Genomic DNA, 144,179 nt, shown 5'->3' on the forward strand with positions numbered 1-144,179 from the left:
TAACTGTTATCTATCAACCACTATTTTCATGATTCAGATTATTCAGGCTTCATAAATATCATTGATCAACTCAGTATGCAAAACATGATTTCCCACACGGTACAATGCGTAAGGCCAATTTCTGATGAAAAAAATATAACACACTACCCATGAATTAGTAAGTATGCTTTTACGTTACCTTTAGCAACATTCCAGCAATATCACGATGGGAGACACCAAAAATGGGCTTCCATACTGTACCCATGTGGAGAATCGACCCAGGCCTAAGGCATGACGCGCGAATTCTTTAACCGCTAGGATACCTTAACTCCACAATATGTTCAGTATGTGAAAATGGCGTTGTAGCTGATATTTGTTTGGACGTGCAAGGGATAATTATGCGCATCAACATTTTGTCCATTTTCTGCCTTATTCTTCACTTTGTAACCAGTGCCATATGTGAAACTTGGAACATTGAGTCTGTGCTGTTAGGCAGATCATTATCGAGTAGACAGACATAATAAAATTCAACTTGAAGAGGGGCTTGAATAACAGTTCTGGGATGGACAGTTATCCCGAGTAAGGTCATCCTATAATTCGTTTTGAAACATTTTTGGAAACCAAAGTAAGCATATTGTGCTGTTAGTGTAAGGGCTGAAACCGGCTACATACATTGTATCACACCTCATTCATTGTGAGGAAGCGAAGCCGGGTCGTTGACGTGCCAAACGAACGCTGTATCAACTATACTTCTGCGCCCTCCCTCTGTTGTTCAGTTGGTGAGTTAATTATGCCACTTCTAGTAAGAACGTCTGTGTGGAGAATAGAACTTTCAGTGTTTCCATTACTCTCAACACTTCTATTAAAGTTTAGTCTGGATTCCAGGTAAAAATATTGCCCCGTGTAATCTATGGTTGTCGTATTTAGCAATTAAATGGATAATTGATGAATGGGCATGTCCTTGCATCCCAACTACTTGGAGCGACCCTTATGATATCAGTCACAGGATTATCTGGTCCAGTCTCGATTGATTACAGGCCACCGCCATGTAGCTGTGATATTGCTGAAAGTTGTGTTAAACAAGGATATAAACTATGAAGGTTATATGAAAGACATTAAACGTTCAGGTGCAAGATTCATGACAGGTCTTCCCTCAACTGACATAACTACACAATGGTACAACAATAAGAACACAAACACGAACATTCATGTATTATGTATTCAATGTATTTTTGTTTTGGCTTATGTTACAGTTTGAACGCGGGGGGGCAATGCATTGACCACATATGACATAACAACCGTTTATTATGTTTTACACAAGCCCAGATTTCCTGAGAAATATATTACAACAGTACGTCATTTAACGAAAAGAAAGGAAAATGAATATTGATTCAGAGAGAGAGAGAGAGAGAGAGAGAGAGAGAGAGAGAGAGAGAGAGAGAGAGAGGAGTTTTGTCCAGTGTTAACTATCCCCACAAAAGGCAATTCTGTTAACTTGCAAGTATCACATAAGGGTGCATGACACAAACGATGTTAACTCTTCTGATGCAATAAACACCATTGAATAACCATACTACTGATGAGGAATATTAGTGAGACACCCCCAATTTGACAACCCCCAATGAGTTCATGTACATAATTTTCAGATGCACCAGAGGTGTCAAAGTCGATGAGACGGTCGCCTGATACCATAAGTAAATCAGCTGGCTAACCGTGCCCTCGGTAGATCCACGTTTTGGTGTAGGATGTATAAGACCGCCAGATGGCTCTGTTCTAACCACTGTGACGACTCTGAATATTGTAAACGGCAAATTTCAAATACTTTATAGCTCTTCACAGCACTTGATTCAATTGCTGTGGTAAAAACACACGTTCCCTTGATGGCGACCGGAGCACGACATGGCCGTGCCACGATTGCGATCTTTGGAACGTGTTTGTTCAATATAAATCAAAACACGACAAAGCAAAGGCCATTTGGATGCTAAATATTCGCGACCTAGTCGCGATCATTATTGTTTTGAAAAATACATCATGGTCTGCTTTGATGTCCTGTGATCACACATAACTGGTTAATGGCCTCAGAATATTTCACCATTCAGTGGATTACTATAGTATTTACAGGACATTATCAGTACAACACCCACCCCATAAATGTCTCTCGAACGCAGCATGTTCACTGCTACTTGGTTCACAGCGTATGAATGACTCATGTTTAACTCTCCAAAATCTGAAATTTGCATGAACTTTGAAATATCATGTTATGGCATGATGTTGCAGAGAATGATATCAACACGGTTTGTGTGTGATAGTTTCATAAAAGAATCTCACAAAACAGGTGCGGTAGAAGTTGAAGAAATCTCCTTGGAAAGGTGTGTGTGATATAGCATTGTCGTAAACAAGACGGTGTTGACTGATGGTAAGCAGTGGAGATCAACAGCATGGGGAGATAGCCCCATCACTGACTAGGACACTGTATACAAAGTTACAAAAGTCTGGGTTCGAATCCACTAGTCAGACCCTTCCCAATTTGATACATCCATAGCTTGCTAGAAAGTCAACATAATAGCACAGTATTTGCATATATGATAAGACATATTTGTACTGATACAAATACACCCACACAAAACACACCATATGCTACATAATCATGTTCTCAAGGTAATATGCATGCTATTGGCATTCCTTAAAAACGAATCTCATCCATACTGATTATCAAGGCCATATAATAGTTTCCAGTTAGGTGAACACAGCGGCCGTTTCATTGGCAAAATGATAGTAGACATGACCACATATTCACTGCATGCAACAGTAAACGATAACGCGAACTAATCGTAACAGATCAAGTAAAATTCCAATCAACAAGTCGTATTCCAGTAGTCCTTTAAACTGTCTTCACCCAAAACATTTAATGTAGTTTGTTTATATACACACAACGTACATTCACTTCAGAAATCAATCTCTAATAAAAAGGCAATGGGTACAATTGAATACATGAAAGTCTGACGATGATACATATGAACGAGCCCTCATTGAAAACAAAATATGATGTCCAGGCGAAGCCTACAATCGGTTATTCAATAAGACGCGGATTTGTAAAGATAAGAAACAAACTGATATTGAATTCTTGCATTGCCCCGATTCAATGCTTGATAATAATTTCTCTTTTAGTACACACATCCGGCTATGATCTACTCAGATAAGAATTTCTTGCGAAAGATGGAAGCGAATGAAGATATACTTCACAGTAGAGCTTCCAGGATATGACATGTGTGAAACTAATCACAGGTTATTGGTAAACAACTTTTAACCACGATTGAAAAGCACACTTTCCTCGGTTAAAACATATAGTGACTGTATGGCAAAGTAGAATTGTAGTATGTTATAACTTGAATCAGTTTGATAAAAAAGTCCACAGTTAGTGTTGCTTTCTTCGAGACAGCTATGTTGGTGATATATCAAAAGTCGGTTGTAATTTGGTAAAATTGGTATGAAAAGTCTGTTTTACTTTTAGAGATCAACCTTTGATATTTAGTTTGACATATTCAGCTTACCAATGATCATTGGAATAAGTCTAATATCTCATGAGCATTGTCTGAGGAATTTCACGAATATTTCAGAGTATGTGGAATAACGTCGTGTACTACAAACCCAGTATTAAAAAAAAACATCATTGTGACACGTTAACTTTCTTGCTTTCCTAAATAACGTCTGATGCTTAATGAAATGAGATGACATAATTAGTATTTATAGTGTTCAATATGTCTACAAATTGTACCATGTGCCATACTCAATAAAAGTTAGACAAACCATTATCAAACTGCTCAAATCATTCCAAAGACCATTTAAAAAACCCGCGCTTCCCACAGGGCGACATATTTGAGCAGTATCCTGGATCCTGTATTGTACATATGACGTTTTTGACATGTCAGCAGTGGGAATTTGAGGCGAAAGACTGTGCTTAACTAAACTGGTCATGTTGGTTCATCTAAAGTTACCAAAGCCTGTATGAACCTATCAAAAGTATGGACATACCTAGAAGCTCGACTCTAGGCTGCAACAGAACCTCCATTGCACCTACAATATAGGCATGGAAGACTATTTATACAGACAGAACAAACCATCAGCAAGTCTTTTTACAAGCACATACATAAAGCCTTATCTTACACGCATTTGTACAAAAATATGTTCTCATCATCTACCGAATCTGGCCTCCACAGCTAACCATGTATGTAAACTCTCAAAATAGTTCATCTTCACTGCGAGACAGTCATAGCACATGTTTCCGGTCTTTACCGGATGAGCTTCATGTGAGTTGGTTCAGCTTTGGTAGGAATAAACAAACCTGGGTTCACAAGATGATTTGTGTTTATTCATAAGGCACTTTATTGGGAGCAAGTAGCTCTCCTTTGATTGAGATGTATCGATCAAATGCCCTCCAGATGAGTGATCGTCTTTTATGTCATTTTCTGGCACTTCCGGTACACAAACACGTATCCCCTCACTCACAACACGACTGTGCACTCTCTTGCAGAACATGTACAAAGTTATAGCAAGTCTTCCTGTCATGCGTACACTTCCTTTCCACCAACTGAATTGTGTCCGTAGCCTGTCAACGGCATGAACTGCAGTCCGTTATCTGTTATCTCCTTGTCTCGTTTCTTCGTAGGTTTCTTTGATCCAAAGCATCTCACAGCAAATCGGAATTCTTCAGCCATTTCGGAGCAAAGCGTTTGCTACAATGAACAATAAAATGAAATTAGTGAGGCTTGCAAAAACTAACAGTTGGTCACATATCATGGATGTGTTTAAAAATACGTTCAAGGCAGCATTCTGTAGAAAATAGAACCGAGGTCTCATCGTAAGTCTTGCAAGACGTGATTGTTTTTACCTCAGGAGATATCGATTGAATTCTAATCATGTTTCCCTGAGGTTGTGTTACAAGAAAATCAATTTACTCTCAAATAGTTTCGTAGATATTGTGATGGAATATATTGCATGGAAGACGTATAAAAGGTAAAATTCCACATTCTCTCGGGGGTCCATTGTTTTCATAACATGATGAATGGGGTTGAAGCAGTGCTACTGTTTACTGTTCTGTGAAACAAAAAGACCCAGTGACTTGCTTTAGCTGTGTGCAGCTCGACAATGACGTATCCTGCTATGGAGCTATAACGTCACACTTCAAAAGCATTTTAAAATTAATGATATTTCTCTATGATGGTGATAATCCATTAACGTCTGACGGCTAGTATTTTCGAAAGGGCCCAAGTGAAAAATAGAATGTAAAAACATTACATTTTGTATGTGATTTAAATCAACGAAGTTGTTCTTAAAGTGAGATATCACTCTTGCAATAACATTTCTTGAACACACAAGAGATTCAAAGAGTTTTATTTGTTGGAATCTTGCTGTTTGTCATAGCCTCACTGACATATAAAATATGAAGTCGAAAGAGATGGAAAGAAGTGATCTTCCATTGATGGTTGTTAATGACAAGGGTTGAAGACGTTGTACGAATAGAATAATTGCTTTATGCACATAGGTTTGCGAACGAGTTTCACGTGTTTTAGGATCAGTGACTCACGCCTGTATTTTACATGTATAGCGAATACATATAGTTTTGCACTAACAAGTGATATTCAGCTGCTCTTGCAAAGACTACTAAGATGTAGGCCAATAGAGATGCATGTTTAAGAACGAGATGTACTATAGGTAACGTTTACCATCATCAATGACGTAATTGTCACACCTTACCGTCACGTGGAAAGTCGTGGGATCAAGATAATGTTCTGATAATGTCGACAGTGCCAAAAAACCCGCACTCTCAGGAAGACGGAGCTCAAGATGAAATCAGTGCATTACCTCAGACAGATTGTGAGAAGCTCACAGTTATTTTTTTGTCTTACTGATTTGTATGACGCAACAAAAACGTTTCCTTGAGCGACATCGAAAAGCCTTCTTTGGTTTAATAGAATTCCGTTGCTATTCAATTGAAGAAATAGCCGTCGATTTGGGAATTTAATCGCCAAATGGAATTTGAGGCAAATTAAATACCACAAGTGAAAAATGACATGATGCACACTCCCTGGACATTTTGACACGTACAGCATCAATGACTGGTGGCGTGATGCTGAAAAGTGACGATTTTGGAAGCATCCCTTACGTGTCAGCTTTGACGACAGTGAAACCCGCTAAATCGGAAGGTACAATCCCGTATTGACGGATTTCCGGATTAACAAATAAATGTAATGTCCATTATGTGTATACATCAGTAATCGACCGTATTAACGAGTTTCCGGCATACGAAATATATCTTATGTCCTACATGTACACAGATAAGCAATCGCCCTTATTAACGAGTTTCCGGATGAACAAATAAAATGTAATGTCTAATATGTGCATATATCAGTAAATATCCGGGTGTGTCTAGACGAACAGGGTCTAGCTGTTCCATAAGGTGGAATGAAAAATATCCCCTACTTCATATGAACAGCATATATCGTGTGTCCTCACCTGGTCCTTTCTGGCATTTTTTCTGGCTTTCCATATAAACTCACAGAGGGAGATGATGAACCCGGCACCCACACCTCCCATTAGCACTACAAACACGCCACCCACGTTCGCCACCCCGAGTTCAGCTGCCTTGTTCTTCTGGTTGGAGCTCTTCTCAGCCACACACTTGCCGCCACCATTCTTCTCCTTCCACCATCGGTCGTGAATAGTGTGGATAAACTGCTCCTCCTGAAGCTTTAGAATCGTCTCCGTGATGGAGTCCCTGAAAGGGGACTCTGAAACAGGACAGGGAAATGAGTGCGTGAGAAAAGTTATAATGATTTCAAGTCTTCGAAACGAATTTAGAAGTGTGTAAACACAAGGAAGAGAATTTATGGATGTCAACTTCTTTATTATGAGTAACCCAACGTTTCGGAGTATATGCTTACTCCTTCATCTGATGAGTTGACATCCATAAATTCTCTTGCTGAAAATGATTTCATCACTTATTTACCAATGTCTCGTACACCAAGTTTCTTTGGATGTTGTCTAATGTCGCACTCAGTAATATTCCAGCTATTTTCGACAAACCAGTGATTGATATTCTGAGCAACGTTCCACCCTGCCGAAAAAGGATGCAACACAAATCACCAAGTATGACCACCTGATCCAGTATTTCAGTCTCCCCTCACTAAAGACATATGTTGGTGGGGACGAGACCTATTCCAAAGGAATACATACATACATACATACATACATACATACGTACGTACGTACGTACGTGTGTGTGTGTGTGTGTGTGTGTGTGTGTGTGTGTGTGTGTGTGTGTGTGTGTGTGTGTGTGCATAGAATATATTGTGCCACACTGGTTCCTCAGAGAATACAGGTTTATAATTCCTGTATCTGATATACCTTGTGACTCATGGACCTACCCGGTGGCGTTGCTATGCCGTATCCCTTGGAGTCGAGGAGGCCTCCCACCTGCATCAGCTCACAGTTCCTTTGGATGTTATATTCTACTGACGTGGATTCCCCAAGATAGGCGTATCCCCCTGCCAACACTCGGTTCACACCCTCGGCTCCGTCTTTCACAAACACATTGTCCTCGGATGTATTCATGAAATTCCACATTCTTTTGAATGTTTCAATTTTGGAATTCTGCAAAGAGTACGAATAATGAACTTACAAACGTGTGCGATTATATGTAATATCGTAAGTAATTATGTACGTACAATTTTTGCAAAATGGAAAACATTTATAATTATGCGTTGCCTAACTCTCCATTATCAAACAATTAAAAATGTATATTGCTAAAGGGCCGATAGATAAATGTGGTACAATAAAGAATAAAGACTGAACGGTAATGCTCTCCTGAAAGAACATTGTCGGAGATTAGGATGGAGATGGCGTAGCGCATGATGCTGGTGTACCTGGAAGAACGCCATGGTGGAGCCTCCCTCCAGTGTGCCGTATTTGATGACTGTTTGCTTGACGAGATCTTCGGCGCTTTCTATGGGAGAGATCATTCTCTCCACGGTGAGGAAAGCAGCCAGGTTGGCGGTATAGGAGGAGATCATAATGAGTGTGAAGAACCACCACATGCCTGCCACAAGACGGGTGGAGATGGCCCGAGGCGCGATTTCACAGCCTGAGGACAGATGAATAACGGTAAGGTTAACATTGTTACAATGTATACAGTTTGAAGGCGAAATGCTGCATCTATAATTTGAATAGTGAATAGTTTAAATAATTCCATTGCAAAAATGTCAGTTTACTTACTTTTGTAAGTATGATCTTAGTGTTATTTAAGAAGGAGAAAAAATGTTTTAATCTGGAACAATACCTTGCTGCATAAGGGAACCAATAGTGAACCAGAGACTGTTGAGGATGGTAAACTGGTTCTCCACAACATCAGCATCTGGGTTACAGGGGTGAGGGTTGCACCATTCGTAGGGACTAAACCTTGCAATAACGAAAAGCATAAAACTGACGCAGAGGTAGGCTGCGATCATGTACACCCACACCTCCACAGACAGGGGAGAGAGAAAAGAAAACAGCTGTGGAGCCTTGGGGGTTGGCTTCTTGTATAAGATGGTGATACCCAGGGTAATGAAAGGCTTCGTGAAGTCGATGACCTGTTCTCGTCCATGGGTGATGGACATGCCACCAAGGCCAAGGTCTGCTTTCTAGAAACAAGAATACAAATGGGTGGGAATTAATTATTTGAAGAATGATATTCTTTGTTTCAGATGAAATTAATCTTTACTTGTATGTGATGCATATACCTCTATTAGAAGTATATTAGTAAAGACATAAGAAATGACAGTGCAGTAAACACATTCATCAAGTATTCAAGTATAATGAACACTCAAGATGAAGAAAAAATAAATCATATCTGTTTTTACCAATTTAATGTGCAAAAATAAGAAATATGTTCAATAACACTAAAAATACTTATTTTCCAAGAATACTTCACATGATGTGTGTTACTGGGCTATATGTGTGTGCATGTATTTGTTGTCTACCTCATACAAAGAAAACTACTAAAAGCTATTTTGTAGCGCTAAGAAATGTAACTTCTATATGTCTGTATTTTAGGCCTCTATATTGAATAAATTGTCTTGTCTTGTTTGTCCATTCTTTGGTTTAAAGGTCAAGGTTCAATAGCAAGAGTTATTGCTGCCTCGTGGGAATTTATGGTTAGAACATGGTCCCTAGCAACTCATGCTTGTTGTTTGATGCGACTAAATGATCGGGTGGTGCCGCTCAATGAGTTGGTTGATTTTATGTTGTCGTACCCGACATTTTCGGACATTGCTCAAACTATCATCATATGTACAGCTGGTACAGACTCGATTATTCCATTGCCGTCTGGAATAAAGCTGGAATATTGCTGAGTGTTGCGTTAAACAACAAAATATTTCAATTTCGGGCGAAAGTTCATATTTAGAGACTTAACTGCCCCTTTAAATGGCTGGCAAGAAATTGGTGTGGTAATGTAAGGCCCAGAAGAAAGTAAACTCTTCAAATCTAAATTCAGTCATATCTAATATCTTTTATTCCCTTTCCGTCTTTGAAAGCAATAAATGATATCACTTAAAAAAGAAGAAAACAATGTCCTTGGAGTCTGTATCATCACTTTGTGAAACAGAATCCACAGAACAAATACTTATCATGGGTTATTGGATACGAAACGGGAAACAGTTCAGCTTCCTCATGGTCACACCATTTCATATGATATTTACCAAATTTAATATTTAACATTTAACTCACCCTGTCGATTAGTTCTCTGACAATACCAGACCATTCTCCATTCTTCAACTTGCCGTAGGTGCTAACTACTCTGATGCTGTAGTTGAATTGCCTTCTTTTAGAGATTTCATCCAGAAGATCCACACAGAAGCCCTCGTAAGTGATGGTACCGTCTACGTGTTTCACTTCCATAACATACGGAGCTTCCTAATAACACAATAAAGGACCATTAGTAGTAATACACTGCACCCATGTGGAGTGGAGACTCAAATTGGGTCTTTACCATGACTGTCATCAATCAAACCCCAGTGGTAAACACAGGATGTCGGGCGTAATTAACCCAAAGGGTATGACCCCAGGGGCTTATTTGCAGGACTATTGAATTCTGTCAGTGTTATAAAACGATTAACCGCGGTGTATATACCAGAAGTAGTGTCAAGTGAAAATGACAATGACATAACGCTGCTGTGCATACATGCCAATGATACAGATGATATTCCAATGTACAGTGCGTTTTCTACATCATTCGAATGTAAAAACAATTTCGTGAATATGATATATTATACCCCACCATATTGTTTTTTGCAAAAATAGCTGAACATAGCAGAAAAATACCGACAACACACTCAGTCGAACATAATTACGTTTTCTTAGTCGATGTCCTGTGGAACATCGAACATATACGATATGTGAAGTTCGATACAAGCCGACTGCAGTCATGTAAAGGTCTACTTACCACCACGGCTACAACTTCCAATGTTGTGTTTTTAAGAGAACTTTCCACTTCTTTCCTTCTTTCATCATCTGTTTTCGTCATATTAACACCGATATGCCTGTTCCAGCTACCAACCTGGAACGCAAGTGATGGTTTGAGTAAACGATATAATGACAGGCCATTATAAATCAATATGAGAAGCGCTTCCATTTAAACATCTCTGATTATGTGGCGTATAAAGAAATACTTTAATTCCTTAGTTCACTCTAATATTTTGTAATTCAGGGTAATGGTGGTTATTCAAACATTGTAAACATGTAATGTTGGTACGCTCAATAACATTTACTTTTGAAATCTTCCTGGTATACATAACCCATTTAGTAGGACATTCTGGACAACCATCATAATAACCAGTTTAGTGATTTGTTTCTTGATATCTTCATATGTGATGTTAGTACATTAGCTGTAAACCTTTTCAAAGGTTTACATTAGTTGAAGTTCGAATATGCATTTACAACAGGTCGACACTTATCTGGGGTGTATTAATCCATATATAATAAACCAAAACGGTAAGGGATCATGAATATTTTTTGGGATATTTTATGAATTTTTATGTGCTCAATCTTTACTACCAATATAACCCCTAAAATATTCCTGAACGTTTTGGTTCAGTATAGGTTGAGGTCATCTCAGTTGCACATGTAATCGCCTAAACCTGACATATATGACGCTGAGGAAACATTACTGAAGTCACGTTCATGCAAGTTACCAGAAATAGTTTGCATGTTTCTAGTTTCATAAAAAACAACAACACTTATTCATACAAATATAACTGGACAGAAAGCTAAAGACAAGCTGACACTTTCTTATCAATACCTTCATAAGGCCTGTTAGTTTCAGCTCAAGTACGTCTAAGCTGAAGTCTCTGCGCTCTCCATTATCATATCGGATCGGTCCTGATAGACCTTCAAAGTTCAGCTGCAAACAAAAAAATACATTCTTTACGAAAGCTGTAATATGCCAAAAGGAAGAGCATAGGTTAGCTACAAAAAGCAATGCTTCTTACCACTCTTTTGAAGAAATAGTCACAAGTTTTTTAGTGACAAGTTGAGCGGGCAACCACTTTCTCAAACAGTCACCTTGAGGACACGAACATGTAATTGAACAATATTGATTTCTTTCTTCTAAAGTGGAGTTGTCCCCCTTCCAACACATGTAGAGGCTATAGTTTGAGAATAAAGATAACCTTTGATTTTTCAGGTTTCTTCATATAGCACTATTGAAAGAGCAATTACATTTTTTACCTTAAACTACGTATGCACTTTGGTAATGTGTCTGGTACAAGCAAACGAACAAGACATTCGTGAAAAGAAAATCAGATTATTTGAGAACGCAACTGTCTGTTCTTTTTCGAAACATTAGGGTAAGATACACAAATATATGTTTGCAAATAACCGGATTTGAATATACAATTAGACACGTATTTACACATGGGGAATGGGCTGGATATATAAAATACACAAAGGGACTGATATTTCGATGCCTGAGATCAAAGCCGGAGAAAGATTAAATTAGTAATTAGTCGTCTGAACGTACGATGTTCTTAAAGGGTTTAAGATCAATCTGGAATAGATGTAATGCTACATTGAATAAACGTTTCATAGTAAAACCCAAAACGCTAGTTGGAAATGTGTCTACAAAACAAAGGTGCATGGTGCTCTCTAATTTTATCTAAAACGTAGTTAACGATAATGATACTTCTTTAATTATCACATAGAACCTTGAATCCATAGCATTGAATTAATGAAAGAAAGATGACCCGTCATGTACAAAATGGATAAAAATGAAACTTTGTAGACATGAAAATATGCCTTGACTCTCACACTTTTAAAAAAAAATGTTGCGCTATTTCATACATATTCCACTGAATTCCTGACATCAATCACGAAAATATTCCATTCCGTCTAGACATATTGATCAGCAAAGAAAACCTCAGTATCTGCATCTGTTCTGTCAATGTATGTTTTAATGAACACGCGGCGTAGAATTTAATATTGCGAACGTACTCTGAAATGGATATTTCCTGTGATGTACTGTAATGTGATGCAAAATGATTTCTGAAATTTTACATGTATGTTTTCTTTCAAAACGAAGCAATTGTCAGTTTGAAAGACCTCTGTTTTTCTATTACAAACACTTAAACGTGCCGATGTTGGCGAAGAGGACTAGTGTATGTTTTCGCTGTGATTCTATCAGCTTATTTGCAAATTGTTCAAGTCCCGTGTGCTACCGATAGGGCAGGACATGATTACCCTTTTCGCGAACACCTCAAGTCATCACTTATTGTCAGTGATCCATTCCAATAACTGTCACCGCTAATTTGCCTTTTACACCTAATGGAATCTGTTTCGTCGTATAATTGAGACTGGTTATTCTCATGTGTCGACGTTTCATATTATATTTGTAAAAGTGGTTTGCTTGGGCGAAAACATAATATCGTTCAAAGCACAGAATGTGATACTTCAGTACATATCAATCGTTTGTCCTTCGTCGATAATATGTTTGTCATATTGATAATCAACAGCGAATGAGAACATGTCTAAAGCCAATGGATTTCAAAATGTTTATCAGTACTAATTATACTATGACACACTCGTACAAGTGAATGAATGCGTTAAACACATGCAGGAAGCAAGACAGCATATCATCGATCACATTTCTTGTGCGTCAAGAATGCTTTATCCGTGACATCATGTCCTACATATCGACGTGTAAATGGTACCGTGGACCTATTATGTCATACGAAATGGCAAGTAAAATCGACAGTTTGTTTTGAGAATGAAACATGTTCATGAAAACATGAAGGAAATATAGCCATGTCGCTGTTGAAGTAATCAGTCGAAGTCTGTATGTTTATCTTATATAATTTTGAAGTTTAAGTCTATGCAATTCTCTGTCAACATACACATACTTCACAACACATTTTGACGCATGGACGTCATAACGAATCTGAAGTAAAACTGTTGGTTGTACATAATGAGCCGGGTAAAAAAGGTGTAAAAATGCAGTTGTGAAGAGTGTGAACTGCCTCAAGGTCTATTATCACCTCGTCCATCAAGAGAAAAACACACCCTGTCACAAAGCGTAAAACGCTGAAGCCACATGCGAAATAGTTAGAATGAACGTTTTTAAGAGCTGTAAAATGAAAAGGGTTCAAAGACGCATCCATGGAAGGAATGCGAGTATCAGAAATATGATATGTGTATCCATATATGTACATGTACCAAGGTATGCTGCAGTGAAGAAACTAGAACTGATATATTCTTCATCAGAAGTTGATATCCATTAATGTAGTAATTGTGACAGTCACAAAACTAGAGTTACTGCGTCTTCTAGCCTAACATACAGTTTAGGATTTTTTAATTATACAATACATTTCTCTCCTCTTAAATTAAAACAAATTATTACAGTGTTGATTTCATAGAGCTGGCTAGACTTGCTTTTGAATATATGTCTAGATTGTTTTTGTTTTCATAAAATAAATATATTCCACAGTCATGGTGCAGGACCATGCGTCTTCCTGCACCAACTATCTTACATGTATGCATGATGGTGTGTTACAACACTGGAACCACACTGTCGTCACAACGTTGTACTTGTTATATATACGCCTGAGAAGGAGCATGTGCATTACACAAAAGCTATACGTTATTCGACAACAAGACTTTGTAGCTGACTTGGGATCAAGGTGGTTCTAACACATTCTAAGTATACCAAGAACTAATCGACAGCTGAGGAAATGTCATTTTCAATATGACTTGATTTAATGCTTAGAACGGAATCGGAATTCAAAAAGATTTGTAATGTCATATTGCTGGTACCATATGCACAACATTTGCCATATTAAAGCACAATAAAGCCATTTGACAAAATATTATTGTTTGTAACTATTTCAATATTTGGAACATATATTACATGTTTTGAAACTATTGCTGGGATCATCAATGCAATGCTCAATCTTTATAGACTATATCTGATATCAAACTTCAGATTGATTTGAACCAGGTAATAAAGGATTATTCTTTGAGGTAATAAACTTACCGATTTCATGAAATTCAGTAAACTGTTTCCAAACTGGAATGTTTGCTTGGTGTCACAGGACAACACTGCCTTGGTCACGTCCTGGGCCTGGGACAACTCGTGAAGCGCCAGAGAGAACAACTGGACGGCGTCGTAGGCTAGCGCAGTCTCCGTCTACAAACAAAGATAACATCGACAATAAGTAACCGTTTCGACAATAAAACCTTCTTCAATACAACTCATACCTACAATATGACACGAAATATAACAATATTAATTATACCTTTTGTAGTTGACACACATACCTCTATCAAGGTAAAACGTGTGTTTGTTTCCAATGGTAGGCAAGCAACATGTATCTTTAGTTATATATTACCATACCGGTGGCAACCATATTAATCAAACATTTTATCGTTAGAATCCTCAACGGGCCGTATAAGCAGGTTATATTCCCATCATGGGGTTATGTTTTGATTCATTTACATAGCAACAATGATCAGAACATTCACGGCATATGCTATGATATCTCCATATGATGCAATGAATCGTTAGTAACAGTAACAAGCAAATGATAAATTGGTAGTTGATGATAATTTGATCACAAATGTTGGTATTTAATCCAATAGAAAGAAGTGATTTTGAAATCAGAATATCAGTCAAATTTTGTATATTGAATGAAATGTTAATATATCATGATCGGTTTTCAAACAAGTATTACTGTTTTCAAGGAGTATCATCTTATACAGCAAACGGATATTCGTTTATATTGTTCATCACTGACCTCAATAAGTACTCACTTTTGGTTATATTTACACTCATCGTGTATAAATCGTTATTACCGTTTGTCAAAAGACTAAACTATATTCCGTGTATATTGGTAACACATTTTCACTGAAGCAGGAAAACAACAAAAGTGAATATGAACAAAAACAGACAGAGAGGGCACTCTATAGAAATATACAAAGAAATAGAATGACATTGCTTTCACAATAACAAGATACAGAAACACTATCATGTAAATATATACCCTCATCTATAATGGAAAACATATATACCAGCAAGATTTCTACGAGAGGACGTGGAATGAGACGAATAAACCATAGCAGTGTATATTTGTATGCCACAGTTGTGTGCAATAGGTCCTGCAGATGTGTAAGTTTTTCAGAACACATAAACGATAAAAGGCTATCCAGTATAACGTTTGAGATGCAAAGCATAACCAAATTCAGTTATCGTCTTACCGTAAAGGTGATACCAACACTGGCCTGAGAAAACACGAATACTCAATTCTTCATACCATAATAAATCGAATTTGACATAACTTAGTTTTGAATGAATAACTCAAATTTACTTTTTATGAAAATATGCGAAAAAACATAACAATGTCATCATCTACGACAAATTCATGCATAACTGATGAAAACAGCAACTCCACTTCTGAGTGGGACGGCAACAACACGCACAACATTAATGACACGGTAACAACGATGACATACCGCTACATCGTCGGTGATATTTCCCTGACAGAGCGCATTAAAGAAGGTAAAATATGGTAAACTACAGCATAGAATTATTGGTGTATATCACCTGTATTGTTTTTATGGCGTTATTTTTATCAGTATTAACAAGACAGTCACTGCTGGTCATGAAGGTGGCAGATATCCGAGTACTGCGAATTTTGGTCGGAATCAATCTTTTGATTCAATGACTTAAATTAAAGGCTTCTAGAGCCAGACACCATGTCTCGTTGATCATGTGTAAATTCCGTTCCATAAATTTATAAGAGGGACAACAGTACTACAGTAAGATCAAATCTGACATATCGTATTTAAGGTAGCTATGCTGTGGCTAACGTGGTATTCTTGTATTTGGGCAAAATTCAATTAGAGCCAAGTTCATGTGTCAGCGTAAACAGTTGGACTATAATTGGGATCAAAATGAATACAAATTAAAACTTCACTGTCTGTGGAATGTTTACCGAAAACTTGGAAACGTCTGAACTTGGAACAAATTAGCCAATATGCGAAACGATTCTGACTCTCAAGCGTTTCCAACAGGACATTAAATGGAAAAAGGCCAAGTATACTAGACGTGGGCCCAAACATACCTGAATCTCAGAGTAGCCTTTGAGTGGGGAATCCCCCGATCTCCTTGCCTTGTACAACCAATCAGTTCGAACGTTGACCACTTCAGGCCGATCAGGATCGATAAGTCTGAGAGATGTGATGTTAGCGCCATCGTGCTTGTAGTCTTCGAGATCTACTAGGCCAAGATCCTGCAGAAATGGGAGCATTTACTTTACTACATCGTTTACGCTGCTTGCGTCTTACATAAAGCAAATCTACGTATCTATACAATGCTGGTGTTCCTGCTTGTAAACGCCTTGTGATGTTACTGTAACTATTAAAGTGAACTAAGGCGTATGTAGTGAATGTAATACCCATCCTCTCATATGAATTGTAGTCAAAAGAATACAAATTCATATTGTGTATTTTCTTTAAAGTCCCTTTCAATCAAATCGATTTTATCGTCGGCGTTCATTTGGTACATACGCGGTATACGTGCAGTGGAGGACATATACCAATATATTCATTTACATAAAAGACTCCAGGGCATATTTCATAGAACATATTAGAAGCTAGAGTTATATTTGTGCTCATATGAACTTGTGTTGACATTTTGATATATTTATGAACGTAGAACTTGTACCACTACAGACCTTGCTTTACCAGTTATATTTCTATTTTCATTTTAATATTGACATTTATGTTTCAAAGAACATATATTTCCTTGATAAATAACTGTAATCGCTTTTGTAGCAATAATACATGAATCTTGGGTTTTCTCGCCCTTTTCTGACTATCATCATGATATGAAGCGACTCTGAGAGTTCCTTGAGGAAATAGAAAATACATCGTGTTTTCTGTTTGTTTGATATTTTTTTACAAAAGCAATTCCGTAGACATTTTGAACTCATCTTGAAAATGTCATGAAAGTATCATAAAGGGCACTTTCGTCGGAAGCTGAAACGGATTCAGATTCCCAGGATCCTTGTGTGGGATGCATCTGACATTCTAATGGTTTTTCTTCTAAAATCGATGAATATTGTTACACTACGAGGAAAATCGCGTTTCCATGTATGTTGACCTCCACCCCCATTTCTTGAACCATAGTAACAAATGGCGGTACAACGGATATTGTGTTTAACACATAAATAGCTCTGGTGCTGATAGTGTATGATAAAGGGAAACCTCGTTAATTCGGATGTTTTTAACTTGATGTACCGTTTAAGACGATACAAATTTCTCAATCCTAATCTTTCTCTATAAATGACCAATGCAGATTTCTCGACTGATTTTCATCTCACTGCGTTCTCAGTAACCATATCATGGATGTAGTTTGATGCATGAAAGATAGACATAGGTATTGTGTCGATATGTAACCGAAACGTCACAGAACGAATTCAACACAAAACTTGAAATGATTTAAAGCAAATGATTATTTCACATATAAAGCGATGTAAATGCATGCGCGCGTGTGTGTGACCTCTTGTACTAGTCCGGACTTATGCCTGTTTTATACAGACGCAGTGTAACATCCGACACATGATACTGACTCCCGAGTTGACCAGTCCTTGTTTAACCCTTTGAGGGGAGGTCAGGCTGATCAACAATAAGTACCATATTTCAAGGTGTTTTGGTATGACGCCGCCAGGGAATCGAACCTTCAGCCCTCCGAGCAGATGTTAATCCACTCCATCACGGAGGTGGGCCCGATTTAGAGTGAGACAATTAAATAGAAAATAATCGATGAAAACAATCAGGCATAACTTACCAGTGTTGTGAAGAAGTAATGATAATATTGCGACAACATCTGCACTTTCAGTGCCTGAAAAATATAATGAATTATTAGACTCCCCCTTCAAATACAGCCTACTGACACGCATGTTAGGAATACCTACATACTAGATCATGCACATGATGGTGGCGGACAGTTAAGGATGGGTGACCGTGTTCAGCAAGCTGAACCCCTGAGAGGTTCTAGGGTTTCTGTCCTGTCCTACACCGAAGCACATGTCATATATGGTATCTCCTTCGGCAAGTGATTTTGTTCAAAATATGCCTCTGTTCACCCTGCAGCGAATGGGTACCCAGAAGAGAGATGGTTATGTGACTGTTAATTTCTAATACCTCATGGGCAGTGTGAGTTGTATACTCCCAAGGAAGTTGAGAATGAATTTCCAGTGCACACTGATCCATTGACCGGGGTAATGATATTGTTTAGCACTGCTGCGAACCTTTCCAAGTTGGAAGTTAGTGTTTTTTATGGACAATATATGTTACTGTCAGATCATATACATCATTATCCTGATAATCATGTAAGCCTGGACATACGTAAGGTACTGAGTAGTTATAACAATGGAAAGCCAGAGTAGTTACATGGATCCTAATATCAAAACAACGAGAATATGTCTCTAAATAGTGTATGTGCCACAATAAATGTCTGCAAGTAACTACCAGGGATGTATTTGTTCCTCGGGTCACTTTAGGATTCTCACACAAGCAGAATAATGAAATGCATCTTCCATATAACATGCATATAGTTAATTTCAATGGCAACACTTTAATTATGCATTCATACCAAAAGGCATTTTCAGGTCATTTACTTTTTCAATTTAAACTTTCCATGTACATTTTTCATTGACTAATATTGAGAAAAATGTGTTGACCTCAAAGTGACACATATATGAATATAATTGTACATATGCATACATATAATTTCATGCTTATCGTCCGTATACCTTGAATATCCCATTCGGATCTTGATAAATACTGTATAATTCATGTATGCAACATTTATCTATTTATTATCTTTAAAATAATTTCAAATGTAAAAACATAAAAATGCCATACCATTCGCATACAAAACAATTCGACTCGTATTCTGTTCTAAGTCATCACTGTGTCGACTAATGTACCTGTATCAAAATTGCCACTTGATATTGACAGAGAGTTAACATTGACTATTGGTCTGGACAATAACGCTGCGATAGGCAAGTTGAAATTGGCTATATCCTCTTTTCCTACCGCATGTAAAATTTTCTTGACACTTGTCAACTTGCAGTCGATGACCATTCGGAACTGTCCTTTCTCTTTGAGCTCTTTGAACATGTTCACATAATCATTGTTGATCGGCTCTAGTTTTCGAACAGTTATTCGAGCTTTGCCCATTTCCGGTGCCTTGAGCACTTCCTGCAGGCGAGTCAGTCCTGGGATTAAAAAAAGGGTCGTTAATTTTCTTCGATGTAAATGATGCTACATGCATTACGTTGTGTGCAACTACCTGAAGAGATATACACAGCCGAATTCTGGATACAGATATTTGAATACCACGTATTACCCGAGGCTGCCAATAGAGCAGATTTAATAGAGATGAAGTACTTTTGGTTTAGGATGCATACGCCATATATGTATTATTGATATATCGCACATATGTTCTTGGCTTATATCACCTTGACTTGCACTTATTTAACAACACGATGACCTTATCACTGTACTGATACATTTAAGATAGTATTTAACTTCGGGTTAATACCATGTTTCAAAACCCAATTACCCAATAAATAATATAATGTTAATCCCAAAAGTGTTGGGAACAAGATCCACTTTACATAGATTCAAATACAAGAAGAGAAGAAAAGATGGACAGTATACAGCAAAAATATTACAAACGTACAGGACAAAAAGTATACAGGTATATCTTGGGGTAGACTATTTAGCTTCACGAGATTGACATTCGATATAACGAGAATGGATTCTACACGTACTAATGTTTTCGAATAGTATCCTCATATTCACCTTCATTGTTTTCATACAGGAGTGTGAACTTGGTCCAACCCCAGTAGCGCACCATATCCCTGTAGGCTTGGCTGAGGGTCAGATAGTGTGGGAACAGACTGATTGAGTAGTAATCACGTGTGTCTCGGGGGTCCCAGTGCCACTGTAGGTGGGGAATCTCGAATGCATTACACATGGATTGCACATGCGCAGAAGAGAGGGATGACACTGGACCAAAGATGCCAACAATTCCTTTCCCAACCATTTGGCATACTGAAATGATCAAATAACATACTACAGATTGCGAGGCTCAGTAAAACACAAAAAGGATGTTTTTATGCTTAAATTGAAAATTACAATTAACAACGTCTTGTACTGACTGGAGCGATGCACATACGTAACATCATTCATTCAAGCTGACATATATGAGAAAAAAGGTAAAAATGATGCATACAGTTTTAACCGGACAGACAAGATTATGAAAGACAATATCAATTACGTTAGGTGATAGGAAGCCCAACACAAGTGATATTGTTTATTTAATAGTTGTAATGCCGATTAATAATTGAATACGCATATCGAATGTTGGATCCTATATTCACATGTCCTTGCTCAATTGTATGTCGTGAACCTATGACCGTGTGAAAAACTCCCTCCAATAACCATGTTGGTTTGCTGTAGCAGAACCTGATAAAATTGTAGGGGCGCTTCAAACAACGAAAATTCCTGTTTCTCGCATTTGAGTGGTTAACAAGTGGCGAGATCAATGGTGACGTTATGAATAGGCAAGGTGAAGGATGTGTTTCCAGATGTATTAGGACTTTAAATTTCCTTTTTGGCTCTTTTCATTTTGTGTAATTGTCAGTTTGAAACTGGGGGTTTCCAGCCTTAAGTGGTAGATGAGACGGCTAGAAAATTGAATGTTAAAAACATCGAATAGGCGTAAACATTCTTAATAGATTTTCAATGAAATTGATAAAAAACGCGTGTTGTGATATGGAAAGTTGAAATTTCTGCGGACATAAAGGGTTGTCTTTTTGAACTGTGTATCAGCATCTACAGGCGTCTGGGCTTCGGAACTCGGAGCTCCAAGGAGAAGAAAAAATAGATAACTGCTCGAACAACTTTGACGTTTTGCTTACACTGTCAGAATGTTGCGCTGCAAGGTAAAGAACTACGTTTATAAGGAAACCTCTTGAGGCAAAAGAGAGAAAGTCAATTACGAGATATCTCCAACTTGTGTCTGCCGCTCGGTAGTCGAGTCGGGAAAAAAGTGTGCTTGTCACCAGTAACTGACAAGCGCGTTGACGGGTTGCTAGGGGCTACTCCGTGAAAAAGATCCTCAAAGATATGTATCACAAAAGTAGTTTTAGAAACTTGTGAACCTCAACAGTATCGGTCCAACATGTTCACAAAATGTCGCACACAAAATGTACAAAAGATTTTATTTGAAGATTCAAGTAATTGCTATTCAATACTGATGTGCTATGATAAGACATATGGACTTATGACATTTTGATGGGCTATATTCGAACGAATCCAATTAGGATTTTCTGCTTCAAGGGGCCCTGCATACTGGATTACATAAGTCGTTGGTCCGCTTGAAAACACCGTCTATTCAATTGATAGAATTTGTTTAGGATCTGCAATATTTATGTTATAGACTTAAATATGATTGGTTGACACATCTTTTGCTATATTTTTGCGGTACCTGAGCGGTACGTTACTGTTATTCCACCAATATACCGTGTAATTCTGCACACATAACGCGTTAATTCCGCAAGCTCTGCTAACTCCGTAAACGTACCGTTGTAATACCATAAGCGAACTGCGTTATTTCCGCTTACGTACCGCGTTTTTAATTCCGCAACCGCAAAGCGGAAATTCTGCAAACGTACCGCGGTAATTCCAAAAGCGTATGTGGGATTTCACACCCGCAAAGCAGGACTTCTTCTCTGCAAACGTTTTGTGGAAGTAACGCGATTCGTTTCTGAAACTGTATAGCGATAAAGAGTGAAGTATGCATGAACAGAAGTGTACTTTCACAACGTTAAACTGAAATTAAAAGAGTATTCATATACAGACTGGTTTTGTTTCGGTTGGAAAGAAAAAGTTCAATATTATCTAGCGTAAGAAATCAAGTGTGACTTCTTGAAAAGTTCTTTGTTATTTGCTTCTGAAGTAATAAAGTTATGAGTATATTCTATTTCTATTTCTTCAGTAATAAGAAGTAATAAAGTTACTCTGAATTAGGTACGCAGTAATATACATGTATAGATGGTGCCTTTATAAAACTTTACATCATAAATAAACATTGGAAATGGCTGAATTATGTAATATCAATAAGTTGATACAGCTTATTCAACTTAAGTAAGTAGACTCTAGTTATATGTACATATATTGAAGGGTTAGAGGGAGATAAATGCTGTTCAGGATGGAATTAGCGATAAGAAACATGAACAATTTGTTTGGTTTTGAGATAAAGACATTTCGAGATAGTAAAGTTCAGATAAGGCGAGTTGAATGTAAAACACAATTCCCATGTGTCCAGATAAGATAGCCTGTTTAGGTATGGCTAAACTTCCATTATCAAATTTAATTGTGGTACAATGTAGTTCCATTGCTAAATGATCAGAAAATTGCGATTGTGTTACATTGGAAGTTCATTTTATTTATTTTAAAAACCGCACTCAGTTCGGTAGTCCTTAGTCATAGATCTAGCATCGTGATGATCGGCCTGCATTACACAGACGAGTGGAGTTACTGTGTCATGGCTGTCAAAGCAGAATAATAAACTCAAATCGATGTATGGGTTACTAGTTTAAAAAGTCATTCATCACACATTATAGCGATGAAGCTGTTATACGTGTTCAGAAACGGATGCCTATTGCCAGAGTTAATGTTGGCTGTTCTCTGTGGATGCCTTGTGTCTCTCCATAAGGCATTGACATATGCTTTTGAAATGACATTGCTTTTCATTATATTCAATAATCTGGAATCCAGCATATGAAATCCATCTGTACGTGGGCTTGCCATTTGCGAACGGTTGGTGATATTTTAATGTAATTAACATTAGACACACACAGTAGGTTGCAATCTGTACTTGATAACGCCAGATGGTGGTAGAAATTGATTTGATGTCACTGTGACAGAAAACAGGCTGTCTGCAAAACAAGCAATGATAGTTCGCATTACTGTCAAAATCTATCGATCAAAATAAACTGCCTCCGTCTTATACAAGCATTTCTATCAACTGAAACTGAACGTATTTTGGAGGAAATGACTTGGGTGAAAATTGTAGTGTTCATATATTAGGACAACGTGCATGGTGAAGTAACACAGGTGGTAATATGAAATAGTGCTTAAGAGTGTTGGAGAGGAGTTGTTTGAGACCGTCGTGTACTTGTCGTTTGGATTCAGCGTCATATTCCTGATTACCGGTATAGCTTTCTACGTGTGTTTTGCAGTGCTTCATCATGCCATATGGATTCAGCGTCATATTCCTGATTACCGGTATAGCTTTCTACATACGTGTGTGTATCAGTGCTTCATCATGCCATGTGGATTCAGCGTTATATTCCTGATTACCGGTATAGCTTTCTACATACGTGTGTGTAGCAGTGCTTCATCGTGTCATGTACATAGTATTTTTATAGTATGTAGATACATATAATTGAGTGAGGATGTTGGGCTTTTCGGCACTTTCAGTATGACGGCTTCTTGTAAATAATCGAGTCTGCCCCAAGCAAGTCAGTGATGGATATTGTGGGCAACGAACAACGCCGCCGTAGTACAAGACACGCAACCAATCAACCAAGACCGGAATCAACACATAAACACATATTGGGATCCATAACTTCGCTGACTTATTCAATGTGTATATTGGGGGCAAATGATTCCTTTAGGTAACAATATTAAAAGTACTTCATTCTTACAAAACTTAAAGGCACCAGCAGTACTCGTACCATACGACGGCGGTCTGTTAACAAACCGGACCATCATTAATTAATGTTGGGCAGCTAATAATCATATATAAATATTGTATTAACGATATGAACTTTCGAACCTTCAACTTTCTGTAGATCGCTCAGAGATACAGCAACATTGCACGAGTATTAGGCATCTACATTTTATTGAACACGTATTACCCGTCAACAATTCAAATCCACGGGTAACTTCATCTCCATTTCAAATACACAAGCTTGACCCAATCTACATGTGACCCCATCCGCATTCTAAATGCACAAATAGCTGTATGTTTTGTGGAAGCGGAATAAAGGAGCTAAATAATATTTATATCTGCACTTATGCAACAGCTGTAAACTCGCACTTGGTTACATATACCTTATGCATATAATGATCGATGGAAAAAGGGAATAGGTACTGAAACAATATGCGCATATGACCTGGTCCACAATAAATCTATCAAGTGATGTGTTACAGTTTATGATGCCATATGTTTCCTAATGCTATATAACGTAGTGTTATCATGAAGTTATCAACATGACTAAATGTCAGTTGTGATTTGCGTGTGTGTGTGCATGTGCGCGTGCGCGTTTGTTGTTTAACCCCGCACTCATCAAATTCCCAGCTATTTGATGACGGCCTATAAATAATACAGTCTGGACCAGACAATCCTGTGATTGATATTATGAACAACGATCCACGCTTTAGAGGTACATTGATACGCCATCAACCACGTCACCGAGTTGAACCACACGTTCTAATAAGTCGCCTCTGAAGACCAGCACAGCTTGCTGGGGACACGGACTGCCCACGGGCTCCAAATTTGGAGTGCTGAGAACCCCGGATACCCACGGGAATCTACTGGTATGTGTAGAAACTGTTCAAGGAAGTAAGTCCATATTCACGGTCTGTACTGACAGCATTGGAAACACATTCTAATTGATTACATATGTCAGGCTTTGTTATTGTTTTTTTTGTTCCTATTGTTTTCACTGATTTATCAGACAAACTTCAGTTTCTGGCCACTTGAGGACCTTAGTATGAGCTGGGTCGGTTAGAGTGTTAACTTGTCAAACCGAAGACCTGGGATCACCCCGACACGGGAAACAATGTTTGTAACCCTTCGTGCTGTTTCCCGCCCTGATTTTGCTGGAGTAGTACTAAAAGCAGCGTAAAACCATATTCACTCACTCATGCGAAAACATGGAGCTGGGCGTATCTTCAGAAAAAGAACTGGTGAAATCTGACCCTTGCTCTTTTTCAAGGGGGACGACATGTTGGCGCCAATATTTTGGCCCTCTTTGTTTGAAACCAAACGATTTCCGAATAGTTGAGCAAGTTAAATTGGTATTCTTTAGGTTAATCGCATTCACTGTCAACAACTTCGAGAAACTGCAATAATCACAATAAAGTCATATCAACTGTAAGTGGAAAAACTTGTCAGTAAGTAAAATTCTTCAAAACGTTGCAGGAATGTTTATGAAATTAATCAATACTAAAATTGTTACGTTAAAGCATCGCACAATCACACACCCCAGCCTGTGCTAGTTTCGACTCCTATCATGCAATGCATGGGCTTTCACGTGCCACTGGGATCATTGCACCAAGAAAAGAAAGGCTTATTACGCAACTTGCCTGTAGTACAGTACAGAGTGTGCTCTCCATATATAGCTTCGTCAAAGGAACTGACTTTGTAGGAAGAACACAACGGTTGCATGAATAAAAGTGTTGTCAGGCTGAGTGCTTCAGGAACTAATAGACGAGGGTGGCTGTCTTGCAGAAGAAAAGGGCCTATCAAACATGGCGTCTAGTTAGCAGACGTAAGTGGACAGTTTTCCAGCCATTCTAAGTTCACGGAATGAGATCGATTTTTGGAGGACAGGCTAACTTTCAAATGCCAGATATGTGTAGCAATTACACCCCAAATCTGTCAAAATTGAGGAATCAAGGCAATTCTTCCCTTGTATTGTGTGCATGTTGGAGTGAATGTTTCTAATGCATAGTTGCGGTAATGATGAACGTCCCCGCCGTCTTTTGATAAAGCAATAAGGGTAATTCACTTAGATCCCTGGACCGCGGTCATTGTGAGCTGGCATGAATGTGATCTGTTGTTTGCCCAATCCATAACCTTGTTCCTGGACGAACCATGGCCAAACAACATTCAGTGCAGCAGTGTAAATTGTGCAAAGCTGCTGGTCAAGAACATACCACTTGGAATTATGCCGAGACCACGTTCAGGAAGACTGGTATTATCTCTGCTCACACTTATCGATAGAGGAGGAAGTATCACTATTTGTACAGATGAGCTTAACCAATAGTCCACTTAACGCTAGCAAAACACCGGTTTGGAAAAAGAAGGGGATGTGCATGCTAGTTCAAATTGTTGACAATGAAAAAAAGTGAGTATGGTTTTAGGCCGATTTTAGCAATAGTCCAGCTATACCACGACAGAGGACACCAAACACACACAATGAACTCAAACCCCGCCATTAATTTTAAGATTTTGAAACTGACGTAAGCAAAGAAACCGTTTAAATGTATTTGGTAATGTGACCAGGAATGTGTCATATCTAATAATATGCATACCATACCCCCAAGACGGTACGAGCTTCACGAAATGGTAAAAGTTGAAGCGCAACAGCTGCATGCATACATTTGTAAATTTGATAAGAAAACGGAATGCCCTTGAGGCACATATGATGAACACGTGCGACTCTAAGGTTATTGAATTAGCCCTTGTAATATAATGTAATGATCTTGTCACTAGCCTCTTGCATTTTTCATTACATCATTACTTTCAATTGCGCAACATGGGGTCTAAATCGACCTCTATGTAACTAAAGAGGATATTGAAAAAGACACTATTTGTTGCATTGATTTCAATGGTACAAGAACACCACCTTACATTAAACGAATTTGACAGTGTCCCCAAGGTGGGAGTGTTGAGCTCACGAAATGCCGTCAGAGCAATGAATGAGACACGGGGCTTACTTCCTTTACCTCTAGGACTTGACACGTCTTGAGTTACAGTTTCCCAGCCTTTAGTAAAATTGTCACATCGCATAAGAGGACAAGGCCTGAATTCTTCGATTTTATATTAGTCAAAGTTAAAAGCTTTTCCTCTTCAAGCTATTTCCTCATATTCGTTATCGCACCAATCACCTCCTAGCCAGAGTCATCGATTATGGAAGACGTAACTGGATTCAAATCTTAAAATCATGGGCATCCCTTTCCCGTTTTTTCCGGGTAAATCGAATCGACAGCTTGTCCAAACACTGGAGGGTAGCGATGGGACTACTGTAAATAGGTTCAGAAAAGACCAAAAGGGGGGAAGGGAATCGGTATTGGTTATTGGGGGCGGGCCACTTCAAACCGGAGGTCGATCCTGCCACACAGGGGGACCGGGCTCAGTGTAAACTGGCACAATTGAGAAGTCGAGACAAGGGTCAAATAGTATTGACGATAAAATCTGGTGTGCAAGATGTGAAGAATAGCATGGCATACATGTGTAACCAACTGCAGTGGATCCAAGCACTTTCTATTATTACTGATCATGCGATCATGCTTATAGAGCATGAGCCGAAGGACAAGGTGACATTGTGGCATGATCGCTGCACTACTTATTATAACGTATGGTCTTAGACAAGGTTGGGCTACTTCTGTTTTCGTATCAACCTTGGTTGGATATAAAATATGTTTTTGCCGAACAACAAGCCTACATTTAATAGGACATTTAGAATCGATTATGTTTCAAAGCAGTCATGACAAATAATATCTACATCTCAAATAACTAATACATGTACCTATTATTGTCCCGAAAATAGTATATAGAAGAAACAAGAAACAGACAACAATACATCGTCATAAACAGTGTCTGTGAGTTGGCCCAAGTATGAACATCGGTGGTAAATATAAGTTACTGGGGAATATGTCAAATTAACAAATAGCATTGACACTTACACAAACCTACAGTAGTCTTGGGAAGTCAAATGTACTCTTGACCTCTATAGACAATGTAAAAGTGACCTCATGTCAAGGTGACCTTAAACTGACAGAGCATAGGATTGTAAGGATTTTGAAATGGGTTTGAAGAAAGCATTCTGAAAGAAGAAAAAATTAAACCAGATTCCATGGCGTAATCGCCTTGTTTCAGAAACAACTAATACGCCATGTAAATATACATAATCTTGAATGTTATTGATAAAGGATGATAACGGCAAGTGCACTTTTTATCCTAAATCATATGAGGTGTTTCAGCAATAAAGAGAGCCTCCAAAACTCTCTAATTACACAGACAGCTGTAGCTGTAAACACTGAACGACGGGGGAAGCTCACCTTTTCTTTGGGCACTGAAGCTGTCCTGCTCCAAGACCTCTTGGTCGTCCACCACGACGATGGTGTTGCCAAGAACGTCGTTCCTGAGGTTGATCTTTTCTACTGCCCATTCAAATGCCTGGCGCTGACCATCATGCTCTTTCTCAAACAGAGCGCCTGAAAACATAAGATAGGATATAAGAAAACCTGTTACATACAGGCATTGCGACAGGTAAGTTTCAGTTCAAGGCCGATGGCCCAAAATACACCCAATTGTATGATCCTGATATAGTAAGTTATTGGTAAAGTTAATTTATTGTTAACTGTTCACTTCCAATTGTCTATACATATTGACAATGGAAAGACATGAGGCACATTCATTTTGGTCTGTAGCAGATTAGTTATCGTGTCCATGGTTAGAAATAAAATATGCCCTAATGTAGTTCATTCGGTGTCCGCTGTGATGTTGACAACACAGTAGCAGGTGATACTCGTTTTCAATAATGTTTTGTCTCAGGCATAATCCACGTAGTCTTTATTTCCGTGAAATATTATCATGTCGACAAATTTCAATTAACAAATTAAAGTCGATACATCGAACATTAGCTCTCAAAGTCATTGGATTAAGTTGTCATGGATATGCAAGTTGAGCGGTTGCTGTTGACTGAAGAGATAATGTCCAGTCCTGAAAAGGATTATCTTTAAGCCGTTGTTTGAAATCCTATAGGAAATAATAGTTCCTGGTCTGTCAACGCGAGTCCAAAACCAAGTTTGAGACAAATATGTTAAATGCTGCGGTTTTTCGTTCAGCATCTGTTGCCACTTGAATCATCAGATAAGATTGATGTGTAGATGGGCCAAGGTAGGGAATCCTGCATCAGTCCAGCATGGCAGTACGAGTAAATTGATTGGGGTTATGAACCTACAGCCACTATGTATGTAAAGTATACGTGTTTATCGGTATAACTATTGAACATGTTTCTTTGTCTGTTTGTTGTTTAACTCCGCACTTAGCAATATTCCAGCTATATCACGGCGGTCTGTAAATAATTGAGTCTGGACCAGATAATGTAGTGATTGACACCATGAGCACCGATCTACGCAATTGGAAAACGATGACATGCATCATTCAAGTCACCAAGCCTGACCACCCGACCCTGCTAGAAACTTCTCAGAAAGAGATCGATACGGTTTGAACTATTTAATAAGTTGGAATTGTGTGGAGATACTGTAGTAAAAATTGGATGCAATGTTGCTTCAGGCAAAGTAGTTTGTGTCTGCCAACATTTATGTGTTATATTTCAAGCTGTAACACGAATCCTTCCCAAAAATCAAAGTACATGGGGAATACGTTTCATAAGCTGAATCTGATTCGAAGAAGAGTCGAATATCTCTAGGATTCTTCCAAGTTCTTGAAGGCGGATATGGAGGTCAACTGATGTGGCAATAATTCTTTCTGCATCACGTTATCAGTGACTGACGATTCTTAGAGCTAAAGGTTCTAGACGTGAGCATTATCTTCGATAAAGGATTGCAGCAATAAATCAAAATTAACGGCGGATGGAACAACGCCAGACAGATCTGCATGAATTTCAATAGATGTGCGTGATTATCTGTGCCAGCTCCATCTTTCGTTCATCCATTAATGGCAATTCTGAAACAAAAGGCACCTTAATTGTAGTCAAAAGACTGATATACCTGCCGTTGCTTCCTCTTTGTAATTCATCACAATAAAGAAGCTGTGTCATACATCTGTGTAGAGAACTATATGTCCTAGACTACAAAGAAATATACGCATCATTTTAATCTGTTGTCTTCTAAGGATTATTTGTGAAAAAAGGTAACCATAAATTGAATACAACACAAATCGGAATGAGGGAGCACTATGGGGGCATACGAGTAAGACATGAAAGAATTATCAAAGGAAGGGAAAGCTATCTTTTCTACAAACTTGTACTGAGGGATGATTAGTCGTTACCGTTTGAACCACGAAATGATTAATTAATAAAACTGCATAAAACAACACCACCAACATCACACTAAATGATATTAGAGTCAATCAGCCGAAAAGATAAATTCATCATATATACTTTTTATTTATTTCCGTATCTGTTGATAGAATTACATGCTAAAATGAGTTTGATCATGGTAAATTGATATCCTGCTAAAAATAATACTTTAACAATACGAAAAAGAATTTAATAGTTAATATAGTTAGTTGGATTGTTGAACGGTAAAATCTATTAAATTAGTTTAGCGCAATATTCAGCTACAAACCTTTCCCGATTACTAAGAGTTTAATATGAGTCATTTGAAAATAAGACCTTGGTAATTTATAGATTATGATATATTCCATCAACGACTATGTGTAGAACAAAGCTTGAAACAGCTCCGATTAAGGCACGATATATGAACAATAACTTAAATATTATATTAGGGGTATCAATCTTATTGATGATCCCCTCTAGCACTCATTTTTATACATATCACAATCAGAATGTAACCAAAATTGCCACTTGCAGGGACACTCTGTCTCAGACCACCCCTCTTCGAGATACCAAACGGAGATAATCTATTTATACGATATCATTATTTCAGCTACATGATACACGTAGCAATACGAATTGGTGTTGATAAACAACGGAACTAATACTATTTGATGCAAAACGATGTTATTGCATGAGATAGGTCAGTACTTAAAGATCCGTTCAGGCCATGAACAGTAGCTGTCCGGGGTACTAATGTCAACAGTGAATCAAACCAGTGATCAAATATTAACTTCACTTTGCTAGTTTATAAACAATTTTTAAGCAATACTTTAGCTTTTTACGTCCAAATGTTTACATGCCTGCATAAAAAATGCAGTTCGTACATTTTTTTCGTGCCAATTACCATTTACCAATTAATCCTGTAATGCTGTCATCTTTTGAATAAGCACATACAACATCTTTTGTCTCTGGTGGGAATTACTTTCAAACAAATAAGATAATTTGGCCTGGCTTCACTCATCAATAACGACCTATTACTTGCTTTTACCGATGCTGAACGATGGGTTTTTTCATCCTCTAATGACACATTGTCAGTGAAACACTCCCATTATGAGGCCAAAGAGAGCTTTGCAAAAGCCAAGGTACCAATCTGAAATATCGATGTCATGAGCCATCAGTTGATCACCGTCACAATATAATGATGATTGTAAGTAAAATATGTACAATTAATGCGTATTGGTTTGTAAGCCCCATGCCGTGACCCATAATTCAAAAACGTATATGAACAATTATCCTCAAACACTGCTTTTGCAGTATTATTGATTATACGACAAAGTTGAATTTCCCTCCAGAAAGCATAATATCACTGCCTTAGAAAGAATAAATCTAAGAACACAATGAGTTTGGAAATTGTAACATATCAACTCCTGTGTCAAAATATTTACATGCTGATCATTTGCTTAAATGAATTATGACAAAGTGGCGTGCCTTAACGAACATGAAGATTTCTCGAAACTAATAAAAGGCCAAATAAAACTTGAGAGCAAACACCACAGCATTAAGTAGAAGTAGCGGGATGACTATAAGTCCGTGATGTAGTCACTCATATTGATTTCGTGCCAGCGACCGTTAATAAATATTCCACATGGACGCTTGTATATTAACAGTTTGGAGGAAAGGTTCGGGCAATGTCAGTGAGGGTGCTAAGTTATTGACGTGCCCTGATCTCCTGTCCTTCAATGTTCCTTGAAGTGGATACTTGTTCTGCGAATTAACAGTCTTTCAAATCTCAGTTAATGCCTCCCTACGTTGTAATGAGTGCAGAATCTGTCTACTCATTTCATAATGTACAGACGTCACAGCTTCACAAACAGGTCATCGCGTTCTCACACTCGGATCGCCAACACGTATATTTACTATCCACTGATGACTGCCATTATCAACTCAACCCAACTCTCACATTAGACTGGTTTGGAGTCCTTCCTTCCTATATATATGGTTTCAACCTGGTCTGTTTTCATAGCACATACACAGACAAAATCAAGCCATGCCCTGATGGAACCACCATGTTTGTGGGAATATGGTAGCTCCTTGTAAATAAAAATCGCTGAAACGGCAGCGCCACAAGAGACAAAAGCGAATTATGTGAAAGTGTACGTTAATGTACGAGAAACGAGAAAGGGGTCATTATCCAACGTCAAAGTCATGTTTAATTTCTGTTTCGCATCGAGCGAAAATGAACATTTTGACCACTTCCAACTGTACAATATACGGAGCAGTAGTATCCAAAGCTAAACTAGCTTTATTGTCAAGGCTACAGATGTAACGAAAAATCGTCTCTGTGACGAGCATACGAAGTTCAACTTATTAAAAGAGCCATGCGGTTCAGCCGTTCATTATGTTGTCGATTTGTATGTTGGACCTATCTGTGGATATTACTGCTCAGTAATGTAGAACCGCATCATTTCTAGCGAGACGTTTTATTATGATGAATGGATACCTTTTAGCAATACTGAAGTAAATGACATGGATTCCTAAAGATATAATAGTTTTAATATTTTGACTCTCAGGCTAGAATAGCGCCACATAAACCCCTTTTTGCTGAAGCTGCAGCTTTTGCGGGATCAGCTCATGCGCGTGATAGTGTATTGTTTGTGTTACACAGTTGTCACACCGAGCACGCAGTGACGGGTCACGGTTTTGTCACTCCGAGGACACAGCTCGCTGAGTTGTATCCATTAGTAGCCAGGATCCGCTAGTCGCAGGTTCGAGTCCACGAGTTGCCCAGATAATGATCATTCGTCTGTTTGATCCGTGCCTGTTTTCGAAGAATCCACAAAGTTGTGAACATCAACGAGCCTACGAAAACTGCTAGTCACTGAAATACTGTTCAAACTAGCGTTAAATACACCCCTCACATCCGCAGACACTCTGTTTAACCTCGTGAATAACTTAACCTACGTTCTACGTGGTAGTCTCTTTATGAAGGATTAATCGAGAATCCTACAGTAACACGTGAAACTGATATGCCTGACATTGTTAAAACACCACATCTATACATTTGCATGTTTGTGCACTGCGTTCACCATTAATATCCCAAGGAATTCTCACTAACACAAGGGCAATTTGATATATTAACTATGTATTTCCCAGCACACGTGTGAAATACTCCATATGTACGCTACTCTGTTCTCTTCAAACATAGATTAATGACTTAGTTTTCAGATAGAAATCCTGCATTAATTGTACCCATTAACACTCTACCAGATTCAGAACCCTTTCTCCATTCCTTCATTATGCTTCGGAACCCTTTCTCCATTCCTTCATTATGCTTCAGAACCCTTTCTCCATACCTTCATTATGCTTCAGAACCCTTTCTCCATACCTTCATTATGCTTCACAACCCTTTCTCCATACCTTCATTATGCTTCAGAACCATTTCTCCATACCTTCATTATGCTTCAGAACCCTTTCTCCATACCTTCATTATGCTTCAGAACCCTTTCTCCAATCCTGTATTATGCTTCAGAACCCTTTTTCCATTCCTTCATTATGCTTCAGAACCCTTTCTCCATTCCTTCATTATGCTTCAGAACCCTTTTTCCATTTCTTCATTATGCTTCAGAACCCTTTCTCCATACCTTCATTATGCCGCAGAACCCTTTCTCCATAACTTCATTATGCTTCAGAACCCTTTCTCCATTCCTTCATTATGCTTAAGAACACTTTCTCCATACCTTCATTATGCTTCAGAACCCTTTCTCCTTTCCTTCATTATGCTTCAGAGCCCTGTCTCCCTAGTTTAATAATGCTTCAGAACCCTGGCGTAGTAAGACAAGTATTTTGAAGAAATTTGAATTTTCATATATTAAACAAGACGTATTTCGTTCACTATACTTCCTTGAACCAACTGCATAATTCTGTGGTGCTACAAACATGATACAAGTTCCAGGTCTTGTTCCTAAAAAAAGAAGATTAATACACATTTTACACAATCTGATTCAATTTTGATTATCATACCATGACACTTAGATTATTCACCGCCAATCTTGAAGTCCGATTAAAATATTTGTCAGTCTTGATATTACAGTTTGCTGGATGCGTGTGAACATAACATCTGCAGATAGTCCTTTTACATTGGATACATGATTACGATGACATTTATCGATTGTAACATTCACTTACAGATCATGAACATGTTGTAATCTGCATTTTGTAAATATTCATGAAAAAGTTTGAAAAAGTTTTGAAAAAAAAACCCACACATTTTTATGCGCATTGAATTGTGTATCGCAGATGTGTAAAACGCCCGTCATACAATATTCCCATTTGCAATTCTAGACTGCTTAACTACTTATCAGGGCTAGTGGTGCTCCTCTCATAGATCCCTGTGTCAATTAGAGAATACAACATATACTTTTGAAAGAAAACATACACGTCCTTGGGGGAGCTATTTCTTTTAGATGAATAAACTACAGACATTAATGTAAGTATAATGTTCTGAAGAGCTTAGGGGAAGGCACATTTATTGAAATACCCAGAGACGACATGCATGTGTTTTTCCACATGCGTTTTACTTTATCACTTTATCACCGCGAACAATAATTATGTATGAAAACGCCAGCCATCCGGAAAGTGATAGCTGAACCACTTTATTACTTTTAATATAATGTATAAAAATAATATTAGATTTTTTAAATATTTATGTTTAGACAGATGTTTCACCGTTGTTATAACGTATGCGAGATTATTTTTTTATGAAAAAGTGTATCTTATTGTTTCCATTGCATATGCAAAAAAATGTTAATTACTTGTATCAACTTGCAAACTTCAAACAATGTTTCAAAATAGAAAAGCGTATTTCCCTGAATAGCAACATGGAGGACACTGTACTCTTCCAATCTACCTAAACATTCGTTTATACGTTATCCCCTATCCAGTATGATGGTTGTGTTTTGGGGTTAAACAAAGACATGACTGAAGCAATCCTAACACAATGTTCTCCTGGGTGCTGCTGATAGCGAAAAGCTCGGACTCAACGACACCCACACCAGATGAATCACAACATACTCTACGCTCATCAAACATTCTTCCCTACCAAACTCGAGAGGAAGCCATATGCAAAAATCTTGGAAAGTCTTCAAAAATGTTAAATCAAGCCTCAAATAGAACTTACAGTCTCTCTGCATATTACACTTCATCTGGTGGAGTGTGGTCAAGTGGACATGGATATATACCATATCGCTAAAATGTGCAGGAGATCCCGTAGTCACATCACCAGCTTCAAAGTATCATCTACAGATTCTGAGAAACATCTTGCAGTCAAATGTTTCTACACTGGGAAAACAACAGTGATGTGTATATGATATGATTTCATAGGTTAGAGACCACATGGGGAGGGCTAGCTACGCCTGGGATACATTTAAGAATGTATGTTGAATGGTATCACATGGCTCATGTTGCAATAATCACTGACATAGTTACTCACAAAGCGATATAGGATTCTCTCGTTTTGCATCCGTTGATTAATATGTATTGCATCATGAAACGTTTGTTGCAGCATTATTTGAACGACGGTGTAATATTGCTGTATCGTGATTGTTTAACCATGATTTAGTGTCTTATTATTAAATACACATTACTATTAAAAAAACCGTGATGCGTTTAAATGGTGTTTTTTCTTTCAAGTGGCAACCTATTTATGGCAGATGGTGGAATCGTATTTGTACATATAGCACAAGATGATAATGAAAACTGACCACGTGAATCCAATTCGGCTATTATAATTATAGAGTATGGTATAGCCTTGCTCCAAAGCTGTATTGAATGATAACTTCATGAGTGTAAAGTAATTCTATCCTTATAATAGGCAAGTCTATATAAGCTGACAGTGGACAACTTGTTCCTATTGTTTATATAATCTAAAAATGATCTTATTATGATTTTAACTAATAATGTTTACCTAATAGATTTATGCAAGTCTATACATGGCCATGTGAGTCTCAAATCATGTTGTGGAGATGTCGCATGTGATGAACCAAGCAAGGCTAACTACATGTAGAACCTGTTTGACAAAACATTCATATATGCTAACTCATGTCAACCAATATCTCCAGTAATTTCGACCTAACACCAGTGCATCTGCCTAAAGTCACAAAACACATATCAACCTTGGGACCTCGTCTCTCTCAACGGAGCCATAAGAAGAGAAGCTTTATCTTGAATATGCATTACAAAGACAACGGGGAAATTATCGGTAGACATCGGCCAGATACGCCATACGCTGGATCTGTTGAGAATATGGCTTAGACTGGGAAAACTAGACAATCATATACGTCTAACTCTCGGGGGATTCCAGTCTATTTCATATTCAGGAAAACCACTCAATCTGCCTATAGACTGAGGCTTAGCCCTAAACCTAAAATAACGCAGTTGAAGATGGGGTTGATCAAGAGTTTAAGGTCAGTCTTAATATAAGCATGGTTACGGTGAGCAAACACTGTCTGTCTGTATCACCGCATGACGGATATTGCAATGGAAAGCGTCAGCGGCGTCTTGGCTCAATCGGCGTCTACTGATAACATTGCATGCGTCTTATTGTTCCAACGTTGTCAGTCGCGAGGGGCACTGAGTGAATCCTCGTAAGTCTTCAATATTTAAAGAACTTACTTCTCAAAGACCGTGAATAAATGTACAATTGGGCACGCTGATCTTTTCCCTGCCAGACCATTTTCTAAAGGTAAACGGAGAAATCTGTGGGTATTTGACTCTGAAAGCCAGAAATAATCCGCGACGGCGTAATAAAGGTTTGTTGATCAAAAGTAAACATGGGATTCTGTCAATATTTGATTGTGAACGCAAGATTTATAAGTGAAAGAATTGTTGCAATTATGATGTGTTTAGCAGGAAGTATTCAAATATTTGACACCGAACAACAGGAGAATGGATGGTGATCGTATAATAGCAACAAAACTGCAAATATAATGTAACAAACATCCGGAGACAAACAGATCAAGTTCTATAAGCTGGAATTTAAAATACTAAACACGCCATATCAGATCACCTCCACGACTTAATTGCCTATGCCTAAAGGGATAATGTTTGGCCAGGCCGTATATGATGTATAAAAGTCATATATGATGACGGAACCATTACCCACTAGATAATGTTTGAAGGTGTAGATTTCGGTCAGTCTTACGAGTGAGTGAGTAAGTGAGTTGGGTTTAACGCCTCCTTGAACAGTATTCCAGTTCTATCACGGCGTGTCAGCTTAAAATTTGGAATAAAACTCAAAGTAATATAGTAATTACACATTTTCCACTTCGGTGAAACCCAGGAGCACGGGAATGGAGCTGACAAACCAAGACACGTAGTCGGGGCGAACCGGCATTCGAAGCCACAATCATAGGTTTCTGGCGTGTCCAAGGGACGCAATTCTTCACTGCGAATTGCGGAGCCTCTGACAACTGGCCATGGGCCACCCCTGCCCCTCAGTCTTACAATGTCACCTTTTGAGCAGGCCCATGGTTTCATGTGCGGATGCTGAGCCAAGGTCATATCTGAAGACAACATGTGGTTTTGCCTACGAATTTCTGTATGCATGTTTTGACCAGCCTGGTTAAGTCTACGATGACATATCACTTTTACGAGGCTATACAATGACAGTTGATTGGGTGTGGAGGTAAAACATTTTGTTGGCATGTCAGAGTGAAAAATCCAAACAAGTAAATTTGGCCAAGTCGTTTAACTATCAGGTATATCGATGATCTGATATTGTTGAAAAATATTCAAACAGACAATTCCCGTCCAGTTTTACCCAGCTGACCTTGAAATAAAAGAGACCAGTGACACCGCCTCATCTGTTTCATATTAAGATCTGTGCATAAAGATTTGAAGTGAACACAAACTATCCGCAAATCTGTGAGGAAGAGGAATGACTTCAACGTTCCAGTAGACAACTTCCCGTTATGTTTAGCAATATTCAAGCAGTTCCAGCCTTTTGTGTATACATTTCACAATTTATGAGGTACAATCGAGCATGCTCTCTCCACGATGATCACAAAGAGCGTCACACAACTCTTGCTCAAGCGTTGTTATAGACACATCCTTTGACCAGGGCTCGGGCATGTCTAGTACCATGATTGGCTTGAATGGTATAATAAAATACATATATCTAAATCTAGTGCGATATGCATGTCCTTTTTTGTACATGTGTACATCTTGTGTGTCGTTACATCCGTTCAGAATAATTGGTTATGTGTACTAATTAGAATAACCTTCCCAAACACAGAATGAAGGATAACGGTTGAATTTAGATGCAAATGCATTGGTCCCAACATTTTCCACAAGTGGATGATAGTATGATGGCCTAGTGGCACGTAACAACGAACACCTAGTGGTTAAAGCGTACGCTCGTCACGCCGAAGGCCCGGGTTCGATTCCCAACGTGGATACAATGTGTGAAGGCCATTTCCGGTGTCCCCGCCATGATATTGCTGGCATATTGCTGAAATCTCACTCACTATGGTTCAAGGACCTTGACACAGATTGTAATGACAAAGCACTGCCTACAAACTATAACGTGCTAGTATCGTGTTACGCACTGCTGTTACGACACGTACGTCACGTTAGAATATTTATTGTGAACGCTACCCGCCGTATTCCTGCACTATAACAGAACGAATACCGTGTTGAGCGTGTTTACTGGATTGATTCTGTGGTTACAGTGATATGTCCAATGTTGAATATGCCATACGTCACAGCGTTCTGTATGTCTAACCTCACAATGGTGACGTCATATGAGACCCGACCTTTTAGTTTTCTCGGTGGGGGCTGGGATTTTGTCTGGAGATTAGATATTTTGTCAGGTACAGCTGCAAAACCAGATATGCATTTAATTAAATTTCTGAGCCTGACTATATGTTTTAGAAAAAACAGCTTGCAACAATGGTATTTCTTTCAATAATTTTCTGGGCCAATTCATTTGTTTTTATAAAATACCAGGCTCCCACCAGAATATCTGATAGTCGGTCCCTAATGATACAATGTCACATGACATTATTCGAAAGCGTAGCATAGGAAGCGGAAACGTCAGTCAACTATCATGTCAATATATGTCATGGAATTGGACCATAAGTCTACAAAACAAAGTGCTACACGGATTTTAAAGAAACTTTGATGTGTGTATATATAACAGTTCGACACGGGTGAAGTCATTAGAATAATAAGCGCCACTTCAATAAACGTCTGATAAACGAAGTTACCCGGGCATGAAGCGCAATTTATGCTATCATATTCCCTGGAGAGGACAAAGCCTTGGTTTCTGATACTGCCACTGCACACATGTTGCCGTGGGTGTTTTCATGTGAGTACAATTCTGTACCGAATGACTCATTCGTCGTGTCATTAGAAACTGTTAAAGTGAGAGGCTTCATAAACATAACTATTAAAATTTAAGAAAAATTGATCTATCGCCAAAATTGGCAGAGGGTGAAATGAACAACATACATGTTTCATATAAAGTTCTGTTCGGTCGATATATTTGTGTGTGTGTGTGTGTGTGTGTGTGTGTGTGTGTGTGTGTGTGTGTGTGTGTGTGTGTGTGTGTGTGTGTGTGTGTGGCTGCTTATACAAGGACTAAAGCCGATTTAGTGCTAGCCCACTGAGGTACCAGTCCTTGTTTTGTCCCTTAATGCCGAGCGCCAGACAGGGAAACAACAAGTGCCATCCTCGATCCTCAGTTCTCCAGGCAGACGTCCCACCACTAGACCACTGAGTATGATCAAAGTGACTAAAGTATGATCAAAGTGACTTATGTATGATCAAAGTGACTATAGTATGATCAAAGTGACTGAAGTATGATCCACCCTCAATAATACTCACCGATCCGCAATCTGTCGGGTAGATCCCCATTCACAAGGTGAAGGACGTATAAAACAAGTACTCCAAATGAAGCTGTGGTGGCGTACATTCCTACTGTTGTCGATACTTAACGATATATCCTCGTCAAGTCTCGTCTCTTTGTGTCCGTCTCAGTAATCCCGCCGTTCAGTTAAACCACGACTGTCGCATCCCTCCAGCCTTACTTAAACCTGAAACCAAAGGAGGGAAATTAGCTTGATCTTCCATACAGCATCCTAAACCAATTGATGTATCGCCATGTCTATTTCAATTAAGAGCCCTGTTTGGAGGCTCCTAAATCTAACTCAATCCATGGTGTGTGAATCTCAGTGTATATATTATATTACGGGTTATGCCCATGGACGGTCTGCAATCTCTGCAGGAAATACATGCCGGTGATTCATGATTAGGCTCACCCTCTTATCTTAAATGTTTTAACATATGGCACATGAGATTAATATGCCCCTAAAACGGGACCAATTCAGCCTCCGTGGTGAGAGCACTCCCCCAGTCTGCATAATAATAATGATAATCATAACAACAACAACAACAACAACGACAACAATAATAATAATAAAGTCAAAGCCACAAATACTTATGCTGTTCCTATCCTCTCGTATTCTTTTGTGTGTTGTTGATTGGACGAAACAAGAAATTCAGGGTACTGATACCCTCACACGAAGCATCATGTCAGACAATACATCCCACCACCCTCACTTTTCCCTCAATCGCTTATATTTACCAATGGTTTGATTAACATGGAAGCGCTTCATGATAGAATTGTATTGTGCACTTTTGCAGACATCTATTTGTCATGTCAAGACTCATGAAGAAAACAAGGTATTCCACAGTTTTCTTAAAGGTGCTTGGGGTGTGGTACATAATTTCAATGTAATGTTAATTTTGTTGATTGTTCTATACTACTGAAATGAGTGCCATATCAAATCAGCCCAGACTCAAGTTTTGCAAGGAGAGGCTTCCTGAACGACCACTGCATCTATTAATGTGTAGTGTGTTGAATAGATAAGCAACCCTGCAGAGAGTCCTTCTCTTGGATGAAGTCGGCTGGCCTGATAAGTTAAACAGAAGGCTCAGGACCAGTCACTTCCAAATCAAACCGTCAATGTGTAATTCTGCATCAAAATGTAAATATGAAATGTAGATAATGCAATGAATTTGATGAGACTGTCCAACACATTGTCACTGGATGCCAAGCTTTGGCACAAAAACGGTATCTTAAGCCGCATGGTGGAGTTGCTCGATCTTTCTATTACCGTCATCGCCATGCTTGTGGTTTTGACTCAGAGGTCCATTCATGGTACGACCCAGAATATGTAGCAAAGGATTAATATATAATTCTTTGGAATAGGCCCGTATACAGCCTCAGACGTATCCAGGTCAACAAACCTGATCTTATCAGTTTTGATAAATCCAACGAAATAATTTATTTCATTGAATTTTCTGTCCCTTTTGACATTAATGCGATTGCCAAGATTCAGGAAAAACATGGCAAATATGCGGACCTCGCTTTCGAAATGTCACGCTTGCATCTTAAGTACAAAGTTGTCCGACTCCCATTTGTTCTCGGTGCCTTAGGTTTGGTACCTTCCAATCTGTTGACTGACATTGGGAGAGAACCCGGGTTTGCTGCCAGGAAAACAGCCCTTCTGACAATCTGGGTAATGCAGAAGGCTGCAGTGTTGGGGAGTCTTCACATCCTACGAAAAGTTCTCGGTGGGTTCGACTCTTGATAATGATGATAATAATAACACAACTGTACAGGTTTTTTAGAATGATTGCTCTGCGGTATTCGTTAGTACAGGAGGCAGCACGTGAAACTCCCCGTCACAACAACCATATCTTTGTTGCACAACGGCAAGATACGCAGTGTGAAATGAGGATATAGATAAGATTCAATCATAAGCAGCTGTTTTATGCGCAGTTGCTATGGTGAGAGTGTTTACTGTTCTGTCCGTTCAACAATCCCATAAATAATGCCCTTGAGGTAGTCAAATATCAGCAACAGTAACAAATAAATGAACACATTTCTCAAATACATATAAAGATACATATATTGAAATGAACGTAACATCAGGAATATATTCTATAATCTTATACAATCATATAACGGATATACACAATCACACGTGGCCTGTTCATGCACAGCTGGGTGGTCCCTCACCAACAAAGGGGAAACATCAACCACGTCATAAGCTGAGTGATGGAAATGAAGATATATTTTGCCAGTGTTGTTATTACAAGGTAAAAATAGACCACCAGTGTGACCTAGTTGAAACAATCTAACTGAACACAACAACTGTATCAAGACTAACTTACTGCTACACTAGTACACAACAAACAAGCATGTTTCCCAGAACGTAGATGCTTGAGTCCATGTCATACTATAGAGTTGAATGTCTCCGGCCATATTGGTAACATAACGACTTCGAGAATATGCTTGTATTAAGCAAGTGTATAGCTTAACAACCACTCCTTACCGTATAATACATTCACGTTGTAGCCACGTTGTTAACGGTTCTCGTTCTCAGTTCTACCAAAGACATTTGATATTTGACCCAACCTGCCTGAATAGATGATCACTTTAGTGTGACCAGAAGAGCAATCACATGGCAGGGGCGATACGTATCGCACACAAACATTCTAGAAGATTACACAGGACGTTAATTCTTGCGCGAGCTTTGTTTAATAAAGGCTATAGTGTTGTATGAAGTCCGGCTTGATGCGTCCATTGTTTACTGCCACCAGTTGTCAGCCAATGATATACGTGTATGTATTAACGAGTGTAAACTGATACATGCTGGTGTGGACGCATCTAGCTGTGGATCAATGTGTTTTGTGGGTCGTTATAAATAATGTACATGATTGGCCCGACGAGCTGAATGGCTACAGATTGTATATAGCTGGCAAAGTTATTCCGCTTTTTCATGGTGCTCAGGTGTGTTATAAGTTGTTTTATAGACTAGCATATGAGAATTGTATTGTTTTGATTTTTTTCTTGTGACAGTTTGTGGATCAGAGAGGTAATTTATGTAAACAATCTTAGTCAAGATGACTGCCGAAGAATTGCAGAAATCTCTATTGATTTAGAGATGATTGTTCTTAACACATATTAGACTGATGAATCTGTTTCTGTAGATACATGCAATACATAAGATTATATCTGACGAAGGTGTTCTCACGTAACGACCGGGATCGTTATCTTCACATGAGTAATAATTGCCAAGCCCGTGTATCGGGGATCCCGATAGATATTGTTGTAAATATGTCCCAACTGGCCAAATAATTCCGCTCACTGTGCCGCCTTCATTTGATATTTAACCAGAAGTTTAATTTTGAAAAGGATGTACGCAGGACCTGTATTGCTTCAGGGACCTGTGTGTACAATATATTCTCTGTCGCAGTCCAGCAGCAAAACATAGTAAAATTAAAGTTATTAAAGTAACTATCGACTTTTAACGTTCTGTAAATCAATAAAATTAATACACCAAGCAAGGCCTTAGTCGTACTCACATTCCTATCAGTCAGAATAACAGAACATTATGTTAATAATGAAATCCATAGGTTCATTGTACACGTGGTGACATTTAGTAAATATGCACTAACATAGACAATGGCAGCTGTTCCGACTTGCCAAGATAAAACAGAATATTTTACTCCAGATCATGCCACAAAGTGATAAGCGTTCCCACATTAATGCATCCTGCGGCTTTCTAAGTTGTTATTCTACCTTCTCTACATTAAATTATTTGATACATGTATGACATCCTTCTTTGTGTAATTTAATAGTATCTATTATGTACTTTGGTATGGTTGGATGGTTTTATAAAATGGACGACAATTCACGTGATTATTGTACTTCATGGTAAATACGACACAACTCCAAATCGTGTGTCTGATCATCCACCTTCCAGATGTCGCTGAGTTAGCACATGGACCGATGGTTAAAAAGATAATAAGCAGTAACAAACCCAATTCTCCACGCTTACATACAAAAAGAACCGACTACCTAATGGGAAATTTACTATAGGATCACGCTTCCACTATTTTTAGTTCTTCACAATTCAAACTATGTTGCTGAGAAGCAATGATCATCCTTGGAATCTACTAAGTGCTTTCACGAGCAGTAGAGACGTTCCACGATAAAAAATACATGACTGAATGTTGTGGACAAATTCAATCAATGATCAGCGAAAATGGTAGAGTGAAATAAATGACATGTTGCAAAGAAGCAACTGTTTAGAACAAGGACTTTGAATGATGGATATAGTATAATGGTTATAATTTCATAGGCCATTTAATAATGCCCAAGGTAAATGAAAACATAGGATAAATAGAAAGCAAATAAAGGCATACACCGTTAAAACCTTCCCACGAAATGAGTATAATAAAGTAAAACCAATTTCAAAAACATGTCCTATACACAAGTCAGCAGATCATCGTTTCCGGCAGACCATGATGGCGGTGTGGTGTTTTATTTGATAAAATAATCATCTTCTGCTTGAATAAAACAGTCTTATTACCAGTAAATTACACCTTAATTTTTTGTCGCAGGGTGTTTGGGCGAGGAGGCATACACAGAAGGAATTCAATCATGGCAGAACCTATGCCGACCACCTACTGGGCCGACAGGGAGAAGACTTGACCAGTGAGGCAAGTAACAAGTTCAGCCTATTTTCTCTGGAGTTACCTTCAAGCATAGATAAAGGGATTGATAGTCCCGAGCAGTGCTCTATTTCGTTTGATGCATTTTCAGTATGGTGAACACTGTGCCTTTTGAAGTGACCATAACGGGCTGGCTACATGGGCTGTTTAACGTTAAACCCTGGACCAGATGTCATTATCCATGTCCAAGTATATTGGATCACAGTTGGCCTAATGGTAGGGTGCTGAAGCCCTAGAAGTCTGACACAGCGGAATCTATTGAATGCCAATGCAGACTGAATCGACCATAGTTCCCAGTGTGTTCAAGTTTGCGTTGCTTCATAATGGTTAGTTGTTATGAGATTTGTGCGATCGCCAGAACATGACGATTTTTAAAAAGGCTGAAAGAATAATGGTATTTTGACACGTTAATGCGGTTTTTCACAAATATAGCACTTAACGTTTGAACAATTTCACGATATGTAAATGACTTAGTTTGAATCATTGAATCAATCGCTTTTTCAACAATGCATTCATTTTCACTTCAAGTGCCATATGAGTGTTGGCAGCCCATGCGATGTAGACATGCAAGAACACTCGGCGATGGAATTACCATAGTATTACCATATTTGAAATGTTTTGATACTAATCGACTTATTCAAGTCATGGATATTTCTGAATTTGGATCACTAAGGAATCAAGGGCTCTGTGTGTTTATACGAGACGATGCAATATGAATAATATGTTTATAGTGGGAATTATGAGAAAGCAAGCTGTTCCTAAATATAATATCAGCTTTCATGAAAACAGACTCTGCTGACGCTATAACCCAATTTCCTGAGTGGCTATACTTTTTGTACATTTGGGAACGGTCAAATGTTGATTCTCAACAGGGAATAACTTATTTTCAGCTCCTATCACGTTTTCCAATACGTAACAAATTAAAATATGTCATTTTCTCAAACATATAAATAAAAACTTAAAAACAAGTTAACAAGTTACAAGAGCGGTCCGGGGTTTCCGGAAGTGAGATCCGGTAGGTCAGGACATGGTTACTCTTTTCGCGAACACCTCGTGTCATCACTGATTTTCATACATATACTTACACCGCTATTTAGCTTTACACGCCCAATGGAATCTGTTTGGGCGGATGATCGAGACTGGTTATCCTCTTGTGTAGATTTTTTTATATTTTCATGTAAGGTTCGGGAAAGTGAAACTGACCTATGTTTATATTCCGTGAAACACTCAATTTCATTTGAATAGGCACCATAACATCCAACAGACGGTTAAATGTTCCACTTAAGATCAGTCTTCGATACGATTTATTATATCTGAGTGCATTGTACACTTTACATCAAGATCGTAGTGATGTAGTGATGTCTTCAGTCGGTCGTCCTCATTTATGAGAGTTTATTTATGTCAAACTCAACGCATCGTATCTGGTTTCTAACCATTCAAGCATTTTAATAATGCTAACTCGAAAAGCTCAAACCCATATATTACCCGTTGACCCGACACGCGGTCGATCCCCTCCAATGCCAAAATCTAGAAAGGTCATTTTACAATATGAACTGGTAACAGAGTTGACTCAGGTCTTGATTGAGGATTCCATCATGATTACGCCAGCATTCACCCCCTCCACCACACCCCCATTTGATGCTATCTATTAATGTCGGAAAATCGCCATGAAAAATCGGACTTTTGACGGAAGCCTAGTGATTCGATAGTGATTGCGACAGGATAATGAATGATGAATGAAGGAGACTACATCCTTGTCTAACCCCACAATGTGGTAAACGGGGCCGTTTGTAGTGTAGATAACTTTGACATTTATCGATGATTTCTTTGAAGATAAAGTCAATATATCATGTACACAGTACACAAATGAGCCGATTTCAAGCAGTGTGAAATGGTAACATCATGTACGGCATTTACATATTATATTCTGGCAAATCAATACATACTCCAATATACGAATCGCGGAGTCAATACTGATATATACACGACTAAATTCTCTCAATGGATTGATTTCACAAGCCAAAAATAATTAAAGAATTAAAGGATGTTATAAAGACGACCCGGGTTTAAAACCAGCTGTCTTTAATGCATTCCTTTGCACATCTGTTCAAAACCCCATTGAATATTTGTCAATTTATATTAACCTTAATGTCCCTTCAGCTCGTGTAACCATAGTTACACATTTGTGAACAAAAAAACCTAACTCGGTTGATGCATTAACATGAGTTTTGTTCCAACAAACATTTCACTTAAGGTAACCAAAAATACTCAGCCTCCTTCTATGTCATATTGACTTAACCTACAATACCCACCGTAGCCCTCGTTTCAGCTATCTGATAGCGCCATTGTGTTGCTTAAACCGTGGTGATAGTAAAACGTAATCTTTTAGAACCCGTGTCAAGGGAAATGGGAAACAGAGCTGTATCGTTTCCCCACATTGCTCATGTTAAAGTAAATAGTGATGTGGGGAGCCCTTAGGCCATGGAGGAAGATTGAGTAAATCCGACTTGGAAACATTGGAGTCATTGTAGTTATTACAGCATGTTAGGCCAAGGGGAATGGGAGCAGTTGGGGATTATTAAATCACTCGTCCGGCATTAATTACTTCTGGGACTGTGGACATCAAAGACTTTATTACACAAAGTTCACAAGAGCTCAATTCTCTGTTAGAATCTGTGAAGAAACGCTGAGCCCATCTCTAAATAATAATGTTGCCAGTCACCATTGCACAAAACACTTACTCAAACACTCAGCTGGGTGTATGTAGGTTGTAGTGCAAGATAAATTGTAGGAATGTTCTAGACCCAAATGAGTAATATATATATATATATTCTTTTTATACATTCATTGAAATTTAACACAAAAGAAACAAAAGGTACTGTATTCATTCTGCCTAAACATAAGGTATTGCATACATATTCCAAGTGGACAGTGGCCATTCCTTAGCTTACATTTATTACAGACAAAATTTATTGGATATTTTATATCTAGATACAAAGGTTTTGTGTGAGTACTTTTTATACAAAAAAATTGTGCATAGATTGTGTAGATGTAACAGGTGTTACGTGCATTCACTACATGAAAGGTAGTGCATACTATTGATACAAAACATAGTGCATAATTTCTTAACTATATTCTAGATGTGACATACTGATGGAGAAAACAGGTGCCGTCGCTGAACATGCACCATCCATGCAGGTGTTAATGCATGGATTGCAATTCACAAACACACATAAAAGTTCTTTTGTTATCCAGATTTGGCGCCTCTATAATCCGAGCAACAGAAAGGGCCATAATGCATTATGCATTTCTGGGGCATGCGCATGAAGATGATTAAAGGAATACAATAAAAACGCAAGGAAAAAGTTAATATCATACCTGTGCTCACTGGTGTCTCGCAAATGCGATAATGAATAATACTGCTTTGGGAAATTATCATTTGAATGAGTGTTGCGCAGTGCAAAAAATTAGATTGGGAGAATTGTTATCCGATTTTTGAAATTATTTGTGACGAAAATAAACAGTGACTTACTGAATTAGCCAGAGCGTTGCAAGAAGAATGCGATGTACACGCATACATAGAAACATACAGGATATAATGAGTAAATAATGCGAACCTTCTAAAAAACTTGCTTCTTTATACAATGAAAAAACAGCATACTGAAGTTATAAACCTATTATCTCATATATATATATTATCTCAGGGCATATGTGACTTAACATACCTTGGGAAATTCATATTCAGTGTTACATTTCAAGACCCCCCACCCCACCCCCCTACACTCCCACCCTCTACCCTGTCTCTCCCCACCCGGCCACCCACCCCCCACACACACCCCACATCCACGCACCCACACATATGAATGAATCACAGGAGAATTGCAGCACTGACAACAATATTTACAGGTCATATAGTATTGTTTAGAGGTTCAACATTGATTAGACCGTATAGCCAAATCAATGATTACCTAGTACATTCAAGATGTGACAGCGAACACAACCCCATTTGTCACGTGCGTATGTTATATATAAAATTGATTGAGGGTTCCGTTACGTGTTCCAGTGACAATTATCAGACTAATTATTGACTGCCAAGACGCCGCCCTGACCCACCTGGAGCACTGGAATCTATCAAACAGTTTTATTTGCGCAGGCATTTCGACAGATGCTTATTTAACATTATTTGCAGTCAATAAGAGTCGTGTCCTTAGCTTCAACGAATGCCAGTTGTGATAATTGAAATACTCAGCTGAGATCACGGTGTAATGGTTTTTGCAAAGTAAATCCCGTTATGCAGTCACTGGAAAGAGAGTAGTTTTAATATTTCGTAAATCGTATTAGTCGTGGATTAATCCTTACGAAAAGGTCAGGCCATAGCTTTTAATATTGACCAGTATTTGTCGACAATCGTAATGGGAAGACATTTTTTTCAGCTTTAAATGGTACAGATATGTTAGGGAACGAGCAGCTTTTAAGAGAAAAACACGTCAACTGTTAATTAATGCATGGGAGGTTTTGTTGAGAAGTATTTGGCTAAATGGTTATTTTCTCTTTTTTAGGTATTGCTAAGTGTACATTGCATGATATACCCTCTTGTATAAACTGGACATAGCGTAGCTTTCACTTTAAGTGAATGCAGATTAATTCATACGCACTAAATGAATACCAGCACTTTTAAAGGTCAGTCTCTCGGACTAGTAGAAATGCCTTGTTGATGGGGAGCGTCATTCGTACATCCACGTATCACAGATACACAATGTTCAGTGTTATTATCAATACTTTAATCCATGGTCCGTTTTGTTTGGACAATTTGTTTCTTTTCTTGTGGCAGACGTGTGAATATGACTCCCATTAGACATTGCTTTTAATTCAATGTGAGTACCTCACCAACCTTGAGTACCTCGAGAAACTACCAATAATGAATATACATCTGCTAAATACGAAGCAACAGAAAATAATATACTGCAAGAATTAGCAAAATGAATGTGAATTCCAACTTATCCGAAAGCTTTCAAAGGCTCAGGATGCCTTTGTAGTTTGATCAGAATTGAGAGTCGAGATCACAGCATCGTTCCAATCTTGTTGTGTCTATTGAAAAATTGCTCCTCTTTTGGTGAAAAGTCTTTTCACTGGACAGATATAAATTTCTTGGAAAATGACTCTGACGTGAATGGAGAAACGGAGACAATGTAGGATCAATAAGGACTCTTCTTCCATTCAGCAATGAACATATCAAGATGTGTTTTAATTCTGGTCGGCCTTAATGTATATTGGTTTGGAAAATGAATTTCGCTTTGCAAGATAGAATATTTGCCTCATTTTGTCTTCTTGTTTTTTTTACATTTAATTGAACGCTTCTAGTAATAAAGTGTCATCAATTGTATATTTCAATCTTTAATTAGTAATCCAAACTCTTGACCTGTTATCATGTGCGAAGAATACGACAGTGTCTCGTCGAGAAAAAGATGCATAAACAAGAATGTGATCTAACAAAGGATGCAAGAATGTAATATATCCAGAATCATGCCATTTTCCATCGTTTCATTACCTGGTATATTCGTGAAACCATATTTATATTTCATATCATCGAAGACGAGGTACTACTGAAGACAATAACCCTCCCTCAAATGTTACAATATTGATCGTTACAAATGGAAAATGCCCAACCAAGTCATCTAAAAATGATCTATAAGTGAACCAGTACAATTGGTAGTTTGTAGTCAAATTATTGCCGTTCATATAATTATTACTGCAAAAAACTGCTCCTGTGGAACTTCTTTCTCACCGGAATTTAAAGATATGTGTTTACTGAAACACTTTCCTAGAACAATTTCATTTTCTTACACTGGATATATGTAATCGATGTACGTACACTATTAAAATAGTAATTGGATTTCAGAAAGGAAAACAAATATCAATTGTCAATATCAGACTTAATCATCACATTAGAAAACAATCTACAATATATAAGTTCTTTCGATTTTCCGTGTATTTGTCAATCAAGAAGTGATAAACCGGGGCTTTTTCAAAATAGTTCGTGTTAACTGCATTTGGAAGGCAATACATCAGGATCCGAGGAAGGATTCTTTGCCATATGCCGGTAATTCACCCTGAATATGCATGCTCAGAAGCCGCAACGACAGAAATACGATGGATTGGACACAATAATGGTTATTAAACACCATGGCTGTCAGGTATTTCTGCGACTCGTAATTACTCTTATATGTGAAAAGCTAAATCTTAATTTTGATGAGAAATTGATGGAGGAAATCTGGTCAATTTCCCGTTCATCTTCAACCTCTGTTATCCTCAAAATGATGCAGAAACTGACTACTGGACGTATCTCTCTATCAGTAATTTGTCCATAACGTGTAGTTAATTAAGCCTCAATTAAGTGTTGAGACGGTTAGATTATAAATGCTTGGTTCATCAGAGATAAGAACATTGGCTTAGCAGCCTCGGTAACTACTTCAAAGAATTCTATTTTAACAAACCTTCGTTCTAAATTGTTACTCACTACATAAAAAATCAAAGATCAGTGCATCTCCATGCATATTGAAGAAAACAGAATCACAGATCTGTACAATTCATGGGACAACTTCTGGAAGTAACAACATTAATCATATGCTCTAAGAGTAGGGTCGATATCTGCAGATATGCCGATATGCGGATAAATCTCGAGTGCAGTTGTATCAAGCATTGTCAGAGGTGTCAAATCTGGACCAGTCAAAACAGTGGTTGATAGCATGAGCATCGATCCGCACATGGCTACGGTGCTGACAAAGTGCCATTAAATGAGCGAATATTGGCTTTTTATGAAATCACAAAGGGGAGCTATTGTACAAAGTAGTTTTTATTATGAATGTATTATGTATTATGAATGTATTAAGGCAGATGTGACAAGATGTTCCTCTTGTCATATAATGCCATCAGGGTATATTTGAACATGTAAGCTGTCTTATCATCTGTAGTGTGGGTGAGATGCCAGCGGAACTTTACCATCTTGTACCTCTTGAAATATGAAGATTATTCTCATGAAACAATAATCAATTGTGTCTCTATAACATGTAACACTTGAGGCATGCCTCTATCACACGTCAATGGCAAATCTCATTCCGAAATTAGGTTAGCCTGCCCTGTCACTTTTCGGATGCATATGAGCAGCAGATTTGTGAGGACACGATATCCGAGAAAATAAACACTCAGAACATAGCGTGCAAGAATATCCATCTCATATGTATTACCATATGAATCATGGGGATTTCTGCGCAAGACAATAACTATCGAACGATACAACTTTTTCACTTTCTTCCTGACGAAAATATATATGGGATTCTTCTGCTGACATTCTAGCGCATTATACGACACATGACACCATAAGAGATACAGTGGGTCCAATGGCTTGTCCAAATAGATGATCCCGAAATATCTGCGCTGACCTTTTGGCAGCTCTACAAGAACCTGTTCCTCCGAGAGCAGAGATAAAATAGATACATGCAGGATATGCCTCCGTTGCTATGAAGGGAATCTCGTAGACGCAGTTTTATCTGGTGAGGGACAACTGAACGTGATGTTGACGTATGCGCCTTTCACAACTGACAAGGGAATATATTGCTTGACAGATTACCTTGGATTAGTCATTTACTATAGTTGCTGGGAGCTGCTTCGCACAATCACGACACTCAAAGGAATTATGGATCTGAAAAGGGCAGATAGTGTGCCCAGTTTTATTAAAGCAGGACTCCTCAGAAATACGACTGAAATGGCAACTAAGTGCTTCTAATGCAAATAATGGCAAGTCAGATCGAGGTGTCTGGGAAATACCCCCACGGGTATATTAAAGTGCTAATCGGCGCACATTTGGAGAAAACAAATGGCTAGTTATTGTTCGTGGCTTAATGCAAAACTAATTTAATCATTCCGTTGTAGTATACACGTTGTTTCAGGGCTAAACAATAAAGCTGAACCTTTTGAAATGATGTCATATTACAAACGCGAAATAACGTTTTATGTCGGTACGGTCAATATTTGCATGATGTCGATAATGAGTTCTCATTCATTGTCTGTGAGTTTCATCTCGACAGCTCTGTAATATCCAGGGATGGATACACAGCAAATATGTATGACCTTGTCACGTCATAACGTCATTACCACAAAGGACAATCTAACCGAAACAGTCAATCCTTCCAGAAGATGGTTCAATGCACTTTAACACGGTCCTCGAGAAGACAGGAAAATGCATATGAGAGTATAGCTTTTCGTGCCCAGATCTTTTCCAACTTGTGGAACCATTTACTGTGCAATCATCCCATTGAGTAATATGATTGGGCGGTAGAAAAATATCATAACAACCCGATCGATAATGCATGAAAGTTTTGATGGGTAGACACCGAACATAAAGTAAGAGGAACAGACGTGAGGCTTACGGTGTATATTACTTTATGTGAGTATTAGGGAGAGTGTTGCGAAACGACCAGACAAGGTCACCAGAGATACAAGGATCAATGTTCGCCCGGCTGCTAATTTGAACTGTTCCTTGCATATGCACACATCTGTCATAATTGGCGAAGAACCAAACCCTGCTGCGACCTAAGAGAGAGAGTCCAATTATCTATTTCGGCAAATTGTTCTCTTTGTCTTCACACTTTGTCTCAAATTACATAAATTATCTGTCTTTAACAATCGTCCTATATTTAAAATTAGTTACGAGGATTTACTAGACGAAACTTGGATATGCACTGATCATGATCCTTGGATGCTTGGTCAGCACAATACCCGTGCTCGTGTGTCTCAACAAAGCCTTAAACATCCCATGCTAAGCTGACATGCAGTAAGATAGCTTAAAAATACAGTGCAAAATTCAGTTTACTCAATCAATATGTCCCCTGACAACATGTGCCCATTTGATTAAGTTCTTACCCTTTCACGAAGACATGTTGGCTGTTCAGGTATCACAAAAGCTGCACAATTTTCTTTAGGATAGTATTAATCCTGAACAAAACAAAGATTGTGCATGTAATGTCAAAACACATTAATGATTTATACACATTAAATGATACATACCCCCAACACCCCTCAAAATCCCAACATTACAGTGCATATTAACATTATTTTAGAACATACTCCATAGTGACTTTCGACACGTTACCTGCCTTCGCGAGTCTTCAGAAGAACGTAGTTGTGCCAGATCCCTGGTATCAAATCTGTACATTAAGTTCGCGAAGAGCCTTGAGTGGGCGAGGGAGTGAGTTAAGATGATGAACGCCGCTCTTGACAGTACGTAAGTTAGGAAGATCCTTGAGGACATTTCCTCACGGGAAAATGAAATCATGCATAGGTCAGGAAAGACATGGTGATGATTTTGAAGCTAATGCTAACTGATACAATCTGATAATCATATTTTAATCCAAAATTATTTACACATCAAATACTGCATGACATTCTTTGCTTTGACAGCATGGCAGAATAATGGATTGTAGAGGAGTTCTTATTTGAACTGAAATGTTTTATCTTGGAAGCCCTCGTGTTTACACTGTTCTATTGCAACACTTCTGTTGGCCATTTGCCTTCTTGATAAAACTGGTAAATATGCAAGGCATGAATCTTGATAGTTTGAACATGGTTTGGTTCAAAGCAAGTCTAGGCATCGAGACCATGGGTGTTACGGCTTTGTTTATGATCTACACATATTTTGTACAGAGTAGCCACAAGGCAAAGCGGTTACATTACGATTTCAACGATGAACGACTATTGCGCACATAACACTCCGGTTTTGGTTGAATGTACTACTTCAACTACCAGGCAAGAGCAAGACTCCACACCACATATGTGCTTAAAGCACATTACATAACCTCAGTGTTCATGCCATATACATTCTCAGCTCACTGGGGAGTAAAATGCATCTAAATGCCAATAACCATGGTATAACTCGAAAATGTCGAAACCAACATCCAATATTCATGTTATTAAATGATTAGATTTCAGGCGCAGAAACCATTAATGTTACGTGGTAGTGTTGGTCACAACGCCGACGACGGTAATAATCACAACCTAGTGCACCATCACCTTCAATTATGTACCATCAGGGAATTATTATATTTAATATATAGTTCAACTGTTGTGACTTACATGGCAGCGTTCTCAATAAAGCATTGCACCGCCTGCTAATAATCTATAATTACAATACAGTAATTGTCACGTGTCTAAATATAGGATGGAGCTATCATGGCTACAGCTGAATATTATGATCGAGTTTTTGATCCGGTTCGAACAAATCCTGTTTTTCTTCCAGGACTGATATATTGTGTATTGATTTGATTTTAATGACCTGAGTACAAGGTACAAGACGTCTTATAATTGGGTATATACTATCAGCTGCAGATGTAACAAGCTCCAGTAAACATTGAAACTAACTTAGCTTTAATAAAAAAACGTTCTTCACATTGGCGAAAACGTTAAAGGAGACGTTTTGCCGAAAAGAACACGTCGTATCCGACGATAGTTGCATATAGGCTTTTTCCAGGGATTTCCAGATACTCGAAAACAATAACTTTGTAACAGGTTCCACCCCCACAAAATAATTGTTCACAGACTGACCCGATAAAAGATTCTTGTTGGTTCTCCTCCTCGGAGAGGAAAAAAGTGTTTGTCTTGAAGCAGCAACACCCCCTCACCCGACTGTTAACTCGGGCCCCTGGCGTTCGGCGTCGATATGGCTAAGAGTTTATACTCTTTGTTTTAAAAAAAAAATTGTGAACGTACTGACACCAAGATGACGGAAATCTATTACGTCAAGTTTCTTACAAATCTACATCTTGCTGTGGTTCTTTTAGCCCTATTGTATGGTTTACAGCAAATTATTTATTTGGGCCTCATGTGTATTTTATATAATTTTCACTTACCATGTTTCTAGTTGTAGTTCATTCGAATAAAATAGAACAAAAATTGAGAATTACGTTTTTTGAACTTATGTTGGACTGATGTAAGTGAATTGATAGCCATATAAAGGATGGCGATACTATTTCGAGTGTTCTTTGTTTTGAGCTATTGATATGTCGGTTAGCAAACGTTCGCTTAAATGTGCTATCTTTGGTTCACAGGACATTCAGAAAGAAGAAACGACGAAGAAACGTCTCGGGCGGTATACAGAAACGTTTTTGTCCCCCGAAACTTCGGATTGTATCGAACACAAGAGCATCAATTGTCACAGTATCTCTGTGGATTCAGTCTCATGTTTGGTATATTGACGCTTGAGAAACACTGAAGATTTTTCAACTGGGATTTTTGCGATTCAGCACAAACAAAAGGCAGAATGTCGTTGACTTATTGATCATTTTAAAGCACTATGCAAAAACGCGAGAGGCTAAAACGGTTGGATAATGCAATTTACAAGCAACTGAATAGATAATTCGGCCTCTGTTTGTCGTTGCTTTACTGATTTACAGCGTTTTCTTTCCAAGTGGTGCATAATTTCATTTGAAGCGATTCAGTTACCTCGAGGGAAAAACAGCGAGTCCGGTCCTCGGCATCAAAGTAACTTTCTTATTCTGTTCCGAATTTTGTCTGTTGATGTTCTTCTCGATAGTAATTGTTGGCTGGCTGGCTGGCCAGGAAGTTATGACTATGGTTGCGGTGATCAAAGATGTTCACAGACATGCCCTTGTAACTATATATCCATAATAAGTTCATGATGTTCTCGCCCCAACACTCCAACAGAAAAAGCGCTTCATGAAAGAAGTCATCACACCTTTTCACGCAAAATATTTACTAGTCAGTGTAGACTGGCTGCATGACTTTTGTGTCGAGTTAATGATAAATGCTGATTTTAACCATAAAAACAGACTTCTGCAGGCTGTGGGTTGTGTGGCAGGGGGTTTATATGTACGTGTTTCAAAAGTTAGGGAAATGCTTTGACAGTCATTGATTATTCATGACTATCAATTAATATTCCAATTATCATCACTTGCCTTTGTGGCAGTGGCACAGAAGGATAAATTCTACCAGGCTCAGTCTGAGGTCCTTGAATCACCCCAATTACCCGCTTGATATATCTGTCTATCGCCTGGCCCGGGAACACGCTGTGGTATCTTTGCAAGAATGCAATGATTCGTGTGTGGTATGGATCTCTTGGAATCTGTTCCGTTCATTTTGTGTGGTGTTTGTGACAGATATACGAGTCTCTGTACTCATGATGCTTCAAAAGTTTGGTGTGTCTTTCCCTCACAACTAATCACCTCGGTGGTGAAGTGGATCGAGCAAAAAACCGTTTACCCGGAGACCGGTAGAGCAGTGACCACATCATACCAAAAGACGTTAATAATAAAATATGGTACTTGTTGTTACCCTGCATTGGACGCGGCGTTAAACTTCTCTATCTTCACCTCTAACAATGCTGAAAACAACCAACACTAAAACGAAATGTTGCGTGGAGTAACCTAATTGGTTATAACTGAACGATTCACTGACATGTGGAAACAACTAGAAAATGGTGTTCTGGCGTCACAAATGACGTCATGAAAACGTAGCTGTGTACCCTATTTACACACCACAATACCTATCTATCATTACAATTTAGTCAAAAGATCTTACTGTTTGTCCTGTATACATGGTCAATATTAAAGTCTTTGCAGCAGCTTTAATGTGAAAGACACCAAGAGAAGGGCATCCAGTTGGTGACATCAGTGACGTCATGGTTATTTCAACCCACCCAACAAATACATTCAACAACTGTATTTACGAGACTACTTGCACAGAATACAGAATGCAATGTCTTTTTGTGAACAACCATAGATCACCCTGGTGCGTTAAAAGCAGTATTATTGGCGAAATTGAATGTAACATAATTCCACGGAATAATGACAGTACAATCATAGTAAGCCTATAGTATTAATTACAATGACGTTCGTCAATGGCACCCAATGATGCTGTGACATCCCTTGATTCAGCATACATGGCTTCAACAACTAACATCATCTACTGTGATCAAATATTGCCGCTAAGTTGTTTGTTTGTTGTGTAACGCCGCACTCAGCCATAGTTCACCTATGTGGTCTGTAAATAATTGTGTCTGGACTAGACTATCCAGTGATTGACATCCTGATCATCGATCTACGCAATTGGGATAGTATGACATGCATCAATCAAATCAGCCAGCCTGACCACCCGTACCGTTAATAACAACCAGAAGTTGTTATCCTTAAAGTTGTGTATTTTTTCATATACATGTCAGAGTGTGAACAAATATGTATTCACCGCTTTCAGTGGAATTCACATCCCTGTGAAAGTGATTTTTTTTAATAAATTCGAAAACTGAATATCAATTACACATTTCTTGTGGCTAAATATCTGGAGACATAATGTTCAACTTGAGTGGAAGATCCAACTTTCCTGTTTCAATATAATGCTGGTTTCTGTATCATAGTCAGTGTCACAGACTACATCACTTGCAACTTCCACAATATATATATCTATTTCCTTGTCTGACAGCTGGCGGTCATCGTGTCTTGCCCGCCGGGAAGCTATCATCATGGTCCCGTTCTGCTCAGCAAGCAGTGACGGACTTTACAACCTGGGTAATGCATTCGCACTGCGTACTATGTGGTGATTAGGTAGAGTGTGTGTCTAGTATGACATTAAGTTTTCAAACAAGTAAATCGATAGTAAACACCTGAAACATAGTAAATCATGATATGTATAGATGAAGCAAAGGGAATAAATAAAGAGATACAAGTGCGAATGGATGGATGATGGATTGATGGATGATACAGAAATAAATAAAGTAGAAAAAAATATGACCTATACTGAAATTCGACCATTCCATATTATCCAGCATGATAATTATCTATTTCAAGGGGATTGACTCAAATGTACTTTGAAGCAGCAAGGAGTTGAGACTTTTGTATTTGATGGATGAAGAGATGCACATGCTTTTATTCTTTGAGAGTTAAATCAGAAGTCGGTTCTTTGAAAGGATGTTTATAATGTGGTTTGCACAAACTGTTCAATCCAGGAATGTTGTTTGAGAAACGGCTTGATTTCATTAAATCGTATCAAAATATTGCTTGTATGAGAACCTGCACAAGACATTAAATCCTAAGGACGTTATTTAATACATAACAGTTGTTAAAGAGCAAACGAAATAGCAGAACTCTATGATTCCAAATCTCCACACACATCTTTACCAGACACTCTGCATACACTCCCTGTGGAATTGGTTACCAAGAAGCCAGTATGTCATGAACATCAAGCACTGTAACGGATGGACCCGATTCACTGGGGCCAATGCGTCAAGACTCTTATATCAAACATATCAAATATGTATAAGTGAACCTTAAAAGGACCGCGGTAGTCTGAGCCAACACATATGTATGACCAAAGGCATATAAGTCAGGCAAGCATATCCGCTTGGTCCTAAGTAAGAAGCATTGTTGTAATATCGACCGACTGACAGAAGCTCTCAGTTGAGATGCTTCTCTCCCCCGAAATCCCCCTCTCAACGCCGGTCTACACGCTAATGACAGGCTTGCTCCCTCATAGCCTCTATTTACACATATGCTTATCAATATTTAATAGCAAATATCTTGGTTTTCTATGAATAGCTTGCATCGAATAAATCAGACGTATTAACCTACACAATCTGAAGGAGCGGGGTATCTTCTACCCTGTGCATTGACAAGGAGAGATCAGGGTCTTATTTAATACCACATGAGTGACTTACGATTTAATGAATTTGGACATCAAATATGTACCCTGAGCGATCAAATATTGTTCTGTAATAAGCAGTTTTAGGGTTCAAAGAATATATGCGCTACGTGCGTGTATTCGAGGCGTTTGGGTTGAATTAAGATGAACAAAGTACACAGTCAATATTTCAGCTTTAAATCCGGTTAATTGCTTCAGATTTGGTTTCACTTCTACATTATAATGCGTAAACATATGTCGTGGGTATAGTGTTTCATGACAGACAATCTCACGGATTAAAATGATCTTCAGCAACTAATGCTTGTCGTAAGAGGTGACGAATGGGTTCTGGTGGTCAGGTTCTCTGATTTGGCTCCATGCAATCGTATTCCAATTGGTAGATATACGCTCATAAAGTCAGTCACTCGATTGTCTGGTTCAGACTCGATTATTAACAGACACGCCGTCATATAGCTGGAATATTGCTGAGTTGTACGATCATTAATCATTCCTCTGTTGTTTCCACTCCCATGTAATAACCATCCTCATGTGCCATTCTCCACATGTGGCGCTGGGGTAAGATTACCCAATCAAGGTCAGTCAGTCAACCCAGAGTACAATTATACAACCCTTAGTTCAGAGCACGTGCATTGAGCCTTTAAAGTTCGTTACGTACTATTGTGGTCCGCTACAAGCCGCATGTGCGCAGTTGAGCATTCTGTTCATTGACTCATACTACATTTGAAACACATAATGATTGAAATTTTGACATTGATTTGTAATTGTTATCATGCATATAAAATGCATCTGTTATGCATGTAACAATAAGAGTATACATATAGCATAACATGTGCTATTTCGAAGGACAACACACCATTATTGATGTCAGGATATGAATGTGTACATCCAAACCAAAAGGTATAAAAAACGGTGACTTACCTAACAATCGAGCTCGAGTTTAATCCGACGCAGGTCATGTATATAATTCAAACGCTCCACAGGTTGTTGTTAACTTCGTGGAACATTGTAATGTTGAGTCGACGGTAGTCGCAGACAGACACGATGACTCGCCAGGAAACTACAGTCCCATGTATATTCCGAGTTTACAAGAACGCTGACCTAATTGAACGTTGTCTCTTATTTGTTGAATTCACGAAGCACACGCCGTACTAGTTGCAGACCTTAGCGTTCCCTCATCAAGCCACGCAGCCCGTGGATTGCCAGCGACAATATGTACAGATCCATACTAAATAAAATAGCTCCCTCGGTCACATCCGCTGCCGGTTAGTTCACAACCGTAGAGAAAGGTCAGATGCAAGCACATAAAACACTTTACCATGTCGCCAACATCCCCTGTCCAGTTGTCCAGAAGTACATCGTGGGCACAGAGAGCTGCCTACAGCAGGTAGTGTTCAACACGCGTGTAGAGCCCTGTGCCGCATCCAGTGCTCTGGTTATACAGCAGATGCAACTTGAGTCGCTTCACTGCTGTAGCATGCATACGTACAATAGTGGAATCCCAGTAGCTGGTGATAATTGTTGTTGTTCGCTAACTAATACACGGGTTAGGAACAACGGTAATAATGGAGGCTAACTGTTCATTACAATAGGGCTTGTGCAAACCGATTTAATGAATGATAAGGTAATTGTTACTTTTACACGAAAGGGCATTGGGAATTCTAGTCTAGATGATAATAAGGCCATGGAGAATAATGGACTGTAACCACAGTCATCATTGTTAGTGTGTCGGTAGCACAGCTTTGCAGCTGTAACCAATGCTTTTTTTTAAAGTTCTAGGAACAGTCGTTTTGCTTGCAGAATGGCGGCAATTTGTGTCATGAAAACTATAGTGATTCAGCTCGCCTGCAGCATGGCTTAAGTTCGGTACCAGATCGAGACCATCCTGAGGGATACTCGCCTTAAGGTGTAGGTAGGAAGTGTAATGAATACATTACTTCCTGAGTGTGTATGTGAGCATCAGTAATGTATCATGGATGACTTGATATGACTTATTGATTAGTAATATTTAATAAAGGCTTATCCGTTACAAAATAGATTCATGTTGTAATCAACAAAGAACGGTATATATTTAGTCAATAATACTATAAAACACGTGACTTTGGAAACAGGTGGTCTTGTGGTCGATGGCGCCGCCATTCGCGATGCAGTATTGCGCCCCTTAGCCATACCGGGATGTGCTGAGCACTGATCTGTCAACACCAAATATGTACTCGTGGGTTTAAAAAAATGGAACTTCCATGACCTGCGTCATTTTGTGCTTGTCTCCCAAACTAAGGTAACAAGCCATCTGTGTGATATCGATGGGTTACACTTTCTGCCTCCTAATTGACTGCGGGGGAATTAAATTGTTCAGTAAAACGTGTTATTATTTGTTACACTGAACTTGAAACTTGTCAATCAATCTCACAATATTCCGTTAAAGCTGCTCGCTGCTGTTATGTTCGTCATTCAGTTCACATCACATTAATTACCTCTATCGGGGAGGTTAGCGTTATGTTCAGTTACATTAACTACTGGTTATACTTGGAGTGGAGTTGAAAGAAGCATTTCGCATGAATGAAACAAGTCATTTTACCAATCCGAAATAAAAGCATTATGATGACTTTGCAAGAACATAGACGACACGATTGTGTAAGTGAGTGTGTGAGTAGAAGTTTTATGTCGCGTTTAGCAATATTCCAGTGGTATCATGGGGTGCACATTGTATCCACGTGGGGAATTGAACCAGGCGTAACGAGCGAATGCTTTAACCAGTCGGCTACCCTTCCATGTCAGTATGAAGGAAACAGAGGATACTTAACATACAATACACATTAAACACATGCTGCCATTACTCTCAATTCAATATCGAACTAAGCCAGTATAGTGTCAGATGGCATTGCTTTATATGGAAAAAGGGTTTCGTCGCTTTATTTACTTTTGGGGCGTGACAGCCTCACATCTGGTGGTATATTTATATAAATTTGTCGCTCCAGTTTTGTTTGGACTCTGTGTGATACCTACCATATTAGATCTGAATACCATTATTGATATTTAGATTGTGCTGTACAGGCAGGTAAGGCTGGTAATGCAGAACTGCTCGTTCTTGGTGAACACCCTCGGGCATTGTAGCAGCATTGAAACTCTCAGTCCGTGACACTGCAACGCTGACACTGCCCACGTGACACAAAGGACACACCTGTCACACAATAAGTCAAAGGGAGGTAACCTCCATCAAAACAGTCCATATCTAGACACAGGTTGGACATAATGAAATTTGTGTTCGCCTTTAATCAGGTACACAATCCCGGCCTAGGTCTAGTTGTTGTAATTATGCCAAATTGAGACATTGCCTCCGTGCAATGAGAGTAACCATTCACTTAATAGGGGCTATATGTGGCCCGGTCGTCTAACACGCTGTGCAGTCGGTATATATCACGATGCTTGTAACTAGACTGTACCAGAGTTGCGTCCCTTGGGCACGCCAGAAACCTATGCTTGTGAGTTCGAATCCCGGTTCGCCCAGTGTATGTTTCTAGTGAGCACAATACCCGTGCTCGTGGGTTTCACCAAAGTTGTAAACGTCTAAGACCTGCATCACTTCGGGCTTTTCTCCAACATAAAGATGACACGCAGTGACATAACTGGAATAGTGTTACAACCGGGGTTAAACCAATTTAACTCACTCACCCATTAACTTTAAAATAATACAAGTTATGTGGCAGATAAGCAAGTCGTGTCCTGGGGACTTAAGTAGAATAGACCTCCAAGAGCCCTCTCGAAAACGTCGATATATCAAAAGCTCGTTGATCCCATGTACAGCATTACCAATGGATTCGGCATAGCCCTCATTAGATTTAGTGTCATCATATACGTAGTCGACAGTATCAACCGGGTCTCCGACTAGCACCACAGCCACAGCAGTCGACTGTTTCTAACGGACGTGTTATTTACTGTTACATGTATGCACTACACAGTGTAAATATAAAGCTATATATCAACTGCAGCATATATGAACATAGTTATTCAAATGATGGTTGAGAATACAATTTCGTTTGTTGAGTGACAGAAGGTGCCGTTTGTAATGCAATGTTTAAAAAAAAGCAAGCATTGAATGAAATGAAACCTAAGTGTCTCGCAAACGTAAAAACTTGTATAGATAAAGTAAAAAGAAATACGTTTCGACATAATTTCCGATCTTGTGAGAAATGTTTAAAAAAGTCTAATAGAGTAATCACAGAATATAAAACGTCTCTTGTTTGAAGAGAAATGTTAACACAACACACGCTGTGTAAGTCTCGTGTGATCTGACCTGCATGGTTTTGATCTTTGCATTGTGACCAGTTGATAATGAACATACAAGTGAGTGAATTATCGAGATGTTGTGAATCAGCGCTGATGAATGGGATACAGCTTCCAATAATTGACGTTAATGTCAACAGCCGACCATTCTAGGAAAATTATTAAACCACAATATTGCCGAGTCGCGGTTTAATAGAGAGACTATATCGATTGCATTTTCGCACAACTGAAAGGAAAATATAACTTGCTTCGTACCAAGGTTTTTTCCAGTGATAAATGTACCAAGCAACATTCACATTTGAATCGTCTGTAAATCACTAAATGTTAATATCGTTACTGCTAGAGGACGATGATTCAGCATAACCAGTCCCTGTGGAATAGTTGCCAGTGGCTCGGATCTTATGTCCTTTGGCATACTGGCTCCAAGTATCTGGCGCTAGATCTTAATCTGTTTCATTTGCATAGGGTTTCATGAATAAACAGATAGAAACATTTGCAACAGCAGGATGGGCAACTGTTTCCAGAACAGACAAATTACTGACAGGTTGCAGAATACGTGTGTCATATGACAAAAAATGGAATAAATCATTACTGGTGGTGTTATCCAGTATCACACACCCTGTACCTGCCCACGGAACGATGTACACGTGGTTGCAGTATGTTATATCAGGAAGTTGTTTTTAAATCCACTAGTTTCGACAAATGCAACGAAGGTGTCTCTCCCTCTCTGTCTGTCTGTATGTCTGTTTGTCTGTCTGTCTGTCTCTGGCTCTCCCTGTGTCTGTCTCTCTCTATCTCTATCTTTGCCAAAGCCTTCACATCATCCATACGCTCGAACACGCTCACACAGACACACGCGTGCCAACGCCCCCACCAACAAACCACGCCCATATATCCAGAGAAAACTAAACGGTAGCGAATGTAAATGTATTATGCCATATCAATGTACCTCCGTGCACCATAAACGGGCTGTAATGATAATGATCTAATCTCGTAAAAAGCATTCAAAACAATGGAACCTTGCATCCTAGTGGTTCCCAAACAATGTTATGGGTCTAATCCATCAGAGCTTCGGTATAGTCGGTGTGCTTCGAAGAGAGGAGAAACTGTAAAAGTCAGGTGTGTAAAATATTGGGCATTAAAGCGTCTTCCTTTCTCAAGGGGCGACAAAATACATTACTTCGGTCTGCTAAATAAACTATACATCACTAAATCTGGATTTAAGACGTACACTAGTCTGCTATTTAGGAGCTTAATACGACACAAGTAAAGGAGGACCAAGATAAGACATGAGTTAGACTCAGCAACAGCAGTAAACAAAACGACCTACAGACCAGCGGCGACTAGGAACTGCATTCGATAATCTCTATTGAAATGCTTGCCTCGAATCAGGAACAATTACTGTGGAAGGTTCTTTTTGTCCATATCAACTTTAGCATTTGTAAACGGAGAGAGAGAGAGAGAGAGAGAGAGAGAGAGAGAGAGAGAGAGAGAGAGAGAGAGAGAGAGAGTTGAATGTACACTCTCACACTCTATATTGAGTATTGAGGAATGTATACGGGCAAAGAACTCAGGGTAAAATTCAACGCAGGTGGTATTTTGATTACAGCTTCATGTAAGTGTAGTTAGTATGTTGGTTCTACAGTATCTTGATTCATGGCCATGCACATACTATCACTTGCGTTCAACCTCAGCTGATCTAATGCCGTGTGACAGTTGTCGCTTATGGGACATGGCATATCACCGTTAAGAAGGACATTTGTTACATCTCCTAAAGATACACGTCAGTTTCAACTTTCTTGTGTGACAGCAAATGTCCTCAGAACCTGACGGTGCTTGCATTTTGACATGCTGGCAACGTAGGGACTAAGCGTTTGTTGACGAATTCATACACAGATACTGAACATATAGTTAGAAACACATATTCACGTTATTATACAGTGTTCATTCCTATTGTCGTGAAACCTTGCTTATTCGGACGCCGCACGCAATATCGTTTCAGACGATTCAACATGTACATGTGTGACCACGGTAATCTGGTGCGATACCAGGATATGATAACGACAATGTATGACCACGGTAGCATTTGGTGCAACACCATGATAAGATAACAACAATGTATTACCACGGTAGCATTTGGTGCGACACCATGATAAGATAACAACAATGTATTACCACGGTAGCATTTGGTGCGACACCATGATAAGATAACAACAATGTATGACGAAGGTAGCATTTGGTGCGACACCATGATAAGATAACAACAATGTATGACGAAGGTAGCATTTGGTGCGACACCATGATAAGATAACAACAATGTATTACCACGGTAGCATTTGGTGCGACACTATGATAAGATAACAACAATGTATGACCACGGTAGCATTTGGTGCGACACCATGATAAGATAACAACAATGTATGACGAAGGAAGCATTTGGTGCGACACCATGATAAGATAACAACAATGTATGACGAAGGTAGCATTTGGTGCGACATCATGATGAGATAACAACAATGTATGACCACGGTAGCATTTGGTGCGACACCATGATAAGATAACAACAATGTATGACGAAGGTAGCATTTGGTGCGACACCATGATAAGATAACAACAATGTATTACCAAGGTAGCATTTGGTACGACACCATGATAAGATAACAACAATGTATGACCACGGTAGCATTTGGTGCGACACTATGATAAGATAACAACAATGTAGACCAAGGTAGCATTTGGTGCGACACCATGATAAGATAACAACAATGTATGACGAAGGTAGCATTTGGTGCGACACCATGATAAGATAACAACAATGTATGACGAAGGTAGCATTTGGTGCGACACCATGATAGGATCACAACAATGTAGACCAAGGTAGCATTTGGTGCGACACCATGATAAGATAACAACAATGTATGACGAAGGTAGCATTTGGTACGACACCATGATAAGATAACAACAATGTATTACCACGGTAGCATTTGGTGCGACACCATGATAAGATCACAACAATGTAGACCAAGGTAGCATTTGGTGCGACACCATGATAAGATAACAACAATGTATGACGAAGGTAGCATTTGGTGCGACACCATGATAAGATCACAACAATGTAGACCAAGGTAGCATTTGGTGCGACACCATGATAAGATAACAACAATGTATGACGAAGGTAGCATTTGGTACGACACCATGATAAGATAACAACAATGTATGACGAAGGTAGCATTTGGTGCGACACCGTGATAAGATAACAACAATGTAAGACGAAGGTAGCATTTGGTGCGACACCATGATAAGATAACAACAATGTATGACGAAGGTAGCATTTGGTGCGACACCATGATAAGATAAAAACAATGTATGACCACGGTAGCATTTGGTGCGACACCATGATAAGATAACAACAATGTATTACCACGGTAGCATTTGGTGCGACACTGTGATAAGATATCAACAATGTATGACGAAGGTAGCATTTGGTGCGACACCATGATAAGATCACAACAATGTAGACCAAGGTAGCATTTGGTGCGACACCATGATAAGATAACAACAATGTATGACGAAGGTAGCATTTGGTGCGACACCATGATAAGATAAAAACAATGTATTACCAAGGTAGCATTTGGTACGACACCATGATAAGATAACAACAATGTATGACCACGGTAGCATTTGGTGCGACACCATGATAAGATAACAACAATGTAGACCAAGGTAGCATTTGGTGCGACACCATGATAAGATAACAACAATGTAGGCCAAGGTAGCATTTGGTGCGACACCATGATAAGATAACAACAATGTATGACCACGGTAGCATTTGGTGCGACACCATGATATGATGACGACACAGCACTTAGCTCCAAATACGGAAAATACGAGTCATTCAGAGAGTATTGAAATACATATATGCATGCTTTTATATGATATAAACATTATGTACGTACGTACGATAACGCCTCATACTAACCACCTCTGGAAAAGGTCATTTGGAACTATTTCCAATGATAAAACTATATATAGTTGTTTATGTCGCAATAATACAGACTAGAAACAAGGTGTCTTCTTTCTGACATTATCAATACTACTTACACGAATAATTTGAAATCAGAAACTATAGATGAAAACAAATAATTCTCCCCTATATACAAAACTAAATCAAATAAACTTTGATATGAATAAATGAACAACATAAATACATAACGTACAAGGTATTTTATGGCTGGATTCAATGTTTGGATATTTAAACTTAGTAGATCAAATTCTTACAGGCAGTGAAAGGGCAAAACTCAATAAATGGCAAGTATTAAAATATATCTACGCAATGAATATACACTCGTCAAAAAAAGAAACGCACAGGTAGAGTTTTAGTAAATGTATTGTACCTAATAAAGTCGATATATTTAATTAAATATCATAGATACACACATGAAATTTTGGAGCTCGATGGTCACATGTTGTCGTTGTACAAAGACATTGAAAATTGTTCTTTGTCATGTCGCATAAGGCCACAAGGTGGCGCTGAACTCAGTATCTCATGTGACCGCCCCAGGCAGCAATCACGGTTCTGCATCTCCTCGACACTGACTGGATAAGTGTACGAACTCTGTCCTGCGGAATTTTGCTCCATTCAGCTTGTAACGCGTTGGTCAGTTGTGGGAGTGTCTGTGTCTGCATGTTCTGACGTTGACGTACAAGTCGAGCGAGTTCATCCCAGAAGTGTTCGATTGAGTTGAGATCTGGAGAACTCGACGGCCAGGGCAAGCCGTTGATGTTGGCATAATGAAGGTAGTCTACCGTGACACGAACTGTATGCGGTGGAGTGTTGTCCTGTCAAAACAGCTCCCTCTGGCGGTCAATGATTGGAGGAAGGTGCGGTTGAAGAATTTGATTCGTGTAGCGATTTGCTGTCATATTTCTTTGAACCACAACCAAGTCGGATCTCGTGGTGTAGGATATGCCAACCCCCCCCCCCCCCCCCCCCCGTCTCCGTAGCTGTGGTATTGCGATGACGTAAGTGGAACAGTCGAATGTAGCGATCCTGTGCACGGGTGGTAACTCTTGGTCGGTCGGTTCTCGGACGGTCTGCAGAATTGGGATTTTCGGTCACAAAGGAGGCAAATGGTGATGTGGTGGACGTTGAAGTGGCGTGCCACAGAAGACTGCGATTCCCCTCTTTGGATACTTTTTGAAGCACCGTTTGTCGAATATCAGGCCACAAACATTTTCCAATAACATTTATCCAATTTATATACCGGATTGTTTGTGTAGTCAGTTCCTTGAACTAAATACCTGTGCGTTTCTTTTTTTGAAGAGTGTATTAGCTGGGCATTTATTTAGACGTTAATGCATAATGGTTTTAATTTATAATCGGATTTGATTTCGAGGAACCACTGCTGTTATAATATGTACAACATGTCCGCTTTGTGAAGAACAGTGGCTACAGTGGGATGTCGGAACTGCAGTGTCGCTTGATGTAAGAGGGCAAGAGAAGATCACAAGTAATAGCCGAGTCGATGTCGCAAAGAAGCATGAATAAATGGCTGAGTAATGGACAAAGTGACATTTCCAATATGGCGACCCTAGTGGTTATGTTAAAAGCTGAATCGGCAATTGCTGGTATCATCCCTGTTAAGCATCAGCATGAAAAGGCGTGAATTTCAGGGACACGTCAAAACGATGTAAACGATGAACGAATTATGGCCAACGCGAAATGTTCATGTGAACCATCGGCTCAGGTGAGCTAAATGCACACAATGACGTCTCGATGAAAGAAAGCGAACTATAAATTACTTAAATAAGTTTAGAGAACTTTTTCTTTCGTTCCCCCTTTATATCACACACAAAGGTGGAGCGTTAAGAATCCTGGTTTAACCCAGTCAACTATTCGTCACGCGAAGAGTAAATTTGCTTTAAACATAATGATGATTTAACATCATTTTCTCGACGGTTCTACGCGTTTTCAGCACATTACTTATTCTGTGAGAGTCTAAACTCATTCATCTTGTGTGGAATTAAAAGGCGAGAGGGACAGAAACATTTTAATCCTTAGAAATTAAATACGAAAAAGAAAGTCTTATTCCAAACATCTTTGAATTTTACGTGTTCTTTATTATCCCGCTTGTCTGCCTCACAGTTTTCTATGGGAGGTCTTCACTGTTACATGACCAACCCTGTTATACAACGGCTGATATTCACATGAGCAACCCGTTCCCACGCTAGAGAATATGCTTTGTCAAGAAGATGCGACCGCCTCCATGATCTCGTCGTAGAGCGTCCGCCAGGCGAAAAGAAGGCCGAGGGCTCGATCCCCGGTTGCGTCCTAACAAAAAACGTTAAAGGATGGTACTTTTTGTTCTCCGCATTAAGGGGCTCGGAGTCAGTATACTGTGTCTGGATAGGGTATTCTTGTTAAATTGCACATGGAATCTCATTAGGGCTAGAGGGGCGGTCGGGTAGCCTAGTAGTTAAAGCGTTCGCTCGTCACGCCGAAGACCCGGGTTCGATTCCCGACATGGGTACAATATGTGAAGCCCATTTCCGGTGTCCCCCGCCGTGATATTGCTGGAATATTGCTAAAAGCGGCGTAAAACCAAACTCACTCACTCACTCACTCATTGGGCTAGCACTATAAAGTCGGCATTAGTCCGGACTTGTACAAGAAGCCACACACACGCACGCGTACATACACAGGTGCATGCACGTCGCTATATAAGTGGAATAATCTTGAACGCGACATTAAACCTCATTTCACCTCACCCAGACCTTGTTTTAGCCCCTTAATGCCGAATGCCAGACAGGGTAACAACAAGTACCATCTTTTAACGTCTGTTAGTATGGCGCGGCCGGGGATCAAACCCTCGACCTTCCGCTTTCCGGGCGGACGCTTTACCACTAGACCACGGAGGCGGTCAATTCACTTACTAACTTTCACCTACACGGTAAAGTGATAAACACCGTCCATAATCCTTATATGTGTAATACGTGGTATTAATTACATAGTGATACAGATTTTTGTAAATGATAGGTACATACGAACTACTGTTCAGTAACACGTTTCACCTCTGACACACATCGATATTGTAGGTATTAACTGGTAGGAATCATTGTGTTGACTCAAACAGGCGTACCAATGTGCCATCTCACAGAACGATGATTACTTTGTGTTGTGTTACTCGCCCTGGCTTTCCTCTGCTCACAATCTGTGGGGTGGTGTGTATTGGCATATTCTATATATCGCATTGTAATAGAATATGAGTTGATGATATACACTATTTATTAAGGAGAAAGGCTATTTCTGAACTATAAAGTGTAGATATGAATTATTTATAATCCCAGAGGACACGGAAAGACCCATCTTTGTTTGAAAGTTCGATACATCTGATACCAGTAATGCTCTGTTGAGCCTACATGTTAACTGAACTTCGCGCAAATAACAAGAGGCGTGGAGAAATGGGTTTAACGTCGCGTTCAAGGGTGTGTGTGTGTGCGTGAGTGCGTGCGTGCGCTCGTACGAGTGTACATGTGGTTACTTGCACTAGTTACGCCTGTGTTTTAGCCCAATGAGATATCATGCCGCAGTTTAACTAGGATACCCCACTCAAACACTGTATACTGACTCCGAGCCGACCAATTCTGGTTTTATTCCCTTAATGCCGGGCACCAGACACGGTAACAACCCTTTACAGTCTTTTGGCATGACGTGACCGGGATGGAACCCCCGATTTCGAGCTAAACAAGAGATAAGAGTACCTATTTCAATATCGCACTACCGACAGTATATCACTTATTATTAAAATGTCAAGCCATAAACCGATTTTATGATAATTAATGGTACTGACTCTCTGGTGACGTTTTCCAAAACAACCCATCCGTGAACGTGTGTATTACATTAAATATACCTTGTCAAACTAGAACAAGCCCTGTCTTGTTAGAAGACACATTATTAATGATATTAATAAAGACGCATAACAAATTTAAACCCCATTACAGTATAAAATTCAAAATGTAATAACACAGTTAAAATGATATATTTACTCAATTTCAATCCAGCGAGCTGACGTTATTTACAGAGCTCCTTGCATCGAGTTCCAGGCAAACATACACCAATGCAGAACCAGTACATCAAATTTAATGACTCTTTATTTTATTTCGCGCACTTATATTTTATTCCCTTCATATTCACTGTAAGCATGTCAGGGTATATCACCATAAAGATAATACATGGTTGAGTGCTGCCGTGGGGGTGAGTTCGTAGGGCTTCATTTGCCCTGTTCCGTAGCGCCCAACTGGCTTTGTGCTAGCCTTCTGCGTAAATAACCTATCGGTGTCGTTATTATTGCAACTTATTGACATGATCCATTACATCGCGTCCCTGTTTGACGGTTCTGGATATTTTCATCAATGGATCTATATGTTTATGTAATCAATTAAGAGGTTGAAATGAATTACGTGTTTGCTGACCGTTCGGCTTTATTGCACAGTCTCTCATTACCGCAGTGTACCCAAAAGTACCAGTTACAGTAATCAATAACATACAAGTTTCCAGCATGTACTGATATTATAGGTCGGTGTCTTATATACTAAAATAATATTGTTATCTGAAATTGGGCAAGAGAACATGATGTTCTATGAATGAAAAACGAGTAGGTATATATCAATGTGAACAAGACCCGTACATTGACATCAGAGAACATGGTACCAGGACCACGTTGCTGACCTGATACTTCATTGACGTCGTTGGGACCTTACATTTCTAGCCATGCCTAACAATTCAAATAAAACTTTATTCAGCCGCCGTGGTCAATAAAGAGATATAAATGGTATTTTCTTTAAAAAGTTCTCCAAATTCATCTTCGAAGACAGTTGACATTTTTACATCTTTTAATGAAGCCGCGCAAGAGCGTTGTTTAGATTTTATCAATTAATTAGACAGTGCTCGTTGTGGCTAACTTAATCCCATTTCAATGAAGATAATTGATTGAGTCACAATAAAAGATATAGTATCGGTTGAATCGACATTGTCTGAACGCCATAGCGGAAACCGGCGACAGCGATCTTCAGATTGCTATGTTAACCTACAGTGTTGAAGTGGTGTTCGTCGTGCTCTCGTGTCGCACGGGGAGCACACTGTGAGGAAATATTGATCTCATGAGAGTCAATGAAGAAAAAGACGTTAAAGTATTTAAACCCAGACTGCCACGTGTTGTAGATCAATAGCGACATACCAGTGGTCGGGGGATCTCAGCTGACATTGTGTGTTGGACATGGGCACTTTTCGAATATTTTAACCAAGAACTGTGCCTGGGATTTGAACTGACAGTTAAGATGACAGGGGACACTTTGACCAAGGACTTAACACTGAGTCTAGAATTTGGACTGAAAGAGAGATAAGATGGCCTGGAACACTTTAGCCAGAGGCTTGACACTGTGTCTAGGATTTGAACTGAGAGATAGTTCAGATGGCCTGGGACGCTCTGCCCAAGGACTTGACACTGAGCGTAGGATTTGAACTGTGAGGGTAAAGATGGCATGGAACACTTTGACCAAGGACTTATCACTGGGACTAGGATTTGAACTGAGAGAGTTGAGATGGTCTTAAAGACTTTGTCCAAGGACTTATCGCTAGGGCTATTATTTCGACTGGGAGAGAGTTAAGATGGCCTGAGACGCTCTGGCCAAGGACTTGACACTGAGCCTAGGATTTCAACTGAGAGATAGTTCCAGATGACCTGGTACAATCTGGCCTAGGCCTTGACACTGAGCCTAGGATTTGAACTGAGAGATGGTTCAGATGGCCTGGTACACTCTGGCCTAGGCCTTGACACTGAGCCTAGGATTTGAACTGAGAGATAGTTCAGATGGCCTGGTACAATCTGGCCTAGGCCTTGACACTGAGCCTAGGATTTCAACTGAGAGATAGTTCAGATGGCCTGGTACAATCTGGCCTAGGCCTTGACACTGAGCCTAGGATTTGAACTGAGAGATAGTTCAGATGGCATGGTACACTCTGGCCTAAGCCTTGACACCGAATTTGAACTGACTTAGTTGGGATGGCCGCTAACACTTTTACCAAGAACTTAACACTGAGTCTGACAAAGGTGATCTTGACATTTTGACACATTGTGAACATGGACTTACTACAAAGCCATGACGACAGTCTGAGGAAGTTAGGTTCATTTCTCGAATTTGTACAACATACATGTTATGTTCTGAACAGTGACACGCTTGTGCCAGTGTGTGAATATACAGAATGTACATGCTATTTGTGTTTTATGTCGTTAACATAAGGTAAGTGAGTATGGTTTTACGACGTTTTTACGACATCAAGTTATGATATCTCTAACAGAGACACGTTGCAAAGCTATACGGCAGTACTATCACGCAGTTTATTTTCTGAAGAGCGAGTGAGTTTGGTTTCAAGCAGTTGTGAATGAAAAAAAATAAACATTTGCAAATCGCTGAATCCATCGACTGACACACGATCACAGGGCTGTATTAAATAGAGTGAGGCTATTTAGCCATTCGGAACAGCACAGGCTATTTAGTCATTCGGAACAACACGCGGTGATTAGCAACACAGGGCAGCACAGCCTAATTAGTCATACGGGACAGCGTGGTCTATAAGGGGCAACGCCCCTGTACTCCTTAACACCTCATGTACTCAACTCCCACCGTACTCTTTAACTCCTCATTTACTACCTAACTCCCCTGTACTCAACTCCCCTGTACTCCTCAACTACCCTGTATTCAACTCCCCTGTATACAACTCCCCTGTACTCCTCACCTACCCTGTACTCCTCAACTCCCCTGTACTCCTCAACTCCCCTGTACTCCTCAACTCCCCTGCACTCCTCAACTCCCCTGTACTCCTCAACTACCCTGTACTCAACTCCCCTGTATACAATTCCCCTGTACTCCTCAACTACCATGAACTCCTCAACTCCCCTGTACTCCTCAACTCCCCTGTACTCCTCAACTACCATGAACTCCTCAACTCCCCTGTACTCCTCAACTCCCCTGTATACAACTCCCCTGTACTCCTCAACTCCCCTGTACTCCTCAACTACCATGTACTCCTCAACTCCCCTGTACTCCTCAACTATCCTGTACTCAACTCCCCTGTATACAATTCCCATGTACACCTCAATTACCCTGTACTCAATTCCCCTGTACTCCTCAACTACCCTGTACTCATCTCCCCTGTACTCCTCAACTACCCTGTACTCAACTCCCCTGTACTCCTCAACTACACTGTACTCAACTCCCCTGTACTCCTCAACTACACTGTACTCAACTCCCCTGTACTCCTCAACTACCCTGTACTCAACTCCCCTGTAATCCTCAACTCCCCTGTACTCAACTCCCCTGTACTCCTCAACTACACTGTACTCAACTCCCCTGTACTCCTCAACTACCCTGTACTCAACTCACCTGTACTCCTCAACTCCCCTGTACTCTTCAACTATCCTGTACTCAACTCCCCTGTATACAACTCCCATGTACTCCTCAACTACCATGAACTCCTCAACTACCCTGTACTCCTCAACTACCCTGTACTCAACTCCCCTTTAATCCTCAACTCCCCTGTACTCCTCAACTCCCCTGTACTCAACTACCCTGTACACCTCAACTACCCTGTACTCAGCTCCCCTGTACTCCTCAACCCCAACCCCCTGTACTCCTTAACTCCTGTACTCCCCAACCCACCCGACCCCCCCCCCCCCCCCCCCCCGCCCCCCGTACTCTTTAACTCGTGTACTCATTAATTGCTCCTCAACTCCTCAAACCCCCAGTACTCCTCAACTCCCCCATCGTACTCCTGCAGTCCTCATGTACTCAAAACCTCCCTGCAACACATCATCCTGCAGTCATCAAGTTTCCACATTAACACTTGAATTGGTATCTACCATAGTAGTGTAAACCTACAAGGAATGGAATATAGATTCTTTATGTAGCTTGACGAAATTTTAATCTCGATCTAGACAAGCAAGTGTTGAGTCGTGAGACTAATAGTAATCTTTAGGTTTAGGAACTGACGCATCTGACTGCCGAGGTAGACGAGGCCTGGGACGTGGTTTAAATCAAGCTTGACACATCCCACTCAGCGACTATTACGTTGACTTCACTAATCACATTCCTTCAATTTCCATCAGACTTGTTGCAGGACAATTTATCTACCTTGCGGCGGACTGAGATTTCTCAGTGTACATTAACTAGACTTCCCATGGTGCCAGATATTGGGTAGTGAAGTGGACTGAGAACTGATCACTATTACTTACATATCAATCAAGTCATTCCACCTTAACGTCCTATTAATTGCGTACTGAAGGCATGAATACCTTTGAGCCCTTGGTACATGTAGGACATTATGGTGTGGTGAGAGAGTTAGTACGTCATTTGAATAACATTACGTTAGTATAATGTTTGTCGGAAAACCCGAAGTGATACCTATTTACCACTTGGATGAAAGCCATCGGCATTAGTATGGTGCTAAGAAACCAATGATCACAACAAGTGCGAATATAGGATTCGATACCATTATCTTAGGACCCTGGTATGCTCAGGCGAATTTTACAGCGAATTGCAACGTCTTTGATGAATGAGACACCCTTGTCCATACTGTTGTGGAGAAAAAATGCATTCAACTCATAGTTGCTATTTCAATACAGCATACAATCGCCGGGTCCACTCAATGCACTGGCTACAATTCTACACAGTTTTGCCTGCATTGGTGACATTTCAACCTTAATCAACAAACATTTACAAATCGCGTGAAATCTTAATGAAATATCTAATGTTTGAAATAAACTAAGTTATACTGACAGTCGCGACTAACAAAAACACACATAAATCTGAAGGAGTGAATACTGACAAGCATGATGCCAAACCTGCAGCCGTTTGATTTCTCAGCTGTCTGTCTTGAGAACATCTTTCCCATCACTCAGCACTTGTCGAGCTGAGCTAATTCTATCGAGTCCTTATCTCACCGCGTTTGATGGCAAGGTCTCAATTTGAAACTATTGCCGCTAGATAAACACCATTTCACCCTCGTCACGGGCAACGTGATATCACAGGAGAAAAACCGACGGTGTTTGCACCAGATTGTATCTTAAGAACGTTTTCAGACATGCCGGTTGAGACAGAAAAAAGTCATATAGTTATGGCTTTGGGATCTAGATAGGAATAGCGATGATTTACAAGGATTTGGTTGTGTATGGATTTATACCGAGAAAGTGTATATTTATATACAGATACCCTTGTCAGCGATCAAGGGGAAACAACCTCTCGCGGTGAAGCAACATAGCATTTCGACGATAGGTAATTTCCGTTCTTCTCTTTCGAATGTACATGTTTAAGCATCATATTGATACAAACCATTTTCCAGACATATTGTTGGCGTGTACTATATTTAAAAAAGCTAATATGAGGGCGGTCAGAATTATAAACAAGCATGACTTTGTTTTTCGTACAACATATCAGGGGAATGAATAATTTTGCTCTCATATACCTTTGGGGCGCGTAATATTTTTCTTAACAACAGGTGTTATCTCGTCTAGGTTTTGACCTTAAGGAACCTGTTATACATACGAAAGAGAGAATGTTAGCCATGATTGCCCATCTGTCAAGGGATAGATATTACCCTCAAAATAGAAAAAAAATCTATGAAGGGTAGCTTCGTCGAATAGTTTCATAGCCCGCATAAAGAAACGTGGGACAATGTCCCTTGATTGTATGGTTTGGTGAGCTGCTCTAGGAATTGCTCCCTAGGGTTTCTAGCCAAGGATCGGGGAATGTGGAACAAAACATCACCCAAATGCCAGCGAAGGTTGTGCATAGTGAGCTGCCCTAATGAATGTATGAATAATCTATCAAAATATTAGTTCTGACTGCAAGCCATGTTTTGGGGGTTATTGTATAACACGTTCCATAGTAATCGTGCCTCCCCGCCCTGGTGTATTTATAATCATCAGTAGGTTGATTCATATTGATATGAATAATACAGTTTGGTCAGATGTTAAACTGGCAGCAGCCGCTGGTACCATCTATCATCTAAAAACACTTGCAAGCTGTTAACATATGAACCCTATATTTTCTAAGTGCTCTGTTGCAGGATTAACAAGGCGAGATAGTGTGAAGTTCCAAACTCTTCTATTTTCATTCTGTCACGAGTGGATAAATTATGTGTGCAACAAAAAATCTCTAGACCGTGTCATGATTCACTATCTGGAGTGACTTGAGTGAGTACATGCCATATATCACAGCGTGTCATCTTAATGATGTGATGATGGTCTTAGGCTTCAAACATTTTGATGAAATCCACGAGCAGCGGACAAACCTTGAAACAAAACAAAATTGAACTGGGATTCACAAACACGAGCATAGGTTCTAGCCAGCGTAAGGGACGAAATCTGGAGCCTTACAAACCAGGGCCACTGGTGACCCCTCATTAACTGGAACAAATGTAAATCAGGTAATGATTAATTGAGAACGATGACATTCGGATTAACGGTGTTTCAGTGTATAAAGTGACCATGCACTGTGATACTCTCGCTTCTCATGTCCCACATGGGTAAACATGTCAATTTGGGGTCGTGATATTGTAAAATTGCACACACTCATTATTCCAAACTTTGTAAACATACTACGCGGTGAATTTTTAAAATCAATATTGTATAAGATCCGTCAATAATTTTTTTTAAATCGATAAGCAGGTGCTGACTCCTAAAGGCAAGGCATTGTTTATATACCCAGACAGGAGTGTTATGCTATCTTTCAATATAACGCGGTCTCAGCTCGCGGCGCTGTATCCAGTATATTTTGCAGAAACGTGGTAAGGCACGACCACCTACTGTGATTCTACGGGGAGTAAACATTGCTAGAGCTGCGCACGTGCCTCGTTGTTTAGGTAACAGAGAATCGAGAAAATACACATTTACCAACAGTTTCCAGTAAAAAATGTCATACCGTGAAATATCAAAATTACGCTTTTGTCTTGTGATGATACAGGACGTGACCGCGTCCCCCGGCGTGACGTCACGTCGCTGTTTACACAGCGGTTCCTTTGATGTGCTACATACTCAGTTTCCTAATTGTTTCTTGTACCTATGGACTTCCTTCACAACAACATCTGTGCCTATTTAACTAGAAACATGTGCGTTGCGTGCTGTGTTGAGAATACCGTCTTGTCTTGCATGGAATGCACATCATTTGCACGAACCTTGGCAAAACCGCAGGAAGAGCAAAAACAGCAATTCAATAACTAACCCGTCATTATTTCGCGATGGTGTTCGTTCTGAGCTACTGAGCCAATTACCCAGGCATGTTGACTGAGTCAGACATGCAAGCTTATGACCCAGAATATTCACTATTAAAAATAATCTAACGATAGTGCTTGTGAAAGGGACGTTTATCGCTGCATCACACGGTGATTGACGACAAATACCAACATCTTAATTAATCACTACCGTTTTAAGAGCAGTTATACGGTGATGGGGTCGTTAACTATCATTTTAGACAGTGGCTGTTTAACTAGAGACTGGGCGCATACATCACGTCAACTTAAACAGAGGAAAAGTTTAAAAGTTATAGTCGCCTGACACATAACCACTTTTCTTTATAAAATTGATGAGAAGAGACGGTACCAGTGTTGACGGCTTGTATCTGTCATGTGTCTCCATCCCGGGAACTCTTTTCAAATAAATCATGCTGTCAAGAACAGATTAAACATTTTTTGGGGAAAAATGCACTGGCAATGTCGGCTCAAGTTGATAAATTCAAAGGTTAAAATTGATCCTGGTGTTTTGTATAGTGTTAGAAATTATTTCATGAATCAATTTAATAGAAACAATTCCTTCTATTGTGCTGCGAGTCTGTTAAAGCCTTTCAGCTGAATCACGTGAATGGCTGCGACAGCTGTGGCCGTCTGTCATTTGTAACAACTTACAGAAACAAGTAAACAAATAATTTGTTTATAATGCGTGGGTAGGTTCTGTATATATCTGCATCAACAACATTTAATCGCGTCGCCGAAAAAACACACTACAATGATATGAATGGATACATGTGCGCTCAGGTCAAACGCCTACACATAATTGGATACTAGTAAGACTTTCACAACAGAAGAAAATACAAACATATCATCATCAGTCTGTTTCTTTCTACGCAAATGCTTACACGCGCATATGTCAAGAAACGTTGCATTGCCGCAATAGTGAGTGAGTTCAGGTTAACGCCGCTTCTACAAGTATATCACATATATCCTACAGAGTGTGTCCAGTGCACCGCAGGTCAAGGGAGGTTACCACTTGGGGCTTGGGGCTGTTTGTTTGTTTATTTGTTTCTTTGTTTAACGGTGCACTCAGCACTATTCCAGCTATATGACGGTGGACTGTAAATAATAGCAATCCAGCGATTGACATCATGAGCATTGATCTACACACTTGGGACACGATGACATGCATCATCAGAGTTACCGAGCCTGACGACATGTGTGATCGTCGTCTCAAACGACAAGCATGGTTGCTGAAGACCAACTTTAACCCGGATCTTCACGGGTCGGCTTGGGACTGAGAAACCAAAGATCATAGTAAAGTCGGTGTTGCAAATCCGGTTTCGAACACACTACCAACGTAGCCTAACAAGGCCAAAGGCTATCACTGCATAACTACATCGTGACAGAGCGGAACGGGCATTTGACATACGGGCACGTCTTTAACCAAGACTACATGGTCGGGTACTATCATCTACCCGTCTCGTCTAGATAAAACGTCTATCAAGAACTACATACATGCATCACAATTGTTTTCTATCAGTTTGATATAAAGTTGTTTTATTAAATAGGGAAATCAAATCTGTTTTTTTTTATGAAAGTGAACAGAATGTCAGCACAGGATAATTATATAATGCAGGATTCATGCCAGAGTGGTGTTGTAGCAAACAGTATTATCATATATCAATATTTATGTCACGCTATATTATCGTAAATGAAAGAGATGCTATTCGAATTCAATGTGTCATAGCATCAATGTTAAGATATTTGGCGAATTATGATAATGACATAATTTCATATGTACCGGATGACACTGGCTTGCTGAACTATATGATGGTACCTGAAATAATGTGATGGTAGTTCTAAATATACAAAGTTGAGAGAATATATGTCTCGATTAGCCGCCTTTAGACCACACACGCACGCACGCACGCACGCACGCACGCACACAAAAAAAACTCCACAAAAAATCACAAAGCACACAACAAAATACGAACAAAGTACAGAATATTACAGAATATCTAAAAATATCTATAATCGAACACTACAGAACTACATGTTAACACAGTAACACTCCTCAAACAAACAACAATGGATCTGAAAAAATAAATAACGACTTGGAACAAGGTCATCAGTGCAGAGATCATATTCAGCTTTGTCGGTTCAACGCAAACGCTCCACACTCAAATAGGATTATGTTTTTAGTTGGAATATTGTCACTGTGACATTTTGAAGCAACCGGTTATACTTTGGAGTACGACTCCCATCATAATGATGTACACATGCTCTGTAAGCCCAAGCCATGTGGTTATATCAAGACTGCTCATCTTAACAACACTGATGAGTGAAACAAGCCAGAATCATACTCTCTGGAAATAAAGGGTTTTACTACTACAGTAACAGCAAAAAGTATAAGATTTGGTTCACAGGTAAATCGTAGCATCAAGATAATGTATGTCTGAAACCATCGCCGTCCATATATACACTGGTATATATAGGTATCAGATATATGTTTATTGAAAGGTTACGTGACGTCTGTGTGGGGTTTTAACTCATCGCGTTTATCCCTATAGAAACACAAGCTAGATATCCAGCATTCTGAGTCTCAACAGCAATATGCAAGAATTCACTTGTCAACACGTTGGATTTGCACGATATTTTAACTGATCCTAATTTACAACCAATTCCATACAATCTGATGTATTTCGGTAGCTAGCGAGACATATTTCATGGGAATGTCTTACAGTAAGGAAAATAAATTGCTTCTATAAAAAATACAATTCCGGAAATTACAAATCACAAGAGTCAAGGTTCCACTTGGAAGATACAACATGGTGGTGGTCTCTTTTGACACAAATTGCAGCAAGGCAGTTCTGTATTCCGATGTGAAGGATGATACTCCTTCAACCACGCTCTCCATCTCTCCCACCGTTCCCGAAGACGCCGCGGAGATTTTGATTGCAAAGATTGGTCTATTTGGTCTACATGAGCTTGCTTCCTCTGAGGAGGCAAGCGCCTAAACAAGAAACCACAATGACTGCAAAATGCAGGATAAAAGATAATATTTACCTCAATACTGGTCGTATATCGCCGGTAAGTAATTGCTGTTCGCCGATGTTTCTGAGTAGTCGTTTGGAAGTAGCATCAACAATTGGTGTGTTTCGGTAATCTGAAAGAAGCCGTCCAAAAAAACAATGTTCAGTGAAGGACGTGAAATCCATACGCGTATCTACTTTCATAAACAAACGCTACAGCAAAAGCAAAGAAAGTTTTCAGGATAACATTATATGACCTTCTGGAGCTAGCATTGTGCAACATTATGTAATGGACACGAGGACGTCTGTTTTAGAACGGCGGCATAGGCATCGTACTGTTTACGATGGCAATTAGGAGATCGTATCAATTAACTTGCGCATTATATTTAAGCGCTTATTACCGCTAATGACATAATGGGAGAAATAATACCACGCTGGTGCATAAACCCTAATACTCACACAGACAAGTAAATATATCAGAAGCTTTTCAATTTCAAGACGGATGCGAGAATCTGAAACATGAGAGGGGTAGGGATGGGGTTGGGTCGAAATTCGGCTTTTGTAATTTAGGTTAGAATACATTAACAGCTATATATAAATAACCTCCTTGGTCTACATCACAAGATGCACAAATACATGCATTATTATCAGTAATCAGTTAACACACGTGTTAAAAGGACACTTTCACAAGCATACAGACAATCTAAACACGTTCACTGATAATTCCAGCTCTGTTATCTTATTAATGAAAGGACTGGGTCGCTAAGAAGTAATCACGTGTCATGCCTGTCTGATGGCAATTGTTTTATCACTTGAACCTGTCTTAATGGAGCGAATATGTCCAATCACTACCCTCTCCTCCCCCGCCCCCGCCCCCTCTCCCCACCCCCTCTCAATAAGTGCGTGTTTTGAGATACCGTCAACGAGCACCTGGTGTTGAGTGGATATTTACAACCGCTGTTTTGGTAGTACAAGCACCGATGGTCTAAAAACAACCGATCTGAATTCAAATATTTTCTTTGCGGATGTGTTTTGGATTACCGTCACCGTCATTCGTTTAAAAGCGAATGAAAAATCACAGAACGGGGTCATGGCGTGAAATAAAAACTGCGTAGTGAACAAGAATAGCATGCCTGCACGGATTTATTGCCCAGAAGTGACGCCACGGTCGTAATCACGTCTACGCTGTTTTGTACCTGCGCTAGGAACAGGCGCTGATGGTTTCGGTTTCAACAATTATCTCCTTAAAACGCGACACGTGAGAACTGTGAATTGTCCTGTTTTGTGTTTGGCTGTTTTCTATCTAACGAACATATCTGAATCCTGATACATATTGTCATTAAGGACGTCAAACGGACAGTTATCTCATTTGGAATCGTGATTTTCCTGTAAATGATTTGAAAATCAAAATCTTTGGACAGTTATTGTTGAGAGTTACAAGCACATGCAATATTTAAACACATTTCCAATGTGGCGGATGTCACCTTACTGACAGATTCTGAAACTGAAACCAACACACGTTCACGATGAACAGAAGCTCAGATCTAAAGCATAAAGTACTAGACTAGTCTGCCAATAAATCTAAAAAAGGAAAATTTGAACAGGATGTGTGATAGGCGTTGCCATGACAACTCGAGATATTTTCCATGAAGGGCTACTTCAAACTCCGACAAGCTTAACAGTTTGTGTTCTACACAATGTAAAATTCAAGGACACAACCATCAGACATTTGGGCAAACAAAGGGATTATATTGGTTGGGACAGGCTTGGTATATAATGTGTCGCGGGCGTTTACAATGAATCTGCACGGAAGACACAGTCGTCATGCCACGATTCGCTATGCAGAGTGGTGCCCCTTAGGTGTGCCAGGAACCTATGATTTGCTTATATCATGTTTTCACCAAAGTGGCAAACGACTAAGACATGCATCAGGTCTTCCTGTACAAGCTAACACGCCATGATATCGCCGAAATACTGCCCAGTGCTACTCATCAATATGACCAAGGGACCGTTCATTGTATGTTGTGTGTTGGATGTGGTCGGTGGACGACTGGGATCATTGTACTATTTCTGGTATGTAGTGGTTACGATCTTGGAACGATACCCAAGGGCATGATCCACAAAATTATGATCGTAACGCCCATACACTCGAACATAGATTTACGATAGTCTCAGCACTAAGACCGGATTGTGGAACAGGGCCCAAGGCGACTTCTATAAATGTCAGCCTGTAATTTATATGTTTTCTTTCAACAATCCAGTGTGATGTTTAGACGTCATTGGGCGTATGTGAACAAGAAGACACAGACAGCCAAATTGTAAATCCGCGAGCTTTCTTATCCTACTTGATCACACGTGCGACGGAACGTCAAGGCCAATTTAAATGTAGAATATAGCTTCAAGGTTATGTAAAGACTTGCACAAGTCTCTAAGTCAATGATAATAAGTTCAAATAATTATTTCTGGAATTCCCCAGAAGCCAAAAGGCGTTCTTAGATGTTCGATTATCAATAGTAATATCCTAATAATAACTATACATTCATTGAATTATTCTCAGTAGAGATTTGGAGCAAGGCTAATTTCTGTGTAGACTAACATCTAGTCTCTGAAATGAACATATTTTACAGAAAAAACAGTAGTTAAATTATAGTTATAAAATGTAATAAAAAGGAGCCCAGAGACTGTCTTCATGATACTGCAGTAATCTAGACTTGCCAAACATATAGACTTGCACGGGCTATATTGGAAATATTTGTTTCAGGGTCTGTATAACAGTCTAAATTCTGTGGTGCAGTGTCATGTAGGTACTATCCTGTTGTATTCATTATAAAGCTGATGGTGGGTATAATGTTGACTGCAGACTAAAGTTGTTTTAAACTAGACTTTTACATTTACTGCATCGTGGATGAAAATACTGGTGGACATTTGGAAACACCCTTCAGATGTTTGTTACTCCACACATTTCTGCGTGTGCAGCGTTAGATAAGCAAGTCCTGTTGTTTTTGCAGTTTAACAGACTGTTTTCTTAATTATTCGTAGTAAACACTTCAGTTGGCATTCAGCGAAAGAAAACTATTCTACCTGTACTTTTTGTCGGCAGACCCGTAAACCATTTTGTTGAAAGGCTCGGCATCAATCATTTCACGAAAGGGTGAAAAAGGTAATATCCTCACTGAATCACCCATATCTTCGTTCAATCTTTCACCATGGTGGGACTGTAAACTACCTTCTTTGGGGATCTTAGCATTGTTTTACTTACTTGTGAAATCTTATCTGCATTCGGTAGATTATCGAATCCCCACTGGAACTCGAGCGCTCACTTTTCATAGGTTTCCCTCAGCTAATCTAGTACATGAGATGTGACCCACAGTCATCCCACCGCGTGGCATTTCCTGGGAGTCCTCCCGGCACCGTTCCTCAATGCCAGGCTGACATGAACGTGGAAGTAATGAAAAAGCAATAGTTGGGACTACAACTCTGCTGTAAAGACCTGGGTCGGCTTAATCCAGACAGTTTACAGGCAGACATTATTTTCACCACTCAAGTACCCGGGAGATATAACTCTAGTATAGTTAACGAAATTCGCCTCAATGTGGTTGGATAATGGCCCGTTGGCGTGTCAATAAACGGAGAAGACAAAAAGACCACGTGTGTTAATGGCAAAAACGGAATAGTTTCTGAAGCTTTCTCACTAAAGGAATGTTGTATATATTTCACAAAAGATATAGAAGGTAACTTTTTATTTGCATGACAATAATAATTATAAACACAAAAATATCCAAAAGCGATCTTTGAAACAAATCTCAAGGCATATAACATATACATTGATATATGCATTGATAATACAATTATCCTTTATCTATAATGGTCAGGTGTTTTTTATGCGACAGTTATTGCATGTTTATGAATGAGTTGGGTTTGACGCCGCTTTGATCAGAAGTGATGCAGGTATTGGACGTTTACTACGGGTATAGTGCAGACAAACCCAGAACTATTATCAGGGCGAACCGGAAATTCTAACCCACGATCACAGGTTTCTGATATGCCGAAATCTGCATAGAGAATTGCGGCTTCTCAGGCGACTTGCCCCCCCCCCCCCCCCCCCCCCCCACACACACACAAACACCCCACCCCACCTCCGCGCGCTCCCAGTTACTGCATACATTACAAGTTAGAAGGTAATTGGCTAAGCCTATGTAGTATGACGTATCATAAGAGGAATGGTTCATAAACAGGATGTTCTCAATCTCTTTACGTCTTACGTAATTTTCAATGTTGTAACACGCCCCAGTGCCCCGTTTTGCCATAGTCTTCATAATACTAAACAACATATTATCTATAATGTAATTGAATATCTATGTTTATATAGTACAATAGCGTTACGAAATCTCTTAATCATATATTTTATTATCTAACACCGGAAATATGATTTTTGTTTAAGCCATAAAGATCGACATATCGCGTTTCTTATCACCAACAGCTTGTCTGACATAATCACAAGCATAATTTGCAATGTTCACATCTTAACTAACGATTCTATCCTTAACTGCATTTTACTTTCAAAACATGTGTTTCTATTAAATATAATTTGAACGGTGGGACGAACGAAATAACTCTTGGGTTATGGGTATTTTGAGTGTAGAAGAGAAAGGCAACTTGGTCGACTGGTGCTTCAAATCTAAGACCACACACCACAATATAAAGGTTGTGTTCATTCCCTTGACAAACGTTTAACACGAAGTAAAGAAGAGTGTATCGATACATGTCTGCGCCATACATTTCTAAGTTCCCTTCAAGCATAAACTTTAAATTTAAACATTTAGGGGTTGTAAATTAATGACTCAGATATGATGATATGGGAAGATAAATAAATCTCACTCGGTGTCTTCAAACATGAACTGTATGGAAACGCATCGATAAAAGCAGTAAATCGTCTCGGCGTTTGATACTTTTATCGATTGGTGATGATATATTTGAAATAAAATGACACGAGGCCGAGTCTCTATTTGTCACGTAAAAGCATAATTACAAATGTATTGATAATTATTGTGCACATGTCGTTACGATAAAACAAGCTTTGAAATCCACAGACAAATACATCTATTCCCTCATCATATCTGCCATCTTCCGAGCGTCGCTCAGCCAGTGTAACATAGTTGAATGACGTCACATCTCTTTCACGCATTCAAAACGATTGTTGAAATAACTGATTTCTTGGACGGAAACTTGCATAAAGAAGGAACTGCGTTTCACACACGCTGACACGGACACAAAAGACATGCAAATATGTCAAGTTATCAAAGAGCATAAACATCCGTTGGTATAAACATATAGGTCCTTCGGGCCCTTCAAAGCGCACTAGAAGCTGGGTCAAAGTTGCAGAACGTTTACAGATGTTGGTTTACACGCGGCACAGGAAGTATACATCTGCCATGAGCTATCTCAGCCAATCCGTCAAGCGAGATGCAAGGTGGCTGGCGCATAATTCATCACATTATGGCGGTACTGTTCTTCATTGCAAACACGAGCCCATCTTGTTTCCCTTCCAACACACACCTGTGTATGTTACAGGCTGTCTATGTACAAGAAACTAACACACAACATGCCAGGAGAAATCCGTCATGTTCCATTCTATCAAGTCATTACTCTTGGACGTTGCAGACCTTTTAAGCCTAATTTAACCGTCATTACTTGAGTGACGTTACATGACGTTATCTGGAAACAGAAGCTGAAACTTTCGAACGCTTCTTGAAATAAAAACAAACATCCTTATCTGATATCAGTTGTAAAATTAGCAGACTGGTGAGGAAGATGGACGGGACGCATGTATCACGCTTGGTCTTGAAGATAGGGAGTTATCCAAAACACGTTAACAGCACTACAGAGGGATGTTCTCTGACACGACATGAGATACGGAGGTAACTTAAACCTTCATCCAGCGGGGTGGACCTGGCATCGTTAAAAGGTAACGATATATTACGTAATAAGTTGGACTGTAATGAAACTTCACTTATGGTAATAAGACTGAATGATCATCGTGATGGGACCCCCGGGGCTGCAGATATTATGCAAGGTGTGTGCATTTACAGTAAAACCCCATTAATCCGAAAACTCAGACTTCCGGACAATTGCTTTTAGATTAGTTTATGTATAATACTATGTACCAATTATTCATTTATCTAAAAATGTTTCAGTTAATCCAGGCTGATACCATAATAGTATAGATTAACAGGGTTCCAATGTAGACATGCCGTATGCAAACAATTAAGATATACATGTATGTCAGCTAAATATGATTATAAGTCCTGAACATCTTCCATGAAATACCTATTGGCACACCTATTTCCCAAATCCAATAGTGAAAATGCCCCGTGCCCAACAGTATATGAAGCTCTTAAAAAAATAGAAATATATCTTCATTGAAAGTGACCAACTGCAAGTAAACACTGATAGCTCCCACAAACTTAGGCATTTAGGACTTATTAAAGATAAATTTGAACTTAAGAAGTATGTTTCAGCTGTAAAATGTAAAGATCTTAGATAAGCTTTAACTACATTAAGACTCTGTGGCCATAATCTGAAGATTGAAACAGGCAGATACGCTAACACCCCTGTCGACCAGAGAATATGTAAAATATGTAACTTAAACAAGATAGAAGATGACAATATATTTCCTTTTGTATTGTCCAAATTATCGTTACGAAAGACATTTACTTCCGCAAACAATAGTTATATTCAATTGCCAAAATGTTAATAAAAGCTTTGCAAGTGTCCTGAACCCCTGCCCTGGTAAAGCAAGGTATGCTTCACAAATTATCTCTAACATGTTTATATCATGTCTATAGTTCTAATAATTGCAATATGTAGCTATTCTTTATTATATATTTCATTACAGTTAATCTTGATATTAGGCTGAAACATCTCTCTTTTAATGAAAGCGTCCCTGCAGACACCTATTGTGGTCCATTGACGTTCCTCCAATAACAAATCTGTATGATTAACACCCGCCAATAGTTTGACTTAAATTATGAGGACGTTCAGTTCAGTTGGTTCATTTCATTTATTGAAACTAATCTGCAGCCAAATCAACCCCAAATCGTTTGAAGTAATATCAAGTGAAGCATTTGGCCTTTATATACTGTGACACATTTGCATGTCCAGGCGAAGGTCGAGGCTTTGATCTCATGTTCCTGATATTAAAGAGGTTCTACCACATTCAAATGAGGCCGAGCGACACAAGGTAGCACCGTTTTGAAGTCAGCTGAGCTGATGATGATATAATTTTAATAGCAGAAGCACGTTTCCGTACGATGTATGACATGAACACAAAAGGTACAGCTGTGACGTTGTAACACATCACCGAATTCAATTTGTGTGGTAAACGAATATGTGTGTTACATTTTTTAGCAATCCTTGGAAATGGACAGTTTACGATATATCGATATTTTGCAAGTGAAATAGTAAATTGCATGCAAATAACGTTTTTCCATAATTAATTGACGTCATTGTTAAATCATAGACAGAGTGGCGCATTAGAGCAAAGAAATGTCCTTGCCAAAACTTAAAATTAAATGTCATATTTTGGTAATCTTTGAAAATGACATACTTATCGCATGTTGTTGTCGGACACGTTATATTTCGCACGTGGTTGCGCCACTTGTAACAATATATTCTTTGTCGGGGCACTCAATACGATATACATGGCATTCCAAATATAATCTATATGTCCTCTCTGGTTCCCACTTTTGGCTACTGATAAGATATGTTACACACAAGACGAAACAGAGGTACTTGTGGCCGTCGTGCGACAATCAAGTCAGTGGTTAATTATCTGATTTTCTTTCTTGTTTATGAGGTTCGCTTTGTGACTTATTTAAAGGATGTGAAAATGTAAGAAGTATTTGAACAAACTTTCTGACAAATTAGTCACAAATAGTTGTTTTTGAAATGACACGCGAAGACACATCTACTGCTACTATGTACACACATTCCACTGCAAATGTGGGATATCAAAACAGCTCTGGTATTCATTACATGTGACGTGTACTATACCAATTAAACTACAAAGAGATGCTATTGGCAGTTCCGCCATTCATTTCTGTAACCTTTTAAACAATAAAAAGAGGATCAGAGGAAACAACTGTATTTCTAAATAGAAGGAATGTATACTTTGTATAATACGAGGCATGATGAAGACCCCTTTTGGCCCAAACATCAGGATATGTTACGAAATAAGCAAAACGTTTAGAACATTTTCGGAAATATGTTTATATGTGTTCATATGAATCTTTAAGCGAATATAGCTAATGCTATGATGTGTCGAAATAATATTAACTTTCTTGGAAAGTGTTTTTTCTAATACATGAGCATAAGAAAGGAAGAAAAACTTATTTTCTTTGAAGATGTAGATTATTTCACTCTTTTCAGCTATTCTTTATATGTACATGATAAGCCAGAAGTAAAATACTTGCAAGCGAATGAAAGAAAACTGGCTAGTTGTCATCCATTTGAACATCGGTGACCTTTTTTCTATCTGAAAAGGTTTTCTGTAACCATCACATTGATATTTCCGGCCTCATCCTACCTCGCCCTTTCTACTTGGTTACATTAATTATCACTGAAAGTGTCAAACAATACGAGCAGCAAGTACCTTTTTATAATACAGTTCAATCTAACTAAGTCATTATTTTGCTATAACAGACGCCAAGACAACATCCTGGTAGAATAATAAAAACAAACCGAAGAAAGTGGCTTGTAATCAGAAAGCGACTTTGACCCCGAGAAGAAAATGTTCTGGTGCAGTATGAAGCATAGACTAACATTTAGTCTCTGAAATCTTATATTACACAATATTCTTCTTGACTCTAAAAATAAAAACAATTCTCTATGCTGTGGAATAGAGCTAGCTTGAGATGGCTAGACTTGCTTTTGTATGCATTTCTAGATTATTATTTTTTCATAAAATAAATATATTCCACGGTCATGGTGCAGGACTATATGAAGCAGTGTATTCTGGGATTCCAAAAGAACAGCTGTAACTCTCTAAAGGGTGTATGTTTTCTGAACAGGTGAGGGTGTACAGTTCCCTACGATCAGTCACCATCTCGACGTTTAGTTTACCGGCATGGCTGTTGGTCTGTCATACCAGCTACTATCAGTATCGATGGCGAGGTCATCCGTACACATTCGACGTTCTTACGTTACTGTTCTTTACATTTGCGTTATCAGGTTTATAAGCAGCTTTCAAGTTACAGGTTGTGTACCAAGCTGTGGATTAGAATTCTGTTAACTATGTTTCAGTGCATACTCCTTCCCTTTTCCATCATGAATGTGAACATTCTGAGAACCGAAGTCTGTTTCTCGGCATAGTACAAGGCAAAATACCGTCAGTTCTGATCTAATTTTTAAAGGAATTGCCATTTCAACAATATATTAAGAAACCTGGAGTATTCAAATTACAAACAAAATTATTTTTATAAACACAGACTGTTTAATTTTTAGAATTAGAGAGTGAGTGAGTATGGTTTTACGCCGCTTTTAGCAATATTCCAGCAATATCACGGCGGGGGACACCAGAAATGGGCTTCACACATTGTACCCATGTCGGGAATCGAACCCGGGTCTTCGGCGTGACGAGCGAACGCTTTAACCACTAGGCTACCCGACCACCCCGCTCAATTTAGAATTCCGACAATGTGGGATTAGGGGGGCTAGTGATGTAAGCTTTGGTTCTTGACGCCGAACGCCCCTTGATACCCAACAAGGTTGCAATGAGCCAAGACTGAACCACGGCTTGAATACAACGCAGAAAGGCGTAAACCCTATCCACTCACACGCTCTAATGTTATACCTGTGTGGTATCTGGAGAACGTGATGCTTAAATTGAGGGGCGGTGGGTTAACATAGTCACGCTCAGGGCTCGACTGTCCACATGGTGACAGTCAGATTTATTCCCAAATCCTCACACATCCATTATCTACTGGTAATGCATAATTATATACGTAGAAGGCATATTACAGTTGTATTAAATTATTAAAAAGACATGTCCTGTTTCCTAGATCCTAAGTTATAGGGAGTCTTATTTTCTTGATATAATATTCTCCTATTTACAGGTTACAAGTTTCACGTACGACGTGTGTGCCGTCCGTCTGTAAGAAAAACAGAAGACAGAATGTCACATAATGGGACAACACGAGAACTCGCATGAAGGCTCAATATCTCACAGAGGTCTCATGCAAACAGGTTGTAAAGAAGAAGGATCATACAAACAACTTTTGGGATATTAAGCCGTAAATACCCTTGTTCTGTTCTCTCACGAACAGCTTCCATCTGTCATGCATCGCGAAAGGAAATGGGCCTAAACCGTTAACGTTCACTGTCACTTATAAAAGCAACGAACATGAAATAAAGATCTCGTTGGTGGATGGGGTACCAAACCCCTTTTGTTTTAATGAACACCAATATATCACAGAACGTTTGGCTACCTTGTATTTCACAGTGTACCAGCCAAATGTCAACGTGGACTATGGGAGTTGACCTCGCTTGAGGTGAAGTTGTAGAGGTCCGCCACTGCCGTGGTGGTTTAATACGCCGTATTTGCTTGTTATCTTTGAAGTATCCTAGTCCTAATCTCGTTAGGTCTATGATCAGATACAGCAATCATGGAATCATTAGTCCGACAAAGAAACAATATACATCAAAGGGGCAAGATCTCAGAAAAAATCTTGCCTTTCTTCCCACAGGATCAATTAGCCGACAAAACCGATTCATTGCGCATATCGAGTCTACGAAGGGTTCCTGGTAGATTCAGTTTGATCCATTCAGACGGTGTTTTATGAAGTATTCGTATGAGACGTCATGAACTTGTGTTTCTATCAAGTCGTAAATGTACTTAACCTTATGCACCTCATGCAAAACAGAATAGGTGTTGCCAACATCACGAAGGAATCAAAATAAAGGAACATCTGAAAGGCCTATTACCATCGAGATGGGACAGGGTTACGCCATGGTCGCTATCAACACAAGCATATAGTTTTATATACAACTGATGCGGCGTTAGCGAACATAAGTGACTCCTTACAGCGTCTTATAGATTACCCGGTAAGCTTTTAAAAGCATTTGATGTTCAAAACTGTGTTTTTCATAAAACAAAAAATATCACTCATTCACTTGGCCTTTGTTATTTAAGAGAATTTGTTATTAAGAAGAGATACGTAGAAATATTTAAGATTCGGTTTTGTGTGAAGTTAAGGTACATACTTTAGGTTTCTTTCAGAAATTATTACCAAGAGATAAACAAGGGACAGAAACTGAATTGTTTTCTAGGCCATGCACCTTTGGATAATGGGTTTCCCAGACTGGCTGTTTGAAGGCCAAGCGCAACTCTTCTCTATTGAGAAATTTGAAACTCGTTGCACGGTTCGTAAGGAGATTAATTCCAGAACTAAGCTTTAAAGTTTGACGGAACCCTCTCTGCCCCGTCCGTCTCCTAAGACGCTTGGTGTACCACAGTTCGTCAAAATAATTACTAATGACCCGTAACCATGGGCAACGTCAAATGTGATGTAATGGCACGTTGCTTGGGACGTTTTATGACTCGAGCAGGTCTCGGGTAGCAGTCGTTTGTGGGTTGCAGGCATCTGTGAATCTGCCATTAGTTTTTAGTGTTTGGGTGTAAAAAGATAGTTAACATGATACTCAAAAGGAGTGGCACACATTAGCTATTTAACATCTTGGTTTCTGCATAACAGTCACAGTCTAGAAAGTCTGGAACCTATCAAGTGATGTTAAAAACCTGGCATTAACATATCACTCTTTACATCTTACCTTGTGTCTCCATCATCAACAACATTACCATGCCCTTGACAAAGAAAGCAAACGCCTCTACATTGACATCTCACATTCTGGCAATCTTTGGAATGTATTTACCATACTTTCCTACAACATTTATGTTAATAAAATTGACTAATTATTTCAAAGTTGTTTTTATTGCATGCATATATTTAGGACATTGGCGCTCTCTGTTTAACTCTCAACAGCCACCACAAAGGTTTCATCATAAGAGTACTGAAGAAAACTATACAACTAATGAAAACTTCCGGACTGAATTTGTAATTTAATTAAATGTGAATAGTAATAACGAGGCGCATGTCACATTTCAATTTGTACCTTTTTATAAGTCACGGCAATTGGGCTAGGCGGGAAGGGGAACTGGCGATAAATTTATTTTCAATTAAATTAAAGGAGACAGTCTTGGGGGAAGCAAAACATGCATCAGTCGGAAACGAGTCAGGAAGAAAGATAAACGAGCAAAATAAGATTTAGTAATTAGTATGGGAAACATGGACACCATGCATCTCAATTGTGAGGCTATTTTTGTGTTTACTTCATGGGGAAAGTAAGTAGAAGCCTGAAAGAAATGAACACCTTCGGTGGTAGGACTATATGCGTCCTTCCTCTATCATTATTTAATTTTCCTTGAGATGTATGGATTACTAATAACGGCGTCAACGAGAGCTAGGACAAACACCCAAGAGTGGGTGATTGGTATTTGAATTGTAACAAGGGACGCAAGTCTTGACCCCAAGTTGCAGCGCCTGACATCATCGGGAAAAGTCGGTTCATTCCGCTACCTACATAATACCTCGGGCAGTTATGGAGTAATGTTATTACATGAATGCACTGTAAACCATGTAACGACAGATCCCATTGCATGTGGTTTATATAACATCACGGCTGTTTTTGAGGTACCTGACATTGCTGGTCGAGTAGACCTTACACCTCTTGGCAACTCGTAAACCCCACAGAGTCAAGTAAGAACTGATCTTTTGTGCCAGAGAAAACATACGTCCTCGTCAACCTCAATGAATTGCCCTGGGTAGATTTAGCTACTTAAAGGGAGACTATCCTTCATGATCTGCTGCTCATTTACAATCTACGTCTAGACGTTGTAATTAGTGAAACTGAAACTGTGCTTCTGTGTAGTCAGGGTAACCATTAACTGCAACATTGATATACAAAATGACTGAAACTGTCTTGTGATGTATAATAAAAAGGAAACCAGAGAATCTTTTCATTTTCTGAAGAAATTACCTCTGAATAAGAGATATACTTCAAAGTGTTCGGCTAGTTATGTTTCAGGGTCGGTAAAATATAGATAATAAAATTGAGCTAGCAGACAAAGTGTAGTGTCAGGCTCTTGAATTAAATTTGCTAAGACTGCCAAATCACCTGAGCCTAGTGTCCCATTAAAAGGTGAGTCTCATGAAGAGTCAGCCATCTGTATCCGCCTACAGCAGGATACACTTAACCTCAGCTCACCCTTACCACAGTTCCCTCGCCAGCCATGTACATAGTGTATATACACAAGAACTTCCGGAAGCGTTGCAAACTGCGTAGGTGTTTCAGCGAACGTTGGAACACCTCCTTCCAGTAACATCTGTGACTGCAGTATAATTTTAAAATGAAATATCGCTTGGCAGATATAATGGGAGCGTGGGTTGAAGACACTATTGGATAGTTCAGTTGGCACTGATAGGGTTAATGCTTCCTCACAGTATTTCATTCCAAATCCTCATGAATGAATTCGATAGACATTGTGTTTACATCATATCAAAGGCAACTCAAGCCGACAATACCAATCTTATATTATCCAATTACATGTCTACAAGAGGCGTTGTCAAATACCTGAACCTTGTGTAATCGGCTCCCATGTCTATCGTGGTGCTAAACTTCATCCTCTCCCTCAAGCACCTGTCACTCCAGATACAGACATGCCTCTTCAAAGTCCGCGCTTGGAGCGCATAGAGCCAAACTAAAGTATTAATCTAAAACAATCGATTGTCAACATATTTTTATACGTGTACATAATATAATATGTTGTGGAAACAAATTCTTCTTTCGTGACAATTAGGCCATGATAGTAAAACTGTCTAGTGTGCTCGAGCGGATGTGTTTTCGTGTAAGGATTGTTTATATTAACTGTCCACAAAAGTGAACTGTCATAGTGGTAGTGAAGTGGACATGTACAACTCATGATTTATATATTTGGAATGCTGCATTTAGCACGTTTTAAGAAAGTGCTACAACACTTTAGTTCTTCGCTGTGCTCATCCTACAACGCTAGCAATATACTGGCGTGGTGCAAAAGTCAGTCAGTGATTTGCGATTAACGTCGTTCTAAAGTGTCATTATTTCAGTCATATTTTGATTTGTAAGAGTAAAATCCAAAGTGATGCAGGGTATAGGAGTTTCCCACATGATGAAACCCACGAACACATATAGGGTGCTGACAGAGTAAGAATCATTGTCAGGGCGAATCTTGGATTCGAACCTTAGATTTTACGGTTCAGCCACGCCTAACGGCTGCAACTCTGCGACGCATATTGTGGCGCCTGAGACGAATGACCCATCACTGTCCCCTCAGAGTGCAAGATGTGGTGGCAATGCACTCAAGGAGATAATGGTCACTTGCCGATGTAGGTTAACCTTGTCTTGTCATACATTAACTGTTGTGATAGCAGGCCACTTGGCCATCTCGGACGGATATGGACACAGCCTTGTTCTGTTCACACCATTCTAGACCAGTTGTGTCATAATTGACATCTTCCTCTCAACTTGTGGACACTAACTCGTGTCCCCATTTCGCAACATGAACCTGATGGCAATCTCTGGTTGAAGATACTGAAGTTGCTGTTAACCTGCTTCAGTTCGACATCACTCAGCGAAGCAGAACAAACTTTAAATATTCATAAATCATTGTACAAACTCTACAAAACGGACATGGTGTATTGAACAATATTGCCACATTTAAAGAGAGCGCCCGTATGTGCTGTGCATGTGTTGTGCATGTCATAAACGATACCGTTAGCAGTATGCATTCGTAAAGCAAACAGCATTTGTTGAGGTGTGGAACATTACTAATCACATTCTATGCAAGGGAACCATGTGTTGATCGTGTATCAGTGTACGTCTCAAAACAAACATGACGTACTACACTGTGGAACAATCAACACTGTGTGCTCCGGCAGCTCTGAGCATGTGCAACAAATGAGGGGATCAGTATGCATCGGCTACGCAATTACCTCTGTGTTCAGTCAGAATGGTGCATGTCGCCCTACTATACATGTATTGTTAACAAGTGATGATGCTGACTTATCGTGTGTTTTTTTTAAATTAAAGTGTTCACAATTAATAAATCATGACTACTTTTGACGGTTTATTCTTGAATCAGAAACATTATATACACCTGAAATAAATAATAGGAAATAATTAGCATTCCACATGGTTGTCCTTCAAAGATATCGGGCTGTATTACACTATAAGTAGTCGGCTGGTGAAACAAAGTGGTCAAACCAATGCTGTGAAGGAACATCCACGGTCAGGACGACCTCCTGTGACGCCACAGCGTGAAGACCGAGCACTGCTTCGATTAGTACTACGGCCCCAACGTGCAACGAAATCACGTCCTGAGGCGACAGTAGATACCCAATCGACCTGTGTCCACCACAGCATTGTGGAACCGTTCGAGGGCAACGGGAATGGCGTCAAGGAGAGTCATCCAACGCCCCCTACTGGCAGATCACCATCAGGGGTTCCGTTTGGCATGATGTTCAGAACGCAGGCTTTGAATCTAAGAATCTGGCGGACGTTTTCCGGGTCCGACATGCAGGTTCCTGTTCCATGTCACGGATGGACAACTGAGGGTTTGGATGCACTGGAATATGGCCTGTACACCCAGGCACGTCAGGCAAAATGTCCATTATGGGGAGGCTCGGTACTGATTCGGGGTTGTATCTCTCACGATTGCAAGTTGGACCTGGTCACCATTCAAGGCAACCATTCAGATTACTAGTACATCTGAGATGTCCTCCCCCATTTTGACAACTACTCACTCGCCACAAGACCCAGACTCAATCATTTCCGTATTCCCGGGCAGGTTACCCCCAGAACAACGTTGTACGAGTCTGCCTTGGCCCGCCATAATTCCAGATCGGAATCCGCTGGAGCACATTTGTGATACCCTCCAGATCCGTACACAGACAGACCCTTGAGCCCCCTCTCCAAAATCAATCTGCATGAACTGGAAGCAGCTTTGCATCGGTAGTGGCTGTAGTACCCCTTCAGCAGATCCGACGTCTGAGTGTAGGGATACGACGTACATGTAGGGTGGAGGCCGTCATCCGGGCACATCGAGGGTTTACTCGTCATTGAACCTTTAAACTGCGTGTGGCTTCCTTGGGCTCTATCAAGATGTTCTCGCAAAATATGTTTTTGCTACAATATCGTGATTAGAAACTAACCTCATATGACAAAGATGGAGTTTCTTCCTTTTTATTTCTTTATTTTTCTCACAGATAACAATAGTCTATCGACCCGTGGAGATCCGGGGTAGAATAGGTCTTCAGCAAACCATGCTTGCCGAAAAAGGCGACTATGCTTGTCGTAAGAGGCGACTAAAGGGATCGGGTGGTCAGACTCGCTGACTTGGTTGACGCATGTCATCGTATCCCAAATTTCTTGGATCGATGCTCATGATGTCAAGCACTGGTTTGTCTGGCCCAGACTCGATTATTTACAGACCGCCGTGATATAGCTGGAATATTGCAGAGTGCGGCGGTAAACAACAAACAAACAAACGATAGTTTATCCGTGCTCATTTTGTCGGTAATGGCTTTTCCAGCACCTGTTTCACAAGTTGCCGAAAAATATCTGGTGGTGTTTACCCTTTTCCTGGTGTAGTTCCAGTCACGAAGTTCACATGAACTGTTTCAGTATAAATAGCAATTATACACAGAATATATTCCCACACTACCTCAGTGCAGGTTCTGAGTAAGTACTTTGTCACACTGTGGCTAATGCTAAAAAGACGGACTTAGGCAATCGGAACTTGCCATCCAAGACTTTAACGCACTCAATACCGGATCAGTAGTGACCTTGCCTAACGATACTTTGATTCTTGGGGGTAATCGACAAAACATTATTCATTTACTACAGTAACATAGTCTGGGAACTGTCGCGCCAGAGGCTTCTGCGTGGCATACGAGATGCATACCCGTACGGGACATGCTGATCTGCTCTCTTCTACAAGCGCATCTCACATGCAGGTTTATGTCAGTGAATGAATCTATGGGTTATAACACAATGGACATTAGAACGGTAATGTTTTATTCACAGATGTCATGGGCTCATGTCAACCCGTCATCTGTGTTGGAATAATAAGCCAGCCATAAATCATACAATACAGTATATAAATTTATCTCGCTTCTATTTTTTAATATTATATGATAGAAACAGTAACGAACGTGAACGCATGCTGGTTTCTGTGTTGTGTCTATGAGGTTAACGAAGCAAATGAGAAAATGAAGACTTTTCTTTATGGCAAAATATTCATCTTGAGAAACGTAAGACGTTTCCTTCCCTAACGCGAAACCACAACGTTTTTACACAATTAATTCTTTGTTTCGAATAAAATATCGGACTTTTAAACCCGTGTCGGGTAACCATGCTTAACCTTCTCACTTCTTTGCCTTATCCACCGACAATGATGAAGAACGGCCATTAATCACAATTACACAATGCGACATAAAATCAATCATATGTTGAGAGGAACTTTTTAAAAGTGAAATTTATAGTTTGTCATTTCAAAACTTTAAGGTAGGATTAAACGTCTATTGACCTCCGCCTTGTTATCAAGGAACCCAATTTGCACTACAACCTTTTTTGTCAGAAGCACAATAGAGAATTTCATGACGGCACTCTGTGATCAATTCTCACTAATAGAGAACACCAGAGAATGATCGCGGGGTCTCCTGGCCGCATCATCTCCACTCATGTAAACAGCTGGCGAAATCCTCCGACACCACTAAATCCCATAAAACTATTTCGGACGTGTTAGCTTGACTCGAACGAGCAAGTCACAAATGTTATGCCTTAAGTGCTTCTTTGAGAAAACTTACGGATCACATCAGTTGCTCCTAAATATCTTCAGCAGAAGGGTGTATCTTTTTATGGCCCATTAAAACTACATTGGGTGACACAGACGTAAAATATACACTTGAAACCTAAGCTTGTCTGGGCATCAGTGGCAACAGAGTCAACAAACATGGGTACGTTAGGGCGATTATGTCACTTCGCAAACGTCCAAATGTAACGTCTATGTTATTAATGTCTTCACCACCGTGTGTGTCGTAGCCGCCATAGCCATGCAGCAACTAGTAGAGGCAACTAGCGAAAGGCAACCCCAATAGGATATTACTTAAATTGTCATGTTGCTTAAATTGTCAAATACAAACACGAGGTTTAGAAAAGATTTTCTATTATTTTCATCCATCATAGTACTGGTAACTGATGTATTGTGATGCGAGTTCTCGGAGATAAGTGCTGTGTCGTGATGTCGTGATAAGACATTTTATAGTGACTGGACCTATTCTGTGTTCTGACTTTTCATGAGATAAACACTGCAATCTGATACGCACAACATTGTGACTCGACTTATCCTGAGATTATCACTGTGTTTTTACTTTTTATGAGATTAACACTGTATCGTGATATGTACAACATCGTGACATTGTTTTTATACACATATTATCACCATGTTCTGACTTTTGTATGAGATAAACACTGTATGTTGATATGTAACCTTGTGACTGGACTTTTCCTGATATTATTACTGTGTTCTGGTGAGACCTGTCCTGATATAAGTATATCATTGTCATAACCCTTTCAAGAGTCTGTAAGAATAACATTGTCATAAGACTTATCCTACATTGAACTACAATGTCATACTTTCCTGAGATTAGCACTGAGTCGTGATGAGACTTGAGACGAGCATTGCACCCTGATGCTACATATCTTTAAAGTAGTCACAATGTCGTGACAATTATTATCAAAGTTGGTGTTCGGATCTGAAACTTCCGACGAAAGATCAATAGCAGATGAAAATGCATTACGGGTAGGGTCTTCGTCAATAGCTAGAACCGCATTAGAATTGAATCGTTTGCTTTCTATCAGAAAATCTACCGACATTCAATCTTAATCAGCTTTGTGGAGACGTGTTGGGCCGGCGACTCTGCGCCAGTTTCTCAATCATTGAAAGCTATCACATAGAGCTGTATAAACAAACTTATACGACCTCGTGTTTAAAGTGCTCATTCAAATGTCATGTCGGAGTTAGTGTACTTAGTTCTAGCATCTGATGGTCCTTGAACGTGCCTATACGTTTCAGGGGCGACTGGTCGACGTATTAATCCACAAGTCAGTTAACATTGTTTTGACAAGGGTGTCTGTCTGATTAGCTGTCTGTGGCATATTGATTGGCTTGTATTTCAGGTAAAATGAAAGGGTCTGTTGGGCAATAATAGCATCTCCGCTCATTACGTGTGAAGGTTGCGAAGGGCCACTGTTGGTACTATGAATCATTTCATGTAAAGAAATGTTATGCTTGTTAAACCGTATTTACGTTTATGTCTTAAGCTTTAGTTAATTGCTCCAATTGAATAACAGCATCTGCACAAATACCCGTTATCACAAAATATACAAGTGGAACATGTTCTAAAATGAATGTTGAGGAAATATGACAACTGTTGAAACCTAGTTTAACTTGTACTCATATTGATAAAACTAACCCAGATACGTCCAGATGCGCGTATTCACAATTCACGCACGAACGTGTAAAATTGGGAGAGTAGACCATGATGTTAATGCCTCACGTCAAGATCTGATCAGATATGGCCCATGGCCAAGCCAGATACCGAGCAATGTCCTGAAGCTCATTTCAGATATGGGTCATATGGATATAAGACAGGATACAGGGATGATTACACAAATGCAGCTGCTTCTAACCCACGCATTATGAAGGGGAGATATTGTCAGTGTACGTCAGATAACTAAATATAACAGTGCTCCTGTTGTGTGTTGTTCTGAGCCCCCCTCCCCTGTTGCATCCTTGTTGTATGTCGACAGCATCAGCCTGTTTGTGGGGTTAGATTCTCTGCATAACCTCATATTGAAATTTGAAGTACATATAACCTTCATTCAATGCAATGTTGTCCGGATATAACGAAATATGGTGGAAGGACTCATCGACAGTATTTGAGCCGTTTTTGTTACACAGCGTGTCAGCTCAATGTGGGAGAAAAGGCAGATGTGGGGTAGGGCTGCGTCATATTAAGATCTATGCATAATTATTAAGAGTGACACAAGATTGCGTGACAAGAGGGATGACTACAACTTCCAAATAGTCTACTTTCCCTTTTATGTCGAGTAATATTCCAGCAGCTGCAGCCTTTGATGTCTACGTTTCACAACTTCTGAGGTACAATTGAGCATACTCTTTCTGTGATGATTTCAAAGAGCCTGATACGACTCTCGCTCAAAGGTTGTTGAGGAGCAGGGTGACAAGAATCAAAGCCTTTGTACAGCTTTCAAAAAGTTTTATGGCTCACATGTGAAGGACAAAATTTCAGATACAAAAATCAGTGACAAACATTATGTCTGATGCAATTCCATATTGTGACCATATGTTGTCGTGTCTTTTCATGTGGACAATTGACATGCCTTTGCATGCGTTCGTGACGGGTGCCACTGGTTGGGCAGGATACGCTCACCTTTATGCGAATAACTGGTATAACAATTTCAGAGTGATACATAAACACTTATGATAGAGCTGGAATCTAACAGTGGTATTCTTATGATAATGGAAAGGGTTGTGTCGCTGTTGCTTGACATTTGCCACTTAGATAATTGTGAGAGAAACCTGAGAGACCAAACCGACTCAAGGGTTCATACCTGCGACTGTTGGATCCTTATGCGGCTAAGGGATGCAACTCGGCTGCGCCCTAGTCCAATTAGCCACCTGTGCCCCTCAGGTGAAGATCTGACGTACATGCGTGCTTTACTTAAATTCATCTTGAAAGAACAAACTCCATGGCTGTCAGATTATTACTTTCTGAACACGAATATTGTATGCATAATGACGATGCAGCTCTTAGAGTGGAAATGTATATATCCTATCCGAATTCGAATTATCCGAAAATGACTCTTTGAAAAGTCGAATACATTATACGAAGGAATGTGACCTGTCTTACATGGTATTCTTCACACCCAAAACTTCAACAATCTATAATATAAGTCAAGTTTCCCACATGCCTAATACAGATATCAGGTGCTTTGAAGATAGAAAATCTTGAATCTAAAGTAATTTAATAACTGAGCATATAAACTCCCCCAAAGCGTTCTTTAAGAACCGATCTCCTTGCATTGGTATAACATATTGAAAGAAATGCTAATGCTATGTTATAACAAATCAGCAAGCATTTGCTGACAACACTGCGATGATCTGCGTGTGGTCACCTAACAGCGTAGGGGCGCCGTCACGGGATCTAGGTAGATCTTGCGCTTGAAAATGTTCACTATTCGTTAGTGTATTAAGACGACTGGCAAGCAGAACTCTTTGAAGTAAATAAGGTTATTATCACCATCCATTACGTCTTAGTCGTACAGTCTGTGCCCATTACACCAGTGATGAACCACCATGAAGCGAACGCCGAGATAACGACTTGATAGAACTGTTCTGGAACTAGGAATATTAACACACACGAACTGCCTCTAATATATTGCTTTATTTTGTACGTTGAATATAAACATGAACTGACTATCAAATTAACTGTGTAATAATTTCAATGCCTTAGATTAAATGCTCGAGTCTCAGTTACTTGATAAGACAAGAATCACAGCAAAATATAAGAGACACACACATATAATAAATCACGAGTAATTGTTTTCCGTACAATACTCACTACTGGCACCAAGTGTTCGCAGGCGTGTTCTACTATGTTCGTAAATGTTCACCATACACACGAATTATATAACGATTGGGAGTTTATGTACAAAATACCTGACCTATATGATCTAATCTATGATGTGTTAAAAAAGTTTACGATTCAAGGTCATCCACAATGTTCCCATTCGAATAGAAATGTGAAGGTGAAGCATCAATGTAACATTTAGTATTCTGATGCAGTCAATTGTCGGGTATTTATTATATGCAATAACATTTTAAGTATTGTCGTATGAATATGCAAGTACCATCATGACGACAGTTCGCTCCGAGGCAGCTTCCAATAGAATGACCTGACCTACCAGCACCGACCATACGTGGAACCGATGAAGAACTGGTGCCACGGTTGCTTGTTCTCTGCGTGAGACTAAAGGGTTTGGCGAATGGTTTTCCTGTCTACAACACCCCACTAAGCTGCAGGGGCTGAAACAAGCAGGCTGACCTCTGATAGCACAGGTTTTGTTGGTTTGCAGCTTATTAAGTCTGTCTTATCCTGTTATTGGTAATGCATTCCAGCTGTCTGTTTATATGGTTACTGTTGCGGGAGGCCTAACCTTCATTACATACAATCACTGTCTTGCAAAGGGCGGGTTCTGATGACGGTGGCGTTCACTGACGTTTAGTGCATTAGAATAGAGCTTCAAAACTAGAGCTTTTGCATATGAAGAAGTGTATTTATTCATAAATTAGCAATACATATTGAACTGAAATCCAGTCAGCCAGTCAAAGTTTGTTGGTTGTTTATGTCAGATGTGTAACAATTATGACAGAAATATTAAATTAGACAGTTTGTCCAACAGACACTACAGAATAAATTAAAAAGGGAGTCCAAATGAGGTTGAGGTGAGGTGAAAGGGGTTTAACGTCGCGTTCAAGATAATTGCATTTATATGGCGACGTGCATACACATGTGTGTGTGTCTTTGTGTTCGTGTGCGTGTGTGTGTGTGCATGGTGCGTGCGTGCGTGTGTGTCTGCTTGCATTAGTCCGAATTACTGCAGATTTTATTGGGCTAGCCAGCTGAAATACCATGCCGCAGTTTAGTTTGAACTCCCCGCTCAGACGCAGCATACTGACTCCGAGCCGACCAGTCCTTGTTTAAGCCACGTAATGTCGAACGTTTTTCAGTACCATTTTTAAATGTCTTTTGGTATGACGCGGCCGGGGATTGAACCCTTGACCTTCCCCGCTCAGGGCAAACGCTCCACCACAAGACCACAGAGGCGGTCATCAACAAATTGCGACTCTCCTGCAAATAATTTGCCACTACAGTAAATAATGGGAGTCACTACAGTAAATAATTGGAGTCACTACAGTAAATAATGGGAGCCACTGCAGTAAATAATGGGAGCGACTACAGTAAATAATGGGAGTCACTACAGTAAATAATGGGAGTCACTACAGTAAATAATTGGAGTCACTACAGTTAATAATGGGAGCCACTACAGTAAATAATGGGAGCCACCACAGTAAATAATGGGAGCCACTACAGTAAATAATGGGAGTCACTACAGTAAATAATGGGAGTCACTACAGTAAATAATGGGAGTCACTACAGTAAATAATGGGAGCCACTACAGTAAATAATGGGAGTCACTACAGTAAATAATGGGAGTCACTACAGTAAATAATGGGAGTCACTACAGTAAATAATTGGAGTCACTACAGTAAATAATGGGAGCCACTACAGTTAATAATGGGAGCCACCACAGTAAATAATGGGAGTCACTGCAGTAAATAATGGGAGTCACTACAGTAAATAATTGGAGTCACTACAGTAAATAATGGGAGTCACCACAGTAAATAATGGGAGCCACTAGAGTAAATAATGGGAGTCACCACAGTAAATAATGGGAGTCACTGCAGTAAATAATTGGAGTCACTACAGTAAATAATTGGAGTCACTACAGTAAATAATTGGAGTCACCACAGTAAATAATGGGAGCCACTACAGTAAATAATGGGAGTCACTACAGTAAATAATGGGAGTCACTACAGTAAATAATGGGAGTCACTACAGTAAATAATGGGAGTCACCACAGTAAATAATGGGAGTCACTACAGTAAATAATTGGAGTCACTACGGTAAATAATGGGAGCCACTACAGTAAATAATGGGAGTCACTACAGTAAATAATTGGGATCACAACAGTGATTTGAACTTTGATTATTTTTAATGGTCAAACATTTTCTGTAAATGGATAAACCTACTTAAACTCATAAAACTTTCTATAATAATGCAGCACATCGTAACCTACCCAGATATAAATATAATCACGACATGAAATCCAACAAACCGACAACGACAAAATATAGATATTTGCCGAAAAACTACAATAATAACTCCTCTTGACTCAGCGTTATTGGTGAAATGTTTACACCAGTGCTGTGTATGGTATATTGTAGCATCACTACATAGTCTGTTTTCACATAATATCAAGCATCAACTAATTATACACTGAAAAACGTTTTGGTTTGTGTGTCATAAGGATGAGAAGGAAGAAATTTGATTACGTACGGGTACAAAAGAGCGTCTTGTTCAAGAAAGTACTGTGTAGAATTGTTGTACTATTACGTGGACATGTATTCAAAACAATGATAAAGTCCAAATCGTCCAAATACAATGTCTTCATTCAACAACGAACATCATATTTCAGTAAGTTTTCGTCCGTCTAATATCAACTAATGGTGAGTCCTTCTTGATCTAAATGCTGGGGATTTATATGATACTTACTTGGACAATTACATGTGTTACAGCTAAACTGTTTGCTTCTTTTACTATTCCTTATCAGTGTGGTCCTACCATTTCTATCTATCGCATGACATGTCCCATCCAAAATGTTATATCATTTTCACATCAAAAGATTAAACGCTGTCATAGAGCATACTTGCACATTCCCCAGAGCTCCATGTTAACCTCTGATCTTTTATTGTGCACATTCTGCACGGCCGCTAGCGCATGGCATGTGATCTTTCGTAGCTTTCATTCACATGTGTATCGCAATACAAATAGCACAAGAGATCAGTTCACGTTTAGGGCAAGGATTTACTTCATGCCCCGATGAATAGCAGGTCACGAAACAGCTTACGGTTGTCGTTAAATGCGCCGTATGGTTGTCGTGATGGACACCATATGCAGGAACGTCTTTGCTATCAAACATAATTCCACCTGCACTGGACATCTCTTCCGAGCAGATTACCATCGCGTGTTTTCAGCCTTTTCTCATTTACTAAGATCCAAAGAACCGGAAGTGAGTTCAAAATACAAATGGCTGACATTTTCAGTCTTCCTGATGGATTAATTCAGTCCTGGAGGCGAGAAAGTAGATCTACTCAGTAGGATAGTCTGGGCTGGACCTAGAGCTACCTCGGCCTAATATACACAGGAAGACCCACTAATCATTCCATCGGGCATTTGTCAGCTGTTCCATGGGATTTCTGTTATGCACCAGTCATGTTAAAAATAATTTCAAAGGCACAACAGCAACGCATTTTATTTTGACATACTGCATTAAGTTTCAAAATCAAACTACATACCCTTTCCTTATACTGCAGCATCAATTTCATTAATTGAGGATCGAATTTCTAGGTATTCCACTTCTCTCAAAGAAAGATATCGAGTCTTAACCAGTTACAATTTAACCTAATTCGATAATCTCAAGATTGACATCGAGTCGTTTTCGTAGCGTTGTTGGTATTCATTCCGACCGAACTAGGGGGAAAGTGAGACTGAGAATAAAAATATCAATTCCCTAGGCCCCGAGCTGATAGCGCAATGGCGAACTTCGGGTACAAGAGGTCAATACCAAAGACTGAAAGTCTCAACCCCAAAAGTGGCCCTTACTTAGCGGGCCAGCGGTGAAATGTTGGTAATCGTTGACAACATTGACCTAATTTACAAACAATATTACAGTTTCTGGACGACGTAGGGTCAATCCGGAGGTCAGAGGTCATTTAGATATTGGCTATCGATTGGTTCTGAGAGGGCGAGATAGAAATAGAAGTGCTCCTAGACCTAATTGATATCTGTAAAGTTTCTAGGTGGCCAGGGATGGTGGATTAAGCGTAATCATCACGGACCGGGAGGGCTAATGTCCACAAGCTCTTTGACAGCTTATGGATAATTATTTGATTATGTCGAATATCCCAGCTACATGTAACGAACGCGGGAAAAGATACAAATATATTTTCAGCTGCAGTGACACCCAATCTCCTGATAGGGGAGCTGTGGAATATTTACAGAATCATTTAAAAAAAAAATGTAAATTATGAAATTCATGCTCCCATGAAGTTAATGCGAAACTGCCAGAACATGTTAGCAGTAATAAAGTGACGATCCGTGCCTTTGGGGCACGGTAGTACACGCAGCCCAGCCCAGCCCAGCCCAGCCCAGCCCAGCCCAGAGACCGGATTCTCATTTACATCTTTACACACGGCAAGCCTGAGGTTTTGGGATCCTATGCTGACCCGGAGTGCTCCGCATAGACCGTCATCACAATCATGAATTTATTCACATAGGCTTATTCATGTAAGTTTCGTGTTTGAATGGTATCTTGCCTCTGGGTAGAACCATGAATAACATTTATCATATTAAGTCAAAAATCCTAACTAAACACAACACTGGGAAACTGATCCTCACGCCAAAAGAAACACCCCAAGAGTCTATACAGACTGACACATGATAGAAATACCGATTTCCCATCAAAATAAATATAGATATGGATTTATAGACAGATAAATCTACACTTAGATGCAAATAGTTCCTGGTTAGATATTACTTTCGACGCGAGAAATGCATCTTAATCATCCGAAGGGAAAACATATACCACATTTGTGAATATTTATAAAACTAATCAATTCGTACCAGAGAGAGAGAGAGAGAGAGAGAGAGAGAGAGAGAGAGAGATAGAGAGATAGAGACAGACAGACAGACAGACAGACAGATGGAATATGAGAGAGCTACAAAGAGATGGGAGGTCGATAGAGAAAGAGAGGGGACGCTGAGAGAGGTGGAGAGAGGGAGAGAGAGTAAGAACGACAGAGAGACAGACAGACCGAGAACTTCCCTCCCACTTCCTTTTCTTGGAAAGAATACTGTCCTCATTTGAACCTCCTACTTAATGACAGTTGTTCAACATATGCATGCCAAGGGACTGTCACGGCATCGCCGTTCACTAGAAAATGTCAGACGTTGTATCGAAGATGGCATGATGCTCAGAAGCTGAAACTGAGATATAATTACGAATTCTACGGAGGTCCCTCAAGAACAGAGATATAATCTTTTATTCTGACTTGCCAGGAGCCAAGATCTAACACTGCACGGAGCTTGGGTCACATGCTAATATTGACACACTCATGAATGAGAGAGGCGGTTGTACAACTGAGATATATACACGAACTTATAATCATTCAGAAGGTAATTGTACGTTACATATTTTCCATCAAACAAAAAAATGACAAATCATTCAGCTGACATGACAATCTCATTTAAATCAGACTTTGTTTATCGGTAGCGAGAAGTAAGATCTGGTTGAGAGATTGAGTGACATGAAAGCCAATACTTATATTGTGCTAATTGTCCTATCCTTCATACTGTATTGTTTATCCTATCTTGACAGAAATGCAGTATGCAGATGCGACTGGTTACCATTCTATCCAGATTATGGCTAACTAACCAGTGCTATCAACGAATGCCCCAACAACATAAATATAATATTGTATTCCTGTTACATATGTATATAGTTCTTCATAGTATACGCATTAACTAACGCCGTTAGGAGAATAACACGTCATATGGAAATAGAACACTCTCAAAAGTCATAACACACTCTCCTAAACACAGTCCTGAGAACAGTAAACTCCTACATTATGCTATGTGAGCAACAGATCAGTAGAGGTTGTGGTAAAGCCACAGGTATGTGAGGAAGTTATACTATAACATAGTTCCTGTAGTAAACTTATGTGTAAGGTTAAATAAAATAAATCTACCAGGGACTGTTCAGTTTTTATAAGGGGTTGGGGGTAGGGCGTATTGGTCTTATGACTATGTCATATTTTGCCGCCTCCCAATTTTATGTAACAATTTGTCATGCCCCCTATAATAAATAACCTCTTATACCTGAAGAATCTTCAAATTAATGTTATTTCTAATTGCAAAAAGAAAGGACTGTGTCATTCTTTCATGTAATTCCCCATAATTATGATAACGTTTGACGACCCCCCCCCCTCTCTCTCTCTCTTTCGCTTACATGCCCTGGGGTCTGCAAGAGAGACTAATGAAGAAGTTACAGTTGTTTAGTAGCGATGAGACGTAATTACATGAAAGCGGCTGCTCTTGTTTCTGTTGTAAAAACCTAGTGATTGTGCTGCGTGTAGTTGGCAGTATTTCATTTCAGCAATGTGGATGCAGCAATAATACTTGTAAGATGTACATTAGTTATATCAGTAGTACCACATATATCGTCTTAATAGACATCCGCTGTGGAGCTAGAAGACATTGGGGTTGGATCGAGGAATACTGTCTAACGCGGCATAAGCAAGTGATCAGTAATTCCTGTGTTAATCACGGTGCTCTTGCAGTTACTGTTGAAGTGGTATAGCTGCAAAGGCGGATGTAGACGTGAAGTGCGAGCCTATCATTCTCAATGAACTTGCTGAGTACCAAACGTAATGGTGAATATAATTTCAAGACGTTGAATAAAAACGGTTTGGTGATCTTACAAATTCGACTGTAAGTCATGGCTGACGTGGTATAGCTGATATAAATATTTGTGTATGCGCCAAAGTATACACACACTGGCGAGGACAAGTTGCCAACATCATTTTCAAACACATTTCTAAATGCGAGTACAAACCATCTGGAATAACTCAAATATTTACACAAGGAGGCAATGTGTGGGGAAGAGTTCTTCAAAGGCAATATTCGTTCCGACATTTAATAAAGCAAGCTCGCAGGTAGGACCGATTTGGGTAGAGACGGGGCAATTGAATTACTGTAACCCTGGTAGCCCATCGGTGCTTTGTTGTGGAGGCAATCATGGCGGACAGAAGCACGTGGTTCTAATTTTGGTGGGTATCGAGTTTCCAACTCCTGCTGCTCAACCATGTCCCTCGCAGAGAGAAAACTGTAACAACACAACCCGCAAGTTGTAGGTTGCTCCGACATATATCTTTTAGATTATCGCCTTAAAAAGTACTTTTTACTGGTTTGCATCTGTCTTCTGAATTACTTGGTGTTTGTTGTACATGCCTGATCAAGAGATGAGCTCGTAAATGCCCCTTGTGTTGGTGGGCTATACACAGAGAGTCAAGGGATCAGTCTCACAGAGATCGGTGCAAGTTGTGTGTGAGGGATCAATGTTGGACCATCCTCTGTACTGGTCACGCATTACATATCACAAACGATTACCCACACGAGTGTTTATCAATAATGTGGTTTCAAATAGCGCCATACATACACATACTGAAAAAAGTGACAGCCATGATCAATGAGGTTTCAATTATTGATTAAAATAGAATTGAAATTGAAACTGTTGAATATCCTATATCAACAAGTTTCTTACCGAACCAATAACTTTGAATCGCAAGAGTTATTGCAACATTAGCTATTGTCCAACATTAAAAAATAATCCATTTTCAATCATACTGTCAATCAGATGTTATGCAAATATGCCCAGTTGTCTCGAATGTGAAGTGGGTATTAGAAGATGTTAGTGAGATTTGAAACGATACATCAAAGCCATGACAGTGACAGATTGTTATCACAGATTATAAAAAGTGTGTGACAAAGCACGAATGATAACACATGCGTCGGAGAACTTGTCTGATCTATTTCCGCCAAGTTTGCCCATTTCCTTACGCCAACAAATGCATTAAAATACGCCGTCCCCTCATTAATTAATTTCAGAATATGCAAACTGGTGTCAATATTAGGCCATGGCTTGCGAGGAGTACTTAATTCTCCTCTTAGCTCCCTGTATATTGACAAATGTGAGCGTGTTATGAAGAGATCGACCAGAGAGTGACCCAGAAGTTTGGAGCAAAGCCAGGGAAACCGCACTGCTAAGCTTGTATGACAGTGTAAACTAAATCAGTGCGTTCGTCAAGAAACTAGGGAAGTCTACAGATAAATGCCAAAGCGACCTACCTCTGTGCTGCTGCTAAATCCACAAGTTCTCAAGGTGTTGAGGATCCACTGTGAGGGCAAACAACTAGTGAAAAAATACCGCAAAAGTGTCTAAACAAGATAAGATTTCCTTTCTAGTCCAGGCGACTCTGGAGCCGTCGGTTAGGGATATACCATAGAGTTTAGAAACTGTGGAACACGGCCGTTGCTAATGATACGCGATCCTTCAACCTTGCGCGTCACACTCCCATCTCGCAGCCAGATGGTCACGTGACTTTCAGCGTTCGGCTGAGGAGGAGGAAGAAGCGTCCGTTGAAAAGGATCAATACCTGTCGTTGAAAGAAAGATGACATCTTGAACAATTTACAATGGATTATCTACTTGAATTCATTTGCTCCTTGATGATGATGCTTAGAGCCGTGGACTGGTGGAGGATCAAGAAGTGCCTATTGAGAGTCTGACATGCAATTCACAAACTGCCGCTCGAGTCTCCGATAACGACATGTCTTGCATACAGCCACGTCTACTGGGTCCTCGGGGACTATCGTCTCCTTTGGCAAGTTTACAAATTAATTTCAAAAACCCCTTTGGATTTTTATGGCGAATAGGCTTTTGTTAATTCGCACCAGCTCATTTAGAAGATCGACAAACACTTCTCGGTAATAGAGTTGAAGGTTGAAATGGTGAAGAGGATCTTTAATCTGAAAAATACCTGCTTCGCGCTGCGATAAAATATAGGCTTCAAGACACTAGGGATTCATCCATGGAAAAAAATACCTGCTCGTCGCGACTGTAAACGATAGGTATTGATAACATTGGAGACTCCTCGTTGTCTAACGGATGAACTACAGTTAAAACTGAAAAGAATTTGAAGTTTAAAGAACTTGGAAGAAGCCATGTATCTTGGTTATAGGGACGTTATTTAGACGTTTCTGAATGAAATCTGTTAAAGTGCACATGAGAATGCATCTGTAATTTTCACTTTGACTGGTGCCGTTCGTTATAAAGGGATTTCACTGGATTTCGGCACATTGACGGAATTTAATTACATACAGTTAAACCCCGGTACTACGAACGGTAGATTTTCCAGTGTCGTACGTACGAACCAATGTCCGCATTTACGAATCATTGCGACTTTGCGACATTGCGACATGTGTATATATGCAGAATTTGTTAACCATGTGTGATCAAAACGCAAGATGTTCGAATTGACAGGGTCCGGTGTATCGGGATTTCTTTCTATACTTGTCAACACCATAGTCTTGGTAGATATGTAGATTCACTTGATTCCGAGCCATGCCGGGTGTAATGTTACAATGCATATTCTGAAAGACGAAGAACCTCGTCTTCAGCGATGTCTCGAATAACAGAAGTCCGAGACACTGAATTGCTCTAAACACGTGCCAGTTAAACAGACAATGGTCTTCATCCAATTTCTTCCTCTAAAATTAGCTACCCCTAAGGCGTTATGTTCAGCAAACATACACAGGATGCCCCTGTCACGTGTCCGGGGTCAGGTTACTCCACCCACATCTCATCCCTCACTAATGACCGTTCGCTATCTGCCCATAATAGGGGGGTTCCGTAATTTACGAGGTCCTGTTGACAGAGTTTGCTGGCGTGTTTCGGGCCCTCCTGCAAGTGTTGAGGTATAAATAGCTGTCGGTGTTGAGATTTCTCTTGGGGTGTAGGGTGATTAGCAGGTAATTAAGTCGGACTCGCCAAATAACAGATGAGGCCCATACAAAGACCCTTTTCATAGTCAGTGTGAGTATGTCTATGATCTGTGACGATACGATCTCACTGATAATGTTCAATAATGAAATTAAACAAACAGATGTGTTCCGTGAACACTAACGATCTAATGTCTAAATATTTTATGTCAGCATGAAAACATGAATAGATGTGCACACTTTCCATGCAATTACATATGTTGGGAAATTTCGTAAATGAATAAATTTGCATCTAGTTAGTAGGGTATGCATATTCGAATTTGCATATTTGTGATGTTGAAGATACCTTATCGTGCAAGCCTTCGCAATATAACACGGTCAATTCCTTTCTTCATTTAGAGATAAGTATCAGATCGGTAACTGTTCTTTAAGTTATCATACGTTACGCGTCTTGGCAGCAAGGGAGCGCTGGGGTAGTATAGTGGTCAAAGTGTCGACTCACCACGTATCCACATATGAGTTTAACGAAGAAACCCATTTCTTGTGCCCCACATGGCTGAAATGCAGCTTTTAGCAGCGTAAATACTCATTCATTCAGGATCGAGCCTGATACGATACGTAAACATTAGCCATTCGGCAAGTTAAGGTTTGGTTTGGTTAGTTTGTTGTTAAACGCCGCACTCAGCAATATTCCAGCTATATGACGGCGGTCTGTAAATAATCGAGTGTGGACCAGACAATCCAGTGATTTACATCATGAACGTCGATCCACGCAATTGGGATCAATGACATGCATCAAACCAAGTCAGCGAGCCTGACCACCCGATCCCGTTAGTCGCCTTTTACGACAATCATAGTCGCCTTTTACGGCAAGCATGGGTTGCTGAAGACCTACTCTATCCCAGATCTCCACGGGTCGGGGGACGTATTCCATCATCAATGATACTGAAGAGAGACCCCCCCCCCAAAAAAAAAAAACCCCAAAAAAACCATATCCAGTAAATTGCACATACTGTTTGAAAATCATATAACATGTTAATTTTCATAACATACATGGTTACCATTCTGTACACACATATCCTTGTTATTTAGATACGCATCTCACGATAATGTTACACCGCTGGTCAATATCTGTATGACGTTTGTTGTACCTCGATTTACTGCAAGTGTGCCCGTTTGTAGGTATATATTGCATCTGAAGCACGATTACATTTAACGTCCATACATCGTGATAGTGTAGAGTTTCGTCTATATAAATTTGCTTAAATGTCAAAATGCACAGTGAGTATACTGTGTGCATACGTCTCCGACACAGCGGACTGCTGGAGTAGTTAATTACATACATTATCTTTCAGAAACTATCTATATATTTGCATAATGGCATGTAAAATACTTCTTACACGATCAATGTTCCAGAGGATTGCAATTCTATTCCACTCGATTAACTTCAGCCTTATGATAGTCCCAACTTTTAACGTTAATGTGAAAACATGACGTATTATGGAAGAATCAAATCGAGTTTTACTTTGAATACAGACAGGTCAAAACATAGGAACAAACTAAATACTTTGACACGAATCGTGTTTAGGACAGGCGTGTTGATGTGATTGTCAGGATTACGCATTAAGGCCTTACAAAGCCTAACGATGTATTACAGTGACACATTCCAGCTACCTACAGTCGTCATGGACACCATCACCCGGCTTATATCTGTATAACTGCTGTCAGTACAAGGAGTTACATAATGTGTATTGATTGGTGTTATATATTAGAGGGGGTTTCCTGTATAATAGCCATGGCATCAGGAAAACCACGTGCCTATTTCAGCACCGATAGTGGGTTATTTGGGTTTGATATGCTTCATTTTGTATTGAAGTGATAGACTGAACTCATTTTACCCAATGTAACCAAAGTAGTTATTAAGTCCAAGGCGTTATCGTGATGAAAGTTGAAATAAATTACTGGTATAAACTTTGCACTTATTTGGCGAGCGGTTGGCAGACGAAGAACCTTGTCTCGGAACAGCTACAGGACATTACTTTCACTCTTTGTGATTGACGTCCCGGTGTGGTGTTCGAGGTGGGACAACATCCAAGTATACAGTTCGTCCTTGACACATTCCTGGCTGATGCCCCCAAATGTCGCGTGTTGTTGAAGAAAGTGAGTATAATTTTACAATATTCAAGTAAATTCAAGACGGGAGAGACATGACATGGGCTTTCACAGCCTTGTTGGGAATCGAACCCAGCCCTTTAGCGTGACGAGCATCCCCACGTGTGAAGAAGAACTTGATTTCCTACAACTTTCTTGACTCATACACATTAAAACAAACATATAATTGTTCCCTCAAACGAATAACAAGTTTCTTGCGTGTAAATGTTTACTTAGGACAATATTACAGGGTTGCGAATATTTGTCGATGGAACATTTAATCTCAAGTTGCAGATCTGATCTCGCTTGCAGACGCATATATACATTTTGACGTCCCTATGTTGGTTATGGGATGTTTGGAACTCCGTTGAAAAAATGTAATCTAAAGAAGTAAATTGACACGTCTTCACGAAACGATATGAAAAAGTAAGATTAAAAGATTAAATGTGTACTATTTGGTTCTGAATAAAATGCTCCACAGAACTAATAATAAAGCTACGTTGTGTACAACAACAGTTATGGAAGTACAGTGTTGAGAAACATTTACAATAATACTATATCAAGAGTACAAACATACCGTGTGAATGTTGAACCGACGTAAACTGATCTCTGATACGCTTTGTTTGAACGACTCACATCGACCCCACCCGCATGTTGTTTAATTTTGTTTATTAATGTCTAGCCTTGTCAGTGTGAGACGCATCTGGCACATAGCTGATTGTGGTGTTCGGGCAATCTCCTGCAGGTTCTTGTGCACGGTCATGACGCACATCATATGTCGCCAGTGTGTTCTGAGTGCTGTGATTGTATGTGGTGATTGTGAAGGATTGTCGAAGTGCGATGCTGAGAAAGTAAAATTCTGACTTTAAAATCTTCAAGTGTGTGTTTACAGACTCAAACTATCACTTTTTGCTTCAATACACATACGTTTTGTAAATGCTAGCATTGTTTGTGCTTCTACATGATGAAAAGTATGGATCTTCAAATACATGCTCACCCAGAGCTTTATGTCTTAAATCTGGATTCTGATCCAGATTCACTATAATCGTTTGTGCATCTCACTCTGATGGAAGTCTGGGTCTTCAAATAAATGTTCATCCAGATTGATGGTCAGGATTTATGCGTATCATCATGATCAAAGTTTTAAGAGTTCAAATCTATGCTTATCCAAATTCATGGTCATCTGTGTTGCTCACTGCGGATATATATTTCAGTTTTTGGAATGTTATGCTTACCAGGATTCACTATCATCTTGTGGTCTTCTCTGCACATTGTGAGTTTTGGGTAATCCTTTAGGATATTGTAAGAGATGCCTCACTGTCGTTACATATGAGTAAGTACAAGAGTAAGTAAAATTACTTTTCGAGGTGAATATTCTGTACTGATGGCAACATGATGCCTACCTCACACATATAGAGAGAGAACCCACTTCTTTGACTCGTGGTGCCTTATGCTTCCATTGATGAATTAACTACAGAATACATGAAACCTTCACCCAACGTCGGCCTGGCACCCAATGGATAATATTCACAACAAGTGCCCTGCACGTGTACATAGCATCAGAAATGTGTTGAGGGTGTCTGTTGTTGTGCTTTTGTAATCACTGAATAACTCGACCTGTCACTCATTGGCGTGATCTTACCACATGGAAGTATAGAAGGACAATGCCCTACAGAATAGGGTGCTCTTCCAGTCTACGTCTAGACCTAAACTTAGACATTGTCACTGTGTAATAATGCTGCTTGACTGACTCAAATTTAAATGAACCGTCAAACAAATGTAATGACTTGCAAACAGACATGCTGAGTTCCGTACTTGCCCGCCCATTGATCCTTCCACCTCCACCCCAAGTAAATATATGAAGTAAAACAGCTGAGAATCAAGTAAAATTATCAATGATATACAAATATTATATATCCACATCGTTAAAGATACAAACTTATACATTCACACGCGAAGTAATTCCCATTTCGTGATAGGGTGACAAAAGTATACTCTTCACCAAAAAATGAGCAACATAAATTATTTGTAAATAACATGTGAATCAAGTCATAAAGCTCCAATGATCCGCCAACAAATTGAACTTTTTGCACCAAAATATCCAAGGGTAGGAGAAAGATTCCCCGTACAATAGAAGGATGAGGTGCGCCCAAATATAGCCATGAAACATCTACAAAATAATATTTGTTGTTTAAGAATAGTTGCGCAACTATGAAGTCACTCCATTGCTGCTTTTATGTGTATTATGACGTCAGTAATGGAAAATCTCCGCACGTTTCACTTTAAATGGAATAAGTAAATGTGTACGTTATGATCCACTTGCATCCCCTCCCCTCATAAATAGATTTAAGAATGCATCAATGCATCAAACATATTGACAGTATCAGATTTCCTTGAAGATGAACGTAAGTGGAGTCTGTCTCACAGTCCCTGAACATTTTTTCTCTTCCGCCCAGCTTTCTGTAATGCAAAAGCCGTAAATGAAGCAAGTCTAGATTTTCGCTGGGGCTCCATTTCAATTTAAATGTACTTATTTGAATCTATTAAACTTATATATTTCCAGAGACAAAGTAAGTATAGCAGTTGCCTTGTGGCTGGTGGTGGCTTGTTATTAACACAGAGCCCCCGACTGACGCCGGGAGGTACGACGATGCTGTAATCTTTCCTGGGACACATGAAAGACATGTGCCTAAGTATCACCCGCCTCTAAATGGGTAGCTCCAAGCTGCACCTCCATCACCTCAGCATCACCTGAACCCATAAATTCCAGATTCAATCCTTTACCGTAATACTGATGTAGACATACGAGAAAGAATGCTTAGTGATCTCTGACATTTTGGCAATGAAAACCTTCAATTAACTTTGATTCAGCAATACGATTGAACTAATGTCTGGTCTACCTCAGTTGTAGGGTGCCAAATGTTTGCGTCAGACATTATGATATTGGGTAATTCAGTTGTTAGGAAAAAACATTTCACATGTGTTCACACTAGAACTCATCAACATACTGGAACACCAAGCTTCGCCTGTACCTGTTTTGTTTCTTGGCACAAAGCATGCAGAAAATGTTTGTATCGGCGACCGTGTTAGCGTGACCTTCATGAATAAAGAACAACAACCGCTATGTAAACATATACTTACACGCAGAAAAGAATACTATGTTATCTTGGTGAAAGAAGAACACCGCACGTGTAGAATGAGGTTCTTTCATTTGGCACGTGCAAGAAACAAGGCAGAAACAGCGGAAATCGTAATAACGGCATGTTGTAGATTGGAATATTTTATGATTTCTGGAATATATATCTTTGGCAGCGTTAACATGATATAATTGTAACCCTGATATGACTTCTCAACTATACGTGTACGGTGTGTTATAGGAAGTAACGTCGTTATGTAAAACATTTTCCAAAGGGGCACCACTCCTGGATAACATACACAGATGATGAGGACAAGATCTGTTAAAGATATACAGCACAGTACAATGTTGTATCAGGACTGGGAACAAAGGGATTCACAATGCGTCGGGGTACACATAGAGATAACAAAGTGACAACTGAGAAATGATCGCAAGATATGTATAACTTATGACTTGTACTAACGAAATGAATCCCATTGAGGTCCCATGAGAAAGGGAAACGCGTTTCTGTAGTGTGGCCGTACTGGTAACATTGCTATATTTCACATTTTGAAAGGCACCTTCTTGTATTTACCTAAATCAGTATCGTAGCATTGCCCAGTTCTTACATGTAGAACATCTAAACATACGAGAATTGGTCAAATAGTTCTTAGCCTGACTAAATTTCAACTAAGGGCCATAACAAAGTGAACTAGTAAATGAAGTACATTTTTTTAGAAGTTCCTTGCAAGTGTATTTGGTCTGTTGAGGCCGTTTGTACATTAGGGGCAGCCAGTTGAACGTGCAAATGGACACAGAAATCGAAAAGAACGAGTACCGAGCAGTGATCGGGTTTTTGACATAGAAAAGTACTCCCTAAGAGATGCATGACCGCATGTCACAACAAGTGTATGGGGATAAGTGCCCCAGCTGTTCCACTGTTAAAAGTTGGGCAGCTATGTTTAAGGCTGGGAAAAATAGCCTTGATGATGTCCCTTGGTCTGGACGTTCCTCAACTTCTATCAGTGAAGATACAATCAAGGAGATAGAAAAACTTAAACTATCAGATAGACAGACGTATTACCATTGCTCAACTTGAGAATGACAAAAGTCAAGGATCTATTGAAACTATTATTCATGAACATTTACAGATGAGTACGATATCTGCTCGTTGGGTGCCAGAGTTTCTAAATTCTGATCTTTAGGAAAAAAGAACTGACATTGCAAGAGAAAATTAAGAGCTTATCGAGGAGGATTTCGTCAAATTAAAAAAGAGATTGGTAATTGGTGATAAAACATGGGTCGACCACTATGATCCTGAGTCAAAATGCCAATCCATAGAATAACACCATTCCACTTTCCCGGCACCAAAGAAATTCAAGTCTTCACGATCAGTGAAGAAAGTTAATGGCCACTGTATTCTGGGGTGCGAAGGGTGTGATCTTTGTTGATTACTTAGAAAGTCAAATGATGATAACTGGTGCCTACTATGCTGATTTGCTTCATCGCTTGAGAGATTCTATCAAAGAAAAGCGTGGAGTTCGTGACAATGCCTCTTCTCGAACCTCTCGAGTTGCAAAGGCTGCTGTGCGACAATCTCGGTTCGGAGAGCTTCGTCACCCTCCATACCCGTCAAACCTGGCACCAAGTGATTTCCACCTTTTTCTAAACTGAAAGAACACCTTCGTGTAAAGCCCTATAATGACAACGATGACCTCAAAGCTGCCCTGAATGGGTTTTTCAGGGTGGCTTCAGAAAAACGTTTTCCTTACTGGGAAAGCTTCAATATTGACATGAGAAGTATATTGAAAGCAGATTATGTTGAAAAATAAAATAAAAAACACTTTCACAATTGTTGGTTTTGTTTGTTAGGCTTAGAACGTTTTAACCAGTCCTCTTAGTTTCACATCGAACCTGGTAGATGGATCAATATCCTCAACAACAATGACGTTAGGTTTATAACTAGCCAGGCACTGCAGATGGATTTTACCATTTATTCTGCTGTGAAGATTTTGAAGAACAAATGATAGCCGATATTGTTAAACAATACATCTACTGTCCAAACATTTCGAATTTGAAACGCACCTGGTGTACTTCTAACTCTATAGCTTTAAAGCATATTAGCAGCCTCTTGACAGTGATAAATATCAAGAGCTCGTCATATACACTGTCTTGTCAACTTGATTCATTGTTCATAATGTATCACTGCTTACGTACCACCGAGGATGGTTATAAGAGGAAGAGAGAATCTGAATCCGATAGGTTCCGGAAATCTTCTGAACGTTTTTGTGTTAAACATGATGTTTTCGGCTTACTGAAAAGTGTTGATTTTAATTACTTTGGATGATTATTTGACAGTTAGTTCTGCATCCTTCGTTCAATGTCGTCATTGATTTCCAACGTTACGTCATGTCTGACTCTGTTATTGAGAGAGATTGCAACGGAATATTATTGCAGTATCAGTAATCATGATGAGTGTATTCAATACTAATGCCTTGTTGTTTTCAAAAACCTATGTTCAAGCTGAGAGACGATCCAACGGTAACTGTTTGGCGATCTGTCCCACCCCGATAGATGTAGTGACGGTAGGTAGGTAAGAGGTTGTGGCATCGGAGCATGTTTACATTAGGGTGGTCTGTTTGGTGTTAGGGTCGAATGACTTGAACGAAGTGCCACTTACAAAGAACTGCTGCTTGGATGGGATGAATAGTAGACACAAATGGCAGTGAATTAAAAAAATGTATTCTATATACATCACAGGAAATCGTATCTGGTTGAGTGAAATTCAGCGTATGTATTGTAATTGTTACCGAATAACTATATCTATTGCCACACATTCATTTCAGCAGGTTCGTTCTTGTTTATACCGCAAACCGAAATAAGAAATGAAAGACGTAGTATCCGACCTATATAATGTCCATATTGCTCACGTAAGTTGCATATTTTCCAGATATCATCAATCTATTGTTGCACTTCTGATATGTCAGGCTGACCTGGAGTGTAATATTCCCGTGGAGCTTTTTTAGAATGTCAATAAAACAAGCAGAACAGAATTGTTTGTGTAATCATATCAAGTATCAGACTTCAAATAAAACAAACTGCATTATGTCTCTGAAACAACACACGCGGTAAACCCCCATTGCGTCTCCGTGGGTTTTACTATGTAAACGTGGTCTTTATGGACCTCTGCTGAGTGGGTTCTGACTGACCCGAGGCTAGATGCTGCTGTACGGAAGAGATACGTTATATTGTTTTGACCTGAGATATCCCCGTGTTGTTAACGCTCTTGCCTCTGCTAGTAGCCCGTAATACACGGTTGCCCTGTGTTCATTTCAGTGAAAACAAATAGCAGCGCTTCCTTGGAAAACCATCAGGCATCGTGTCAAAACAAGCCACTTCCATGAATCCCGAGGCTGTAAACAAAGGTGGTTATCCGGAAATGTTTCTTTTCGTAAATTTTGCCTTTGATCCGAAACAAACTAGTTCTGTCAAACATGGTCTAATTGGTAGTGATGATGGTGAGGACACTCTTTTCCATGATGTTGCCCCTAAGGTTTAAGAAATATCACTTTGATTTAGCATCCCTCAACTAACTTCGAGAATAAATATCACCCTAATTTAGAGTCGTTTGTACTGCTCCTTATTGCCTTTGTTTTATTCACAGTTGGAACGTTTTAGGAGTGTTACATGATTTGTACAGAATTACAAAACGTATACTTACAAAACAAGGTATATAATCTGAAATAGTTTCATATAATCAACATATTGGCGTGGTCTGAAGATTTCGTTGCATAATGTAAAATAACAGAAAAAAACTCTTTTACTACGAAGATTTCAAATGCCAGATTCCAACTTTTCTTTTACTTAAGTCAATTCCACTATATTGATATAAAGGCTCAACACCCTTAGTCTCCATAATCATAAGAAATCTCTGCTTAAAGCAGAGTTGATATTAACAAACATCAAATACATGTATGTTTAATGATCTTGTGAAATATTATGAACAATAATCCACGGCGGCAAAAGATGTTACACATTCTGAGCATTCAATCCTCCTTCTAGTAGGCTATAGCTCATACGATCATTTACTATCGTTGACTCACACTATAATCTGTATGCTGTAAGTTTATGTTGTGTTCCACTGTGAGTGCTTTATGGTGAAATGTAGAACATGAACCCGACAGACACGATTGAGCCCTGAATCCCAAGAGGAAAGTAGAGAATGGTTTGTGTAGATAGGTAGATGTGAAAATAGGGTGTTACGCTTGAAATGAGTTGTCACTGGGAGGCTTCAATTGAGTATAAAACACATTGGTGTCCCTGATTCCGGAGTAAAAGCACACGGCCAATGCTTTTCTTCAGAAGACGAAAGCAAATAAAACCAAATCCAATGGATTCGAAAGCAAAGCAACTAATTCAGACCTCTGCTTAGGGCAGACTTTTCAAGACAGAAACTAGATTCCTCAAATACTAAGCACAACTCAAGGTTGCTTTAAAATAACCGTCGAACGCGTCCTTCGCGAGTTGTCGTTATGTATTAAAAACAGAGGACTCATTAATCTGTACTTGAATACATCGTTTATTGTGCAATATGGATGCAAACAAGATGTTGTGCTGGTGACGTGTGTAGAAATGGACTTCATTTAGACGCATTTAGGTCACGTACTTATTTGAAATTGTAGGATGACTCGATGGCTGTCTTGAACTTCAACGTTGTATTGTGTTTTGTTGTACGACGTGTTTGACTCAAACAATGGTCATGACCTTAAAACTGAATGCAGTTCTCTTAACTGACATGACATTTGTGATTGTGAAAAACATTTAGTTGACAAAACACATGTTCTGCAATATACAAATGACAAGCACAACGCTAGCTTGATGTGGTTTGACACAGCAGATAAAATGTACTTAAATAGTTCTTATCTATCTAATGGCGGTTGGCAGTCCCTATCAAATCCTTCCAAGCATGGCGCAGTAATTTCCCAATTGTAATTACAATACCAGGAGGCATCATCAGAGGCTGTAGCAATTTAAACCTCTTTCAAATACAACCGATAAAAGCGAACCTGAATGGAACACCAGCAGTAATGTTGTACTAGTGGTTTATCGTATTTAGACTGCTTGGAACCTCTAACACGCCCTGATGACGGTCATACATACAGCAAACGAATAAATCATTTTTATACCCACTCTGAAATGGCTCTATTCAATCTTGCAGTTGGGTAATCGTACATTTGCCTATAGACATAGGAGATAACGGGAAATGAAGTATGCATGGTAATATTCCCCATAAAGGCAAAGTTTTTTGTGGCTTGGAGCTTGATGTAGGAGGATGTATTCTAGTGTTTGAGATATACCCAAGGGATTACCTAAGTGTTCTGACCCTAAAGCAGCATATTGCCTTTAGGGAAATTGTCTTTGACAACGCCGAAAAGACATAATTCTATTAAATCAGGTGGTATGTTAGTAGCTGGCATTAACTATCAATAATTACTAAAACTGTTACATACTTTGAACTCTACCAGTGCTTCAATTAAACCTTTTGACCGATGAACATGAAACTAAAAGGCGTCTGGAATACTAAACATAATTATATTCTACCGTTTAACTATTACCACTTTCAAACAATATTCCTGTTCAACTTACAACAATTCCACTAACAAATGTACACTAAAATGTATTTATCATGTATTTGTTTCAGTGAAAATATGTTTAGAAGCATATAAACTTCCCCTTTTGCATTAAATATTTTATGTGCATTGATGTTTAGTTCGGCAGAGGATTAACCTTACGAGATTTCTAAATATTGTTAATTAAAATATATATCACTAAACAAATTACAATCTCACATTTTGTACACAAGTTATGGTAGATGTTTTGGTTACGTTTATTTCTCATGAAGAATCTACAGCGGAATGATAAAAAAGGAACATTTAAGGATAAATATTTCATAAAAGAACATATGTTCACGATTTTTTCTGCTTGTTATTCATCTGGCGTAAACTCAGTAATATACTTGTCACATACCATACCATAATCCCTATGCATAAAGAACATTACAGCGAAATAAACATTATGAGCAAAGAAAACACATCCGTAATTATCAAAGAGTTATGAATGACACTCAATATCGGGTCGAGGGACATGCAAGACATACTATACACATAGACTTCTAAGTAACTTGTTGGACTTTGAGCTACATCGTTATCCAGCTAAGAAGAACAAATACTCAGGTGTACGTTCTCGAGAGATTAGGCGCACTATTTGAAGCTAGGCGAGCATTTTAAATCGTTTACCTCAAACTTACGAGTGTGTGATATTTGCAGATATGTTCGCGTTTCAAGAAACCACTCGTATTGAAAAAACATAACCACTTGCGATGACTATACATTTAGTTAGCCGAATCTGTGTGAACTTGTGTGAAGATATCTTCTAAGCAGATGGACATGAAACGAACTAAAAACCATCGATGAGGTGAAAATATTGACAAACACATAAATGGCTTCCAGGGATTTGTTTGACTCCATGGAACATGTTAGAATGTTTAGCTGACCTATGGGAGCATCGCAATCCTCATAAAGGGCATGGTCATGTGATCTGCACAGCTGGTCTGTGGTGATTCGTAGGGGGGAAAAATACAGAAAATCTACACAAGACATGCTCGAAATGTAACATTCACTTTCATCATTCAGTTAGCCTCCTCTTTGATTTTACTTTCTAAAGGTTACCAATGAATTTATGTCGCTAGCTTTATACAGTCAGCATCTTGCATGTGTGTGCTTACTGAACGCTGATGGGAGTTCGGCAACAGAGGCTGCTTCAGAGGCATGGTGCAGTCTTTTTATCGTCCATCATCACCATAGGATCAGTCATGACGAACATATGTCATCTCAGAATCAGAAACAAAGTAGTACAGAGGTTTCAACCGCAGACATATTAAGTTTCATTTATCAAGTGACATTTTATTTGTGTCTCCGTATTGAAGACCCCAAGCCCCATTGCCCAAAGGTCATTTCGAGACAAACATCGCTCTGGTCAGCCGGTCGTGTGCGTGTGATTGGACAGGACATCAATAGGTTAACGATGACAGATGACCATGGTTACATTGTTAAGTGCCATCGTACTTGCTGGCTCATTTAAAGTAACGTAAGCGTCGTCCAGAACAAGTATGCGGGATATTGGCACGTCCGACCTACGAGTTACGGTCATTTGATTGAACAAGGGTAAAAAGCTCGCTCTGCATTTACATTCACAAAGTGAAGACTCGATGAACCTTAAATGTTTAATAATACAGGAACACCACATGGGTTACAATGACATTACCGTACAAGACAAATAGATAAGCAATTCTTGCTTAATTCCGCAGTGAGTGAGTGAGTGAGTGAGCGAGTGAGTGAGTGAGTGAGTGAGTGAGTGACGGAGTGAGTGAGTGAGTGAGTGACGGAGTGAGTGAGTGAGTGAGTGTCTTTCTTTAATCCCGATTTGTATTATCACTGTCAGTTTAGCGTCGGACAAATAAGTACTATTGGTAGTATTGAACGTTTAAAAAGTATTAACATGTACATATATTGAAAGCGTCTGCCCGGAGAGCGGAAGGTCCGGAGTTCGATCCCCGGCTGCGTCATACAAAAAGACGTAAACAAAATGGTACTTATTGTTACCCTGCCAGGCGCTCAGCATTAGGGGGCTAAAACAAGGACTGGTCGGCTCGGAGTTAGTATACTGTTTCTGAGTGGCGTATTCATGTTTAATTGCGGCATGGTATATCAGAGGGCTAGCACTATAAATCGGCATCAGTCCGGACTAGTACAACACACACGTGCATGCACGTCGCTATATAAGTGCAATAATCTTGAACGCAATGTCAAACCCCATATCTCACCTCACCTCACATCTATTGAAGTAACCATGTCTCATTTCCATTTGCTTCTTTTTTTAAGCAATATCAAGAGCAGTGATGTTGTTTTGGCGTCATGCTGAGACGTTCCATTGTAGCGACGTCTTCGTAAAAGACCTTCATGGCGCAATTTGCATTCGTTTTGCCGTAAGCATAAAGAACCCAATCGTGAAGTGGCAGTTAATTTATTTATGAAATGCTACAGCCTGTCCGATAGGACTTTCAGTCTCTAATTCCCAGCTGCATCGCTGAGCGTTAAACTGACTTGCAATATAACACAATATAGTACTAGCTGGGAATATAGACAGCTTGAAGTATTCTGGGCACATCAAGAGTTTACACAAACAGGTTTTGTTACGAACAGCTATAATAGTATCACACTACGTGTTTCTTGAGGCAACAACTGCTAATGGTAATATTTATACAAACTGTGTCTGTGATGGTTCTCTACATGTGATCATCACATCACCGGCTCTCGATATTTGCAGCAAACTAGTTCCATTGTGTACAGTGGATATATGTTTTTTTTAATAATAACTGTTCAGTGAATACTGTACAGCAGTGCTGTCAACAGTCTCGTTAGCAGCCCGTCATGGTTTGGGTTAACAACGTATTCTCAAAGGCAAACGTATTGGGTTTTTTAATCATATTTTGTTTGGAAACACACAACCTAAAACGTCTGTCCTTACTGTGTAAGTGTATTGGTTTTTAGGCTATTCCCACTAACGGAATACTGTTTCCTGATTGGCTTATGATTGTTTGTTTGTTTGTTGTTTAACGTCGCTCTGAGCTATATTCTAGCTATATGACGGCGTTCTGTAAGTAATCCAGTAATTGACATCATGAGCATCGATCCACGCAATTGGGTTACGATAACATGCATCAACCAAGTCAGCGAGCCTGACAAACAGATCCCGTTTGTCGCCTCTTACGACAAGCACAGTCGCCTTTTACAGCAAGCATGGGTTGCTAAATACCTATTCTACCCCGGATCTTAACGGGTCGGCTTGTAATAGAATGGACGGGGTTGCGTTGCATTATTGCGTTAAGCTGTCACTGATCTCGCATTGCTGTCCACATTGTTTTGTTTGCAGCCTGTGAAGCTTCTTTTATCGACGTTCCTAATTGACTTCAACATTACATGTTTTGGGTTTATGTAGGTATAAACGTAACATACGGTTTTGCGGATTTACGCAAAGTATGTGCACCAATTCTGAAATGTAACAAATCGTTTAGTTGTCCAAGTTCCTGGAGACGTATAATATTTCAATTCAAAGAATAAACAACCCTGTTCCAGTAATCAGTTATGACCCATGTTACAATTGTCACTATGCCGATATTTACACAATGTAACTATGTAACGAAAGAACGTTATCTAAACAACAGATGTTATGAAACTAAACTGCCAATGATGCTTTAGTGAACCTATATTATGATTGTAGAGAGTCTAGGTTGTAGTGAAACAGACATGGCTATATAGGTTTCAGTGTTTCCAGTTTGTTATCAGTGGTCCTGAAAAAGGTTGTTTCATCGAATCTGTGTTGTGATGAAATTGACCTGACAACGTTGTTTCAGTGAGTCTGGGTTGGGATGAAATTGACCTGACAACGTTGTTTCAGTGAGTCTGGGTTGCGATGAAATTGACCTGACAACGTTGTTTCAGTGTGTCTGGGTTGGGATGAAATTGACATGACAATGCTGTTTCAGTGAGTCTGGGTTGGAATGAAATTGACATGACAATGTTGTTTCAGTGAGTCTGGGTTGGGATGAAATTGACCTGACAACGTTGTTTCAGTGTGTCTGGGTTGGGACGGACTTGACCTGACAACGTTGTTTCAGTGAGTCTGGGTTGGAATGGAATTGACCTGACAAATGTTGTTTCAGTGAGTCTGGGTCGGGATGAAATTGATCTGACAACGTTGTTTCGGTGTGTCTGGGTTGGGATGAGATTTACCTTACAACGTTGTTTCGGTGTGTCTGGGTTGGGATGAAATTGACCTGACAACGTTGTTTCGGTCTGTCTGGGTTGGGATGAAATTGACCTGACAACGTTGTTTCGGTGTGTCTGGGTTGGGATGAAATTGACATGACAATGTTGTTTCAGTGAGTCTGGGTTGGGATGAAATTGACCTGACAACGTTGTTTCAGTGTGTCTGGGTTGGGACGGACTTGACCTGACAACGTTGTTTCAGTGAGTCTGGGTTGGAATGGAATTGACCTGACAAATGTTGTTTCAGTGAGTCTGGGTCGGGATGAAATTGATCTGACAACGTTGTTTCGGTGTGTATGGGTTGGGATGAGATTTACCTTACAACGTTGTTTCGGTGTGTCTGGGTTGGGATGAAATTGACCTGACAACGTTGTTTAGGTCTGTCTGGGTTGGGATGAAATTGACCTGACAACGTTGTTTCGGTGTGTCTGGGTTGGGATGTAATTGACCAGACAACGTTGTTTCAGATAGTCTGGGTTGGGATGAAATTGACCTGAAAACGTTGTTTCATTGAGTCCGGGTTGGGATGAAATTGACCTGACAACGTTGTTTCAGTGAGTCTGGGTTGGGATGTAATTGACCTGACAACGTTGTTTCAGTGTGTCTGGGTTGGGATGAAATTGACCAGACAACGTTGTTTCAGTGAGTCTGGATTAGGATGAAATTGACCTGACAACGTTGTTTCAGATAGTCTGGGTTGGGATGAAATTGACCTGACAACGTTGTTTCAGTGAGTCTGGGTTGGGATGTAATTGACCTGACAACGTTGTTTCAGTGAGTCTGGGTTGGGATGAAATTGACCTGACAACGTTGTTTCAGTGAGTCTGGATTAGGATGAAATTGACCTGACAACGTTGTTTCATTGAGTCTGGGTTGGGATGAAATTGACCTGACAACGTTGTTTCAGTGAGTCTGGGTTGGGATGTAATTGACATGACAACGTTGTTTCAGTGAGTCTGGGTTGGGATGAAATTGACCTGACAACGTTGTTTCAGTGAGTCTGGATTAGGATGAAATTGACCTGACAAATGTTGTTTCAGATAGTCTGGGTTGGGATGAAATTGACCTGAAAACGTTGTTTCATTGAGTCTGGGTTGGGATGAAATTGACCTGACAACGTTGTTTCAGTGAGTCTGGGTTGGGATGTAATTGACCTGACAACGTTGTTTCAGTGTGTCTGGGTTGGGATGAAATTGACCAGACAACGTTGTTTCAGTGAGTCTGGATTAGGATGAAATTGACCTGACAACGTTGTTTCAGATAGTCTGGGTTGGGATGAAATTGACCTGACAACGTTGTTTCAGTGAGTCTGGGTTGGGATCTAATTGACCTGACAACGTTGTTTCAGTGAGTCTGGGTTGGGATGAAATTGACCTGACAACGTTGTTTCAGTGAGTCTGGATTAGGATGAAATTGACCTGACAACGTTGTTTCATTGAGTCTGGGTTGGGATGAAATTGACCTGACAACGTTGTTTCAGTGAGTCTGGGTTGGGATGTAATTGACATGACAACGTTGTTTCAGTGAGTCTGGGTTGGGATGAAATTGACCTGACAACGTTGTTTCAGTGAGTCTGGATTAGGATGAAATTGACCTGACAAATGTTGTTTCAGATAGTCTGGGTTGGGATGAAATTGACCTGACAACGTTGTTTCAGTGAGTCTGGGTTGGGATGTAATTGACCTGACAACGTTGTTTCAGTGAGTCTGGGTTGGGATGAAATTGACCTGACAACGTTGTTTCAGTGAGTCTGGATTAGGATGAAATTGACCTGACAACGTTGTTTCAGATAGTCTGGGTTGGGATGAAATTGACCTGACAACGTTGTTTCATTGAGTCTGGGTTGGGATGAAACTGACCTGACAACGTTGTTTCAGAGAGTCTGGGTGGTGTCGAAATTGACCTGACAACGTTGTTTCGGTGAGTCTGGGTGGTGGTGAAATTGACCTGACAACGTTGTTTCAGTGAACCTGGGTAATGATGAAACACAACAATGTTTAACCTTTTAGCCTCTATACCATTTTCTACTTCAACCATCACATACGTGTGATTGCCGACACTCCAGCGAGGAAGTATACTAGCAAATAGTTTTAAAGTGCTAGGCATGATCATGAAAGCTTTCTACTGGATATGCTACATGTATATTTGAACCTATACATACAAACGAGTTGCTACGATACCATTAGAAATTGGGTGTAGAGACATGACACTTCTACTCATAATTCATCTTATTTTGCATAACCGATATTTTTGTCTCATAGAATTAAACATGTCAAATTAGTTTTGTTACATCACCAGCAGCGTAGCTGACGTCGTACAAATATAAACAGAAGAGGAGGACCAGCGAATGGTTTCACTCAATCAAGTATACAGTACTCCCAATCCTATTAAAATGTTCCTATATTTGTTGTTGTAACCCATTGTTCTAAATGCTAAATAATATTTTAAAAACCCCTTCTACGTTTATTTTAAGAAAGCATTAAAAGCATCTGACGGTTCATTGGTATGCAATGTGGAGTGACATGCGTAAGAACGAGAGGTTTACGAATGAACAGTCTCTTAACTGTTAGTGAGGAAACCATTTCGGAGTGATTTCACTTTCACTGGATGCAGAGATTATTAAACACACCGACAGTGCTACTTCCCGATAAACCGACATTTGTTAGCCACTCGTTTGTTTCAAATAATCAATCAACAATTAGTATTTTGAGAAACATTTTGAGCTACCCTAGGCGGCACCTTTAAGAATTTTAAAAATCACACAGCATGTTCCTGTACCTCATCTACACGAACCACGGAGAAGATCGGAAGAACCTTGCCTTCGGTTTCTGTGTAATTGTTTATAGATTAGAAGGTAACCGAGCACGCTGCTAGCTAAGGGTAACATCATCGAGACTCCAAGAGTGAAACTTCGATGTCGTAAATCGGATTTACTCACCCTTGGGAACTCTCAATCAACGGAGGTTGGAAAGAATGTTGTTTATCTCACGCGTTCAAAATGTACAAAAAATAGCCTTATCTTCGGAAATGAAAGAACACTGGTAAAGAACTATTTAGCTCAAGTTCTGCTGAATAGAAAATGCTTCCCTTGAACTAAACGATTGTGTTGCCGACATGTCTATGACATAGGAGTGAATCTAGGTGTACTTTTCGACCTTGGGCGGGGTATTGATTCTTATCGAAAGTAGTGGTTGGTTAACCCTCTGACAGAGTTCACGTGTTAGAACTTACTATCGCACTGGATGTTTTCTGATGAACTGATGAACCAAATATGCTGCGACGGATACAGAGGAGCCACACCAAGGCACCTAATAGTGTAAATCCACGTAAAAAAGCTTACGATTTCCATAACTGTTGATGGTGTTCCCAGTGTTCATAATAGCTCTTGCCATCTTTTAGAGGAATGTGTATCATGTGTTATATTGTTATCTGTGAAAGATCATTGTTCGTGATAAACACACGAGTGAGTGAGTGAGTAAGGTTCTGCGTCGTTTGAAATGGCAGTTCAGATATATCCCGCCATGTCAGATTAATGGAGTAAGTCGTAGATATCCATCACATGAAACCCAAGATGAGTGTGTATTTTATAGTGCTGATCAACCAATGACTGTAATCCGGAAGATCCCGCATTCAAACCCGTGATCGGCTGATCCTGGCACGTCTAAGGGCCATAATTCTGCAAAGCGAATTGCGACACCATGTGCACAGTGCCAACCATCCATGAAAATGGTGCGCTAATATTCTGTGCTAGATTGTTGTTGAAATGAACCACTATTTAAGATGACACGTGACAAAAACGATTGGAAACAGTTTGCTGCGTTTTCAAAGAACATTTAAACCACTCCTACGTTGATGTGTTCGTTTATGACCCGGCGATTAGCAATCGGTGGTGGAACAATAGTGGTTATAGGAAAGAGAATAGTCAGACCGCCTAGCCCGAAACTATTGTCATCGAGTGAGTTTATGTAGACAGGCTGGAGGGGACAGTCATACAAATAGCAACTTTTTCAATCGTCTTGATGAGATGCACATGGTCTTCGCGAAGAGAGGATACATATCCAACATGTTATATACACAATTTCGGAAAACAATGACGTGAAGATAGTTTATTATTAGTTTGTTGACGTCAAATGTTGGTAGTTACTAGTGCTAAAACGACGTTTGACGATGGTAAAGATAATACGTGGCCTCAACGCTTGTTATACATATGGTATTTAGACAGATTGTTTCTCTAAATAAAAGCGCGACAAGCCCTTTCCATGATCATACGAAATCTCTGTTAAAAGATGAAAGCTGTAAGACTTTATCATAAGCATGTGTTTATCAAAGAGTGATGGTACCTCAAATGTTGTGAAATGTAGACACCAAAGGCTGGAGTTGCGGGGATATTGCTGGACATTCTACAGGGAAAATTGACTACTGGAATGTTGACGTCATCCCTCGTGTCATACAGTCGTGTGAATAGTATATTGTCACATGATTATAAACAGATGAGACAGTTCACTTGTATCTTTTATTTCTAGTTCAGGTGGGTAAATCAGTGGAAATCAGTTATTTGACCATTATTGAACGTTAACAGATCATAGATATACCTGAAGTTAACTAAGGGTAAACATCTTGCCCGAATTCCTGTGTTCAGATTTTGTCATTCCGAGCTCAAATTCCGATTCCTATGCATAAAGAAAAAGATCAGCAAAGAGGGGAGCACAATTGATACCCATGGGGATGTCAAAGACACCGGATAGGGTGTGAGGGCGAAATGACGTGTCATTAGGGAGCAATCAGCAACTGTCGGGAACCTCCAAGTGGTACTTACCAGCATCCCAATCCATGCAGAGGTATCTACACTAAGCAGTCACATTGGCCATCCAATCGCCTTAAAGACAAGCATCTGATGCTTGGTTATACCCCGGAGGCCCCAACAGGAACCCGAAGAAGTTGTGGTTCAAAATACCTGCTGCGGGGGTTGTTGTAGTGCTGGAGATAGAAAATAACAAATAGTGAGTAAGTGAGTGAATATGTTGGATTTTACACCGCTTTTAACAATACTCCAGCTATATCGTTATTTGCCGGTTGGGAACCGAACCTTAGTTTCAGCGTGACTTGCCAACGCTTTAATCATTAGGCCACCCAACCGCCCCACTATGACAACTTTTCCAAATTGACAGGGTGAAGTTTGTAGTCCAAAACAAATGCACTGATGTTCGAAACATATATTTAATAAGAGGACGAATTATAGAAGAATTATCATCACACCTTAGAACTGTCTAAGGCCGTGAACGGTATTCTTTAGCGTATATAGTAGGTAGAAGGAAAAAGCACATTGATGTGAAGTGTCAGATGTAAAGGAGTGATGTCTGCCAAGGAGGAATACATCGCGTCACCATTCGTTCTTACATAACGGTATTCTTACAAATGTAACCACTTAACTCTGTTATTTAGATGATCACAAAGGAAGCTGGGACACGTGTTACAAAACAGTCGCAAGAATGTCTTGTGAACTTGGCGCAGTGCAATGAATTACGCATTGTATTTCTTCAAATCGCTGAAAGACAAATGACATTGAGCTACAAACACAATTCAGGAACTGGAATTAGAATCAACCTTCTAAGTAATAAGCCACAACTGCTGGAGTCATGTCAGCGTTAATATCCCGCGAGAGGTCAGTCCACGTCTACTCTCAAGTAGCGTTCCATGACAGTGCCGGTGGACATTTCGGTAAGACGTGTAATAGGTGTGACTCCCAAGGTTGAGGGGCGCACAAGTCCAAGAGGTAATTGTGGGACGTTTCGACAACTTGGAAATCCCTGAACGCGTTTACTTCATTATTAAAGTTCAAATGGGAACGTGACGTCAAGCGACGGAGATATAATTCAAAACGACATCCTTGCATGTTTTCGGGGACGAGTAACTTGAGGGTATTATTTGCTTTCGATGGTTTGTATTAAGTTGCAAAGAATTGATGAAGAAAACGTAATTTACATGAATTCTGTGACACATGGATAAATTGACAATGACGTTCTCTTCAAACATCGATATATTTCATCTCACCCTAGACGAGCAATATCCTCTAGCATTTCGTTTATTGGTGTACTTTGTGTCTAAATATCAGATACTACAATCAATTTTCCTCCTTTCGTATCTCTAAGGACTCGCATACAAAGGAAAAGAACGTTTTTACTTTGGTTACAGTAGGTTGTTTTTTTCATTTTCCTTTCATACAGAATTAACATTTTAATATATTAATAATGAATAACATTCTATTATTCGGAGAGATCCATCGTCTTTTGGTATTACCATACGTATTTAAAACACAATGTGGGAGAATATATAAAAATCAATTCGGTAAAGTCACTTTACGAAGAGCACACTGCTGTATATAAGGAAATAATACTGATCGACCAATAAAGAAGTATATGTTGCAGAAAGTGGAATGTTCTACTCTATGTAGTTCACACGGGTTTGGCACGGGTTAAGCATTATTCAGGGTTTTTTTATGATAAGGAGACGCATCTCAAGTTATCTGTCAATCCAATCATCCCTTAAGACCTTTTCTTACCAGAGAGCCTTCCATATCAGTATTGCAAGCAAGAGTTTAGCAAGTAGCATAGAGAAGTGCATTTAAATGCGAGACCGTCAAATAAAGCAGTGGTGTCATTACATTACCATCACAATCGGCTGAAGCCACCTATCTACACCAGAATCGGCTTCAAGAAGACACCGCCAGATTGAAATGGTTCGTCTCATTGTTGTTGTGATCGATTATTGACATATGTAATGCGTCTGGATTAAGCTATGCCAAACAGAATCTTTCCTTCGGTGAATGAGGACCCGTGCCCACTGATTCAAACCACCAACGGACTATTTTGACAAACATCTACAGTGGTCAGGTCCTAGGTTGTAACAATTCTAACGAGCGGTTGACTACAAACAACCGCAGTTACGCCCGCCAAACAGACACACAAATTACGCTAATTGCATTACAATAGATTAGTCTAGACCATGAACTAAACTACTGAGGTTTGGCTAATGAGTCATGGAACCTCTTGTTTTATAATCCTGGCCTTTTCGTTTCTAAAACACACATGTACTGTTCTGTCCCAAGAGCCTGGGAACTAAATTGTCTCCAGAAGAAATTTCCGTCTGTCAAATTCTGCCCCTTTAGTAGATTCTTGCTTTGAAATATTATTTTCCTTTTGTTGTTTTTTGACATTTATTTACTTAGGAGTGGTGGCTGAAAAGTTCTGAGCCTAACTATGATAGAATGCCTTGATGGAGTTGTTGCTAATCATTTTTAAACATAATCCCTTCTGAGGTACTTTCACTTCCTCCAACGATGCTGGTGTGTCTGGAACCTAAAATTGTTGAAGGCTTCGTCCTTGTGATGTGAAAAGCCCCGCACAGCAGAAATGGCAGTTTGAGAAGTGAAAACTTGACGATGTCAAGTCTGGTGAATACGGAGGATGTTCAATGAGTTCAAAGCCACAGTCATGCATTGCAACCATTGCGGCAACTGACTTGTGCAAAGGTGCATTGTCCTGGGTGAACAACACACCTTTAGTGAGTTATCCACGACGTTTAGCCTTGATATTCACAGGCAGTTGTCTTAGCAGATTAGCATAATTTTGGCCAGAAAAGGTCTGACCTTTTGGCAGTTCCTTAGGAATGCCAGAAAACCAAAGCCAACGGCAGTTGAGCGTAATGTGGGAGGTAAGCCATAAGTGATGCAGGTCTCAGCCCTTTACCACTATGGTGAAAGTAGCGAGCATGTGTACGGTGCTGACAAACCTGGAAACATAAACAGGGCGAACCGGCCTCGAACCAACCATCGTAGGTTTCTGGGATGCCCAAGGGACCCCACTCTGCAGAGCGAATTGGGACGCCTAAGGCCACGGCCCTCCACACACTTGGGAGGACACAAGAGATGTGTCCACTGCTTTGACTGTTTGTTATCTCTGAAACCTTCTTCATGCCCAGTTTATTAATAAAATGTCCCCTTCTCCCTCATGAAAGATGCCTACTGTATTGATTATGTTACGTGTGATGTTTCGTCGATCTTGCATAATCATATGTATGTTATCAACATTTTCTTTTGTGGTGGCAGTTAAAGGTCAAAGTGATCTTGGATCATCTTCGAGGTTCTCTCTTCCCATCTTGAACTACGCTGCCCACCTCGTAACGGTGGCGAGTTAGCCCTTTCAGTTGGAGGTGATGACAGTGCGGTAGCCTAGTATGATCACTGTCATCAACAGGGAATACTTAGTCACCTTGATGCCAGCTGAAATATGCTGCCTGGTTGTGTATTTTATTCAAATGCAGCCCGTAAGCATGGAAAGTATATACTTAGTACATGCAAACCGTTAAGTGTGTGCTATACATCCTTCGTAGATCATAACCTTTCAGCCACACCCTGTTGGGTGGATGATTTAAATTACATGTCTTCTTGGATGCATACGTAATGGTATTCAAAATGTAAAAGTATGAAACATTTAGTTTTAATTGAGAAATTGTCTATCTGTCTAACATCAATAAAATTATAATGCAATATTTACCTGTCATTCTTGACATTCTGTGGAATATCATAAAATGACTTTCACTGTGTATATTCAAGAGGCTAGCAGTTAGCTGTGAATATAATATGAGTAGTAGTTGTTTTTCTCCAGTATGCTATCTTTCAAAGAGTTTTACCAGTGTAACAAAATCAGATAGAGCGAATAGGCGGCTTCAACGATACCAACATAGAAGTATTAAAATATGTTATGTGTTCACGAGTTTAACGTCATACCTTAATGGAATGCAGTTTGAACACAGGAGTGATAATATGAACAACATTTGTGAGGCTGTACATCGATAACACATGCACATATACAGTGAAACTCGATAAAGTCGTGTTTCCGTACTGACGGGTTCAACTGAGTTCGACTCTTTAGGTAGATGTTCACTTAGGTATTGGCTTGATAATTTTAACACTTAAAATTGTTTGGTGGTTGTTACGAACATAGCTCACAGAATAGTAAAACTGTCATTTGGAAATAGCAAAATGTTATTTCAGCACGGATGGTATCATATATCACAAACGATTAGGTTTATTTTGGCACAATAGACAACATACGGTCTGGAGATATACTGTATATGCCTCAGTTGAAAAAAGATAGCAATTTAAAAAAAAAAAAAAACCATTTGAAAAGTCACACTTCCACTTACAAAAATCTGCCACTGTACAGAATGGTATCACCGGCTCTGCAAGTAATAAGTCTGTTGTTTTAGAAGCATTTTTGTTTTGCACTGTTCGTGGTTTACTGACAGTCGATGAGTGGCATAATGGTTAAAACGTTAGCGTTAAAGCGTTTAATGCATTACAGGTCTAGGTTCAACTAGTGTGTGAAGCCCATCCTAGGTGTGCCTCGCCATCATGAGTTCAAATACATCTACAAAACGATACCAATACACATTCGTTTTAACGTTCAACTATATCAAGCGTTTGTCCACTATCACATTTTACATTTAATTCAGGTAGTACAATTTTGTTAAACCAACTCCTCAAAGTCGGAACATATATCTACCTTTAAAGCCTACAGATCGATGGTCAGACATGACGAAGTGCGTATGATATAAAAACGTATTGAGAATCAGTTAGGTTTGACGCCCATTTGAATATATTGTCAGTTGTATCATTGGTGTGACAAAGGGCATAAACATTCACCACTTTTGTGAAGCCCAAGAGCACAGGTACGTGAACGGGTAGACAGGCCTGAGTAAAACTGTTACTGTTCATTTTAGCATTAGATGTTTCAGCCATGTAGCGACTCGAAGTTCTGCGCAGAATATAATTATGCACATGTTAGCTCTTAGAAGGTATGATTTCACACATCTGCGTTTTCATTCATGGGCTCGATTCGCTGGCCGCGTCAAGATGTTAAAAGTTGCTCCCCTGCCTGGCGCCCGGCATTAAGAATATAAAACAAGGACTAGTCGTTTCGGAGTCAGCATAACGTGTCCAAGTAGCGTATCCATGTTAAACTGTGACATGGTATCTCAGTATGTTAACACTATAAAACCGGCACAACCACGTGCATGTACGTCGTCGCTATATAAGTGCAATAACCTAGGACGTGACGTTAAAAACCTATATCACCTCACCTCACCTCATTCACATGCACTGCAAACGTTTTGAAAAAAAATATTACATAAAATAAGTTTATCTGATTAAGAATTTTTTTGGCAACACATACACAATTGGGGATAAATATGTAAATAAATATCTATATGTCTGGCGGTCTCTCTATTCTAGCCAATTGATATCATGTTGATGTGATGATTAAACGCCGAGAGTGTAATTCTGTAATATTTTCTCATCTACTATCTTAATCAATGGGACTCTCTTCTACCCCTTTCAATTTTAAGATTAAACTTCACCATGCATTACGTGTGTATTCATACCATTGTAACATATAGAATATTCAACAGATTGGAGAACCACCACGGATCTAAAGTGTCCGGATTAATACGGTTCCGCTCCATGGCATCCGCTTTTAGCATGTGAGCTGAGCTGAAGAAGTGTTGTTGCAATGCCAATTTCATGCCGAAACTATAATTGCGAATATCATCTACTGGAAAGACACTTAAAAAGTCGAATGTTCACACTGATGTCTGTATTCATCATGTTCGATAGGTTCAAGAAGTACATCTGGGACAAACTTTAAGATGAGAGAAAAGGTCGACAATAGGTCACGATTCATCGGGTAGTATATTTTTGGAATCACCGCTTCAACAGACTAGATCATAGAACTACATTTAAAATCAATTTGCTTCAAAAATATTTTCGGATAAGAACGTGATTAAACATTGATGTGGCATCTTTATTCCAATTGTACTGCAATATTTCGTCACGCCTAATAATAAAACACTTCATCGTGAAGGGAAACACACATTATGCTATGAAGTCTACTTAAGTAAAGAAAAAAGGAATTTTCAAGCCGATTTTCCAGTAGAATTACCTCAAGCAAATCAATACCATGGTGTGATGCCGATTCCATTCACTCATAGCAAGAGGCAATTCCATTTTAAAAAGAACATTTTAATTCTGATTGACGCGTACATTAAAACTTGGCTTGATGTTCTAGTTCAAATACAGAAACCATTATAAAATGATTAAGGTTGATAAAACTGGGGCATGTAAGGACTGACTCTTGATTAATTCAATATTAAAGCCATTGACTGTCATTGAAGTAGTAAACCACCCACTTCAATTTAATGTTTTATATATGTAACGTGACATATATTTCAACATCCGGAACCAATTATTATGTTTGAATGCATATGAAAATGTTGAGGATGATCTTGTAATGTAATTGAAATAGCCAGAATGACATTATCGTGTGTGTTGGTTGTAGGGTTACTTTTGTGCGCGATGAACTGTTATAATGTGACATTATAATCAATTTTGAAAATGCAGGAGATATTATTATGTTCAACATGTGCAGGGATGATTACCTAATAAACGTGGTCGCCGAGGCAACAGCCAGTAGCGTGCACCACATGCCCCCCATACATAGGACAAGGCAGTCAGGACACCATCCAACACGATCTACACCAGCAACAAATTACCTTGCAGACAATCACCCAGGCCACCCGATCAAAATAACTTACATCAGCATAAATCCGCCCACGTTGCAAGTCTACAAGGGGGCGGTGGGGTAGCCTAGTTGTTACAGCATTCGCTGGTCACGCCGAAGACCCAGCTTCGAGTCCCCACATAGGTACAATGTCTGAAACCCTTTTCTGGTGTCGCACGCCGTGATATTGCTGGAATATATTTAAAGGCGGCGTAAAACCATATTCACTCGCTAATTTACTCACTGTCTACATGATGTAGTGCAGCTGTGAAAAAACAAACATCATAACCCCTCAACATGCGCATCCCAGAACACAATAGATCAACCGACAAACAAAACACCAAATCCGCCATATCTGATCACATTCAGCAACACCACAGCCACCAGACCAATCGTCCTTGCCTCCATCCTGAACAACAACACCATCAGAATACGAACAGAAGCCATCCACAGAAACAAACTGAAGCCGACCATCACCAAAGACCGGGGTTACTTCATCCTGTACCATCACCTCATCAACTATAATCACAAGCTGTAACTCAACGGCCCAGGGCTTCAGTCCGATCATCTGTCACCTTATCGTTTGCTTTGTTTGGTAATGCCAGCTATGTCCTACCCAGATGTTGCTCTCTTGCTTGATAAAGGCGCAAACATCTGTTACGTAACATTGAAAGAATAAAGAAGTTGAAATCATAGAAAGAATCACCCCGCAAAATGGTCACAATATTAACTACTTACACTTACTGTGCCTGATATCCACGTAAAACATACCAACAACCGACCAACACCCTGCCTAGAATCTTCCTAGGACCTGAATGGCACCAACCAAGAACATGTCGACAACCTGCCTAGAACATGCCTTCATTCCGCCTACATCCTACCTACATCTTGCCTACAACGTGGCTACAACCTACCAAGCACCTGTCTATCACCTTCCTGAACCTGGCTGGAAGTTCCCCAGGCCCCGCCTCGAAAACAACTTGTCCAGGTTGGCAGTGGAATAATATTAGTATAACAAACACGTTCCAATTTCAACTTGGATATAAATAACTACTACAATAAACCAGCGAGGGACTGTTACACGATACATGCATCGAATTTACATAACAGCTGAGAGTGGTCAGTTGGTTTAGCATCACTGTAGACTTGTCATTCGACGCCGGTGCATGATAAAGGATGAACAGTCTACCTACATGTCTCACTGAAACAAGAAGGAAATATAGTTGCTATCATATTACAGTTGACATAAATACAAAAATGTGTCTCATTGGTTGGGTTATAGAACTTTGTCACAAGGCCGGATGTATTTTGTTGTTTGCTGCAAGCAACCCTCACTGTAAACAAATATATACTTTTACCTATACGGTGTTTGAAAGTTTCAAGACGCGTTTATTTAATTTCGTTATTATGGTCCCTAACAAGAACTGGCAGGCTGCACTCGAGGATCATACGTCATCTTACACATTGGCGTGGTAGATATGTCTGGCTTTAGCAGCGTCATGTGTCCACTGAAACGTCGCAAATAACCTCCCGGATCACTTGCACTATGGCTTGAGTGTTAAGTGTATGCCTAGTGTCTACAATGAGAAAAAGGTCCAGTGAATGCTATTAACCTGCATGCATAACAGCGGCCAGAAAGTTCGTAAGCAGCGAATTTACTATCCTGCCTTGTAGATTGCACGCGGTAGCGGTGGAGAGAGTGGGCATCCTATGTGGAGGGGAATGCCCGAGTAACTCTACATTCCTTAAAATTAAAAGGCATCCCCATCCATCCGTATAACCCTTAAAGCTAATATGTATTTAATGTTGTGTTACAGCCGATTACCTACAACAATATTCATGTTAAAAGCAAGTAGAACAACCTTTGACGAGCACAGAATCAGGTAAATATATATATATATATATCCGTGTTCATATTTTTCAGACTGCCGTCATATAGCTGGAATATTGCGGAGTGCGGCGTTAAACAACAAACAAATAAACAAACAGAATGAATACAGGCAACAGAGAGTTCTGCTTTATTTTTCCAATATTTTCCACAAGATAATGTTTCGTCAAAGTGTAAAAGTAGAGATGTGTTGTAGGATGGGGAATATCCTCGCAAGTCGTATATATTTGCACAGTAACGTTGTTACTGTAATTTTTGCATGATTGACAGCATACAGAACTTTATAGGATGTACTCAATGAAGAAGGGAGGTTCGCTAAGTTTGCCAGTGAAAATCAGTATATGTTAATTTATTTATCTGAATTACCTTTTCGTAGTATTGTGTAAATTCACTCGTATGATATTTCCTCTGTATTGTTTATGTTATTTACTTGGTGACCAACAGCTGTAATTGGAAATTGTATTCAGCAGCTGTCAACAAGGGAAAAACCGAGCCTTTATAGTAAAACATACTACAAATCAAAAATACGGTCACACTTAGTAAATTATGAGAAGACTCTTCGAAAGATGGATAGTAACATCTACGGATTGATTAGTAAATTATACTAGTCAACGACAGGCCACCTACTAATCTTATTAGCAAATAGTTACTAACTGGTTAGTAAATCTCCTATCAAGTTAGTGTCTGAGAGGACAGTAACTAGTAAACTTAATTCACTAAATATTTCTGACAGTGTACAAACTCATGTATGATTGTCCCTACGAATATCTGTTTCTGTGCTGTTTGTTGACGTTTCATTGCATATTTTGCAATGGGGAAATCTACATTTCATTGTGTACAAGTGAAAATTGATATCTCAATATCAGCTTGTCAAATTTCTCGTTTCCATAACACCCTTGACAATTGACCTACATTCTGCCATTTGCCAGTGTAACATAATGACATTAAATACATCGTGGCAAAGCATCGAATAGATTCTCGATTCAAAGGTTTAAGCATATTGTATAAATGCACCCATGTCAATCAATTATTTGGAACATGCATGAATCCCGTAAACAGGAACAGCAAATTCTGAGCATAGTCCGGCCGTACAGTGCATTAAACTGATATAATCGCTACCCTATGAAACCTAGCATGAAAATAATTGTATAACTTACTATAATGCAAACATGGGTAGATACGACCCTTTTTGTTTAATATCATAATCACTGCGGTTAAGGAAACTGCAGTTTAAAAAAAAAGATGATCTGTGAGAGTATATTAGAACTTAAGTTTATTGTAACTTGGAACGACTGACATGCGAGCAACTCTAATCTTGGAGTTACATACAGGGATGCAATGTCTGTTTGCTGGCATGCTGGTCACACAGAGGGCCATGTTGGCTC

At 39.5% G+C, this 144,179-nt stretch overlaps 1 protein-coding gene across 8 annotated transcripts; it reads right to left on the bottom strand.

Moving 5' to 3' along the window:
• Nucleotides 1–1,180: 1,180 nt before the first annotated feature.
• LOC124110579 (glutamate receptor ionotropic, kainate 2-like) lies at nt 1,181–112,733 on the bottom strand. 8 transcript variants are annotated; one of them, XM_046469926.2, is made up of 18 exons: nt 112,487–112,733; nt 82,537–82,636; nt 40,506–40,714; nt 28,657–28,812; nt 20,377–20,628; nt 19,606–19,787; nt 18,353–18,406; nt 16,626–16,793; nt 15,760–15,783; nt 14,540–14,692; nt 11,315–11,416; nt 10,460–10,573; nt 9,745–9,930; nt 8,315–8,657; nt 7,902–8,119; nt 7,404–7,629; nt 6,493–6,767; nt 1,181–4,712 (listed from the first exon to the last, which is right to left on the bottom strand). In XM_046469926.2, exons 3-18 carry the CDS (start codon nt 40,591–40,593, stop codon nt 4,542–4,544), a joined length of 2,712 nt encoding a protein of 903 aa, XP_046325882.1. In that variant the 5' UTR covers nt 40,594–40,714; nt 82,537–82,636; nt 112,487–112,733; the 3' UTR covers nt 1,181–4,541. The 8 variants fall into 8 exon arrangements, with proteins under 8 accessions (XP_046325882.1, XP_046325884.1, XP_048239616.1 ...); XM_046469928.2 differs by lacking the exon at nt 15,760–15,783 and adding an exon at nt 16,015–16,038; XM_048383659.1 differs by lacking the exons at nt 15,760–15,783; nt 112,487–112,733 and adding exons at nt 16,015–16,038; nt 85,762–85,780.
• Nucleotides 112,734–144,179: the final 31,446 nt, after the last annotated feature.

The sequence above is a fragment of the Haliotis rufescens genome, unplaced genomic scaffold (genome assembly GCF_023055435.1).
Source record: "Haliotis rufescens isolate VD_foot unplaced genomic scaffold, xgHalRufe1.0.p SCAF_5, whole genome shotgun sequence".
Taxonomy (NCBI): domain Eukaryota; kingdom Metazoa; phylum Mollusca; class Gastropoda; order Lepetellida; family Haliotidae; genus Haliotis; species Haliotis rufescens.

Bases quoted from the DNA above. Each gene is read 5' to 3' on its own strand.
- LOC124110579 (XM_048383662.1), bottom strand. From the start codon at position 40,593: ATGTACGCCACCACAGCTTCATTTGGAGTACTTGTTTTATACGTCCTT. The intron at 28,813-40,505 runs GTGAGTATTATT...TTATGTTTTCAG, and splicing joins ACCCGACAGATTGCGGATCG to GCGCTCTGTTTGAGAAAGAG. The intron at 9,931-10,459 runs GTAAGTAGACCT...TTGTGTTATTAG, and splicing joins TGGAAGTTGTAGCCGTGGTG to GAAGCTCCGTATGTTATGGA.